At 44.5% G+C, this 128,995-nt stretch overlaps 1 protein-coding gene, 115 non-coding genes and 1 pseudogene across 116 annotated transcripts in view; all 117 read left to right on the top strand.

Moving 5' to 3' along the window:
• Positions 1-5,050, top strand: part of LOC149273782 (ADP-dependent glucokinase-like) — a 15,491-nt gene extending 10,441 nt beyond the window's left edge. Inside the window, exons 2-6 of the mRNA XM_089506001.1 lie at positions 1,364-1,523; positions 2,472-2,662; positions 2,996-3,092; positions 3,944-4,080; positions 4,383-5,050. Coding sequence (XP_089362127.1) covers positions 1,364-1,523; positions 2,472-2,662; positions 2,996-3,092; positions 3,944-4,080; positions 4,383-5,050 — 1,253 coding nt within the window. The remainder of the gene's footprint in view (positions 1-1,363; positions 1,524-2,471; positions 2,663-2,995; positions 3,093-3,943; positions 4,081-4,382) is intronic.
• Positions 5,051-16,445: 11,395 nt separating this feature from the next.
• Positions 16,446-30,035, top strand: LOC149273781 (galectin-8-like; annotated as a pseudogene).
• Positions 30,036-48,973: 18,938 nt separating this feature from the next.
• TRNAF-GAA (transfer RNA phenylalanine (anticodon GAA)) lies at positions 48,974-49,046 on the top strand. Its single transcript has one exon. It is a non-coding gene; the product is annotated as a tRNA-Phe (tRNA).
• Positions 49,047-50,250: 1,204 nt separating this feature from the next.
• On the top strand, positions 50,251-50,323 carry TRNAF-GAA (transfer RNA phenylalanine (anticodon GAA)). Its single transcript has one exon. It is a non-coding gene; the product is annotated as a tRNA-Phe (tRNA).
• A 140-nt stretch (positions 50,324-50,463) lies between these two features.
• On the top strand, positions 50,464-50,536 carry TRNAF-GAA (transfer RNA phenylalanine (anticodon GAA)). Its single transcript has one exon. It is a non-coding gene; the product is annotated as a tRNA-Phe (tRNA).
• Positions 50,537-50,676: 140 nt separating this feature from the next.
• TRNAF-GAA (transfer RNA phenylalanine (anticodon GAA)) lies at positions 50,677-50,749 on the top strand. The gene has a single exon. It is a non-coding gene; the product is annotated as a tRNA-Phe (tRNA).
• Positions 50,750-50,932: 183 nt separating this feature from the next.
• Positions 50,933-51,005, top strand: TRNAF-GAA (transfer RNA phenylalanine (anticodon GAA)). Its single transcript has one exon. It is a non-coding gene; the product is annotated as a tRNA-Phe (tRNA).
• A 914-nt stretch (positions 51,006-51,919) lies between these two features.
• Positions 51,920-51,992, top strand: TRNAF-GAA (transfer RNA phenylalanine (anticodon GAA)). The gene has a single exon. It is a non-coding gene; the product is annotated as a tRNA-Phe (tRNA).
• Positions 51,993-52,388: 396 nt separating this feature from the next.
• TRNAF-GAA (transfer RNA phenylalanine (anticodon GAA)) lies at positions 52,389-52,461 on the top strand. Its single transcript has one exon. It is a non-coding gene; the product is annotated as a tRNA-Phe (tRNA).
• Positions 52,462-53,375: 914 nt separating this feature from the next.
• TRNAF-GAA (transfer RNA phenylalanine (anticodon GAA)) lies at positions 53,376-53,448 on the top strand. Its single transcript has one exon. It is a non-coding gene; the product is annotated as a tRNA-Phe (tRNA).
• Positions 53,449-53,844: 396 nt separating this feature from the next.
• Positions 53,845-53,917, top strand: TRNAF-GAA (transfer RNA phenylalanine (anticodon GAA)). Its single transcript has one exon. It is a non-coding gene; the product is annotated as a tRNA-Phe (tRNA).
• Positions 53,918-54,605: 688 nt separating this feature from the next.
• On the top strand, positions 54,606-54,678 carry TRNAF-GAA (transfer RNA phenylalanine (anticodon GAA)). The gene has a single exon. It is a non-coding gene; the product is annotated as a tRNA-Phe (tRNA).
• A 140-nt stretch (positions 54,679-54,818) lies between these two features.
• Positions 54,819-54,891, top strand: TRNAF-GAA (transfer RNA phenylalanine (anticodon GAA)). The gene has a single exon. It is a non-coding gene; the product is annotated as a tRNA-Phe (tRNA).
• Positions 54,892-55,031: 140 nt separating this feature from the next.
• On the top strand, positions 55,032-55,104 carry TRNAF-GAA (transfer RNA phenylalanine (anticodon GAA)). Its single transcript has one exon. It is a non-coding gene; the product is annotated as a tRNA-Phe (tRNA).
• A 183-nt stretch (positions 55,105-55,287) lies between these two features.
• TRNAF-GAA (transfer RNA phenylalanine (anticodon GAA)) lies at positions 55,288-55,360 on the top strand. The gene has a single exon. It is a non-coding gene; the product is annotated as a tRNA-Phe (tRNA).
• Positions 55,361-56,156: 796 nt separating this feature from the next.
• TRNAF-GAA (transfer RNA phenylalanine (anticodon GAA)) lies at positions 56,157-56,229 on the top strand. Its single transcript has one exon. It is a non-coding gene; the product is annotated as a tRNA-Phe (tRNA).
• A 397-nt stretch (positions 56,230-56,626) lies between these two features.
• On the top strand, positions 56,627-56,699 carry TRNAF-GAA (transfer RNA phenylalanine (anticodon GAA)). The gene has a single exon. It is a non-coding gene; the product is annotated as a tRNA-Phe (tRNA).
• A 701-nt stretch (positions 56,700-57,400) lies between these two features.
• On the top strand, positions 57,401-57,473 carry TRNAF-GAA (transfer RNA phenylalanine (anticodon GAA)). The gene has a single exon. It is a non-coding gene; the product is annotated as a tRNA-Phe (tRNA).
• Positions 57,474-57,613: 140 nt separating this feature from the next.
• On the top strand, positions 57,614-57,686 carry TRNAF-GAA (transfer RNA phenylalanine (anticodon GAA)). Its single transcript has one exon. It is a non-coding gene; the product is annotated as a tRNA-Phe (tRNA).
• A 396-nt stretch (positions 57,687-58,082) lies between these two features.
• On the top strand, positions 58,083-58,155 carry TRNAF-GAA (transfer RNA phenylalanine (anticodon GAA)). Its single transcript has one exon. It is a non-coding gene; the product is annotated as a tRNA-Phe (tRNA).
• A 701-nt stretch (positions 58,156-58,856) lies between these two features.
• Positions 58,857-58,929, top strand: TRNAF-GAA (transfer RNA phenylalanine (anticodon GAA)). The gene has a single exon. It is a non-coding gene; the product is annotated as a tRNA-Phe (tRNA).
• A 609-nt stretch (positions 58,930-59,538) lies between these two features.
• TRNAF-GAA (transfer RNA phenylalanine (anticodon GAA)) lies at positions 59,539-59,611 on the top strand. The gene has a single exon. It is a non-coding gene; the product is annotated as a tRNA-Phe (tRNA).
• Positions 59,612-60,312: 701 nt separating this feature from the next.
• Positions 60,313-60,385, top strand: TRNAF-GAA (transfer RNA phenylalanine (anticodon GAA)). Its single transcript has one exon. It is a non-coding gene; the product is annotated as a tRNA-Phe (tRNA).
• A 140-nt stretch (positions 60,386-60,525) lies between these two features.
• On the top strand, positions 60,526-60,598 carry TRNAF-GAA (transfer RNA phenylalanine (anticodon GAA)). Its single transcript has one exon. It is a non-coding gene; the product is annotated as a tRNA-Phe (tRNA).
• Positions 60,599-60,738: 140 nt separating this feature from the next.
• TRNAF-GAA (transfer RNA phenylalanine (anticodon GAA)) lies at positions 60,739-60,811 on the top strand. Its single transcript has one exon. It is a non-coding gene; the product is annotated as a tRNA-Phe (tRNA).
• A 183-nt stretch (positions 60,812-60,994) lies between these two features.
• TRNAF-GAA (transfer RNA phenylalanine (anticodon GAA)) lies at positions 60,995-61,067 on the top strand. Its single transcript has one exon. It is a non-coding gene; the product is annotated as a tRNA-Phe (tRNA).
• Positions 61,068-61,863: 796 nt separating this feature from the next.
• Positions 61,864-61,937, top strand: TRNAF-GAA (transfer RNA phenylalanine (anticodon GAA)). Its single transcript has one exon. It is a non-coding gene; the product is annotated as a tRNA-Phe (tRNA).
• A 183-nt stretch (positions 61,938-62,120) lies between these two features.
• Positions 62,121-62,193, top strand: TRNAF-GAA (transfer RNA phenylalanine (anticodon GAA)). The gene has a single exon. It is a non-coding gene; the product is annotated as a tRNA-Phe (tRNA).
• A 701-nt stretch (positions 62,194-62,894) lies between these two features.
• On the top strand, positions 62,895-62,967 carry TRNAF-GAA (transfer RNA phenylalanine (anticodon GAA)). Its single transcript has one exon. It is a non-coding gene; the product is annotated as a tRNA-Phe (tRNA).
• A 140-nt stretch (positions 62,968-63,107) lies between these two features.
• Positions 63,108-63,180, top strand: TRNAF-GAA (transfer RNA phenylalanine (anticodon GAA)). Its single transcript has one exon. It is a non-coding gene; the product is annotated as a tRNA-Phe (tRNA).
• Positions 63,181-63,576: 396 nt separating this feature from the next.
• TRNAF-GAA (transfer RNA phenylalanine (anticodon GAA)) lies at positions 63,577-63,649 on the top strand. Its single transcript has one exon. It is a non-coding gene; the product is annotated as a tRNA-Phe (tRNA).
• Positions 63,650-68,771: 5,122 nt separating this feature from the next.
• TRNAF-GAA (transfer RNA phenylalanine (anticodon GAA)) lies at positions 68,772-68,844 on the top strand. The gene has a single exon. It is a non-coding gene; the product is annotated as a tRNA-Phe (tRNA).
• Positions 68,845-68,984: 140 nt separating this feature from the next.
• TRNAF-GAA (transfer RNA phenylalanine (anticodon GAA)) lies at positions 68,985-69,057 on the top strand. Its single transcript has one exon. It is a non-coding gene; the product is annotated as a tRNA-Phe (tRNA).
• A 1,432-nt stretch (positions 69,058-70,489) lies between these two features.
• TRNAF-GAA (transfer RNA phenylalanine (anticodon GAA)) lies at positions 70,490-70,562 on the top strand. The gene has a single exon. It is a non-coding gene; the product is annotated as a tRNA-Phe (tRNA).
• A 1,861-nt stretch (positions 70,563-72,423) lies between these two features.
• Positions 72,424-72,496, top strand: TRNAF-GAA (transfer RNA phenylalanine (anticodon GAA)). Its single transcript has one exon. It is a non-coding gene; the product is annotated as a tRNA-Phe (tRNA).
• A 986-nt stretch (positions 72,497-73,482) lies between these two features.
• TRNAF-AAA (transfer RNA phenylalanine (anticodon AAA)) lies at positions 73,483-73,556 on the top strand. Its single transcript has one exon. It is a non-coding gene; the product is annotated as a tRNA-Phe (tRNA).
• A 1,402-nt stretch (positions 73,557-74,958) lies between these two features.
• On the top strand, positions 74,959-75,031 carry TRNAF-GAA (transfer RNA phenylalanine (anticodon GAA)). Its single transcript has one exon. It is a non-coding gene; the product is annotated as a tRNA-Phe (tRNA).
• Positions 75,032-76,021: 990 nt separating this feature from the next.
• On the top strand, positions 76,022-76,094 carry TRNAF-GAA (transfer RNA phenylalanine (anticodon GAA)). Its single transcript has one exon. It is a non-coding gene; the product is annotated as a tRNA-Phe (tRNA).
• Positions 76,095-76,234: 140 nt separating this feature from the next.
• Positions 76,235-76,307, top strand: TRNAF-GAA (transfer RNA phenylalanine (anticodon GAA)). Its single transcript has one exon. It is a non-coding gene; the product is annotated as a tRNA-Phe (tRNA).
• A 140-nt stretch (positions 76,308-76,447) lies between these two features.
• Positions 76,448-76,520, top strand: TRNAF-GAA (transfer RNA phenylalanine (anticodon GAA)). The gene has a single exon. It is a non-coding gene; the product is annotated as a tRNA-Phe (tRNA).
• A 183-nt stretch (positions 76,521-76,703) lies between these two features.
• Positions 76,704-76,776, top strand: TRNAF-GAA (transfer RNA phenylalanine (anticodon GAA)). Its single transcript has one exon. It is a non-coding gene; the product is annotated as a tRNA-Phe (tRNA).
• Positions 76,777-77,477: 701 nt separating this feature from the next.
• TRNAF-GAA (transfer RNA phenylalanine (anticodon GAA)) lies at positions 77,478-77,550 on the top strand. Its single transcript has one exon. It is a non-coding gene; the product is annotated as a tRNA-Phe (tRNA).
• Positions 77,551-77,690: 140 nt separating this feature from the next.
• TRNAF-GAA (transfer RNA phenylalanine (anticodon GAA)) lies at positions 77,691-77,763 on the top strand. Its single transcript has one exon. It is a non-coding gene; the product is annotated as a tRNA-Phe (tRNA).
• Positions 77,764-78,159: 396 nt separating this feature from the next.
• TRNAF-GAA (transfer RNA phenylalanine (anticodon GAA)) lies at positions 78,160-78,232 on the top strand. The gene has a single exon. It is a non-coding gene; the product is annotated as a tRNA-Phe (tRNA).
• Positions 78,233-78,933: 701 nt separating this feature from the next.
• On the top strand, positions 78,934-79,006 carry TRNAF-GAA (transfer RNA phenylalanine (anticodon GAA)). The gene has a single exon. It is a non-coding gene; the product is annotated as a tRNA-Phe (tRNA).
• A 140-nt stretch (positions 79,007-79,146) lies between these two features.
• Positions 79,147-79,219, top strand: TRNAF-GAA (transfer RNA phenylalanine (anticodon GAA)). Its single transcript has one exon. It is a non-coding gene; the product is annotated as a tRNA-Phe (tRNA).
• A 396-nt stretch (positions 79,220-79,615) lies between these two features.
• Positions 79,616-79,688, top strand: TRNAF-GAA (transfer RNA phenylalanine (anticodon GAA)). Its single transcript has one exon. It is a non-coding gene; the product is annotated as a tRNA-Phe (tRNA).
• Positions 79,689-80,375: 687 nt separating this feature from the next.
• Positions 80,376-80,448, top strand: TRNAF-GAA (transfer RNA phenylalanine (anticodon GAA)). The gene has a single exon. It is a non-coding gene; the product is annotated as a tRNA-Phe (tRNA).
• Positions 80,449-80,588: 140 nt separating this feature from the next.
• TRNAF-GAA (transfer RNA phenylalanine (anticodon GAA)) lies at positions 80,589-80,661 on the top strand. Its single transcript has one exon. It is a non-coding gene; the product is annotated as a tRNA-Phe (tRNA).
• Positions 80,662-80,802: 141 nt separating this feature from the next.
• TRNAF-GAA (transfer RNA phenylalanine (anticodon GAA)) lies at positions 80,803-80,875 on the top strand. The gene has a single exon. It is a non-coding gene; the product is annotated as a tRNA-Phe (tRNA).
• A 184-nt stretch (positions 80,876-81,059) lies between these two features.
• On the top strand, positions 81,060-81,134 carry TRNAS-GGA (transfer RNA serine (anticodon GGA)). Its single transcript has one exon. It is a non-coding gene; the product is annotated as a tRNA-Ser (tRNA).
• A 797-nt stretch (positions 81,135-81,931) lies between these two features.
• On the top strand, positions 81,932-82,004 carry TRNAF-GAA (transfer RNA phenylalanine (anticodon GAA)). The gene has a single exon. It is a non-coding gene; the product is annotated as a tRNA-Phe (tRNA).
• Positions 82,005-82,401: 397 nt separating this feature from the next.
• TRNAF-GAA (transfer RNA phenylalanine (anticodon GAA)) lies at positions 82,402-82,474 on the top strand. Its single transcript has one exon. It is a non-coding gene; the product is annotated as a tRNA-Phe (tRNA).
• A 688-nt stretch (positions 82,475-83,162) lies between these two features.
• Positions 83,163-83,235, top strand: TRNAF-GAA (transfer RNA phenylalanine (anticodon GAA)). Its single transcript has one exon. It is a non-coding gene; the product is annotated as a tRNA-Phe (tRNA).
• Positions 83,236-83,371: 136 nt separating this feature from the next.
• Positions 83,372-83,444, top strand: TRNAF-GAA (transfer RNA phenylalanine (anticodon GAA)). The gene has a single exon. It is a non-coding gene; the product is annotated as a tRNA-Phe (tRNA).
• A 140-nt stretch (positions 83,445-83,584) lies between these two features.
• On the top strand, positions 83,585-83,657 carry TRNAF-GAA (transfer RNA phenylalanine (anticodon GAA)). Its single transcript has one exon. It is a non-coding gene; the product is annotated as a tRNA-Phe (tRNA).
• Positions 83,658-83,840: 183 nt separating this feature from the next.
• On the top strand, positions 83,841-83,913 carry TRNAF-GAA (transfer RNA phenylalanine (anticodon GAA)). The gene has a single exon. It is a non-coding gene; the product is annotated as a tRNA-Phe (tRNA).
• A 688-nt stretch (positions 83,914-84,601) lies between these two features.
• On the top strand, positions 84,602-84,674 carry TRNAF-GAA (transfer RNA phenylalanine (anticodon GAA)). The gene has a single exon. It is a non-coding gene; the product is annotated as a tRNA-Phe (tRNA).
• A 140-nt stretch (positions 84,675-84,814) lies between these two features.
• On the top strand, positions 84,815-84,887 carry TRNAF-GAA (transfer RNA phenylalanine (anticodon GAA)). The gene has a single exon. It is a non-coding gene; the product is annotated as a tRNA-Phe (tRNA).
• A 140-nt stretch (positions 84,888-85,027) lies between these two features.
• Positions 85,028-85,100, top strand: TRNAF-GAA (transfer RNA phenylalanine (anticodon GAA)). The gene has a single exon. It is a non-coding gene; the product is annotated as a tRNA-Phe (tRNA).
• A 183-nt stretch (positions 85,101-85,283) lies between these two features.
• On the top strand, positions 85,284-85,356 carry TRNAF-GAA (transfer RNA phenylalanine (anticodon GAA)). The gene has a single exon. It is a non-coding gene; the product is annotated as a tRNA-Phe (tRNA).
• A 914-nt stretch (positions 85,357-86,270) lies between these two features.
• Positions 86,271-86,343, top strand: TRNAF-GAA (transfer RNA phenylalanine (anticodon GAA)). Its single transcript has one exon. It is a non-coding gene; the product is annotated as a tRNA-Phe (tRNA).
• A 1,672-nt stretch (positions 86,344-88,015) lies between these two features.
• TRNAF-GAA (transfer RNA phenylalanine (anticodon GAA)) lies at positions 88,016-88,088 on the top strand. Its single transcript has one exon. It is a non-coding gene; the product is annotated as a tRNA-Phe (tRNA).
• A 578-nt stretch (positions 88,089-88,666) lies between these two features.
• Positions 88,667-88,739, top strand: TRNAF-GAA (transfer RNA phenylalanine (anticodon GAA)). Its single transcript has one exon. It is a non-coding gene; the product is annotated as a tRNA-Phe (tRNA).
• A 365-nt stretch (positions 88,740-89,104) lies between these two features.
• Positions 89,105-89,177, top strand: TRNAF-GAA (transfer RNA phenylalanine (anticodon GAA)). The gene has a single exon. It is a non-coding gene; the product is annotated as a tRNA-Phe (tRNA).
• Positions 89,178-89,743: 566 nt separating this feature from the next.
• Positions 89,744-89,816, top strand: TRNAF-GAA (transfer RNA phenylalanine (anticodon GAA)). Its single transcript has one exon. It is a non-coding gene; the product is annotated as a tRNA-Phe (tRNA).
• Positions 89,817-90,096: 280 nt separating this feature from the next.
• Positions 90,097-90,169, top strand: TRNAF-GAA (transfer RNA phenylalanine (anticodon GAA)). The gene has a single exon. It is a non-coding gene; the product is annotated as a tRNA-Phe (tRNA).
• A 552-nt stretch (positions 90,170-90,721) lies between these two features.
• On the top strand, positions 90,722-90,794 carry TRNAF-GAA (transfer RNA phenylalanine (anticodon GAA)). The gene has a single exon. It is a non-coding gene; the product is annotated as a tRNA-Phe (tRNA).
• A 353-nt stretch (positions 90,795-91,147) lies between these two features.
• On the top strand, positions 91,148-91,220 carry TRNAF-GAA (transfer RNA phenylalanine (anticodon GAA)). Its single transcript has one exon. It is a non-coding gene; the product is annotated as a tRNA-Phe (tRNA).
• Positions 91,221-91,500: 280 nt separating this feature from the next.
• TRNAF-GAA (transfer RNA phenylalanine (anticodon GAA)) lies at positions 91,501-91,573 on the top strand. Its single transcript has one exon. It is a non-coding gene; the product is annotated as a tRNA-Phe (tRNA).
• A 978-nt stretch (positions 91,574-92,551) lies between these two features.
• On the top strand, positions 92,552-92,624 carry TRNAF-GAA (transfer RNA phenylalanine (anticodon GAA)). The gene has a single exon. It is a non-coding gene; the product is annotated as a tRNA-Phe (tRNA).
• Positions 92,625-92,764: 140 nt separating this feature from the next.
• Positions 92,765-92,837, top strand: TRNAF-GAA (transfer RNA phenylalanine (anticodon GAA)). The gene has a single exon. It is a non-coding gene; the product is annotated as a tRNA-Phe (tRNA).
• Positions 92,838-93,395: 558 nt separating this feature from the next.
• TRNAF-GAA (transfer RNA phenylalanine (anticodon GAA)) lies at positions 93,396-93,468 on the top strand. Its single transcript has one exon. It is a non-coding gene; the product is annotated as a tRNA-Phe (tRNA).
• Positions 93,469-93,608: 140 nt separating this feature from the next.
• Positions 93,609-93,681, top strand: TRNAF-GAA (transfer RNA phenylalanine (anticodon GAA)). Its single transcript has one exon. It is a non-coding gene; the product is annotated as a tRNA-Phe (tRNA).
• Positions 93,682-94,247: 566 nt separating this feature from the next.
• Positions 94,248-94,320, top strand: TRNAF-GAA (transfer RNA phenylalanine (anticodon GAA)). Its single transcript has one exon. It is a non-coding gene; the product is annotated as a tRNA-Phe (tRNA).
• Positions 94,321-94,600: 280 nt separating this feature from the next.
• On the top strand, positions 94,601-94,673 carry TRNAF-GAA (transfer RNA phenylalanine (anticodon GAA)). Its single transcript has one exon. It is a non-coding gene; the product is annotated as a tRNA-Phe (tRNA).
• An 8,179-nt stretch (positions 94,674-102,852) lies between these two features.
• Positions 102,853-102,925, top strand: TRNAF-GAA (transfer RNA phenylalanine (anticodon GAA)). Its single transcript has one exon. It is a non-coding gene; the product is annotated as a tRNA-Phe (tRNA).
• Positions 102,926-104,142: 1,217 nt separating this feature from the next.
• On the top strand, positions 104,143-104,215 carry TRNAF-GAA (transfer RNA phenylalanine (anticodon GAA)). Its single transcript has one exon. It is a non-coding gene; the product is annotated as a tRNA-Phe (tRNA).
• A 346-nt stretch (positions 104,216-104,561) lies between these two features.
• Positions 104,562-104,634, top strand: TRNAF-GAA (transfer RNA phenylalanine (anticodon GAA)). Its single transcript has one exon. It is a non-coding gene; the product is annotated as a tRNA-Phe (tRNA).
• Positions 104,635-104,987: 353 nt separating this feature from the next.
• On the top strand, positions 104,988-105,060 carry TRNAF-AAA (transfer RNA phenylalanine (anticodon AAA)). Its single transcript has one exon. It is a non-coding gene; the product is annotated as a tRNA-Phe (tRNA).
• Positions 105,061-107,313: 2,253 nt separating this feature from the next.
• Positions 107,314-107,386, top strand: TRNAF-GAA (transfer RNA phenylalanine (anticodon GAA)). Its single transcript has one exon. It is a non-coding gene; the product is annotated as a tRNA-Phe (tRNA).
• A 140-nt stretch (positions 107,387-107,526) lies between these two features.
• TRNAF-GAA (transfer RNA phenylalanine (anticodon GAA)) lies at positions 107,527-107,599 on the top strand. Its single transcript has one exon. It is a non-coding gene; the product is annotated as a tRNA-Phe (tRNA).
• Positions 107,600-107,995: 396 nt separating this feature from the next.
• Positions 107,996-108,068, top strand: TRNAF-GAA (transfer RNA phenylalanine (anticodon GAA)). Its single transcript has one exon. It is a non-coding gene; the product is annotated as a tRNA-Phe (tRNA).
• A 688-nt stretch (positions 108,069-108,756) lies between these two features.
• On the top strand, positions 108,757-108,829 carry TRNAF-GAA (transfer RNA phenylalanine (anticodon GAA)). Its single transcript has one exon. It is a non-coding gene; the product is annotated as a tRNA-Phe (tRNA).
• Positions 108,830-108,969: 140 nt separating this feature from the next.
• TRNAF-GAA (transfer RNA phenylalanine (anticodon GAA)) lies at positions 108,970-109,042 on the top strand. The gene has a single exon. It is a non-coding gene; the product is annotated as a tRNA-Phe (tRNA).
• A 140-nt stretch (positions 109,043-109,182) lies between these two features.
• Positions 109,183-109,255, top strand: TRNAF-GAA (transfer RNA phenylalanine (anticodon GAA)). Its single transcript has one exon. It is a non-coding gene; the product is annotated as a tRNA-Phe (tRNA).
• Positions 109,256-110,212: 957 nt separating this feature from the next.
• On the top strand, positions 110,213-110,285 carry TRNAF-GAA (transfer RNA phenylalanine (anticodon GAA)). The gene has a single exon. It is a non-coding gene; the product is annotated as a tRNA-Phe (tRNA).
• Positions 110,286-110,425: 140 nt separating this feature from the next.
• On the top strand, positions 110,426-110,498 carry TRNAF-GAA (transfer RNA phenylalanine (anticodon GAA)). The gene has a single exon. It is a non-coding gene; the product is annotated as a tRNA-Phe (tRNA).
• A 140-nt stretch (positions 110,499-110,638) lies between these two features.
• TRNAF-GAA (transfer RNA phenylalanine (anticodon GAA)) lies at positions 110,639-110,711 on the top strand. The gene has a single exon. It is a non-coding gene; the product is annotated as a tRNA-Phe (tRNA).
• Positions 110,712-110,894: 183 nt separating this feature from the next.
• Positions 110,895-110,967, top strand: TRNAF-GAA (transfer RNA phenylalanine (anticodon GAA)). Its single transcript has one exon. It is a non-coding gene; the product is annotated as a tRNA-Phe (tRNA).
• A 140-nt stretch (positions 110,968-111,107) lies between these two features.
• Positions 111,108-111,180, top strand: TRNAF-GAA (transfer RNA phenylalanine (anticodon GAA)). Its single transcript has one exon. It is a non-coding gene; the product is annotated as a tRNA-Phe (tRNA).
• Positions 111,181-111,882: 702 nt separating this feature from the next.
• Positions 111,883-111,955, top strand: TRNAF-GAA (transfer RNA phenylalanine (anticodon GAA)). Its single transcript has one exon. It is a non-coding gene; the product is annotated as a tRNA-Phe (tRNA).
• A 140-nt stretch (positions 111,956-112,095) lies between these two features.
• Positions 112,096-112,168, top strand: TRNAF-GAA (transfer RNA phenylalanine (anticodon GAA)). The gene has a single exon. It is a non-coding gene; the product is annotated as a tRNA-Phe (tRNA).
• Positions 112,169-112,308: 140 nt separating this feature from the next.
• TRNAF-GAA (transfer RNA phenylalanine (anticodon GAA)) lies at positions 112,309-112,382 on the top strand. Its single transcript has one exon. It is a non-coding gene; the product is annotated as a tRNA-Phe (tRNA).
• Positions 112,383-112,566: 184 nt separating this feature from the next.
• Positions 112,567-112,639, top strand: TRNAF-GAA (transfer RNA phenylalanine (anticodon GAA)). The gene has a single exon. It is a non-coding gene; the product is annotated as a tRNA-Phe (tRNA).
• A 140-nt stretch (positions 112,640-112,779) lies between these two features.
• On the top strand, positions 112,780-112,852 carry TRNAF-GAA (transfer RNA phenylalanine (anticodon GAA)). The gene has a single exon. It is a non-coding gene; the product is annotated as a tRNA-Phe (tRNA).
• Positions 112,853-113,764: 912 nt separating this feature from the next.
• Positions 113,765-113,837, top strand: TRNAF-GAA (transfer RNA phenylalanine (anticodon GAA)). The gene has a single exon. It is a non-coding gene; the product is annotated as a tRNA-Phe (tRNA).
• A 946-nt stretch (positions 113,838-114,783) lies between these two features.
• TRNAF-GAA (transfer RNA phenylalanine (anticodon GAA)) lies at positions 114,784-114,856 on the top strand. Its single transcript has one exon. It is a non-coding gene; the product is annotated as a tRNA-Phe (tRNA).
• A 141-nt stretch (positions 114,857-114,997) lies between these two features.
• On the top strand, positions 114,998-115,070 carry TRNAF-GAA (transfer RNA phenylalanine (anticodon GAA)). The gene has a single exon. It is a non-coding gene; the product is annotated as a tRNA-Phe (tRNA).
• Positions 115,071-115,466: 396 nt separating this feature from the next.
• On the top strand, positions 115,467-115,539 carry TRNAF-GAA (transfer RNA phenylalanine (anticodon GAA)). The gene has a single exon. It is a non-coding gene; the product is annotated as a tRNA-Phe (tRNA).
• Positions 115,540-116,827: 1,288 nt separating this feature from the next.
• TRNAF-GAA (transfer RNA phenylalanine (anticodon GAA)) lies at positions 116,828-116,902 on the top strand. Its single transcript has one exon. It is a non-coding gene; the product is annotated as a tRNA-Phe (tRNA).
• Positions 116,903-117,592: 690 nt separating this feature from the next.
• On the top strand, positions 117,593-117,665 carry TRNAF-GAA (transfer RNA phenylalanine (anticodon GAA)). Its single transcript has one exon. It is a non-coding gene; the product is annotated as a tRNA-Phe (tRNA).
• Positions 117,666-118,020: 355 nt separating this feature from the next.
• Positions 118,021-118,093, top strand: TRNAF-GAA (transfer RNA phenylalanine (anticodon GAA)). The gene has a single exon. It is a non-coding gene; the product is annotated as a tRNA-Phe (tRNA).
• A 958-nt stretch (positions 118,094-119,051) lies between these two features.
• TRNAF-GAA (transfer RNA phenylalanine (anticodon GAA)) lies at positions 119,052-119,124 on the top strand. Its single transcript has one exon. It is a non-coding gene; the product is annotated as a tRNA-Phe (tRNA).
• A 141-nt stretch (positions 119,125-119,265) lies between these two features.
• TRNAF-GAA (transfer RNA phenylalanine (anticodon GAA)) lies at positions 119,266-119,338 on the top strand. The gene has a single exon. It is a non-coding gene; the product is annotated as a tRNA-Phe (tRNA).
• Positions 119,339-119,479: 141 nt separating this feature from the next.
• Positions 119,480-119,552, top strand: TRNAF-GAA (transfer RNA phenylalanine (anticodon GAA)). The gene has a single exon. It is a non-coding gene; the product is annotated as a tRNA-Phe (tRNA).
• A 397-nt stretch (positions 119,553-119,949) lies between these two features.
• TRNAF-GAA (transfer RNA phenylalanine (anticodon GAA)) lies at positions 119,950-120,021 on the top strand. Its single transcript has one exon. It is a non-coding gene; the product is annotated as a tRNA-Phe (tRNA).
• Positions 120,022-121,406: 1,385 nt separating this feature from the next.
• TRNAF-GAA (transfer RNA phenylalanine (anticodon GAA)) lies at positions 121,407-121,479 on the top strand. The gene has a single exon. It is a non-coding gene; the product is annotated as a tRNA-Phe (tRNA).
• A 900-nt stretch (positions 121,480-122,379) lies between these two features.
• On the top strand, positions 122,380-122,452 carry TRNAF-GAA (transfer RNA phenylalanine (anticodon GAA)). The gene has a single exon. It is a non-coding gene; the product is annotated as a tRNA-Phe (tRNA).
• A 139-nt stretch (positions 122,453-122,591) lies between these two features.
• On the top strand, positions 122,592-122,664 carry TRNAF-GAA (transfer RNA phenylalanine (anticodon GAA)). Its single transcript has one exon. It is a non-coding gene; the product is annotated as a tRNA-Phe (tRNA).
• Positions 122,665-122,848: 184 nt separating this feature from the next.
• On the top strand, positions 122,849-122,921 carry TRNAF-GAA (transfer RNA phenylalanine (anticodon GAA)). The gene has a single exon. It is a non-coding gene; the product is annotated as a tRNA-Phe (tRNA).
• A 794-nt stretch (positions 122,922-123,715) lies between these two features.
• TRNAF-GAA (transfer RNA phenylalanine (anticodon GAA)) lies at positions 123,716-123,788 on the top strand. Its single transcript has one exon. It is a non-coding gene; the product is annotated as a tRNA-Phe (tRNA).
• Positions 123,789-123,929: 141 nt separating this feature from the next.
• On the top strand, positions 123,930-124,002 carry TRNAF-GAA (transfer RNA phenylalanine (anticodon GAA)). The gene has a single exon. It is a non-coding gene; the product is annotated as a tRNA-Phe (tRNA).
• Positions 124,003-124,947: 945 nt separating this feature from the next.
• On the top strand, positions 124,948-125,020 carry TRNAF-GAA (transfer RNA phenylalanine (anticodon GAA)). The gene has a single exon. It is a non-coding gene; the product is annotated as a tRNA-Phe (tRNA).
• A 611-nt stretch (positions 125,021-125,631) lies between these two features.
• TRNAF-GAA (transfer RNA phenylalanine (anticodon GAA)) lies at positions 125,632-125,704 on the top strand. The gene has a single exon. It is a non-coding gene; the product is annotated as a tRNA-Phe (tRNA).
• Positions 125,705-126,667: 963 nt separating this feature from the next.
• Positions 126,668-126,741, top strand: TRNAF-GAA (transfer RNA phenylalanine (anticodon GAA)). The gene has a single exon. It is a non-coding gene; the product is annotated as a tRNA-Phe (tRNA).
• Positions 126,742-127,654: 913 nt separating this feature from the next.
• On the top strand, positions 127,655-127,729 carry TRNAF-GAA (transfer RNA phenylalanine (anticodon GAA)). Its single transcript has one exon. It is a non-coding gene; the product is annotated as a tRNA-Phe (tRNA).
• The last annotated feature ends 1,266 nt before the right edge of the window (positions 127,730-128,995 follow it).

Genomic DNA, 128,995 nt, shown 5'->3' with positions numbered 1-128,995 from the left:
TATCATAAATTAATAACAAAACTGAAGTGTAATATAAATTAATAAAATTCTAACAAATATTAAAGTAATTTCAATTTAAAAATATGGTCTTTTCACCTTGGCTACCAAAAGAAAAGTGGTTAATGTAAGTGAAAAATATGAAAATCTATTTAGTAACTTTTTCTATTGGTGGAACGACCACTCATGCTTTTTTAATCTTATTTATGACTCTTTTACATACACATTCAATATTCCCAGCATCCCTATATGCAGAGTGTTTGTGTTCCAAACTGGCTAGCGCAGGGCTTGACAGATTTGTTGTGAATCTAGGCGCCAGCTAAAAAAGTTAGGAGCAGGTCAGTGCTGGTTTTTTTGTTTTTTTTTAAACTCTTTCAATGCTGATGTTCCATTGGAGCACAGCATTGACTGATATTTAGTCCCCACATGCTTTTGGGGACAAATGTCAACCCCTGCAATGCCACGAATGTGTCATACACAATTGTGGCATTGAAGGGGTTAACGCTGCACTGTCGCTCTCATGGAGCGATTGGGCAGCAGGGGAGGGTTGGGACTGAAGAACCCTCTCCCCTGTCCCTGAAACTGCCTCTGGCAGCTGGGATGCAATTGCTGGTCTATAGGCCAGCCATTGCAGGGGGAGTCTCTTTGATGACTGCTATAGGCTTCCATGCCTACAGGAGTCATCAAAGGGCTTGTGGGGGCTCATTTGTGCTGTTGCTGGTCTGCCTGAAAACACGATTGCTGGTTTTCCTGCAACCGCGTTTTCAGCCTACAGGATCACTCCGTGGGAGTGATCTCAGGCTCGGGGGCGGGCTCTGAGTAGCAGCGCCCCCGCGTGGTGACGCAGGGGCAATTTTTTGTAGATGTAAGAGGCTGACAAACACCTAGGCGCCAGGACAAAATTCTCTGTCGCCATGGCGACCTGGCGCCTGGGATTTGTGGAGCCCTGGGCTAGTGTGCCACTTGCTTGGATGAGTTGCAGCTTTGGTCATGAAAATCCTTTTACTGGGCTGTAATGTAAAATTTATATATTTTTTTTTTCATGGCAAATTAGAATCTTGGGCAATCATTTTGAATTTCATTGTCCTGACTATTGTCTGTTTTTTATGATTTCTATGTGTGTTGAATTTGTGGGTAGATATGCAGCTTGCTAACATCATAACATTGTAATGACAAAAACAAGTTCACGGGGCACATCTTATTCAATTGCTGGTTACCAAAGGCTTATTCAGGTACTTTGCCAAGATATCTGAGCCTATTGTTGATGCTCAGTAGATCTGAACTTCGGAGCTTTTATTTGACCACTGTTGTTTCTTTCAGTTTAAAGTTTCTCACAACCAGTTTTCAACTTTATTTCTATGGTCAGGTTTCGGAGGTTGTCTGGATATCATTGTAGATGGTGTAGCGTTACTGCAGGAAGCGGCCATCGAACCCAGCTATAACCCCATCCACCACAACTTTATTGACTCCGAGACCCAATTAGCTGAAAGCTTTGCCTATTTCTTCCCACCCGGAGCAGCTTCTGAGTAAGTAATCCCTATAAATAAAGTCTTATCTCTATTTTTGCAACAGTTTTTTTTTTTTCCAGTTGCTGAGGACCTCCATTCTAAAAATCATTAACTAAAACTGTAATTAATTAGTCAGTTGCTCCTTACAGCTCTAGTTGAATTTCACAACCCATTCAAATGTTTATCAATCAAGGTTTATTACAGAAAATTACGTCCAGCTAGTGACAAAGGTTATGCCCGACGTTCTTTATTTTATTATGAGGAAACACCTAGTTGAATGGACAAGAAATATGTAGAAAAAAAAAAAAGAGTTGGGGGAAGAAATGGAAGAGAGAACGAAAGAGAGAAAAAAAACTTATTTATTTATTTTTATAACGTAGAAGAATAAGTTCAAGGATAAGTTTTTGCCTGCAAAATTGTCTCCAGAATATGATTAGGAATGATTCTGTTAAGATTTTGAGTGTAAGGATACAGTAGACATAATGATTTTAAGAATTTTCTAAGAATAAGTGGAGTCCTTTTTAGTTTCTATGTGATATACTATTATTTTTATGATTTTTCACAGAACAATTACATTTATTTAGATAGCGCCAGCAGATTCCATAGTGCTGGTTACAGTGGCGACTCTAGAAACAATATATAGGGGGGGCACACAAGATACCACAGTCAAACTGGGGGGGCATTCATAATTTCCAAAAGTAATGTGCTATGGAATTATACTTTTGTTATTGGGCTAAAATAATACTTGATCATTCAACATGGGAAGCCTGAAGCCACAATTGAGTGCGACTAATCCTTGAAATAAATATTACACACAATAAATAACTTTTTTTATTGCGACTTTATTCCAAATTCGGCAGGGGGCAACAGGGGGGGCAAGGATTAACCTAGGCCTTGCCCCCCTGTAGCGACGCCACTGGCTGGTTATAATGATTATGTTTAATATTTTCTTTGTTTCTTAAACAGGAGGTTTGTGTCCAATGAGACCTTGTTCAAGAGGTTGGTGGATGCTTCCAAAAGGCTTTCAGAAATGCGTTGGGCTCTCGGAGGGAATGCACCAGTCATGGCTAATCGCTTAGCTGCAGAAGGATGTGACGTTTTACTTGGTGGCCGACTTAGTCCAGAGGAAACTGGTGTTTTGTCCGAACGTGTCACAGGTGAGCTTTTGTGTTACTTTTTTGGACCTGATTGATGGGGTGCTGAAAAAGCTTCTTGGTTCAGAATAAGAGGAAGACAAGTATTTTCATTATTTTCTTCAAAATGTTTTACCAAACTCAAATAGCAATGTTGCAAAAATATCTTTATATGACTCCTTTAGTTGGGGTAGCTTGATAAGAAGAAAAAAATAAAAAACACAATTGTTGTGCGATTCAAACTCAGTGTGACCTGTATATATCCTTTTTTATTTTTTCGGTGCATAAACAGTTCTCACTACATCATATTATTGCTTGTTAAACCTGCTTGCCAGATAATAGTTTCTCCTTTTTCAGTGGCTGGTGAGTCTATAGAAAATGCTGACATTCATCTGATTATGGAGTATCCAACAGGAGCCAGATGGGGAAACCATGTTTCACGAAGGGCCAACAGGTCATTATAAATTATATATTTTTTTTTGTCTCAAGCACGTATTTTAAGTGCATAGGAATATTTTTTTCTCTTAATTGAAAATGTTTCAAACTTTAGACAGAATAGTAAATCTGTGGTCCAAGGCACCATGCAGCCCTACCAACTAATAATGTGTATTAAAGTATATTGCAAGTACATGAAGTATGCATTAGTTACCTAGCACTGGTGCTAAGGAGCTGTGTTGAAATACCCCCTATGCCAGTATTGCTTGAAGCAGCCAGTAACTGGTAGGACATTGCTTCAGTTTAAGCCCTTAAGGACAACCAGTTGTCCTTAAACCCATTAACGACAATGTATTGCGAGCCTGTACATGGACAGGCTTTGACGTGAAGGGGTTAAATTGGTGAGAATACTTCCTGGGCATGCATATAATGGTTCTTCTTAGATCCCATCCCATTCACTTCTCCGTGCTGGAGCAGGGTTGTTGGCATGTATGTGTGTAGTGTTCCGCTGCATGCATCTCCCACAAAGGAACATAGCTGAGGGTGCGGAAAGAGTCAAAATGCATAGGGGAGATTTCAATGAATCCTAGAATGTTAATTTAAGGGTTCCACACTGCTATTATATGCTTTATAAAGTGCATATGATGTCTGGAGTGTCCCTTTAACATTGTGACTTAGTAGAAGTGATCTTTCTTTTCCATGATGTCCGCTTTAGATGGTGATGTGTTTCATGTGTGATAATGCACAATAATAATTTAATCATTTTCAATTTCCTTTTCATCAAAAGACCATTACAGATATTACAGTATGTTTAAGAATCCATTTTATTAAATTAAGCAAGAATGTTAATAATGTATATACCTTTATCAGATACATAGTCCATAGTGATTCCCACAACCCCATGCTTGACTCCCTGGAAGACTTTAAAGAACATTTGGAAGACTTTCAACCAGATCTTCTTGTCATTGGTGGGTTGCAGATGATGGACAGTTTTCCCTTTAAACCAGGTGAGTCCAAGGATTTTTTCCCCCCACAAAATCCTAACCATGTTATATCTGTAATGGATATAATTTGAGTGTTAAGTACTTTTTTGCATTCCATTCAAACACTGAAGGTAAATGTTTTCTGAAGGCTAGCACGTCGTATTTGGGTTCCAACCCTACCTCAATCCCCAATTGCAGATCACGTAAAGGGGAACTTATTAAGTCTTATCATCAAGATCCCGATCCCCCATTAAGGCCGCAAAGTAAGCCACATTAGTAGCAATTGACATTTTATGACTTCTGTTTTATTTTTATGTATTGTGTAGGTCAGCGTGAAGCCAGACTGAAGGCACTTCAAGAACTATTGCTATCTATGGACCAAAGCGTAGGCTCTCACTTTGAAATGGCCTCGTTTGTTGAGCAGGGTCTCATGAAGGACCTGCTTGAATATGTCATACCTTACTCTGACTCCTTGGGAATGAATGAGCAAGAGCTTCCTAACCTTCTTAGCCTCATAAAGGGTGGCAACATCACAGTTCTTTCAGACCCATATCCCAGAGTTGCCTCAATTCTTGACCAAATGCGTGAGCTCTACCATCTTCTCAGATCACAAGACCTGAAAGAAGGCCAGCGGCAGTTAACTCGTCTCCATGTACACACCTTGGCATTTCAAGCCATGATGGTTACCAGGGGATCCATGTGGAAAAATACAATGTCTGCTACTGCAAAGGCATCCCTAACTGCTAACCGCCATGTATGTGGCTCCACTCATATTGACACCCGTAAAGCCAAACTCATTATGGATGACTCTTTCTCAGTAAGCCGTGAAGTCGGCAGCCAAAGGATACCCTTTAAGGAGAGTCGCCCAGTGTCATGCTGGGAAGAAGATGATTATGAAATATGCCTAGCTCCTGTCTTAGTATGTACAGAAGTTTTCCAGACAGCAGGTGGAGGAGACAATATCTCTGCGGCTGGACTTGTGCTCCAAATTTGATCCATCATAAAATATGATCTACATTCCATGTGCAGAAGACATTAAAAAGGTTTCCTATAAGAAAGAAATGGTAAAAGTATAAGGAGTAGTAAAGGCTTTGACTGACGTGACTTGAGGCACATTCCCTTTTTCCCTTTTTTTCCATGAAAATGCAATTAATGTGAATTACACCTATGTAGACCTTTGATATTTTAAGTATTCTGTTTTTAAATTTTATTTTTATTGTTCGGAAACTGTTTTTGTTCTCGTGTAGACATTCCATCATTTGTGTGCTACATCACCTGCTAAGCCTGGAAAACATATTTAGGACCATTGCACACTTCTGACTGCTCATTCCTTCAAATGTATTTTATTAGCGGTTCATTACTTTGGCCTTTTAACTTTTAAACATTATGGTAACATACACTCAGACTTTTATTTGAATATCTTTTTATTTTACAATTTGTGGCTGGTACATTATGGGGGCTGCGATGGCCATAAGAAATGAGAGATCAACTGAATAAAATTTTTCATGACCATTGACTTAGGCTTTTTATTTATTTGTTTAATTGTTTTTCATTTTAGAGTGTCCTTCATGGGTTCATTTATTCTTAATGCCAAAAACTCAATTTAAATGGGAGGTCCTCTAAATGTATTTTTAATATATTACAAGTAATACAAAATGGTGGGAAATCCCCATCTATACCTCCCCTCAATTGCTCTCTTGAGTCTTCTTCTTTACATTATTGTCCACATAGATTACTGGTTTAAGATCGTAGGAGATGTAGTTTAACTTCACTTGGAGAGTTGCTTGAGCCACTGCTCAAGATGTCTAAATCAAAACTGCAGCTGCACGCACATAAGGAAAAGCTACAGCTAAGGTGAGGTATTGAGGTAGCGAAGTGTTTTTGGTAGAATACGGTGTTGGGGTGAGTTTGCTGTCGTGTTAGAGGGAGAGTATATGTGTGTGAACTAGTATGTATGGATCATGGAGTGCAAGGGACCACTCAGTTGTACCTGCTACCCAAAGGAATTCGGTATAATTATGCATCAGGGGAAAGGTAAAAGAAAAAACCCAGAGAACCAAAAGAAATGAGAAGCACTGTAGCAGCTACCAACTTCAGAGAGTAGTACCTGCTACCCTGAGCAAGAAGGTACCAGCGCTCTTCTGATGGCCATCCAGGTGCTGTAAAGGGAAAAAAGGGATTCTTCAGACCAGGCCACCTTCTTCCAGGCTCCATGGTCCAGCACTTGTGCTCATGGTAAGCACTTTTGGCAGTGGACAGGTGTCTGCACGGGCACCCTGACTAGCCTGCAGCTGCGCAGCCCCATAGGCGACGAATTGCAATGCGCTTTGTGTTCTGACACCGTTCTATCAGAACCAGCATTAACTTTTTCAGCTATTTGAGCCACAGTAGCTTATCTGTCGGATTTGACCACACGGGCCAGCCTTCGCCAACCTCATGTGCATCAATGAGCATTGGCCGCTCATGACCCTGTTGCTGGTTAAGTGCTTTTCCTTCCTTGGACAACTTTTGATAGGTACTTATGAGTAAATCATGACACTGACCACTTCCCATTTTCCTGCTTCTAACACATCAACTTTGAGGATTAAATGTTTACTTGCTGCCTGATATATCCCACCCACTGACAGGTGCCATGATAACAAGATTAGCAGTATTATTCGCTTCACCTGGCAGTGGTCATTATGGATTTAGCACACTAGCAGGGAATGGGTTAATAAAATGGTGGCAACATGTCTGTGAGAGGAAATGCTTTAACTGATAACACAATTTGCAAGCACAGGCAAGAATTCCTGTCTACTATTAACCCCTCCAGTTCTAGGGATTTGTCATTTTTACCATATATTTATTGAACCATGGTTTCCCCTTTTCCACATTTGATAAACCTGCACAAATTATACATCATTTTGTTCAGGAGAAGTAGGGCCTTCTTTTAAAATCATAGAAATACATAATACATATTTATCATTGATAATAGATACAAAAATATATACTAAAATAGAAATTAAATCTTGCATAACCCCTTAACAACCAATGACAGGCCTGGTTTGTCATGGCATTAAAAAAGCTTGGAAAGCAATCTAAGATGTCGATCACACTGATCAGCAAGCAGGGCTAGAAAGGCCCTGCTGAGGCTCTCCTGTCATGATGTGAACTTAAAGCAGGTGTTAACAGTGACACCTACCAGAAGGGAATGCCTGATCCTGCTCACATTCCTTTATTTGTACATTGTAAAAGGGATCAGGCTTTTTTTCACCAGCATGCTGGTACTTTTATTTCTTATTTACAGGACACATTATCCATATGTTAAGTTTACTTCAATTATCAGAAATAGATTGCATGTAGAAATTACAACCTAGCCTAAGTAGGCGGTGATAATCTGATCATGCTAAAATGTATAAAAACATGCATCATTCAGACCCTTGTTTGTGCATACTAGAGATCGGAAGTATTTGGGGAAGAAAAAAAAGTTTGAAAGTGTGTTAAGAACTGTGATTAACACAAAAGCTTCTAAAAGAAACCATGAGTGAGTATCTTTGTTACAACATCGGATAATTTTAGTTCCTGCACAGCAAAGGCAACGCAGCACATTTCAGAAATATAAGAGCAATATGCATTTCTGCCTCAAGGGGGCGCTGTCATTTTCAAAAAGGAAAAGGAACCAAAAACAGTAGCTTATTGTCCTGCTTAAAACCCCCAGCAGAGGAGGAAGAAAGTCCTGTTTTTGGAGAGTTTGGGCTCCTGAGCATTTGTGAGGAGAGTGAAGAGATCACATTGATTTAACTATGCATATACAGAACAAGCAGGAGATATCTGGTGTTCTAAATTTATAATAAAGTGAGTTAACCCCGTAACTTACCTGCAAATACAGTAAAAAAAAAAACCCTTCCTTATAGTCTCTATTACATGTAACCATTTTTTTAATAGTTTGGTAGGAAACCACTTAAAAGAATACAAATACAGGGGATATGGCAATGTCAGGGGGTTTAATATACATAGATATACTGTCAAAATTACTTTATTACAATGCAATACAAACAACCATAAAATATCAACACCTATAGAAACATACATGTTCTAAATAAGGCTATATTTTATAAAATATGCCATTTTTTTTTTCATTGCATGAAAGTTCTTCAAGGAATACAAAATCAATTTTGTTAGGATAAGGGAGAATCTTTAATCTTCAGCAGCAGACCTGTTAGATATGGGTCTTCTGCCCAGTTTACCTGTGCACTTAGAACGAATCTCTAAAATACAAACACAGAGATTGTTTGTGTTAATCTATTACATATTATGGAGATGCAACAGTTAATTGATGAAATAACACACTTTAAGGTGAAATCTACAAGTACAATACACAATTTAAAAAATGGACTGAACACTGTCTTAAAGGACAGGACTCCCACAGTGGCCTGGGGAGACAATGGCTTTGAAACCCTTAAGAGCGAATCTATTGGTCGCCGGCAGGGGGCTCCTCTGGCATTAATCTATGAAAACTAGCTGTCCTTCATTAGTTGATGCCAGAGGAGCCCCCTGCTGGCAACCAATATAGTCTCTCCTACAGTCCTTTAAAGTACTAGAGGCAAAGCTGCTGCTAATTGTTAGTGTTAACCCTGTATTAACCCCGGCACCCAAGTCTAATGAAAATACTGTCCATTCTAAGTTATTTCTAAATAGCATAAGAACATGGTGTTTTCCCCTTCACTACCACATATTTTTGTCACAGCAATATTCCCTGTGTGATTTAGTGAGATCTTAAAGACAATTTGTCAGGTTTTTAGCCATTTCATCATATACAATGCCACCCCTGCTTACCCCCATAACACCTTACATCACCTAGTGTAAACATGAAAGGATTTGTATGGGGAAGTATTTATTGCAGTCATACCTGTAAAATCTCCTGAATAATGATCACTTTGTTTGCAACACTTTCCATGTTCTCCCTGCCTAGAACTTGAGCCTTCATTTCCAGATCATGAAGTCTATTCTTTTTTTCTTCACAAGATTTTACTTGTTTGAAAAGATCCTGTTGTTTAATCCGGATTTCTGGAGTGAGGATAATTGTTTAGTTGCTGCAAAAAGTATTTTTTCTTTAAAAACCATACTCAAAGGAACGTTGTAGGGAATTTTAAAAATTTCTTACAGGGCTAGATAGGATGGAAATTGTTCCTCCTATTTTATATATTTTTTTCTCTATTTATTACATTTAACTTTATAAATAGCACACTCATCTACCCAAAATGTAGAGGATTCAAAAGGCTGGAGCATTCTACACTCGATAGAGGGAATATCTTAAAAGTATCTAAGGTATGTTCACAGGATTATTTATATAAACAAAAAATAAATAAAAAAATACAACCAAAAAACAAATGTATACTTACCCATTCTTCGTTGGCATATGTGAGCGAGCTTCTCTTCCAACTGTCTGTTGCTCTGGGGTATAAAGGGAAAAGATCATCCACTTGTGCCACCCTTAAATGTCTGAGGCGGATTAAAAATCAATATATATGTCTTTACTTATGCAACTATACTAGCAAGAAGACGTGAAGAGGCAGGGTAATGAGACAAACGGGTTACTTTAAGTTCTTGCGTTGGGGGGGGGGGGTCAGAGAATTTTTGCCTTGGATGTCATTTGGAACCCTGATAGATATATGTATAGTTTTTGCCAGAAGTGGACTGGCTGTTCCAAAATGTTTCAAAGACTTTGAATGGCCTGGTGCACAGTGGGGTCATGTACCGAGATGTCCTGTAACCCTGTGGTAAAGGAAGGGCTCCAAGCAAGAGTGTAAGGTGTGAAAGAGTGAGGAGACTTTTTAGTGCAAGTGGTAGTGTTTGTGTGTGTATGTGTTACTGTGAGTGCATGCAAGCTAGTTACATGGGGTTGACAGCAGGTAAAAACCATCTGTCCTATTCAGTCTTTCTTTAACTTGCTGTAATACCCAGAAACTTACTGGGTACTTGGTCTTGGTTGAGGACACCCTTTTTCATTTCTCATGCATAAGTACCGTGAATTCCCTCACTGTATTAAATATATACATTTTGTAACTTTAACACACACACACAAGATATATTCCCCTTATGTTCTTAACAGTATGCAGTCCAGCAATTTAGAACATCTACTCACTGTCTGGACAGCCTGAATCTTCTGACAAGTATCCATACAATGTGCTATGACTGCCTTTATGGAACTGTGAAATGTAAAATGAGAAATATATATATATATTTATGTAATATGGATGGGTGAATTTGTCATGAAACCACACAATAAGAAGTATGCATTCAATTTATTTATGTTTTGTTTAATATTTCTACACTCACCAATTTTGTGTGGAGTCTTTCTGCAGGACAGTCAGTATAGCACTGCAAGACTGCATTCTAAATATTGAGAAACAAACATTAGCAGATAATTTGATGGCACCTATTGCTATGTACTAAAATATATACTTGCATTATTGTTTTGGTGGGACCAGGTGTCCTACAATATGCATGAACACATGAAAAGGAGCAAGGTTTACTAGTAGACCTGCCTTCTGCAGTCCTGGATTAAGATTTTCTGGGACCTCAAGAAGGCACATGCACTCAAAGCACACACACACACACATATATATATATATATATATATATATATATATATATATATATATATATATATATATATATATATATATATATATATATATATATATATATAAACACACACAAAAATCTCCTAACCTTATGACCTCTCTTTTGCTTACATGTAGGGAAAGCTGCTTCAATTGTACTGCGAGAAACACATAACATGAACTGGGTGAAGGCTGGTTGCAGTAGCCTGCACTGTTCAGCTACTGCTTTTGAGAGGTTGGTGCATCAGCAGACTATACACAGAGGACCTGGGCTCCTGGTCAGATATGTATTTACCATCTGCACTGGCCTTGGACCGAGCTAAAGCAGTGCCCCTAGCCACCGCTCTACAGTCCCTGGATTAAAATGCTTGCCGTTACAGCACTTGGCTTAGTTCCACAGGGTCCGAGTCAAAAAATAGCCTGCCCCCCCCCTCAACATGTCCCACAGTCCCACCTCTGCCCCTCACCTGCTTATCAATGCCATCCTAACCCCAAAGCAGCCTGCCAACGCCATCTTTGCATCTAGCTTATTAGTGTCCCCAAACAGCTGGTCTGTGCCATCATCACCACCAAACAGCTGGTCTGTGTCATCATTGCCCCGCTCCAACATACACTCTGGCACACATACTGTATGTTAACACACTTACACAAAAACTTACTCACACTCATTCCCTCTCACACCAATGATATATATATATATATATATATATATAAATATACACATCCATGCCAACACACAGATTCATTCTCACACACACACACACACACACACACACATTTCTACATAGACATTCATGCCCACATACACACTTATGCCCACACCCCTGAACTCTCCTGGGTCTGGTTTTCACACACACTGTGCAAGCAGCCACATGACATGACCCTGCTGCATTCCTGTCTCCCTGTGCTGGTTCACGGTCCAGATCAGAAGTGCCCTTTCTGTACAATTTTAAAGCGGCGCGCGGAGACAGGAACAAGAAGGCGCAGGGGGTCAACCGGGCCCACTAGATAGTTAGGCCACTGTCCCTCACCTATTATGGGAACTCTGCAATAACTTCTAAGTGGCTAATTAAAGAGCTAGCACAGTTCCCAGAATAAGTGTAAGAACTTCTCAAACTGCTGTAACCAACCTCAATTTTAATCTTCACAGCATTGATGGTTAAGTGGTTTTACAGTTCTCACGGCATATGTTGTCATGACATGGTCATTTCTAGGTGAGAACGCTCATTATGCAACTAAATTTAGTAGGAAGCATTGAATCTACATCAATATGTAAAAATATATTTGTATTCTTTATAGTTTAGTTATCTCATTTTTGTTATTAGATGTTAAACAGTACCATTCCTATAGATTGTCTCTTTACAGTCTATCTAATGTGTGTAACCCATACCTATAAAAAGGATTGCATTATCTAAAACCTATATGTATTAACTAAAAAACCTAAAATCACGATTGACTGACCTTGCAAGAGCCAATTCTTTGTTCCTTATTGAACACACCTCCTGTTCTAGTGGAAGGTGAGCCATTTTTAGACTGAAGAGAGAGAAAAATACAATTTTGAAATTTGCAATAAAGATTAACTCAGTACAGATATTGATCTCAGACACCACTAAGTCAATCAAAATATATGAATTCATGACATATATATATATTATGAAACAGACATATACAAGATTGGGTGATGGAGGAAAGAGGAATACACTAACAAGAGATTTACGCTACTGTTTACGACTAGAAAGCATTTATTGCAGGTTACAGGTATATCTTTGCAATGATCATTGGCTCTGTAAGTATATGTAAGGTAACGGCCTATCTCTGAATGCGAGGAAGAATGCTGTTCATAATGCAAAGAGAGGTCAGGGAGTGAAGAAGTTCTACTCACCAGCAAACTCCCTCTTAAACGAAAACACCACTATGCTCTTTTGCAGAAAAGCTGGTTCATCACCACCATCTACCACCCGCAGGGATCATGCGTTTTAAGCTTATCCAAACCTACAGCTTTATATGTTATATACGGGAGCACATTCTGGCCTAGGTTGATGAGGCCACGGGTGGCAGATCTGGAGGGGTATATATACACATCTCTTGGATGAATTTTAAATTGAAAAGAATACATAGTTGAACTGTATTGGATTCAACGCGGCTAACTTTACTCAGCGCTTCACTTATCAAATAGCAAAAAGGTGTATTTCTCACCTTACATTAAGTGAACTATCGATGTGTTCTTTAGGAAGTGATCCTGAAATAAAGGTGAAAATGATTAGTGCAGGAATTGGTGCACCAACCCCATTCACTCAAGTAATTAAAATTGAAAGTGGCAAGAAAAGTTCAAAAGGCTAGTAGCATCTCTGGAAAACAACTCTATTAATTGCTGGATGAACTGCATGGTGCAGGGGCAGCTGGAATCTAGACGACTTGCAGGGTTTGGGTTTTTGCTTATTTAATATAAACACTTGCATGTCCAGATCCCCTCACTTTGCTGGGTGCCGGGATCATCATCATCATTAACATTCATCTTAAACAGATTAAAACTAGGATATTTAAGGTAAAAGCATAAACAACTGGTAAAACTACTCTAAAAGAAAGAGCTGCACCATTTTCATAAGATTACATATTGTGATTTTGTTTCCAAAAAAAAAAAAGGTAAAAAAATAGATTTTTTTTTACCTCTACAATGAATACATCATCGTTGCCTAAATAAAAACCATAAGATCTCAGACCTCAAGCTCAACTCATTCTGGAACACTAGTCCAGTAACTAGAGGCTTGTTGCCTCATATTTTCGGGAACCTAGCTACACCCCTGGTAATCACTTTAATAATATCAAAGACCATTGTGTTCCCCCAAATTACTTCTATGTACTTACTTATTTGAAGATCTGTCCTCATATCTGTTAACTGTTGTTTTATTTGTTTTCTAAGCCTACAGATTAAAGAAATCCAAATCTCAAAAACAGTACGTTTCCTCATATGCAAAAAGTTGGTTAAACTAAAACGTTAATTTTTTTGTTGCAAGCCTTGTCTTAACCTTAATATGCCACAAACACATCCAAATTTATTTTGATGTGTTGTCCCATCTATCACAGTGCTCTTATATGCACAAAGGTTTACTGAGAGGGCAAGCCCAGGGACTTTCTCCTAGAAGCATGGCCCACTGACTTTTTCTAGGACACTAGCGTGATGGTTGGTCAACTACTGCATCTTTACTCAACCAATAGGTAAAGAACGTTCATAGTCAAAGTCCGCATACAACATGGATTACATAAAACCACAATTAAATCCAAAATAAGCAAATTGGCATCAGAAAAAAAAATAGTATTCTTACTGCAAAAGCTGCATACATGACCCAGAGAGTTGAGAAGAATCAGGTTTTTCCTGTGGACCAGCAAGGGTACTGCCAAGGCTGCTGTGTAGACATTTTTCACTTGCTTTGTGGAGCCGGGACATTTGTGGGATATTTTGCCTATTATGATAAGAACAAGATGACAAGAATTCCTCTAAACATAGAACTGTTGTAGAGGGCTAGCAATCAATTGCCACACGTGGGGCATGGTACCCACACCCTGGCAACAAATAAAGAGAAACGCCAGTGGAAAACACCATAAAAGTATGTGTAGGTTACTAAGGTGGTACGGAGGTGACAAACGATAAAACGAAAACAGTGGGCATATAGACAGAAGTGAGAGAAAAAAACAAATGTTTTATTATTTATTGTTTTATATTGTGCCATCATATTCCATAGCTCTGTACGCTTTAGTTTTAATTAATAACAACTGCAGTCATCAAATGCATATGACAGTTGAGAAGTTCCTTTCATTTAGATACAAGATAAGACCAGGGACTAAGGAAAGTATTCAGAGGTTGGGCAGACCGGATGAGCCGAATGGTTCATCTGCCGTCACTTTCTATGTTTGTATGTTTTTGTGGAGTGCCACCAGCTATTTTCCACATCGTTATGCATCTAGTTGCTTGTTATATACTGTATTTTCTTGATTATAAGACAAGGTTTTTTTCAGAGCAAATGCTCGTCTTATATTCGAGGCCATCTTATAATCAGACCTCATATAGAGGTCTGACTATAAGACTAAGATCCAGATCCCCTGCAGCGCACCTGGATCCTCCTCTCTGGTAAACTCCACTGATGCCGACACTTCCTCTGGGGGCTTCTACGACGGAGCACCGGCGTGATCTTCCGGTGCTCCATCATAAAAGTGCGGAGATTGTCTGCGCACTTCTGCCAGGGCTGCTATAACTGAGCATCGGAAGGTCACGCTGGTGCTCGATCATAGAAGCCCGGGCGGAACTAACGGGCAGCAGAGGTTGTCTATGTGCATTGCGCAGACATCCACCGGTTGACCACACTAGACACCAAGAAGTCTGAAGTACGAGGAACGAGTCTGGGGAAGCATTGATAAGCCGGGGGGGGGGGGGGGCGCAGAGTGGCATATGGAGGGATATAAGGTATTCCTGTAGGCAGAGTGGCATATAGAGGTGTATAAGGCATATCTGGGGGCAAAGTAGCAAGCCGTGGATCAGATGTGCATAACAGGGGAGCAGGTTGGCAAATAAAAACATCCATTTTTTTTTTTTTATTATATATGAAAAATAGTTCACATGTGAATTAATATTTACTAGTAAAACATTTTTCCTATAGGGTAGTCTTATATTCTGGCTTTTTCTTTTTTCCTAAATAAATATACAAATTTTGGGGGGGTTGTCTTATAATCAAGGTCGTCTTATAATTGAGCAAATATGGCAGTTACTGGCAGTCAAATCCATCAGTAGCTCGGCCATCTCTCCCATTGATTGCAATGGGAGCACTTCCCTGACACTGATTGGCAGCTTCAAACAGCCAATCAGAGACAAGAATAGTCAGACTATGGAGGAGGAGGGCTGCTGCAGTCCAGTAAACCGTGAATATCTGCTACAATGAAAACTTAAAACTAGTTTTTGGTTTCTTTTGTTATTACCGTTATTTTTTTACTTGATTATCACACTTTAGCACATCACTGTCAGGCATTACATTTACTTATATAGTGCCAGCAGATTTCGTAGAGCTGAATCTCATAGGGCTTCCTTCGAACAGGAAATAACCCAGATAGAAAATCTATTATTTATTAAAAGCTAATTTTTTACTTAAAATACCTTAACTGTTATAAAGATAAAGTAAACGTTTGTTAATATGGAAACCATCACCCAAAGCACCACAAATAAGCCCAAAATACTACAGACCCCTCATCAGCTTGAATCATCTTCTTTCTGCCACTCATGTTTAAATCACAAGCTCTAGAGGGCAGTGCTGGGTAATTTATATGTTCCCCTCCCTAATCATTAAGCACGTAATTAATGCGGATAATATTTACATGTTACAGCCAGGGCGATGCCACACATAATAAGCAAACAGAAATGGGGACCCCACCTGCTTAACACGTATAATAGAACTACGAGGGCTACTGAATTAAAACGAATTTACCGCTTTAAGAATTTTAACACTCAAACATCCAGTTAAACATACTACTTATAAAAGACCTTGAGAAGAATACGGGCGGGAAAAAGTCTGGACTCTCATGGTTGTATAGGAATAAAGCGCATGGAGGGGGGTAACGAAGCAGTTACGTGACGTTCCTCCGTCACTGTTCTTAGAAGCGGCCTCCCGTTAGCACACTATTGGTTTCGTTTCTGCTTTAAGATACCGGAAGCATTGCGGCCGCTGTGTGACTCCGAATGAGGGGCGGGGCTTGAGTGTTTCTTACGAGGAAGTTCGATAAGCATTAAATCAGAAGACGATGTGGATCTACGTTCAGGTAAGTGGATGGGTGTACGTATAGCGGGCTGGGGTACCACGGCACGGCACGGCACGGCACGGCACGGCACGGCACGGCACGGCACTCAATTTACGGTAGTACATGGCTACTGGGTCGCAAATGGTTAAGTGTGTTTCTTACATGTGACGTCACGAAACAGGGAAAGCCTCATGTCACATGTTTACGTAGAATCAGCACCGCTGTCTTGAGTGGTCTTCTTAAGGAGTTTAGTGATAATGTTTCTGTCAGTCAATGCTACTGAGTGGTTCTTTAACCCAGTGATGGCTGGGTAATTATACCCCCCCACCCGACTTCTGTTAAGGTGGAGCACCTGTCATTTTTTCTATTAGATAAAAACACCGTACTTTTTTTTTGTCATTAAATAATACTTTCAGCTATATAATAGCCATTTGTATGTGTTGTAGCCCAATCTACTAGACAAGGGAACACACGGTAGCTCTGTGCAAAAGCACTGGCCTCAATCATTGTCACAGCTTGATGGGCCAAGCCAGGGGACATCAGAGGATCAACCTAGCCAGCCCATGATCCCCACCACAGGAGGGAGGGGTGTTTGATGGGACATAGGCCAAAGATTGGGACTGCCCAACAAAACTGATTTCAGTGAAACTCAATAATTTTCCATCCTTCGTTCTTCGACGTCATCTAAATGTTTGCAAAACTGTCTGGCTCCTCGTTCCATAATGAAGTGCAACAGACTAGGATTGCAACAACTAATCAATCAAATCAGTAATGAAAATTGTTGTCAAGGTTTTTCATTATTTATTAGTTGAATGATCGATTTACTGTATTTGCTCAAATGTAAGACGAGGTTTTTTCAGAGCAAATTAATCTGAAAAATTCCCCTTCGTCTTATATTTGAGGTTGTTTTATAAACCAACCTCAGATAGAGATCTGGCGATAAGACAAAGATCCAGATCCCCTGCAGCCTCTAAGTGCTGGCACTTCTATGACATGCCGCCATAGAATCTGCCAGAGAGGAGGATCCCCCGCAGTGCTGCAAGGGACCTGGATCCTCCTCTCTGGCACTTGGTGGATGTCTGCGCAATGTGTACAAACAACCTCAGCCGCTGCCTGGCACTTCTGCCGAGGTTGTCTACGTGCATCGCGCAGGCGTTCACTGGCTGCCCCCACTAGGCACCAGGGAGTCTGAAGCACAGGGGACAAGTCTGGGGATGCATTGGTAGGTCAGAGGAGGGGGCATATAGGGGGTAAAAGGCATATCTAGGGGCAGATGTGCATAACTGGGGTGCAGGTTGGCAAATAAAAACAAAATGCATTTTTCATAGTTTTTATTAAATATGGAAAAAATAGTTTACATGTGAATTAATATTTACTAGTAAAACTTTTTTAGGTATTAAAACCTAGTTTGAGAAATATTGTGTTTGGGTTCTTGTACTTTTATTATTATGTCAGTAAAATAAGGCGAGAAATAGTTAGAGAAATGCCATTGTGAAAAGAGATAACTGCTGTTTCATCCAGTTTGTTCATTAAATTATTTTAAATAAATGAAAAATGCACATATTTTTTGTCCGATTTAGTCGAAAAAATTTATCGATTATGAAAATAATCTTTAGTTGCAGCCCTACAGCAGACGACAAGTGAATTTTTGGTAAAACAGGAAGAAATGTATTCGTGAAGAGAACAAGCCGGTTACATAGCAGTAAAATGCAAGCTCTAAACATCAACATTTTCTTTTGTTCCTTACTTTAAAAGGCTCGAGCCTTATTTGCGCAACTGGGTGGTTTTCGAGCATCCTGGGGCTAGTTACGTAGTTCTGTTAAAGAACGTTTGGGCTTGTACATGTTTGCAATGAACCTCCTTATCGCTTTTCGGTATGGTCTCATTAGTCTGTACTGCCTAGGCATGGAATCTAGAACATTCTGCTATCTGCTGAAGAGGCCACCTGTTTAGAAGTGAAGTTTAACCCTATGTCTCTAACACAGAGAAGCGGTTTTCATTTATTTTTTGTTTCATTTTGGTTTTAAAGTCAATTGATACGATGCATGGTGTATTTTAACTCAGTTTTTACAAAAACGCCATCCTGATACGCATTACTGACGTTATCAGTTAGAATTTTTTCTGATTAACCCTCTCTATTATTTTTTTTTTTTAGTGTTTGTGAAAGAAGTGAAAGATGGCTACAAAAGAAGTTCAGAGAACTATTCCAGATCTGGTAATTAAAACTTCCCAACAATAATAATAATGTCAGGAGTGAAAAAATATAAAATACACACATTATTATTATTAATTACATAGCACCATCAGATTCTGCAGCGCTGTACAAAGGGTAGACAGGACATAACAGTTAGTATATAACATAACAATTTGAAACAACGGGCGAGGAGGGCCCTGCTCAAAAGAGCTTACAATCTGGAGAATGTGTTGCATGAGTGATAGTGTTAAAACACAGAATAACTCCACAGATGCCCCTGTAGAAGTTGAGGTTGATGTTTCGAAATGAAAGTAGGATTTAAAGTTCCGTTTCCCATGGCCAGTTAATATAGAAAAACTTAGATTATGTACAGCACTTCTCCCTTTAAAAGTTGCCTAATATATATACATAGATTCTCTTGAAACATACATTTATGGAGTATAAATCCCCCAAGCTCAGCAGTACATATTACTAGAAGAGGGAAAAATTAACAATTTTATATCTGTAACTTGCATTCTACGTACATCCTTGGCCAGAATTCTGTGGATGGATTTGTCTACCCTTACGATATGTATATATTTAAAATGAAGCCATTTTTATTTTGTACTGTGAAGCTTACTTGTGCATGTATGGATTATGTTTCATATAGCCTACTCCCTATGTGAAGACCATTTTTGGAGGACTGGAAGCAGAACAGACGGTGACAATTCATGGCATTGTTGCCTCTGATGCAGACAGGTAACTGTAGATAAGTGATCATGTTAAGAAATCATAACATAACTAGTATTCAGAGCATTCAGAATTATCTGAAGCGGCAGCTTAATAATAGATGTTGTTATTCTCCAATCAATAGTACATTTTTACAGCTGGAAGTTTTGGTAAGACAATATTTTCTCCTGATCTTCGAGCCAGGCAAAAGCTCTGGTTATCCATATTTGATGGGATATTAATGTTGTTCCCATTAGAATGAATAATAGCCTAAGTCAGGTTACTGTCAGTGCAAATTTCCCTTTTTTGTGTTGCAGTGATGACTATTTTACAGACTTAACTGTTTAATACATTATAAATGCACCATTTTTGTCATCTGATTTTCTGTAAAATTCATAGGTTGGCAATTTTGTGATTTGGGAAATATACCAAATTTTTTTCGGCCATTGAAAGTACACTCCAGCCATCATATGCACTTTAAAGCATTTGAAAATTGTCACCTCTTATTTTTTACCATTTTTGCATACAAATGCATGAGAGGGTCACCAGCAATACATTTGCTACATTTGTCTTGGATGAGGTACAGTGAAGGAAAAACTTATTTGATCCCCTGCTGATTTTGTATGTTTGCCCACTGACAAAGAGCTGATCAGCATACCTGGGAACTTCTGGGCTCCGGCTACCCGGAGCCTTCGCTTAAGGGACACAGCCAGGACTGCCCACTGACGTCAGCGGGCGGTCCCGTGATGTTGGTGGGCGTTCCCCCTGACGTAGGTGTAAGGTCCCGCTGACGTCAGTGGGAGTCTTTTATACAGGTAACGAGTCGAGATTAGGAGCACTCTCTTCAAGGGAGTGCTTCTAATCTCAGGTTGTTACCTGTATAAAAGACACCTGTCCACAAAAGCAATCAATCACTCAGATTCCAAACGCTCCACCATGGCCAAGACCAAAGAGCTGTCCAAGGATGTCAGGGACAAGATTGTAGACCTACACAAGGCTGGAATGGGCTATCGCTATTTCTGGTCTAGGGCAGGCAGTGCATTTTAACCCTTTTTACCACCAGAACCAAGTCACGTGCACGCTTAGAGTAGGGTGTGTTTGTGACACCCGCAATGTCCCCCTCCTCAAGAAAGCAGATGTACAGGCCAATGAACATCTGAATGATGCAGAGGGAGAACTGGGTGAAAGTGTTGTGATCAGATGAGACCAAAATTGAGGTATTTGGCATCAACTCAACTTGCTGTGTTTAGAGGAGGAGGAATGATGCCTATGACCCCAAGAACACCATCCCCACCATCAAACATGGAGGTGGAAACATTATGCTTTGGGGTGTTTTTCTGCATCAGAGGGATGATAGTTGGTGCCACGTACTGTCAAATCTTGGGTGAGAACCTTCAGGGCATTGAAAATGGGTTGTGGGTGGGTATTCTAGAATGACATTGACTCAAAACACACGGCCAACAAAGGAGTGGCTCAAAAGAAGCACATTAAGGTCTCCGAACCTTAATCCCATAGATAATCTGTGGAGGGAGCTGAAGGTTTGAGTTGCCAAACGTCAGCCTCGAAACCTTAATGACTTGGAGAGGATCTGCAAAGAGGAGTGGGACAAAATCCCTCCTGAGATGTGTGCAAACCTGGTAGCCAGCAACAAGAAACATCTGACCTCTGTCATTGCCAACAAGGGTTTTGCCACCAAGTACAAAGTCATGTTTTGCAAAGGGGTCAAATACTTATTTCACTGAGTAAAATGCTGTTCTTTAATATTGTTTCAGGTTCCAGATAGACTTTCAGTGTGGAAGCAGCGTGCAACCCCGGGCTGATATAGCTTTTCATTTCAATCCTCGGTTCAAAGGTTCTGGGTTCATTGTCTGCAACACATTGGAGGATGAAAAGTGGGGTTGGGAAGAAAGAACGTACCAAATGCCATTTACTAAAGGGAAGCCTTTTGAAGTTACGTTTTTACTTCTACCGCATAAATTCCAGGTTAGTATTTGATCAGACTATGCTCAGGTTTCCCTTCACTGCTGGACAAGTAGTCAGGACCACTGTTCTCCAGATCCTCCAGCAAGGTATGCCTGTTGTAGCGGATATTGATGACATAAAAGGTTTTTTTGTTCTGAAATACTGACTCATTACAGCCAAGACTTTTTGTACTGGTATTGCTATTTTAGTTACTTGACTTGATAAATTATGCTTATCAAAATATGGCACTTCAGTGCTCTGAAAGAGACTTCTGAAAGTGTCAATATCTTGTTGGCTTTTGTGTGTTTAAACTAGTCTTGAATTCATCTTCTGAGATATTGATACCTGATTTATGATGCTCTATGCAGGTTTCTTCAAATGGGAAACATCTGCTTTCTTACAAGCACAGAGTTAACTTTCGAAGAATTGATACCCTTGGTATATATGGGAAAGTTAAAATCAAACCCGTTGATTTTACGCATAAAAAAGTAAGTCTCTATAATGAATTAATAAGCAAATTTTGGTGTTACTTAGGAGTAATTGGTAAGGTATTAAAGGAACAGTCATGTCAATATTATTGACGAGGCTATTCCTTTATTAGAGAGCTGTTATGTTCCCCCAGTCTCTCTATGCTTTGGAAAACGCTGTTAGCATGGGCCGAACCTGCAGGGTGGCTACAGGGAAGAATTCATCAGAAGCATACAAGTGTGGATGCGCATTGTTGCATGGGCATTCACAGTACACCTAGCACTGTTGTTTTTCTGGGTGTTCCATACGTGCTGGGTTTTAAGGTGGAGAACATTCTTTCCATTGGAAAGAAGTGATTTAAGAAATTGTAATCCTTTTATGAAAAAGATAGGTGTAATTTGCTGCAAGTTACTGGCTTGCTAAACTCATTCCTTTGCTTTTTTAGAAAACACTGGATTCATAGGACAGGTGTGTCTAACTCCAGATCAGAATGAAGAAATTGATTAAAGCGTTTGTTCCATTTGCATTCCCCAAGGACTGAGGCTTGACACCAAGTGAACATAGTCAGTTTCAAATAACCACTAAGAGCAGTCCTAAAGTGTTCTAAGTAGTAATACTGCAGGATTGTAGGCTTACAAGAGCAGAACCCTCTTCACTTCTATTACATATCCTTCTTCTTTTCCATTTTAGCCTACGCAGGGCTCCCAGCTTGTCCATTTTTCTATGCCCTCCATGAGTGACAATCAGGTAAACGACAGTAAATAAATGTATAAGATTTTAAATTTACTAATTGTTATGATGCTGATGAAACTTTTTTTTTTTTCTTCTTCAAAGGTTGATTCAATGGCGAAGCATATCTTTGTAAGTATTATTGTAAGTCCTCTGTCTACCCATACTATTTGCAACTACCGTACAAACAGCACCGGTCTTCCCTTACTCTGTAAATCGATCACAGATACATAATTAAATACGTAGAATGCAACTTTTTAATGGTGTTGCACCTGAACAGGCTAAAGTAGCATGCTTTAGTCTGCTATGTCATCTTATTATAGAAGACTACATCCTAAAATCGAGCATTCCCAGAGATCTAAAAGTTTTATATTCAGCAGTGTACCAGAACCTTACATGTATACACACATTCTTTCTCCTGCTATATCTCTCAGGTGCCACCAGCCCTTGGTTAACCCCTGGCACTGCAAAATCATGCATGGACACACACTCACGATAATGACATACGCTGGCATCCCCATACTAACACATAATGATAAAGCGATATGCTGGCATCCACGTACTAATACTAACATAAACTTACACACTCTTAACATACAGTAACAGAGACACACACTAACACCTTACAGTAATATACATATGCTAACTCCATATGCTTATGCACAACTCCATACGCTGACGGACGCGCTCACGCTAGTGCCATAGGGTATCGTTTGTGTGTGTGTATGTATGTATATATATATATATATATACCGTATTTGCTCGATTATAAGACAAGGTTTTTTCCCGAGCAAATGCTCTGAAAAATACCCCTCGTCTTATAATCGAGGTCGTCTTCTAATCAGACCTCATTCTGCTGGGGCCAGGCTGCTTACCCGGCTTTGGTCGCGAGCAGCGTCTCTGCTACTAGAAGCAGGAGAACAGGAAGCTAACACAGTCCTCACATAATCTACCTCCCCCTCCTTCCTCTGGGGGTGGGGCCAGAGAAGTTGCTCGCACAGCCGGGCCCCTGCAGAAGTCTGCGAGTGAGAGATCTGCAGTTCAGGTAAGGGGGTGGGGGAGGATTTTTGTGATGTATGTGTGATTAATGGAATGAATGAGTATTTAAATGTTTGTGAATGAGTGTGTGTGTGATAGCATGGATGTGTAAGGGTGGTGGTGGTGGTAGCATGGCATAGGGAGGCTGTAATCCCACTACTATCATCCCCAGGTTCCAGCATGTACTGGCTGCCTTGGCTTGATAGGAGTGTGATTGCTGTTAGCAGTTATATATATATATATATCTCCAGAAATGCATTTTAACCCCCTGTATGCCACTCAGCCCCATGATATGCCTTTTAACCCCCTATATGCCAGAGTGGCATATAGGGGTATAAGGCATATCATGGGGCAGAGGGGCATATAGGGGGTTAAAAGGCATATCATGGGGCACAGTGGCATATAGGAGGGTATAAGACATTTCTGGAGGCAGAGTGGCATATAGAGGGTTAAAAAGAACATCATGGGGCAGAGTGGCAAATAGGGGGGTATAAGGCATGCCTGGGGGCAGATGTGCATAACTGGGGGGGCCAGGTTGGCAAATAAAAGGAAATAAAAAATATATTTTTTTCAATCATAGCTTTTATTAAATATGAAAATTAGTTTACATGAATTAACATTTGCTGGTAAAACTTTTTTCCTATAGGGTCATCTTATATTCAGGCTTTTTGTTTTTTTCCTAAATTAATATTTTGATTTTGAGGGGTCGTCTTATAATCGAGCAAATACGGTATATATATATATATATATATATATATATATATATACCGTATTTGCTCGATTATAAGACGACCCTGATTATAAGACGACCCCCCAAAATCTGAATATTAACTTAGGAAAAAAAGAAAAAGCCTGAATATAAGACGACCCCAAAGGAAAAAAGTTTTACCAGTAAATGTTAATTCATGTAAACTATTTTTTTTAATAAAAGCTATGATTGAGAAAAAGATTTTTTTTGTTTTTATTTCTTGTATTTTCCAACCTGTCCCCCAGTTACGCACATCTGCCCCCAGGCTTGCCACTCCAATATGGCACTGTGGCCCATGATATGCCTTTTAACCCTCTATATGCCACTGTGCCCCATGGTATGCCTTTTGACCCCCTATGTGCCACTCTGCCTCCAGAAATGCCTTATACCCCTATATCCCATTCTGGCATTTAGGGGGTTAAAATGCATATTATGGGGCAGAGTGGCATATAGGGAGGTATAAGGCATTTCAGGAGGCAGAGTGGCATTAAGGGAGTTAAAAGGCATTGTATAGAGCACTCTGCCTCCAGAAATGCCTTATACCACTATATGCCACTCTGCCATTTAGGGGGTTAAAAGGCATATTATGGGGCAGAGTGGCATATAGGGAGGTATAAGGCATTTCAGGAGGCAGAGTGCTCTATTAAATGCCCCCTTAACGCCACTCCAGAAATGCCCTATGCCCCCATTTAACACACACACCCTATACCCCCATTTAACTAACTAACTAACACACACACACACACACACACACTCTCCCCCCCTCTCTTACCGGTGCTTCCAGCCGGGGCAGCGGGTTGACGTCGCCTTCTGCTGCAGCCAGAAGGAGGTGTGGCTAGCAGCGGGGGTTTTTATGCGTCCGTCGCGTATACTTTCCCCGGCTGTCAGAGATCAGAGTTCCCCGCACCGGTGCGGGGAACTCTGATCTCTGACAGTCGGGGAAGGTCTATGCGACGGACGCAGACAACCCCCGCTGCTAGCCACACCTCCTTCCGGCTGCAGCGGATGTTGTCTACGCGGATCGCTTAGACGTCAACCCGCTGCCCCGGCAACACAGCAGGAAGCACCGGTAAGTGTGTGTATGATGGGGGGGGGGGGGGAGTCGGATGAGACAGGAGGATCCAGGTCCCCTGCAGCGGTGCGGGGGATCTGGATCTTAGTCTCCTAATCAGACCTCTATTTGAGGTCTGATTAGAAGACGACCCCGATTAGAAGACGAGGGGTATTTTTCAGAGCATTTGCTCTGAAAAAAACCTCGTCTTATAATCGAGCAAATACGGTATATCACACACACACATATAAATACGCACTCTGACTCTTAACAGTACTGTACATATATACATACTACTCTTGGCCCCTCTTACCTCGTGTTTCCTGTGTGGCCTTGCCTGTAACAACTACAGAGCCTATAAAAGCAACACGATAAAGGAATGGTGAATGTAGTATTTTATCATTTTAACATATATTCTCTTATCTCTTCCCTTCATACTTTCCCTCACTAGACACTGCCGTACACCGCAAGTATTCCTTGTGGGCTTGCACCTGGAAGGACGGTTATCATTAAAGGGGAGATTAACAAGAATGCTAAGGGGTGAGACCTTACTGCGAGTTTTCTTAAACAGTTACTCCTTGAAGCATCAAATTCTGTAACTGATCCTGCTATATTTGACACTTTAAAAAATTAAAGCCTAAACTTATGAGATCGTTCTATCTTGACAAGTTCTGTTTCCTGTGGGTACCTGTCAGGACTCGGGAAAGCAGGTCAGGTAGGAGCCCAGTTGCATGGGATAGCAGGCAAATAGAAAGCACACAAGGCTAGCTATAAATAGGCAACAGTCTATATTGGAGGATGCTGGCAGAACAGGTGAAACTGGGCTGGTTAACAAGTTATTTCAGTATTAGTATTTCCAAAATCTTAGCTAGATATAATCATTTAGTGCCCATGTGTTATACCATTACGTTGATGTGTTTGTATTCAGGTCATTCCCATGCATAATGCTATGACATAAAACCCCAATAGTGAGACTACACCTTTACTCAATAATATCAGAAGCTTTGTGCCTTTATTAAGCTTGTCGGTTAAATACGTGGAGGATTTTGATCATTGATCGCTACTGACATCCCTGGGTTGAGGAATTATGAAGATATCTGACCTGACTTCTGATCCCATCGTTGAAGGTTGTTTGGAGTCATTTAAGTGACTTTGAACATGTATGGGTGTTGGTGCCAGATGGGCTGGTCTGTGTTGTGATGGGACGCCCTGTACTGTGACTGGCTACTCCCGCCAAACGTTGCTTCCTCCTGCCAGGGCACCAGCAATTAACCCCTTCAGCACCAGACAGAACCAGCGTTGTAGAGAGATGTGGGGGCACGGCTGCACTGTCACTGTGGCTAGCGGAAGCTTAGCTACACTGTGTGACTATTGTCCTGAAAAGGATAATAAAGTATCATAGCAGCCCACCCCAAGCATCAGACAACACTCATGTTGAGGTGAATAACAGTTTATTTGGAAACAGGGTATTTAAACAATACAAAATTCTCTGTCAGGTCCTCCTTTGCACTCGGCTCGGTATTTGCACTCAGCCCACCTCAGCCCAGTAAGGGATCGCTATTGTAGTCTGTGGGGAGGATGGTGAACACGAGCGTTTTCCTGACTTATGGCTAAAACCTGCTGGGTATCAGATCCAGGTGGAAATACTGACCATAGAGATCTCTGTCCTGTAAGCCCTGACCCGATGGAGAGTAAACCACACGTAAACCCCCTCCCAAAATGCAGTAACCCCAAATCTGTGTCCAAGCTTCACAGTCTTTAGAGTCTCTGAAATGTGGCACTCCGTACCAGGGGGAAGAAGTAGTCCTAATTGACCCCCCTGTACCCACCTCCCCAAAAACAGAACACCTTCCAAGGCCAGGGCCCATAGTCTGTAGGAAAGAGGCTGGCCCTCAGACCCCTCCAGGAGCCCATGGTACGGAGGCTTCCATGACAAGCATTTTTTTTAGTACAAGTTTTTGGGACAAATATACAAGCATAAGGTTTGAAACTGTAACCAACCTAAAGCATAGCAGAATCAAAGTTCCCCTATGTATTTAGAGAAAGCACTCTTATTTTTTATTGGTTTATAACGGACATATAAAACATTTTGATTTTTAACTGAGGCTTTTATTTGTAGATATTGATGTATTTATAATATAAATAATAATCTTAATAATACAGTGTGCCTCTCCATAGTCTGTGTATTAAGCTGTATTTCACTTTGACATGTACCGTATTGGCTCGGATATAGGCCGCCCTCGTATATAGGCCGGACCCTAAAAGTTTGGTGCTTTTTTAAAGAAAAAGTTTTTTTTCTTTAAAAAAGCACCAAAAAAACATGCTGCCACTCTGTCCTCTCCCCCTCCCCAAGATATGCTGCCACTCTGTCCCCCCCCCCCAAGATAGGCTGCCACTCTGTCCTCCCCCCCCCGACTTACCAGAGCAGACTCCCGGGTGTCTTGCGGGGCCGAAGGGGGACATCTATGCAAATCGCGTATACAACTCCCGGTGCCGGCACTCAGCAGAAGTGCCGGCACCGGAAGTTGTATACGCGTATTGCGTAGATGTCTTCCGCCGGCCCCGCAAGACACTCGGGAGTCTGCTCTGGTAAGTCCGGGGGGGGGGGGGGGACGTTCACCGGCGATGCGCTTAGACAACCTCTCGTGCTGGTACTTCCCTCGTGGAAAGTGCCGGCAGGGGAGGCTGTCTGAGTGTATCAGAGAGTAGGATACAGGTCCCCTGCACCGCTGCGGGGGATCTCTATCCTAACCCCGCTGACTGCATGTCCCGGGCGTCGGGCGCTAGACCCCGAATATAGGCCGCACCCCCACTTTAAAGACTTAAAGTGGGGGGGGAAGTGCGGCCTATATTCGGACCAATACGGTAATTATCTTTCAGTGCTAGTTTTTAGGTATTCTGTAGTAATACAAGTTAAAGCTGCATGTTACAATTTTCATGTTTCCTATTTTTTTTTTTCTTCCCACTTAGTTTTAAAATTGATCTTAAGCCTAGTGGCTCCAAAGATATTGCTTTGCATCTTAATCCACGTATGAAGGCAAAAGTGTTTGTGATAAACACTTATCTGTATGAGAGCTGGGGAGTAGAAGAAAAGAAGCTCAGTGAGTTCCCTTTCCACCCAGAAATGTACTTTGAGGTAAGAGGAAAGCTGTTCTCAGAAGTCTTCCCACTCATCTTTGTTCTCCTTCATCCTATATAAAACATTTCTAAGAGATATAGGGGCTCAGCGATCAGCCCTGTTCTGAATGCAACCTGGGAATCTGAACGTATATGCCTTTTATGCTTTTTAGGGTGGTGTTTTTTTTCTCCTCCTGTTCTATGTATTAATTGATATATTAAGAGCACCTTCTTCCACCATTGTTGTGGACTGCTTAGGGATTATGGGACGGTACCAGTTATACCTACTTCTATACCTTTACTGTCTATAGCAGCGATGGCAAACCTATAGCACACATGCCACAACGGGCATGCAAAGCCTTCAGTTGTGGCACACGGCCAGGTTGCCGACCTACAAGGCCTGCCTTTGGGGTGTATGGCAGGAAAAAGTTTTCAGCAACAGCTCTGTGCCTTTCTGTTTCCTCCGCTCCATGCCGTCTCAGTGCTGCCCTGACTGCAGCGGTGGGAGCGTGAGGCCTCTATCTTGGTCGCAGTGCCGCCATTTCATGCTGGGCACCTCAATATGACGTCATATTCCGGAGCTCAGCAGTGAAGCAGTGTGCGCTCCCACCGCAGGACTTCAGCAGGGTAAGTGAACTGCAAAGGAAGGGTGGGGATGGATAGTGAGAAGGGGGATACTAAAAATATTGAAATAAAGAGTGAGTGACTGAGAGAATGAATAATTGTGTGAATGAGTGCAAGAATGAATAAAGTAATGTGTGGATGAATTGCTTGAATGATTTAAGAAAATGCATTCGTTAATATGTGTAAATTATTTGTGTGAAGGGGGGAGATTAATGATTGTGTGAATGAGAGTAAATGAGTGAGTGACTCAATTTATTTTTGTTATACACTGATATCATTTCAGTGCAAATGCTAATGTTATTTAATAAAATCCTTTTCGCGAATAGATCTCCACCTTGTTCATTAGTCTCTGACAACTTGAAAAAAGATACCTTAGCTCGTATTTCTGCAGAGTGATACTATATAAAAGGATTTGACCTACAGAACTGACATTTCCAGATAAGAACCTTTTGCACAATCTAGTCTGCCCATTTTTCCTGATGTAAAGATTTAGGCCTTCATCAGCCTTTAGCCTCATCATAGATTCATGTGATGCCTATCTCATGTATGTTTAAATTCCATCACTTCTTGTGTCATTTAATCCCATAGTCACTCTCTTCTCCCATTAGAAAGCTTTGTTGAGCAATTGCTTTATGAATTAATAGACGTTATTATGGCAAACTCTAGCATTCATAAAATTAGTATACACAAGGACAGTTGGTTCAGATAGTGATAATCCATTACATTATATTACTCAGTGCTTTAATGTCCAACCTTTTAATTTATGTTTGGGTTTTCAACCTTCCTGTGTTTATTTTTTTCTAGATTATCGTATTTTGTGAGGCTCATCAGTATAAGATTGCTGTAAATGGAGTACATCAGCTGGAGTATAACCACAGGTTCAAAGACTTGAGTAAAATCAAAGAGATCTCCGTTGATGGGGATATTCACCTCTATGATCTGCGCTTTTGGTAGAGCCTCAAATCTTGTCCTTATCAGGAACGAGCCAGGACAGATACTGCATCTTATAATTATAATCAATTCGGCAAATGTCTTCCAACGCTAATAAAACTATTAGTTTTATATTACTAGGATGTGATTTTATTTTAACAGAATACTGTTCTTTGGTGAAGGTGAATCCTTAAAGCTGGATATCCATTTCATAAAAACAAAATGTGAAAGATGTAAATTCACTTCCAATTGTTATAAATACTTTCTGCATGTGTATATGGTTCAGTTTAATCGAATCCACAAAACAATGTAATTCTTGATTAGTAAGTATTTTGGTTTGGAAGGATTCATTGTTGGTCTTTTCATTCCAGTGCCCCTATGAAATATCCCAGCCAGTATTATGTGTATTATGTACATATAGAAACAGCCTAGGGGTGTCCTGATTTGTTATAATCCTGTAAATATTGTGAAAATTTTGAAGGCTATGTTATGCTTTGTGTGGGTTACTGGAGTACATATTCTTTCTACACGTTTAATTCAATAAAACTATTAACATACAAAAAACAAAGAATTCTTTATTATTATTTTAGTTTTTAATAATGAGTGGTGATCCTAAATTAATGATATAGATAAGGGTTATACATTCATGGAACTCCGACATTTTTGGTTAATTCTCAAAAGTGGGAGTGTGCAGGAAATATCCCTGATATCGCTATGCATTATCAAAAACAGAACCAAAAGAGCTTCTCATAGAAACATAGAATTTGATGGCAGATAAGAACCATTCAGCCCACCTAGTCTGCCTCCAAGGATCAAGGCAACAAGAGGCATAGGTTATATGGGGAATTGGCATAATACATACTTAATAAGATCACTGTGAACTTCACTGATGGTTTAGCCTATAAATGAACCAAATACTGCTTTGGTCCATCTTAAGGTGTTTTGTGATCAAATCCAGGCTGATCCTCAAGCCTCGTAATTACCAAATAACACACTTAAATAATTTGGAAACAATTCATAATTTTCTGTTCCAAATAGCTCAGGTTTCTCCAATATTTGCTTGTATCTATATGAGTTGATCTGGGTCCAATCGAAACAAGCCTCGGAGTCCATATGTCGGGTGTATGCAGGCCCGGACTGGGACAAAAAATAGGCCCATTTTTATTTATTTATTGTTAAAGCCCACCCTTCATGTACCATCTTTGCATTTCCCAAATCACTTAAACATTCATGATAGACACAGACACTTACTCACTCATTCACACATTTATTCATTCATTCTCGTACGTATTCACACGACCCCATCTACCCCTCCCCTTCTTATCTGCTCCTTCTCACTATGTTCCCCCTTATCACTATGTACCCCCTTCCCCACTTCTCAATATGTACCCCCTCTCACTATCTATCCCCTCTCCCACTATCTAACCCCTCTCTCCCCTCTGCCCCTTCTCACTTAACCCCCTTCTCTCACCCTACTTACCTTGTTGCCGGAGTAAGCAGTAACTGCGACCGGGCCCGCCACTCTAGGGGGCCAGGCAGCCCCCACCAGGGCTGGCCTTAGGGGTGTGCGGCCGCACAGAGTTTAAATTAAAACATCAGGGTTTTTTTTTGGTTTTTTTTTTTTACTTTAACATCCTCCATGTTAAATAGAGTAAAAGAAAAACTTTATTTAACATGGAGGATGTTAAATAAAGTTAAAAAAAACAAAACAAAAAAAACCCCCCCGATGTTTTAATGTAAGCCCTGTGCGGCTGCACACCCCTAAGGCCGGCCCTGGTGGGGGCTGCCCGGCCTTGTAGAGTGGCGGACCCGGTCACAGTTGCTGCGGGCTTAAGCTGCAGCTCCATCAGCCCCTACGTCAATCCGGCCCTGGGCCGCCCGGCCCACCGGGCAAATGCCCGGTGTGCCCGATGGCCAGTCTGGGCCTGGGTGTATGCAAGAAAACATAAACATCAAAAACCCATGGTGTAAAAACTTTTTGAATTAAAAACGCCAATGTGGAGATGCACTTACACTTAGGTTGGTAAATAAATGCCTGTGGTTCCTGGTTACCGTCTGTGGGCAGTCACCTCCTTCCTCAATGCTGGATGTCTTTGAAATTCTGGATTTCTTATATATATCAGGAAATGACTATAGACTGCAACACCAGAGGTATTGTAGTAAAAATAGTATTTTTATTGTGGGTCCATTCCAGGGTTAAAATGAGACTAAATTTGCATGATAGACAGCAAATAATGCTCGTAGTAACATATATATATAAAGTATAAAAATAATAATAAAAAACGTGTATAAAAGAGTCCATAAAAAGATAAGTCCTTGTATACTGGTAAAAAGTTCCTAGGTCATTCACTCTACGCGTTTCGCCGGTTCTGGCTTCATCAGGAGTGTTGATTGGAGTCCTCAAACGTTCTTTTATGTGTGCGGTGCCATCTTTTTTTCTTTTTGTGCGTCTGACGTCTATACGTTTCCCCTCTAGGTGGCGTCCGTTCTCCGTGTGGACTGACGTCAATACGTTTCCCTTCTAGGTGGCGTCCGCGTTCTGTGCGTCTAGAGCTTCTCCGTGTGGGCACTATCGGTCAGTATCTCAGCGTGTATGGGGAGATAGGGCAACGGAAATGACTGAGTTAAAGTTATGAAACTAATGTCTTTTTCTACAAGTACTAAAAATACGGATGCCGATAATTCTGTTCTCTTAAGCCAAACGTCATCTGATAGAAGCGTGTGCCGGCCGTAGGAATGTGTCGGGGATTTTTTATACCCTTCATGACAATAGCTGTTTTAACATTTCTGCGCTGCTCGTGTTTAGCTGTATTTTTATTCTTTCCCGTTTACCCACACAAGTTATATATTGTTTTTTTCAGGACAAGAAGGGCTTTCTTTAGATGACATTGTTTTGATTGTATCATATTATTTACTATTAAAAAAATGACTTTTTCTAACTTTTACTTGAAAAATATTTTATTCATCTATAAAAGGTAATGAAAAACACCTGATAAATAGATTCTACTATTCATCCTGAGTTTAGAAATACCCAATATTTTTATGTTTTTTTGCTTTTTTCTGCACGTTATGGGGCAATAGGCACAGGTAGTGTTTTGCTATTTCAAAACCATTTTTTCCAAATCTGGTAATTCTTCCCCCCATGTGCCATTTCGGGTATCTTTGAAGCTGGCCAATGCAATTTACCCCATGAAATCATATATTTTTGAAAACTAGACACCCCAGGGTATTTCAAATGCTAGGATTTTAACTCTTTCCATGCACTAATTCTACCACCAGTTTTTGTCAAACTTTGTGGTAGTCCGGTTTACTTTAGGTATGAATTTACAGCTCCTGGCATATGCAGTACATAAAGTACAATGATACCCACATGCATGGGTTTGTCTGGTTTATGGGAACTAAAAGGCCACATTTGGTACGTGTGCATTTTTCTAATTGGAAATTAGACGTGTGGTCATCCTTCCCCCTATGTTAATTGGGACATTGTTGAACCCGGCCAATTCAATTTATCCCATCAAATCATCCATTTTTTAAAAGTAGACACCCCATGGGCATTAAACATGCCAGTATTTTAACTCTTTCCATGGGAGAACTGTTTTAAGCTAAAGTGCTAATTTTAGGACTTGCTCACAAAAATATTTTTTTATATATATATATATTTTATTTTTATTGCCTTTTTTATTTATTTTTTAAATTTTTTTGGAACTTGAAGGTTCCCCTGATTTCTTCTTATTATTATTATTATCCCCCCCCCCCAATTTATTTTACTAATTACATTGTGATTAGAAAGCTGGGCTCCGTTGACTTGCATACTGAATGCAGTACCTGAATTAAACCTGCAAGCAGAGACAGATTCTCAGGAGGGTCTGGAGAGACCGGGTTGGTTTTGAAGAAGAATGGGCTGTACTTTGTTAGCCGGATTTTTAAATATTCTCATGGTGCAGCAGTTTACTGGCTATTAAACAGGCTTCCCCGTCTCGTGTAGATTTGCTAGCGAGTTTTTCTTGCATGCCAGAATACCTCAGTTGGGAAAACACACTTGACCTGTTTTTGATAAGAATATGGCTATAAATATTTTTTTACATGGGGATTATGTGTGGAATATTATAGTTACACATGCTAAGGAACACATTTGACCTGTTTTTGATAAGAATATGGCTATAAATATTTTTTTACATGGGGATTATGGGTGGAATATTATAGTTACACATGCTAAGGAACACATTTGACCTGTTTTTGATAAGAATATGGCTATAAATTTTTTTACATGGGGATTATGGGTGGAATATTATAGTTACACATGCTAAGGAACACATTTGACCTGTTTCTGATAAGAATATGGGTATAATTATTTTTTTACATGGGGAATATGGGTGGAATATTATAGTTACAGATGCTAAGGAACATATTTGACCCATTTCTGATAAGAATATGGGAGTATTATTTTTTTATATGGGGATTATGGGTGGAATATTATAGTTTCACATGCCAAGGAACACATTTGACCCATTTCTGGTAAAACTATGGGAATATTATTATTTTTACATGGGGATTATGGATTGAATATCATGGTTACAGATGCCAAGGAAAAAATTTGACCTGTTTCGGATAAGAATATGGGTATACTCATTTTTTTACATGGGGATTATGGGTGGAATATTATAGTTACACATGCTAAGGAACACATTCGACACATTTCTGATAAAAATATGGGAATATTATTATTTTTACATGGGGATTATGGGTTGAATATCATGGTTACAGATGCCAAGGAACAAATTTGACCTGTTTCGGATAAGAATATGGGTATACTCATTTTTTTACATGGGGATTATGGGTGGAATATTATAGTTACACATGCTAAGGAACATATTTGACCCATTTCAGATAAGAATATGGGTATAATTATTTTTTTACATGGGGATTATGGGTGGAATATTATAGTTACACATGCTAAGGAACATATTTGACCCATTTCTGATAAGAATATGGGTATAATTATTTTTGTATGGGGATTATGGGTGGAATATTATAGTTACACATGCTAAGGAACATATTTGACCCATTTCTGATAAGAATATGGGAGTATTATTATTTTTATATGGGGATTATGGGTGGAATATTATAGTTACACATGCTAAGGAACATATATCACCCATTTCTGATAAGAATATGGGTATACTCATTTTTTTACATGGGGATTATGGGTTGAATATCATGGTTACAGATGCCAAGGAACAAATTTGACCTGTTTCGGATAAGAATATGGGTATACTCATTTTTTTACATGGGGATTATGGGTGGAATATTATAGTTTCACATGCCAAGGAACACATTTGACCCATTTCTGATAAGAATATGGGAATATTATTATTTTTACATGGGGATTATGGGTTGAATATCATGGTTACAGATGCCAAGGAACAAATTTGACCTTTTTCTGGAAGGAATATGGGAGTATTATTTTTATATGGGGATTATGGGTGGAATATTATAGTTACACATGCTAAGGAACATATTTGACCCATTTCTGATAAGAATATGGCTATAAATATTTTTTACATGGGGAATATGGGTGGAATATTATAGTTACACATGCTAAGGAACATATTTGACCCATTTTTTTAAAAAAATAATACTCCCATATTCTTATCAGAAATGGGTCAAATATGTTCCTTAGCATGTGTAACTATAATATTCCACCCATAATCCTCATGTAAAAAATATTTATAGCCATATTCTTATCAAAAACAGGTCAAATGTGTTCCTTAGCATGTGTAACTATAATATTCCCCCCATAATCCCCATGTAAAAAAATAATTATACCCATATTCTTATCAGAAATGGGTGAAATATGTTCCTTAGCATGTGTTACTATAATATTCCACCCATAATCCCCATGTAAAAAAATAATTATACTCATATTCTTATCAGAAATGTGTCAAATATGTTCCTTAGCATGTGTAACTATAATATTCCACCCATAATCCCCATATAAAAATAATAATACTCCCATATTCCTTTCAGAAAAAGGTCAAATTTGTTCCTTGGCATCTGTAACCATGATATTCAACCCATAATCCCCATGTAAAAATAATAATATTCCCATAGTTTTATCAGAAATGGGTCAAATGTGTTCCTTGGCATGTGAAACTATAATATTCCACCCATAATCCCCATATAAAAAAAATACTCCCATATTCTTATCAGAAATGGGTCAAATATGTTCCTTAGCATGTGTAACTATAATATTCCACCCATAATCCCCATGTAAAAAAATAATTATACCCATATTCTTATCAGAAATGGGTGAAATATGTTCCTTAGCATGTGTAACTATAATATTCCACCCATATTCCCCATGTAAAAAATATTTGTAGCCATATTCTTATCAGAAACGGGTCAAATATGTTCCTTAGCATGTGTAACTATAATATTCCACCCATAATCCCCATGTAAAAATGATAATACTCCCATATTCTTATCAGAAATGGGTCAAATATGTTCCTTAGCATGTGTAAATATAATATTCCACCCATAATCCCCATGTAAAAAAAATAATTATACCCATATTCTTATCAGAAATGGGTCAAATATGTTCCTTAGCATGTGTAACTATAATATTCCACCCATATTCCCCATGTAAAAAAATAATTATACCCATATTCTTAACAGAAATGGGTCAAATATGTTCCTTAGCATGTGTAACTATAATATTCCACCCATAATCCCCATGTAAAAAAAATAATTGTACCCATATTCTTATCAGGAATGGGTCAAATATGTTCCTTAGCATGTATAACTATAATATTCCACCCATATTCCCCATGTAAAAAAATAATTATACCCATATTCTTATCAGAAATGGGTCAAATATGTTCCTTAGCATGTATAACTATAATATTCCACCCATATTTCCCAATATAAAATATGAGTATACCCATATTCTTATCCGAAACAGGTCAAATATGTTCCTTAGCATGTGTAACTATAATATTCCACCCATAATCCCCATGTAAAAAAATTATTATACCCATATTCTTATCAGAAATGGGTCAAATATGTTCCTTAGCATGTATAACTATAATATTCCACCCATATTTCCCAATATAAAATGAGTATACCCATATTCTTATCCGAAACTGGTCAAATATGTTCCTTAGCATGTGTAACTATAATATTCCACCCATAATCCCCATGTAAAAAAATAATTATACCCATATTCTTATCAGAAATGGGTCAAATGTGTTCCTTGGCATGTGTAACTATAATATTCCACCCATATTCCCCATGTAAAAAAATATTTATAGCCATATTCTTATCAGAAATGGGTCAAATATGTTCCTTTGCATGTGTAACTATAATATTCCACCCATAATCCCCATGTAAAAATAATAATATATATTCCCATATTGTGCCAATCAAAACAGGTAAAATATGGTGTTTGCACATACATGTACCATATTATATGAATATGTTGATTACTTAAAATGTTTCTATTATTTCTATAGAATTTACCATGATTCTGTTATAAAACTGTATATATTTCAGCAAGTAAATAGTTAAACATTTGCAGCTTATTTTTGCAATGTATTCGTTGCAATTTAGTATCAAGAACTACCAAAAAGAACATACTTTGATTTACCATGAGTGTAAAAAGTATACTGACACCTATTGATAGTGCTGAACATTGCAGCCCATCATCCCATCATCCCCAATATGCTGTTTAGTACGTCCCTATATACAGTTTGAGTCCATGTGGTTTTTGCACATTATATACAGGCTGTGTCCCTGTGGCCTTGCACATTATATACAGGCTGTGTGTCCCTGTGGCCTTGCACATTATATACAGGCTGAGTCCCTGTGGTCTTGCACATTATATACGGGCTGCGTCCCTTTGGCCTTGCACAATATACGGGCTGCGTCCCTGTGGCCGTGCACAATATACGGTCTGCGTCCCTGTGGCCGTGCACAATATACGGGCTGCGTCCCTGTGGCCGTGCACAACATACGGGCTGCGTCCCTGTGGCCGTGCACAACATACGGGCTGTGCCTCTGTTCTCATCACCTACCTTATACAGACATAATGTCTCAGGATACTGTGCCATTCCAGGAGGCCTTTATGGCCTGGTTAGGGGCAAAGTTTTCAACTCAGTGGAATCCTTTTTCTCTAAAACGTCTGCCAATTTGCCCCAAGGGCAGCCTCCTGCTCCCTCCAGACCAGAGGCAATACCATCGGAGTCAGAATCTGAGAAATCTGAAGGAAAGGCGTCCGGCTCCAAACGGCCTTGGAAGGACAGTAGTGTTTCAGTCGGCAAGGGTAAGGTACCTGCCAAACGCCCAAAACCCTCTGACACTCCTTTGCATGACCCATTATCTATAGTGGGCGTATGGCACGCGGATTCATCTAGTGAATCAGAGGCTTCAGCAAATCTGGTCTCGCCCAGAGATTTCGACTCGCGCTTCGTCCGTGAGTATTTGGTGGATGAGCCCCACCTAGACGATCCCCAGCAGAACTTGGGAGCGGTCACCCAAATCCTATCCCTGGCAGACAGAGCAGTTCTATAGGAGACACCCCTTTATCCCAAGACTATCTGAGATTGGGCATTTTGTGTGGTATGCCTGTTGGGAAATGCAACAGTTTTAATCTCTTCTGTACGTCGCAAAGGCTACTCCTCATGGATCCCAGGTTGGCGGAATGGGGCCCTAAAGACCTAGGTGCAGCCGCTTACTGTTTGGAGACACATTTGTCAAGGAATCAAACCGCCACGTATCCTAGATGACATCATGGAATAAGGCCAAACTGTCAATGAGGAAGGTCTTTCAGACTGGCCCTCGTTTTTCTGGGAGGGCTGGTCGACCGCCGGGCCACCAGCCGTTCATCCCAAGGCTCCCGATACTTCCCTCAGAACCAGATGTCCTACAGGACTCCGTTCCAACAGAGGGCCTTCAACCCACGCGGAGACGGTAGAGGCGCTTCCGGATTTCCCAGGGGACGCTCCGTTTTCGGTAAGCCCGAATGTTTCTTGTCCTTTCCCTTCCCTGGGTTACGGGACCGCCCACATCTCGGAGGGCATTACAGATCAGGCCTTAATGGAAGCAGAACTCCGCACCTTACGCGACAAGGGGGCTATCCAGTGGGCAAAAGGATCAATCGGTTTCCTCAGCTCCTTTTTCCTAGTACGCTAATGCACCGGGGACTCCTGCCCAGTGATCAATCTACGGGCTCTCAATGCTTTCGTTTATCGCCACTTCAAAATGGAAGGGATCCGTCTCTTCTGAGACCTTATGTTGGAAGGCGATTGGTTTACACGGTTAGACCTCTCGGACGCTTTCTCTCCGTCCCGATTCACCCAGATTCCGGGCGATTTCTTCAGTTTCGCTGGGGCAGGCAGGTATGGCAGTTCAAGGCCCTTCCCTTCGGCCTAAGTTCAGCCCCTTGGTGCCTTACAAAGCTCCTGAAGCCGGTTATGGCTCTCTTCAGGTCCAGGGGTATCAGGTGTATAGTCTATCTAGGCATTCTGCTCTTCTCTAGCTGCCGGGAGACCCTGCTCGTCCAGACCGCTTTCGTGGTGCAGATCCTTCACCAACTAGGGTTTCTAGTCAATTCTCTCAAATCCGACCTGGTCCCAAGCCGCTTTCTCTTCTTAGGCTTCTTAGACAACATGTCGGCGGTTCGGTATATCAACCGCTTAGGGGGTTCTCGGTCCAAGTACCTCAGAGGTAACAAAGGACTTTTGCCTTGCGTGCAGCATACTCTGCAGGCAGGATACCTCCCGGGTGCCGAGGTTCTCTTGGCGGACGGGTTCTCCAGACACTGGCGGGATGCGAGCGACTGGAGACTTCTCAGTCAGGTCTTGCACCTGGACCTATTTGCATCCAGGACGAATCGCCTGACGGTCATTTCGAGGGTCATCCATCACCTGTGTTGGGACGGGGGGTCTTTGGTTCTGGTGACCCTCCCCGTGGCATGCTCAGCCGTGGTTTACAGCCCTGCTGCGGGTATCTGCCCAGGATCCTCTGGAGATCCCATCTCTGTACTATCCCCTGACGGGCCCGGAGGTCCAGGTTCATCCGCACATCCTGGAAAGACATCTCCTCCTGGTGGTATGGACGATTTCAGGGGACCCCGAACAGTCTTGGGCCTATTGGAGGCGGCTCAGTCCTTGCTCCGCAAATCTTAGGCTCCAGGTACCAGTATGTCATACCGGACAGCTTGGCGAGGCTGGGCTCCTTGGAGTTTGGGACGGCACATGGATCCCCTTGGCTCCCTTAGTCTGCCACCTTTTGCGTGGTATTCGTTTATCCCGTCCTCCGGCGCCACGCTACGGTTCTCTGTGGGAAGTAGCTGTCGTGTTAGATTTCCTTCGGGATGGCCAGACAACGATTCGCTCTCCCTCCGACAGTTGTCGGCGAAACATACCCTTCTGTTGTCTCATCATTTTGCAGGGTTTTGGATGTTAGCGCTTTGGATGCTCATGCTGTCTCTATTCTTTCCTGAGTTGTTCTCATCTGTATCCTAGCCGTTTTTTCTAGGCGACCCAAATATGTGTCGCCAGGTCTGTCACGCACGACGTCTTGACATCTCAACTCCTCTCCTTTGTGAAACCTTTCAAGGCTGTTTTCTACTCCTACAAGAGCATCGGTGCTCTTTCCGTCAGGGGAGCTGCGGCCTCCTGTGCCCTTTGGGCTGGTGGAGCTTTAGTGGATATTCTGCGAGCGGCAGATTGGTCCCATGCCTCCACCTTTCGGGCATTTTATTTCGCCCGGTTTCTTCAGGGGCAATGGCGTTGGTTTCCGGCGTTAAAAATGCAAAATAGGAAGCCTTGGTGCCCGAATAATTATAATTTTAATAAAGACAGGAGGCGAGTATTTTCCCTCCCTGCCCTGCCGATGGTTAGGTGTACACTCTGGGTAAGTAGGCCAGGTTTGAATTTGTTTTTTGGGGGGTTTTGTCTGCTCCGTTGCGTTTGCTAATTTGTGATGACTCGTTCTGTTATGTCTCTCTCTTTGTTTCAGCTTGATACCATCTCCGTGTCAGCGGTTCTGTTTCCCAGTTCGAGTGCATTGTCGCCTTGCTCTTGACTTTGGTTCCAGTTCGGGTGTTGGGTTCGGTTTTACATTGCTAGACAGTTTGCTGCGTTCTTCAGTTCCGGTTCACAGCAGACGAAAGAGGAAGATAGTTAAGGGGTTTATATACCACCTCTGTACTGTTTCTATTGGTTGTTTTCTCTTGTGTTATTAACTCTTTCTTTGCTGCTGTTGGTGAGAGTAAAGGAAGATATGCAAAATACTCGCCTCCTGTCTTTATTAAAATTATAATTATTCGGGCACCAAGGCTAGATTAATTTCAAATTAAGGTTCATGGTTCAATCCCAGTTTTCGGCACACATGCTCGCTTGCTTTTGAAGAAAAATGGGCTGTACTTTGTAAGACGGATGTTTAAATATTCTCATGGTGCAGCAATTTACTGGCTATTAAACAGGCTTCCCCATCCCATGTACTTTTGCTAGCAGCTTTTTCTTGCAGCTTTTTCTTGCAGCTTTTTCTTGCTTTCCGAAATATGTCAGTTGGGAGAGCGTTGGACTGAACATCTGAAGGTCCCTGGTTCGATCCCGGTTTTCGGCACATGCTCACATGCTTTTGAAAACGAATGAACTGTACTTTGTAAGCCGGATGTTTAAATACTCTCATGGTGCAGCAGTTTACTTGCTATTAAACAGGCTTCCCCATCCCGTGTAGACTTGCTAGCAACCCTCTATTGCATGCTGAAATAGCTCAGTTGGGAGACCATTAGACTGAAGATCTAAACGTCTTTGGTTCAATCCCGGGTTTCGGCACACCTGCTCGCTTTTTTTGAAGACGAATGAGCTGTACTTTGTAAGCCAGATGTTTAAATATTCACATGGTGCAGCAGTTTACTGGCTATTAAACAGGCTTCCCCATCCCGTGTAGACTTGCTAGCAGCCCTCTATCGTGTTCTGAAATAGCTCAGTTGGGAGAGCGTTACACTGAAGCTCTAAAGGTCCCTGGTTCAATCCCGGGTTTTGGCACACATGCTCAGTTGCTTTTGAAGACGAATGAGCTTTACTTTGTATGTAAATGTTTAAATATTCTCATGTGCAGCAGTTTACTTGCTATTAAAAAGGCTTTCCCATCCCATGTAGACTTCCTAGCAGCCTTTCGTTGCATGCCGAAATAGCTCAGTTGGGAGAGCATTAGACTGAAGATCTAAAGGTTCATGGTTCAATCCTGGGATTCGGCACACTTGCTCGCTTGCTTTTGAAGAAGAATGGGCTGTACTTTGTAAGCTGGATGTTTAAATATTCTCATGGTGCACAGGTTTACTGGCTATTAAACAGGCTTCCCCTTCCCATGTAGACTTGCTAGCAGCAGCCTTTTATTGCATGCCAAAATAGCTCAGTTGGGAGAGCATTAGACTGAAGAAATTAAGGTTTTTGGTTCAATCCCAGTTTTCGGCACATATGCTTGCTTGTTTTGGAAGAATGGGCTGTACTTTGTAAGCCGGATGTTTAAATATTCTCATGGTGCAGCAGTTTACTGGCTATTAAACCGGCTTCCCCATCCCATGTAGATTTGCTAAAAGCCTTTTCTTGCATGCCGAAATAGCTCAGTTGGGAGAGCGTTAAACTGAAGATCCCTGCTTCAATCCCAGGTTTCGGAACACATGCTCGCTTATTTTTAAGAAGAATGGGCTGTACTTTGTAAGCCAGATGTTTAAATATTCTCATGGTGCAGCAGTTTACTGGCTATTAAACCGGCTTCCCCATCCCATGTAGATTTGCTAGCAGCCTTTTCTTGCATGCCGAAATAGCTCAGTTGGGAGAGCGTTAGACTGAAAATCCCTGGTTCAATCCCGGTTTTTGTCACACATGCTCGCTTGCTTTTGAAGAAGAATAGGCTGTACTTTGTAAGCCGGATGTTTAAATATTCTCATGGTGCAGCAGTTTACTGGCTATTAAACCGGCTTCCCCATCCCATGTAGATTTGCTAGCAGCCTTTTCTTGCATGCCGAAATGACTCAGTTGGGAGAGTGTTAGACTGAAGATCTAAAAGTCCTTGGTTCGGTTCTGGGTTTCGGCACACCTGCTCGCTTATTTTTAAAAAGAATGGGCTGTACTTTGTAAGTCGGAGGTATAAATATTGTCATGGTGCAGCAATTGACTGGCAAATAAACAGGCTTCCCCATCCCATGTACTTTTGCTAGGAGCGTTTTCTTGCATAGCGAAATAGCTCAGTTGGGAGAGGGTTAGACTGAAGATCTAAAGGTCCTTGGTTCGGTCCCGGGTTTTGGCACACCTGCTCGCTTATTTTTAAGAAGAATGAGCTGTACTTTGTAAGCCGGATGTTTAAATATTCTCATGGTGCAGCAATTGACTGGCAAATAAACAGGCTTCCCCATCCCATGTACTTTTGCTAGCAGCTTTTTTTGCAGCTTTTTCTTGATTTCCGAAATATGTCAGTTGGGAGAGCGTTGGACTGAACATCTGAAGGTCCCTGGTTCCATCCCGGTTTTCGGCACATGCTCACATGCTTTTGAAGACGAATGAGCTGTAGTTTGTAAGCCGGATGTTTAAATACTCTCATGGTGCAGCAGTTTACTGGCTATTAAACAGGCTTTCCCATCCCGTGTAGATTTGCTAGCAGCGTTTCCTTGCGTGCCGAAATAGCTCAGTTGGGAGAGCGTTAGACTGAAGATCTGAAGATCTCTGGTTCAATCCCGTATTTCAGTACATATGCTCACTTGCTATGGAAGAAGAATGGGCTGTACTTTGTACGCCAGTTGTTTAAATATTCTCATGGTGCAGCGTTTTACTTACTATTAAACAGGCTTCCCCTTCCCATGTAGATTTGCTAGAAGCCTTTTATTGCATGCCAAAATAGCTGAGTTGGGAGAGTGTTAGACTAAACATCTAAAGGTCCCAAATTCAATCCCGGGATTTGGCACATTTGCTTGCTTGCTTTTGAAGAAGAATGGGCTGTACTTTGTAAGCCGCATGTTTAAATATTCTCATGGTGCACCGGTTTACTGGCTATTAGACAGGCTTCCCCATCCTGTGTAGATTTGCTAGCAGCCATTTCTTGCATGCCAAAATAGCTTAGTTGGGAGAGCGTTAGCTTGAACACCTGCTCGCTTATTTTTAAGAAGAATGGGGTGTACTTTGTAAGCCTGATGTTTAAATATTCTCATGGTGCAGCAGTTTACTGGCTATTAAACAGGCTTCCCCATCCCATGTACTTTTGCTAACAGCTTTTTCTTGCAGGCCGAAATAGCTCAGTTGGGAGAGCGTTAGACTGAAGATCTAAAGGTCCCTGGTTCGATCTCGGATTTTGGCACACCTGCTCGCTTATTTTTAAGAAGAATGGGCTGTACTTTGTAAGCCGGATGTTTAAATATTCGCATGGTGCAGCAATTTACTGGCTATTAAACAGGCTTCCCCATCCCATGTACTTTTGCTAGAAGCTTTTTGTTGCAGGCAGAAATAGCTCAGTTGGGAGAGCGTTAGACTGAAGATCTACAGGTCCCTGGTTCGATCCCGGATTTTGGCACACCTGCTCGCTTATTTTTAAGAAGAATGGGCTGTACTTTGTAAGCCGGATGTTTAAATATTCGCATGGTGCAGCAGTTTACTGGCTATTAAACAGGCTTCCCCATCCCGTGTAGACTTGCTAGCAGCCCTCTATTGCATGCCGAAATAGCTCAGTTGGGAGAGCGTTAGACTAAAGGTCCCTGGTTCGATCCCGGGTTTCTGCACACCTGCTCGCTTATTTTTAAGAAGAATGGGCTGTACTCTGTAAGCCGGATGTTTAAATATTCGCATGGTGCAGCAGTTTACTGGCTATTAAACAGGCTTCCCCATCCCGTGTAGACTTGCTAGCAGCCCTCTATTGCATGCCGAAATATCTCAGTTGGGAGAGCGTTAAACTGAAGATCTAAAGGTCCCTGGTTCGATCCCGGGTTTCGGCACACCTGCTCGCTTATTTTGAAGACGAATGAGCTGTACTTTGTAAGCCGGATGTTTAAATATTCGCATGGTGCAGCAGTTTACTGGCTATTAAAAAGCCTTTCCCATCCCATGTAGACTTGCTAGCAAACTTTCATCGCATGCCGAAATAGGTCAGGTGGGAGAGCGTTAGACTGAAGATCTAAAGGTCCCTGGTTCGATCCCCGGTTTCGGCACACATGCTCACTTGCTTCTGAAGACGAATGAGCTGTACTTTGTAAGCCGTATGTTTAAATATTCTCATGGTGCAGCAGTTTACTGGCTATTAAAAAGCCTTTCCCATCCAATGTAGACTTGCTAGCAGACTTTTGTTGCATGCCGAAATAGCTCAGTTGGGAGAGCGTTAGACTGAAGATCCCTTGTTTAATCCCGGTTTTCGGCACACATGCTCGCTTGCTTTTGAAGAAGAATAGGCTGTACTTTGTAAGCCGGATGTTTAAATATTCCCATGGTGCAGCAGTTTACTGGCTGATAAACATTCTTTCCCGTCCCGTGTAGATTTGCTACCAGCCTTTTCTTGCATGCCGAAATAACTCAGTTGGGAGAGCGTTAGACTAAAGGTCCTTGGTTCGATCCCAGGTTTCGGCACACCTGCTCGCTTATTTTTAAGAAGAATGAGCTGTACTTTGTAAGCCGGATGTTTAAATATTCTCATGGTGCAGCAATTTACTGGCTATTAAACAGGCTTCCCCATCCCATGTACTTTTGCTAGCAGCTTTTTCTTGCAGCTTTTTCTTGCAGCTTTTTCTTGCTTTCCGAAATATGTCAGTTGGAAGAGCGTTGGACTGAACATCTGAAGGTCCCTGGTTCCATCCCGGTTTTCGGCACATGCTCACATGCTTTTTAAGACGAATGAGCTGTACTTTGTAAGCCGGATGTTTAAATACTCTCATAGTGCAGCAGTTTACTTGCTATTAAACAGACTTTCCCGTCCCGTGCAGATTTGTTAGCATCCTTTCTTTGCATGCTGAAATAGCTCAGTTGGGAGAGCGTTAGACTGAAGATCTAAAGGTCCCTGGTTCGATCCGAGGTATCGGCACACCTGTTCGCTTATTTTTAAGAAGAATGGGCTGTACTTTGTAAGCCGGATGTTTAAATATTCTCATGGTGCAGCAATTTACTGGCTATTAAACAGGCTTCCCCATCCCATGTACTTTTGCTAACAGCTTTTTCTTGCAGGCCGAAATAGCTCAGTTGGGAGAGCGTTAGACTGAAGATCTAAAGGTCCCTGGTTCGATCCTGGATTTTGGCACACCTGCTCACTTATTTTTAAGAAGAATGGGCTGTACTTTGTAAGCCGGATGTTTAAATATTCGCATGGTGCAGCAGTTTACTGGCTATTAAACAGGCTTCCCCATCCCGTGTAGACTTGCTAGCAGCCTTCTATCGCATGCCGAAATAGCTCAGTTGGGAGAGCGTTAGACTGAAGATCTAAAGGTCCCTGGTTCTGTCCCGGGTTTCGGCACACCTGCTCGCTTATTTTGAAGACGAATGAGCTGTACTTTGTAAGCCGTATGTTTAAATATTCGCATGGTGCAGCAGTTTACTGGCTATTAAACAGGCTTCCCCATCCCGTGTAGACATGCTAGCAGACCTCTATTGCATGCCAAAATAGCTCAGCTGGGAGAGTGTTAGACTGAAGATCTAAAGGTCCCTGGTTCGATCCCGGGTTTCGGCACACATGCTCATTTGCTTTTGAAGACGAATGAGCTGTACTTTGTAAGCCGTATGTTTAAATATTCTCATGGTGCAGCAGTTTACTGGCTATTAAAAAGCCTTTCCCATCCCATGTAGACTTGCTAGCAGACTTCTGTTGCATGCCGAAATAGCTCAGTTGGGAGAGCGTTAGACTGAAGATCTAAAGGTTCCTGGTTGGATCCCAGGTTTCGGCACACATGCTCGCTTGCTTTTGAAGAATAAGCTGTACTTTGTAAGCAGGATGTTTAAATATTCCCATGGTGCAGCAGTTTACTGGCTGATAAACATTCTTTCCCATCCCGTGTAGATTTGCTAGCAGCCTTTTCTAGCATGCCGAAATAACTTAGTTGGGAGAGCGTTAGACTAAAGGTCCTTGGTTCGATCCCAGGTTTCTGCACACCTGCTCGCTTATTTTTAAGAAGAATGAGCTGTACTTTGTAAGCCCGATGTTTAAATATTCTCATGGTGCAGCAATTTACTGGCTATTAAACAGGCTTCCCCATCCCATGTACTTTTGCTAGCAGCTTTTTCTTGCAGCTTTTTCTTGCTTTCCGAAATATGTCAGTTGGGAGAGCGTTGGACTGAAAGTCTGAAGGTCACTGGTTCGATCCCGGGTTTCGGCACACCTGCTCGCTTATTTTGAAGACGAATGAGCTGTACTTTGTAAGCCGCATGTTTAAATATTTGCATGGTGCAGCAGTTTACTGGCTATTAAACAGGCTTCCCCATCCCGTGTAGACTTGCTAGCAGCCCTCTATTGCATGCCGAAATAGCTCAGTTGGGAGAGCGTTAGACTGAAGATCTAAAGGTCCCTGGTTCTATCCCGGGTTTCGGCACACCTGCTCGCTTATTTTTAAGAAGAATGAGCTGTACTTTGTAAGCCGGATGTTTAAATATTCTCATGGTGCAGCAATTTACTGGCTATTAAACAGGCTTCCCCATCCCATGTACTTTTGCTAACAGCTTTTTCTTGCAGGCCGTAATAGCTCAGTTGGGAGAGCGTTAGACTGAAGATCTAAAGGTCCCTGGTTCAATCCCGGATTTTGGCACACCTGCTCGCTTATTTTTAAGACGAATGAGCTGTACTTTGTAAGCCGGATGTTTAAATATTCTCATGGTGCAGCAGTTTACTGGCTATTAAACAGGCTTCCCCATCCCATGTACTTTTGCTAGCAGCTTTTTCTTGCAGGCCGAAATAGCTCAGTTGGGAGAGCGTTAGACTGAAGATCTAAAGGTCCCTGGTTCAATCCCGGATTTTGGCACACCTGCTCGCTTATTTTTAAGAAGAATGGGCTGTACTTTGTAAGCCGGATGTTTAAATATTCGCATGGTGCAGCAGTTTACTGGCTATTAAACAAGCTTCCCCATCCCGTGTAGACTTGCTAGCAGCCCTCTATTGCATGCCGAAATAGCTCAGTTGGGAGAGCGTTAGACTAAAGGTGCCTGGTTCGATCCCGGGTTTCGGCGCACCTGCTCGCTTATTTTTAAGAAGAATGGGCTGTACTTTGTAAGCCGGATGTTTAAATATTCGCATGGTGAAGCAATTTACTGGCTATTAAACAGGCTTCCCCATCCCATGTACTTTTGCTAGCAGCTTTTTCTTGCAGGCCGAAATAGCTCAGTTGGGAGAGCGTTAGACTGAAGATCTAAAGGTCCCTGGTTCAATCCCGGATTTTGGCACACCTGCTCGCTTATTTTTAAGAAGAATGGGCTGTACTTTGTAAGCCGGATGTTTAAATATTCGCATGGTGCAGCAGTTTACTGGCTATTAAACAAGCTTCCCCATCCCGTGTAGACTTGCTAGCAGCCCTCTATTGCATGCCGAAATAGCTCAGTTGGGAGAGCGTTAGACTAAAGGTCCCTGGTTCGATCCCGGGTTTCGGCACACCTGCTCGCTTATTTTTAAGAAGAATGGGCTGTACTTTGTAAGCCGGATGTTTAAATATTCGCATGGTGCAGCAGTTTACTGGCTATTAAACAGGCTTCCCCATCCCATGTAGACTTGCTAGCAGCCCTCTATTGCATGCCGAAATAGCTCAGTTGGGAGAGCGTTAGACTGAAGATTTAAAGGTCCCTGGTTCGATCCTGGGTTTCGGCACACCTGTTCACTTATTTTTAAGAAGAATGGGCTGTACTTTGTAAGCCGGATGTTTAAATATTCGCATGGTGCAGCAGTTTACTGGCTATTAAACAGGCTTTCCCATCCCGTGTAGACTTGCTAGCAGCCTTCTATTGCATGCCGAAATAGCTCAGTTGGGAGAGCGTTAGACTGAAGATCTAAAGGTCCCTGGTTCGATCCCGGGTTTCGGCACACCTGCTTGCTTATTTTGAAGACGAATGAGCTGTACTTTGTAAGCCGGATGTTTAAATATTCGCATGGTGCAGCAGTTTACTGGCTATTAAACAGGCTTCCCCATCCCGTGTAGACATGCTAGCAGACCTCTATTGCATGCCTAAATAGCTCAGTTGGGAGAGTGTTAGACTGAAAATCTAAAGGTCACTGGTTTAATCCCGGGTTTCGGCACACATGCTCACTTGCTTTTGAAGACGAATGAGCTGTACTTTGTAAGCCGTATGTTTAAATATTCTCATGGTGCAGCAGTTTACTGGCTATTAAAAAGCCTTTCCCATCCCATGTAGACTTGCTAGCAAGCTTTTGTTGCATGCCGAAATAGCTTAGTTGGGAGAGCGTTAGACTGAAGATCTAAAAGTCCCTGTTTCGATCCCGGGTTTCGGCACACATGCTCACTTGCTTCTGAAGACGAATGAGCTGTACTTTGTAAGCCGTATGTTTAAATATTCTCATGGTGCAGCAGTTTACTGGCTATTAAAAAGGCTTTCCCATCCAATGTAGACTTGCTAGCAGACTTTTGTTGCATGCCGAAATAGCTCAGTTGGGAGAGCGTTAGACTGCAGATCCCTTGTTTAATCCTGGTTTTCGGCACACATGCTCGCTTGCTTTTGAAGAAGAATAGGCTGTACTTTGTAAGCCGGATGTTTAAATATTCCCATGGTGCAGCAGTTTACTGGCTGATAAACATTCTTTCCCGTCCCGTGTAGATTTGCTAGCAGCCTTTTCTTGCATGCCGAAATAACTCAGTTGGGAGAGCGTTAGACTAAAGGTCCTTGGTTTGATCCCAGGTTTCGGCACACCTGCTCGCTTATTTTTAAGAAGAATGAGCTGTACTTTGTAAGCCAGATGTTTAAATATTCTCATGGTGCAGCAATTTACTGGCTATTAAACAGGCTTCCCCATCCGATGTACTTTTGCTAGCAGCTTTTTCTTGCAGCTTTTTCTTGCTTTCCGAAATATGTCAGTTGGAAGAGCGTTGGACTGAACATCTGAAGGTCCCTGGTTCCATCCCGGTTTTCGGCACATGCTCACATGCTTTTTAAGACGAATGAGCTGTACTTTGTAAGCCGGATGTTTAAATACTCTCATGGTGCAGCAGTTTACTTGCTATTAAACAGACTTTCCCGTCCCGTGCAGATTTGTTAGCAGCCTTTCCTTGCATGCCGAAATAGCTCAGTTGGGAGAGCGTTAGACTGAAGATCTAAAGGTCCCTGGTTCGATCCCGGGTTTCGGCACACCTGCTCGCTTATTTTGAAGACGAATGAGCTGTACTTTGTAAGCCGGATGTTTAAATATTCGCATGGTGCAGCAGTTTACTGGCTATTAAACAGGCTTCCCCATCCCGTGTAGACTTGCTAGCAGCCCTCTATTGCATGCCGAAATAGCTCAGTTGGGAGAGCGTTAGACTGAAGATCTAAAGGTCCCTGGTTCGATCCCGGGTTTCGGCACACCTGGTCACTTATTTTGAAGACGAATGAGCTGTACTTTGTAAGCCGGATGTTTAAATATTCGCATGGTGCAGCAGTTTACTGGCTATTAAACAGGCTTCCCCATCCCGTGTAGACTTGCTAGCAGCCCTCTATTGCATGTCGAAATAGCTCAGTTGGGAGAGCGTTAGACTGAAGATCTAAAGGTCCCTGGTTCGATCCCGGGTTTCGGCACACAATGAGCTGTACTTTGTAAGCCGGATGTTTAAATATTCGCATGGTGCTCGCTTATTTTTAGGAAGAATGGGCTGTACTTTGTAAGCCGGATGTTTAAATATTCGCATGGTGCAGCAGTTTACTGGCTATTAAACAGGCTTCCCCATCCCGTGTAGACTTGCTAGCAGCCCTCTATTGCATGCCGAAATAGCTCAGTTGGGAGAGCGTTAGACTGAAGATCTAAAGGTTCCTGGTTCGATCCCGGGTTTCGGCACACCTGCTCGCTTGTTTTGAAGACGAATGAGCTGTACTTTGTAAGCCGGATGTTTAAATATTCGCATGGTGCAGCAGTTTACTGGCTATTAAACAGGCTTCCCCATCCCGTGTAGACTTGCTAGCAGCCCTCTATTGCATGCCGAAATAGCTCAGTTGGGAGAGGGTTAGACTAAAGGTCCCTGGTTCGATCCCGGGTTTCGGCACACCTGCATTCTTTCCCGTCCCGTGTAGATTTGCTAGCAGCCTTTTCTTGCATGCCGAAATAACTCAGTTGGGAGAGCGTTAGACTAAAGGTCCTTGGTTCGATCCCAGGTTTCGGCACACCTGCTCGCTTATTTTTAAGAAGAATGAGCTGTACTTTGTAAGCCGGATGTTTAAATATTCTCATGGTGCAGCAATTTACTGGCTATTAAACAGGCTTCCCCATCCCATGTACTTTTGCTAGCAGCTTTTTCTTGCAGCTTTTTCTTGCAGCTTTTTCTTGCTTTCCGAAATATGTCAGTTGGGAGAGCGTTGGAATGAACATCTGAAGGTCCCTGGTTCCATCCCGGTTTTCGGCACATGCTCACATGCTTTTTAAGACGAATGAGCTGTACTTTGTAAGCCGGATGTTTAAATACTCTCATGGTGCAGCAGTTTACTTGCTATTAAACAGACTTTCCCGTCCCGTGCAGATTTGTTAGCAGCCTTTCCTCGCATGCCGAAATAGCTCAGTTGGGAGAGCGTTAGACTGAAGATTTAAAGGTCCTTGGTTCAATCCCGGGTTTCGGCACACCTGCTCGCTTATTTTGAAGACGAATGAGCTGTACTTTGTAAGCCGGATGCTTAAATATTCGCATGGTGCAGCAGTTTACTGGCTATTAAACAGGCTTCCCCATCCCGTGTAGACTTGCTAGCAGCCCTCTATTGCATGCTGAAATAGCTCAGTTGGGAGAGCGTTAGACTGAAGATCTAAAGGTCCCTGGTTCGATCCCGGGTTTCGGCACACCTCGTCGCTTATTTTGAAGACGAATGAGCTGTACTTTGTAAGCCGGATGTTTAAATATTCGCATGGTGCAGCAGTTTACTGGCTATTAAACAGGCTTCCCCATCCCATGTAGACTTGCTAGCAGCCCTCTATTGCATTTCTAAATAGCTCTGTTGGGAGAGCGTTAGACTGAAGATATAAAGGTCCCTGGTTCGATCCCGGGTTTCGGCACACAATGAGCTGTACTTTGTAAGCCGGATGGTTAAATATTCGCATGGTGCTCGCTTATTTTTAGGAAGAATGGGCTGTACTTTGTAAGCCGGATGTTTAAATATTCGCATGGTGCAGCAGTTTACTGGCTATTAAACAGGCTTCCCCATCCCGTGTAGACTTGCTAGCAGCCCTCTATTGCATGCCGAAATAGCTCAGTTGGGAGAGCGTTAGACTGAAGATCTAAAGGTCCCTGGTTCGATCCCGGGTTTCGGCACACCTGCTCGCTTGTTTTGAAGACGAATGAGCTGTACTTTGTAAGCCGGATGTTTAAATATTCGCATGGTGCAGCAGTTTACTGGCTATTAAACAGGCTTCCCCATCCCGTGTAGACTTGCTAGCAGCCCTCTATTGCATGCCGAAATAGCTCAGTTGGGAGAGGGTTAGACTAAAGGTCCCTGGTTCGATCCCGGGTTTCGGCACACCTGCATTCTTTCCCGTCCCGTGTAGATTTGCTAGCAGCCTTTTCTTGCATGCCGAAATAACTCAGTTGGGAGAGCGTTAGACTAAAGGTCCTTGGTTCGATCCCAGGTTTCGGCACACCTGCTCGCTTATTTTTAAGAAGAATGAGCTGTACTTTGTAAGCCGGATGTTTAAATATTCTCATGGTGCAGCAATTTACTGGCTATTAAACAGGCTTCCCCATCCCATGTACTTTTGCTAGCAGCTTTTTCTTGCAGCTTTTTCTTGCAGCTTTTTCTTGCTTTCCGAAATATGTCAGTTGGGAGAGCGTTGGAATGAACATCTGAAGGTCCCTGGTTCCATCCCGGTTTTCGGCACATGCTCACATGCTTTTTAAGACGAATGAGCTGTACTTTGTAAGCCGGATGTTTAAATACTCTCATGGTGCAGCAGTTTACTTGCTATTAAACAGACTTTCCCGTCCCGTGCAGATTTGTTAGCAGCCTTTCCTCGCATGCCGAAATAGCTCAGTTGGGAGAGCGTTAGACTGAAGATCTAAAGGTCTTTGGTTCAATCCCGGGTTTCGGCACACCTGCTCGCTTATTTTGAAGACGAATGAGCTGTACTTTGTAAGCCGGATGTTTAAATATTCGCATGGTGCAGCAGTTTACTGGCTATTAAACAGGCTTCCCCATCCCGTGTAGACTTGCTAGCAGCCCTCTATTGCATGCTGAAATAGCTCAGTTGGGAGAGCGTTAGACTGAAGATCTAAAGGTCCCTGGTTCGATCCCGGGTTTCGGCACACCTGGTCACTTATTTTGAAGACGAATGAGCTGTACTTTGTAAGCCGGATGTTTAAATATTCGCATGGTGCAGCAGTTTACTGGCTATTAAACAGGCTTCCCCATCCCGTGTAGACTTGCTAGCAGCCCTCTATTGCATGTCGAAATAGCTCAGTTGGGAGAGCGTTAGACTGAAGATCTAAAGGTCCCTGGTTCGATCCCGGTTTTCGGCACACAATGAGCTGTACTTTGTAAGCCGGATGTTTAAATATTCGCATGGTGCTCGCTTATTTTTAGGAAGAATGGGCTGTACTTTGTAAGCCGGATGTTTAAATATTCGCATGGTGCAGCAGTTTACTGGCTATTAAACAGGCTTCCCCATCCCGTGTAGACTTGCTAGCAGCCCTCTATTGCATGCCGAAATAGCTCAGTTGGGAGAGCGTTAGACTGAAGATCTAAAGGTCCCTGGTTCGATCCCGGGTTTCGGCACACCTGCTCGCTTGTTTTGAAGACGAATGAGCTGTACTTTGTAAGCCGGATGTTTAAATATTCGCATGGTGCAGCAGTTTACTGGCTATTAAACAGGCTTCCCCATCCCGTGTAGACTTGCTAGCAGCCCTCTATTGCATGCCGAAATAGCTCAGTTGGGAGAGCGTTAGACTAAAGGTCCCTGGTTCGATCCCGGGTTTCGGCACACCTGCATTCTTTCCCGTCCCGTGTAGATTTGCTAGCAGCCTTTTCTTGCATGCCGAAATAACTCAGTTGGGAGAGCGTTAGACTAAAGGTCCTTGGTTCGATCCCAGGTTTCGGCACACCTGCTCGCTTATTTTTAAGAAGAATGAGCTGTACTTTGTAAGCCGGATGTTTAAATATTCTCATGGTGCAGCAATTTACTGGCTATTAAACAGGCTTCCCCATCCCATGTACTTTTGCTAGCAGCTTTTTCTTGCAGCTTTTTCTTGCTTTCCGAAATATGTCAGTTGGGAGAGCGTTGGAATGAACATCTGGAGGTCCCTGGTTCCATCCCGGTTTTCGGCACATGCTCACATGCTTTTTAAGACGAATGAGCTGTACTTTGTAAGCCGGATGTTTAAATACTCTCATGGTGCAGCAGTTTACTTGCTATTAAACAGACTTTCCCGTCCCGTGCAGATTTGTTAGCAGCCTTTCCTCGCATGCCGAAATAGCTCAGTTGGGAGAGCGTTAGACTGAAGATCTAAAGGTCCTTGGTTCAATCCCGGGTTTCGGCACACCTGCTCGCTTATTTTGAAGACGAATGAGCTGTACTTTGTAAGCCGGATGTTTAAATATTCGCATGGTGCAGCAGTTTACTGGCTATTAAACAGGCTTCCCCATCCCGTGTAGACTTGCTAGCAGCCCTCTATTGCATGCCAAAATAGCTCAGTTGGGAGAGCGTTAGACTGAAGATCTAAAGGTCCCTGGTTCGATCCCGGGTTTCGGCACACCTCGTCACTTATTTTGAAGACGAATGAGCTGTACTTTGTAAGCCGGATGTTTAAATATTCGCATGGTGCAGCAGTTTACTGGCTATTAAACAGGCTTCCCCATCCCATGTAGACTTGCTAGCAGCCCTCTATTGCATGTCGAAATAGCTCAGTTGGGAGAGCGTTAGACTGAAGATCTAAAGGTCCCTGGTTCGATCCCGGGTTTCGGCACACAATGAGCTGTACTTTGTAAGCCGGATGTTTAAATATTCGCATGGTGCTCGCTTATTTTTAGGAAGAATGGGCTGTACTTTGTAAGCCGGATGTTTAAATATTCGCATGGTGCAGCAGTTTACTGGCTATTAAACAGGCTTCCCCATCCCGTGTAGACTTGCTAGCAGCCTTCTATTGCATGCCGAAATAGCTCAGTTGGGAGAGCGTTAGACTGAAGATCTAAAGGTCCCTGGTTCGATCCCGGGTTTCGGCACACCTGCTCGCTTGTTTTGAAGACGAATGAGCTGTACTTTGTAAGCCGGATGTTTAAATATTCGCATGGTGCAGCAGTTTACTGGCTATTAAACAGGCTTCCCCATCCCGTGTAGACTTGCTAGCAGCCCTCTATTGCATGCCGAAATAACTCAGTTGGGAGAGCGTTAGACTAAAGGTCCTTGGTTCGATCCCAGGTTTCGGCACACCTGCTCGCTTATTTTTAAGAAGAATGAGCTGTACTTTGTAAGCCGGATGTTTAAATATTCTCATGGTGCAGCAATTTACTGGCTATTAAACAGGCTTCCCCATCCCATGTACTTTTGCTAGCAGCTTTTTCTTGCAGCTTTTTCTTGCAGCTTTTTCTTGCTTTCCGAAATATGTCAGTTGGGAGAGCGTTGGAATGAACATCTGAAGGTCCCTGGTTCCATCCCGGTTTTCGGCACATGCTCACATGCTTTTTAAGACGAATGAGCTGTACTTTGTAAGCCGGATGTTTAAATACTCTCATGGTGCAGCAGTTTACTTGCTATTAAACAGACTTTCCCGTCCCGTGCAGATTTGTTAGCAGCCTTTCCTCGCATGCCGAAATAGCTCAGTTGGGAGAGCGTTAGACTGAAGATCTAAAGGCCCTTGGTTCAATCCTGGGTTTCGGCACACCTGCTCGCTTATTTTGAAGACGAATGAGCTGTACTTTGTAAGCCGGATGTTTAAATATTCGCATGGTGCAGCAGTTTACTGGCTATTAAACAGGCTTCCCCATCCCATGTAGACTTGCTAGCAGCCCTCTATTGCATGCCGAAATAGCTCAGTTGGGAGAGCGTTAGACTGAAGATCTAAAGGTCCCTGGTTCGATCCCGGGTTTCGGCACACCTGGTCACTTATTTTGAAGACGAATGAGCTGTACTTTGTAAGCCGGATGTTTAAATATTCGCATGGTGCAGCAGTTTACTGGCTATTAAACAGGCTTCCCCATCCCGTGTAGACTTGCTAGCAGCCCTCTATTGCATGTCGAAATAGCTCAGTTGGGAGAGCGTTAGACTGAAGATCTTAAAGGTCCCTGGTTCGATCCCGGGTTTCGGCACACAATGAGCTGTACTTTGTAAGCTGGATGTTTAAATATTCGCATGGTGCTCGCTTATTTTTAGGAAGAATGGGCTGTACTTTGTAAGCCGGATGTTTAAATATTCGCATGGTGCAGCAGTTTACTGGCTATTAAACAGGCTTCCCCATCCCGTGTAGACTTGCTAGCAGCCCTCTATTGCATGCCGAAATAGCTCAGTTGGGAGAGCGTTAGACTGAAGATCTAAAGGTCCCTGGTTCGATCCCGGGTTTCGGCACACCTGCTCGCTTGTTTTGAAGACGAATGAGCTGTACTTTGTAAGCCGGATGTTTAAATATTCGCATGGTGCAGCAGTTTACTGGCTATTAAACAGGCTTCCCCATCCCGTGTAGACTTGCTAGCAGCCCTCTATTGCATGCCGAAATAGCTCAGTTGGGAGAGGGTTAGACTAAAGGTCCCTGGTTCGATCCCGGGTTTCGGCACACCTGCATTCTTTCCCGTCCCGTGTAGATTTGCTAGCAGCCTTTTCTTGCATGCCGAAATAACTCAGTTGGGAGAGCGTTAGACTAAAGGTCCTTGGTTCGATCCCAGGTTTCGGCACACCTGCTCGCTTATTTTTAAGAAGAATGAGCTGTACTTTGTAAGCCGGATGTTTAAATATTCTCATGGTGCAGCAATTTACTGGCTATTAAACAGGCTTCCCCATCCCATGTACTTTTGCTAGCAGCTTTTTCTTGCAGCTTTTTCTTGCAGCTTTTTCTTGCTTTCCGAAATATGTCAGTTGGGAGAGCGTTGGAATGAACATCTGAAGGTCCCTGGTTCCATCCCGGTTTTCGGCACATGCTCACATGCTTTTTAAGACGAATGAGCTGTACTTTGTAAGCCGGATGTTTAAATACTCTCATGGTGCAGCAGTTTACTTGCTATTAAACAGACTTTCCCGTCCCGTGCAGATTTGTTAGCAGCCTTTCCTCGCATGCCGAAATAGCTCAGTTGGGAGAGCGTTAGACTGAAGATCTAAAGGTCCTTGGTTCAATCCCGGGTTTCGGCACACCTGCTCGCTTATTTTGAAGACGAATGAGCTGTACTTTGTAAGCCGGATGCTTAAATATTCGCATGGTGCAGCAGTTTACTGGCTATTAAACAGGCTTCCCCATCCCGTGTAGACTTGCTAGCAGCCCTCTATTGCATGCTGAAATAGCTCAGTTGGGAGAGCGTTAGACTGAAGATCTAAAGGTCCCTGGTTCGATCCCGGGTTTCGGCACACCTCGTCGCTTATTTTGAAGACGAATGAGCTGTACTTTGTAAGCCGGATGTTTAAATATTCGCATGGTGCAGCAGTTTACTGGCTATTAAACAGGCTTCCCCATCCCATGTAGACTTGCTAGCAGCCCTCTATTGCATGTCTAAATAGCTCTGTTGGGAGAGCGTTAGACTGAAGATCTAAAGGTCCCTGGTTCGATCCCGGGTTTCGGCACACAATGAGCTGTACTTTGTAAGCCGGATGTTTAAATATTCGCATGGTGCTCGCTTATTTTTAGGAAGAATGGGCTGTACTTTGTAAGCCGGATGTTTAAATATTCGCATGGTGCAGCAGTTTACTGGCTATTAAACAGGCTTCCCCATCCCGTGTAGACTTGCTAGCAGCCCTCTATTGCATGCCGAAATAGCTCAGTTGGGAGAGCGTTAGACTGAAGATCTAAAGGTCCCTGGTTCGATCCCGGGTTTCGGCACACCTGCTCGCTTGTTTTGAAGACGAATGAGCTGTACTTTGTAAGCCGGATGTTTAAATATTCGCATGGTGCAGCAGTTTACTGGCTATTAAACAGGCTTCCCCATCCCGTGTAGACTTGCTAGCAGCCCTCTATTGCATGCCGAAATAGCTCAGTTGGGAGAGGGTTAGACTAAAGGTCCCTGGTTCGATCCCGGGTTTCGGCACACCTGCATTCTTTCCCGTCCCGTGTAGATTTGCTAGCAGCCTTTTCTTGCATGCCGAAATAACTCAGTTGGGAGAGCGTTAGACTAAAGGTCCTTGGTTCGATCCCAGGTTTCGGCACACCTGCTCGCTTATTTTTAAGAAGAATGAGCTGTACTTTGTAAGCCGGATGTTTAAATATTCTCATGGTGCAGCAATTTACTGGCTATTAAACAGGCTTCCCCATCCCATGTACTTTTGCTAGCAGCTTTTTCTTGCAGCTTTTTCTTGCAGCTTTTTCTTGCTTTCCGAAATATGTCAGTTGGGAGAGCGTTGGAATGAACATCTGAAGGTCCCTGGTTCCATCCCGGTTTTCGGCACATGCTCACATGCTTTTTAAGACGAATGAGCTGTACTTTGTAAGCCGGATGTTTAAATACTCTCATGGTGCAGCAGTTTACTTGCTATTAAACAGACTTTCCCGTCCCGTGCAGATTTGTTAGCAGCCTTTCCTCGCATGCCGAAATAGCTCAGTTGGGAGAGCGTTAGACTGAAGATCTAAAGGTCCTTGGTTCAATCCCGGGTTTCGGCACACCTGCTCGCTTATTTTGAAGACGAATGAGCTGTACTTTGTAAGCCGGATGTTTAAATATTCGCATGGTGCAGCAGTTTACTGGCTATTAAACAGGCTTCCCCATCCCGTGTAGACTTGCTAGCAGCCCTCTATTGCATGCTGAAATAGCTCAGTTGGGAGAGCGTTAGACTGAAGATCTAAAGGTCCCTCGTTCGATCCCGGGTTTCGGCACACCTGGTCACTTATTTTGAAGACGAATGAGCTGTACTTTGTAAGCCGGATGTTTAAATATTCGCATGGTGCAGCAGTTTACTGGCTATTAAACAGGCTTCCCCATCCCGTGTAGACTTGCTAGCAGCCCTCTATCGCATGTCGAAATAGCTCAGTTGGGAGAGCGTTAGACTGAAGATCTAAAGGTCCCTGGTTCGATCCCGGTTTTCGGCACACAATGAGCTGTACTTTGTAAGCCGGATGTTTAAATATTCGCATGGTGCTCGCTTATTTTTAGGAAGAATGGGCTGTACTTTGTAAGCCGGATGTTTAAATATTCGCATGGTGCAGCAGTTTACTGGCTATTAAACAGGCTTCCCCATCCCGTGTAGACTTGCTAGCAGCCCTCTATTGCATGCCGAAATAGCTCAGTTGGGAGAGCGTTAGACTGAAGATCTAAAGGTCCCTGGTTCGATCCCGGGTTTCGGCACACCTGCTCGCTTGTTTTGAAGACGAATGAGCTGTACTTTGTAAGCCGGATGTTTAAATATTCGCATGGTGCAGCAGTTTACTGGCTATTAAACAGGCTTCCCCATCCCGTGTAGACTTGCTAGCAGCCCTCTATTGCATGCCGAAATAGCTCAGTTGGGAGAGCGTTAGACTAAAGGTCCCTGGTTCGATCCCGGGTTTCGGCACACCTGCATTCTTTCCCGTCCCGTGTAGATTTGCTAGCAGCCTTTTCTTGCATGCCGAAATAACTCAGTTGGGAGAGCGTTAGACTAAAGGTCCTTGGTTCGATCCCAGGTTTCGGCACACCTGCTCGCTTATTTTTAAGAAGAATGAGCTGTACTTTGTAAGCCGGATGTTTAAATATTCTCATGGTGCAGCAATTTACTGGCTATTAAACAGGCTTCCCCATCCCATGTACTTTTGCTAGCAGCTTTTTCTTGCAGCTTTTTCTTGCAGCTTTTTCTTGCTTTCCGAAATATGTCAGTTGGGAGAGCGTTGGAATGAACATCTGAAGGTCCCTGGTTCCATCCCGGTTTTCGGCACATGCTCACATGCTTTTTAAGACGAATGAGCTGTACTTTGTAAGCCGGATGTTTAAATACTCTCATGGTGCAGCAGTTTACTTGCTATTAAACAGACTTTCCCGTCCCGTGCAGATTTGTTAGCAGCCTTTCCTCGCATGCCGAAATAGCTCAGTTGGGAGAGCGTTAGACTGAAGATCTAAAGGTCCTTGGTTCAATCCCGGGTTTCGGCACACCTGCTCGCTTATTTTGAAGACGAATGAGCTGTACTTTGTAAGCCGGATGTTTAAATATTCGCATGGTGCAGCAGTTTACTGGCTATTAAACAGGCTTCCCCATCCCGTGTAGACTTGCTAGCAGCCCTCTATTGCATGCCAAAATAGCTCAGTTGGGAGAGCGTTAGACTGAAGATCTAAAGGTCCCTGGTTCGATCCCGGGTTTCGGCACACCTCGTCACTTATTTTGAAGACGAATGAGCTGTACTTTGTAAGCCGGATGTTTAAATATTCGCATGGTGCAGCAGTTTACTGGCTATTAAACAGGCTTCCCCATCCCATGTAGACTTGCTAGCAGCCCTCTATTGCATGTCGAAATAGCTCAGTTGGGAGAGCGTTAGACTGAAGATCTAAAGGTCCCTGGTTCGATCCCGGGTTTCGGCACACAATGAGCTGTACTTTGTAAGCCGGATGTTTAAATATTCGCATGGTGCTCGCTTATTTTTAGGAAGAATGGGCTGTACTTTGTAAGCCGGATGTTTAAATATTCGCATGGTGCAGCAGTTTACTGGCTATTAAACAGGCTTCCCCATCCCGTGTAGACTTGCTAGCAGTCCTCTATTGCATGCCGAAATAGCTCAGTTGGGAGAGCGTTAGACTGAAGATCTAAAGGTCCCTGGTTCGATCCCGGGTTTCGGCACACCTGCTCGCTTGTTTTGAAGACGAATGAGCTGTACTTTGTAAGCCGGATGTTTAAATATTCGCATGGTGCAGCAGTTTACTGGCTATTAAACAGGCTTCCCCATCCCGTGTAGACTTGCTAGCAGCCCTCTATTGCATGCCGAAATAACTCAGTTGGGAGAGCGTTAGACTAAAGGTCCTTGGTTCGATCCCAGGTTTCGGCACACCTGCTCGCTTATTTTTAAGAAGAATGAGCTGTACTTTGTAAGCCGGATGTTTAAATATTCTCATGGTGCAGCAATTTACTGGCTATTAAACAGGCTTCCCCATCCCATGTACTTTTGCTAGCAGCTTTTTCTTGCAGCTTTTTCTTGCAGCTTTTTCTTGCTTTCCGAAATATGTCAGTTGGGAGAGCGTTGGAATGAACATCTGAAGGTCCCTGGTTCCATCCCGGTTTTCGGCACATGCTCACATGCTTTTTAAGACGAATGAGCTGTACTTTGTAAGCCGGATGTTTAAATACTCTCATGGTGCAGCAGTTTACTTGCTATTAAACAGACTTTCCCGTCCCGTGCAGATTTGTTAGCAGCCTTTCCTCGCATGCCGAAATAGCTCAGTTGGGAGAGCGTTAGACTGAAGATCTAAAGGTCCTTGGTTCAATCCTGGGTTTCGGCACACCTGCTCGCTTATTTTGAAGACGAATGAGCTGTACTTTGTAAGCCGGATGTTTAAATATTCGCATGGTGCAGCAGTTTACTGGCTATTAAACAGGCTTCCCCATCCCATGTAGACTTGCTAGCAGCCCTCTATTGCATGCCGAAATAGCTCAGTTGGGAGAGCGTTAGACTGAAGATCTTAAAGGTCCCTGGTTCGATCCCGGGTTTCGGCACACAATGAGCTGTACTTTGTAAGCTGGATGTTTAAATATTCGCATGGTGCTCGCTTATTTTTAGGAAGAATGGGCTGTACTTTGTAAGCCGGATGTTTAAATATTCGCATGGTGCAGCAGTTTACTGGCTATTAAACAGGCTTCCCCATCCCGTGTAGACTTGCTAGCAGCCCTCCATTGCATGCCGAAATAGCTCAGTTGGGAGAGCGTTAGACTGAAGATCTAAAGGTCCCTGGTTCGATCCCGGGTTTCGGCACACCTGCTCGCTTGTTTTGAAGACGAATGAGCTGTACTTTGTAAGCCGGATGTTTAAATATTCGCATGGTGCAGCAGTTTACTGGCTATTAAACAGGCTTCCCCATCCCGTGTAGACTTGCTAGCAGCCCTCTATTGCATGCCGAAATAGCTCAGTTGGGAGAGGGTTAGACTAAAGGTCCCTGGTTCGATCCCGGGTTTCGGCACACCTGCATTCTTTCCCGTCCCGTGTAGATTTGCTAGCAGCCTTTTCTTGCATGCCGAAATAACTCAGTTGGGAGAGCGTTAGACTAAAGGTCCTTGGTTCGATCCCAGGTTTCGGCACACCTGCTCGCTTATTTTTAAGAAGAATGAGCTGTACTTTGTAAGCCGGATGTTTAAATATTCTCATGGTGCAGCAATTTACTGGCTATTAAACAGGCTTCCCCATCCCATGTACTTTTGCTAGCAGCTTTTTCTTGCAGCTTTTTCTTGCAGCTTTTTCTTGCTTTCCGAAATATGTCAGTTGGGAGAGCGTTGGAATGAACATCTGAAGGTCCCTGGTTCCATCCCGGTTTTCGGCACATGCTCACATGCTTTTTAAGACGAATGAGCTGTACTTTGTAAGCCGGATGTTTAAATACTCTCATGGTGCAGCAGTTTACTTGCTATTAAACAGACTTTCCCGTCCCGTGCAGATTTGTTAGCAGCCTTTCCTCGCATGCCGAAATAGCTCAGTTGGGAGAGCGTTAGACTGAAGATCTAAAGGTCCTTGGTTCAATCCCGGGTTTCGGCACACCTGCTCGCTTATTTTGAAGACGAATGAGCTGTACTTTGTAAGCCGGATGCTTAAATATTCGCATGGTGCAGCAGTTTACTGGCTATTAAACAGGCTTCCCCATCCCGTGTAGACTTGCTAGCAGCCCTCTATTGCATGCTGAAATAGCTCAGTTGGGAGAGCGTTAGACTGAAGATCTAAAGGTCCCTGGTTCGATCCCGGGTTTCGGCACACCTCGTCGCTTATTTTGAAGACGAATGAGCTGTACTTTGTAAGCCGGATGTTTAAATATTCGCATGGTGCAGCAGTTTACTGGCTATTAAACAGGCTTCCCCATCCCATGTAGACTTGCTAGCAGCCCTCTATTGCATGTCTAAATAGCTCTGTTGGGAGAGCGTTAGACTGAAGATCTAAAGGTCCCTGGTTCGATCCCGGGTTTCGGCACACAATGAGCTGTACTTTGTAAGCCGGATGTTTAAATATTCGCATGGTGCTCGCTTATTTTTAGGAAGAATGGGCTGTACTTTGTAAGCCGGATGTTTAAATATTCGCATGGTGCAGCAGTTTACTGGCTATTAAACAGGCTTCCCCATCCCGTGTAGACTTGCTAGCAGCCCTCTATTGCATGCCGAAATAGCTCAGTTGGGAGAGCGTTAGACTGAAGATCTAAAGGTCCCTGGTTCGATCCCGGGTTTCGGCACACCTGCTCGCTTGTTTTGAAGACGAATGAGCTGTACTTTGTAAGCCGGATGTTTAAATATTCGCATGGTGCAGCAGTTTACTGGCTATTAAACAGGCTTCCCCATCCCGTGTAGACTTGCTAGCAGCCCTCTATTGCATGCCGAAATAGCTCAGTTGGGAGAGGGTTAGACTAAAGGTCCCTGGTTCGATCCCGGGTTTCGGCACACCTGCATTCTTTCCCGTCCCGTGTAGATTTGCTAGCAGCCTTTTCTTGCATGCCGAAATAACTCAGTTGGGAGAGCGTTAGACTAAAGGTCCTTGGTTCGATCCCAGGTTTCGGCACACCTGCTCGCTTATTTTTAAGAAGAATGAGCTGTACTTTGTAAGCCGGATGTTTAAATATTCTCATGGTGCAGCAATTTACTGGCTATTAAACAGGCTTCCCCATCCCATGTACTTTTGCTAGCAGCTTTTTTTGCAGCTTTTTCTTGATTTCCGAAATATGTCAGTTGGGAGAGCGTTGGACTGAACATCTGAAGGTCCCTGGTTCCATCCCGGTTTTCGGCACATGCTCACATGCTTTTGAAGACGAATGAGCTGTAGTTTGTAAGCCGGATGTTTAAATACTCTCATGGTGCAGCAGTTTACTGGCTATTAAACAGGCTTTCCCATCCCGTGTAGATTTGCTAGCAGCGTTTCCTTGCGTGCCGAAATAGCTCAGTTGGGAGAGCGTTAGACTGAAGATCTGAAGATCTCTGGTTCAATCCCGTATTTCAGTACATATGCTCACTTGCTATGGAAGAAGAATGGGCTGTACTTTGTACGCCAGTTGTTTAAATATTCTCATGGTGCAGCGTTTTACTTACTATTAAACAGGCTTCCCCTTCCCATGTAGATTTGCTAGAAGCCTTTTATTGCATGCCAAAATAGCTGAGTTGGGAGAGTGTTAGACTAAACATCTAAAGGTCCCAAATTCAATCCCGGGATTTGGCACATTTGCTTGCTTGCTTTTGAAGAAGAATGGGCTGTACTTTGTAAGCCGCATGTTTAAATATTCTCATGGTGCACCGGTTTACTGGCTATTAGACAGGCTTCCCCATCCTGTGTAGATTTGCTAGCAGCCATTTCTTGCATGCCAAAATAGCTTAGTTGGGAGAGCGTTAGCTTGAACACCTGCTCGCTTATTTTTAAGAAGAATGGGGTGTACTTTGTAAGCCTGATGTTTAAATATTCTCATGGTGCAGCAGTTTACTGGCTATTAAACAGGCTTCCCCATCCCATGTACTTTTGCTAACAGCTTTTTCTTGCAGGCCGAAATAGCTCAGTTGGGAGAGCGTTAGACTGAAGATCTAAAGGTCCCTGGTTCGATCTCGGATTTTGGCACACCTGCTCGCTTATTTTTAAGAAGAATGGGCTGTACTTTGTAAGCCGGATGTTTAAATATTCGCATGGTGCAGCAATTTACTGGCTATTAAACAGGCTTCCCCATCCCATGTACTTTTGCTAGAAGCTTTTTGTTGCAGGCAGAAATAGCTCAGTTGGGAGAGCGTTAGACTGAAGATCTACAGGTCCCTGGTTCGATCCCGGATTTTGGCACACCTGCTCGCTTATTTTTAAGAAGAATGGGCTGTACTTTGTAAGCCGGATGTTTAAATATTCGCATGGTGCAGCAGTTTACTGGCTATTAAACAGGCTTCCCCATCCCGTGTAGACTTGCTAGCAGCCCTCTATTGCATGCCGAAATAGCTCAGTTGGGAGAGCGTTAGACTAAAGGTCCCTGGTTCGATCCCGGGTTTCTGCACACCTGCTCGCTTATTTTTAAGAAGAATGGGCTGTACTCTGTAAGCCGGATGTTTAAATATTCGCATGGTGCAGCAGTTTACTGGCTATTAAACAGGCTTCCCCATCCCGTGTAGACTTGCTAGCAGCCCTCTATTGCATGCCGAAATATCTCAGTTGGGAGAGCGTTAAACTGAAGATCTAAAGGTCCCTGGTTCGATCCCGGGTTTCGGCACACCTGCTCGCTTATTTTGAAGACGAATGAGCTGTACTTTGTAAGCCGGATGTTTAAATATTCGCATGGTGCAGCAGTTTACTGGCTATTAAAAAGCCTTTCCCATCCCATGTAGACTTGCTAGCAAACTTTCATCGCATGCCGAAATAGGTCAGGTGGGAGAGCGTTAGACTGAAGATCTAAAGGTCCCTGGTTCGATCCCCGGTTTCGGCACACATGCTCACTTGCTTCTGAAGACGAATGAGCTGTACTTTGTAAGCCGTATGTTTAAATATTCTCATGGTGCAGCAGTTTACTGGCTATTAAAAAGCCTTTCCCATCCAATGTAGACTTGCTAGCAGACTTTTGTTGCATGCCGAAATAGCTCAGTTGGGAGAGCGTTAGACTGAAGATCCCTTGTTTAATCCCGGTTTTCGGCACACATGCTCGCTTGCTTTTGAAGAAGAATAGGCTGTACTTTGTAAGCCGGATGTTTAAATATTCCCATGGTGCAGCAGTTTACTGGCTGATAAACATTCTTTCCCGTCCCGTGTAGATTTGCTACCAGCCTTTTCTTGCATGCCGAAATAACTCAGTTGGGAGAGCGTTAGACTAAAGGTCCTTGGTTCGATCCCAGGTTTCGGCACACCTGCTCGCTTATTTTTAAGAAGAATGAGCTGTACTTTGTAAGCCGGATGTTTAAATATTCTCATGGTGCAGCAATTTACTGGCTATTAAACAGGCTTCCCCATCCCATGTACTTTTGCTAGCAGCTTTTTCTTGCAGCTTTTTCTTGCAGCTTTTTCTTGCTTTCCGAAATATGTCAGTTGGAAGAGCGTTGGACTGAACATCTGAAGGTCCCTGGTTCCATCCCGGTTTTCGGCACATGCTCACATGCTTTTTAAGACGAATGAGCTGTACTTTGTAAGCCGGATGTTTAAATACTCTCATAGTGCAGCAGTTTACTTGCTATTAAACAGACTTTCCCGTCCCGTGCAGATTTGTTAGCATCCTTTCTTTGCATGCTGAAATAGCTCAGTTGGGAGAGCGTTAGACTGAAGATCTAAAGGTCCCTGGTTCGATCCGAGGTATCGGCACACCTGTTCGCTTATTTTTAAGAAGAATGGGCTGTACTTTGTAAGCCGGATGTTTAAATATTCTCATGGTGCAGCAATTTACTGGCTATTAAACAGGCTTCCCCATCCCATGTACTTTTGCTAACAGCTTTTTCTTGCAGGCCGAAATAGCTCAGTTGGGAGAGCGTTAGACTGAAGATCTAAAGGTCCCTGGTTCGATCCTGGATTTTGGCACACCTGCTCGCTTATTTTTAAGAAGAATGGGCTGTACTTTGTAAGCCGGATGTTTAAATATTCGCATGGTGCAGCAGTTTACTGGCTATTAAACAGGCTTCCCCATCCCGTGTAGACTTGCTAGCAGCCTTCTATCGCATGCCGAAATAGCTCAGTTGGGAGAGCGTTAGACTGAAGATCTAAAGGTCCCTGGTTCTGTCCCGGGTTTCGGCACACATGCTCGCTTGCTTTTGAAGAATAAGCTGTACTTTGTAAGCAGGATGTTTAAATATTCCCATGGTGCAGCAGTTTACTGGCTGATAAACATTCTTTCCCATCCCGTGTAGATTTGCTAGCAGCCTTTTCTAGCATGCCGAAATAACTTAGTTGGGAGAGCGTTAGACTAAAGGTCCTTGGTTCGATCCCGGGTTTCGGCACACATGCTCATTTGCTTTTGAAGACGAATGAGCTGTACTTTGTAAGCCGTATGTTTAAATATTCTCATGGTGCAGCAGTTTACTGGCTATTAAAAAGCCTTTCCCATCCCATGTAGACTTGCTAGCAGACTTCTGTTGCATGCCGAAATAGCTCAGTTGGGAGAGCGTTAGACTGAAGATCTAAAGGTTCCTGGTTGGATCCCAGGTTTCGGCACACATGCTCGCTTGCTTTTGAAGAATAAGCTGTACTTTGTAAGCAGGATGTTTAAATATTCCCATGGTGCAGCAGTTTACTGGCTGATAAACATTCTTTCCCATCCCGTGTAGATTTGCTAGCAGCCTTTTCTAGCATGCCGAAATAACTTAGTTGGGAGAGCGTTAGACTAAAGGTCCTTGGTTCGGTCCCAGGTTTCGGCACACCTGCTCGCTTATTTTTAAGAAGAATGAGCTGTACTTTGTAAGCCCGATGTTTAAATATTCTCATGGTGCAGCAATTTACTGGCTATTAAACAGGCTTCCCCATCCCATGTACTTTTGCTAGCAGCTTTTTCTTGCAGCTTTTTCTTGCTTTCCGAAATATGTCAGTTGGGAGAGCGTTGGACTGAAAGTCTGAAGGTCACTGGTTCGATCCCGGGTTTCGGCACACCTGCTCGCTTATTTTGAAGACGAATGAGCTGTACTTTGTAAGCCGCATGTTTAAATATTTGCATGGTGCAGCAGTTTACTGGCTATTAAACAGGCTTCCCCATCCCGTGTAGACTTGCTAGCAGCCCTCTATTGCATGCCGAAATAGCTCAGTTGGGAGAGCGTTAGACTGAAGATCTAAAGGTCCCTGGTTCTATCCCGGGTTTCGGCACACCTGCTCGCTTATTTTTAAGAAGAATGAGCTGTACTTTGTAAGCCGGATGTTTAAATATTCTCATGGTGCAGCAATTTACTGGCTATTAAACAGGCTTCCCCATCCCATGTACTTTTGCTAACAGCTTTTTCTTGCAGGCTGTAATAGCTCAGTTGGGAGAGCGTTAGACTGAAGATCTAAAGGTCCCTGGTTCAATCCCGGATTTTGGCACACCTGCTCGCTTATTTTTAAGACGAATGAGCTGTACTTTGTAAGCCGGATGTTTAAATATTCTCATGGTGCAGCAGTTTACTGGCTATTAAACAGGCTTCCCCATCCCGTGTAGACTTGCTAGCAGCCCTCTATTGCATGCCGAAATAGCTCAGTTGGGAGAGCGTTAGACTGAAGACCTAAAGGTCCCTGATTCTATCCCGGGTTTCGGCACACCTGCTCGCTTATTTTGAAGACGAATGAGCTGTACTTTGTAAGCCTGATGTTTAAATATTCTCATGGTGCAGCAGTTTACTGGCTATTAAACAGGCTTCCCCATCCCATGTACTTTTGCTAACAGGTTTTTCTTGCAGGCCGAAATAGCTCAGTTGGGAGAGCGTTAGACTGAAGATCTAAAGGTCCCTGGTTCAATCCCGGGTTTCGGCACACCTGCTCGCTTATTTTTAAGAAGAATGGGCTGTACTTTGTAAGCCGGATGTTTAAATATTCTCATGGTGCAGCAGTTTACTGGCTATTAAACAGGCTTCCCCATCCCATGTAGACTTGCTAGCAGCCCTCTATTGCATGCTGAAATAGCTCAGTTGGGAGAGCGTTAGACTGAAGATCTAAAGGTCCCTGGTTCAATCCCGGGTTTCGGCACACCTGCTCGCCTATTTTTAAGAAGAATGGGCTGTACTTTGTAAGCCGGATGTTTAAATATTCTCATGGTGCAGCAATTTACTGGCTATTAAACAGGCTTCCCCATCCCATGTACTTTTGCTAGCAGCTTTTTGTTGCAGGCCGAAATAGCTCAGTTGGGAGAGCGTTAGACTGAAGATCTAAAGGTCCCTGGTTCGATCACGGATTTTGGCACACCTGCTCGCTTATTTTTAAGAAGAATGGGCTGTACTTTGTAAGCCGGATGTTTAAATATTCGCATGGTGCAGCAGTTTACTGGCTATTAAACAGGCTTCCCCAACCCGTGTAGACTTGCTAGCAAACTTTTGTTGGATGCCGAAATAGCTCAGTTGGGAGAGCGTTAGACTGAAGAGCTAAAGGTCCCTGGTTTGATCCCGGGTTTCGGCATACATGCTCACTTGCTTCTGAAGAGAAATGAGCTGTACTTTGTAAGCCGGATGTTTAAATATTCGCATGGTGCAGCAATTTACTGGCTATTAAACAGGCTTCCCCATCCCATGTACTTTTGCTAGCAGCTTTTTCTTGCAGCTTTTTCTTGCTTTCCGAAATATGTCAGTTGGGAGAGCGTTGGACTGAAAGTCTGAAGGTCACTGGTTCGATCCCGGGTTTCGGCACACCTGCTCGCTTATTTTGAAGACGAATGAGCTGTACTTTGTAAGCCGCATGTTTAAATATTTGCATGGTGCAGCAGTTTACTGGCTATTAAACAGGCTTCCCCATCCCGTGTAGACTTGCTAGCAGCCCTCTATTGCATGCCGAAATAGCTCAGTTGGGAGAGCGTTAGACTGAAGATCTAAAGGTCCCTGGTTCTATCCCGGGTTTCGGCACACCTGCTCGCTTATTTTTAAGAAGAATGAGCTGTACTTTGTAAGCCGGATGTTTAAATATTCTCATGGTGCAGCAATTTACTGGCTATTAAACAGGCTTCCCCATCCCATGTACTTTTGCTAACAGCTTTTTCTTGCAGGCTGTAATAGCTCAGTTGGGAGAGCGTTAGACTGAAGATCTAAAGGTCCCTGGTTCAATCCCGGATTTTGGCACACCTGCTCGCTTATTTTTAAGACGAATGAGCTGTACTTTGTAAGCCGGATGTTTAAATATTCTCATGGTGCAGCAGTTTACTGGCTATTAAACAGGCTTCCCCATCCCGTGTAGACTTGCTAGCAGCCCTCTATTGCATGCCGAAATAGCTCAGTTGGGAGAGCGTTAGACTGAAGACCTAAAGGTCCCTGATTCTATCCCGGGTTTCGGCACACCTGCTCGCTTATTTTGAAGACGAATGAGCTGTACTTTGTAAGCCTGATGTTTAAATATTCTCATGGTGCAGCAGTTTACTGGCTATTAAACAGGCTTCCCCATCCCATGTACTTTTGCTAACAGGTTTTTCTTGCAGGCCGAAATAGCTCAGTTGGGAGAGCGTTAGACTGAAGATCTAAAGGTCCCTGGTTCAATCCCGGGTTTCGGCACACCTGCTCGCTTATTTTTAAGAAGAATGGGCTGTACTTTGTAAGCCGGATGTTTAAATATTCTCATGGTGCAGCAGTTTACTGGCTATTAAACAGGCTTCCCCATCCCATGTACTTTTGCTAGCAGCTTTTTGTTGCAGGCCGAAATAGCTCAGTTGGGAGAGCGTTAGACTGAAGATCTAAAGGTCCCTGGTTCGATCACGGATTTTGGCACACCTGCTCGCTTATTTTTAAGAAGAATGGGCTGTACTTTGTAAGCCGGATGTTTAAATATTCGCATGGTGCAGCAGTTTACTGGCTATTAAACAGGCTTCCCCAACCCGTGTAGACTTGCTAGCAAACTTTTGTTGGATGCCGAAATAGCTCAGTTGGGAGAGTGTTAGACTGAAGAGCTAAAGGTCCCTGGTTTGATCCCGGGTTTCGGCATACATGCTCACTTGCTTCTGAAGAGAAATGAGCTGTACTTTGTAAGCCGGATGTTTAAATATTCGCATGGTGCAGCAGTTTACTGGCTATTAAACAGGCTTCCCCATCCCATGTAGACTTGCTAGCAGCCTTCTATTGCATGCCATAATAGCTCAGTTGGGAGAGCGTTAGAATGAAGATCTTAAGGTCCCGGGTTCAATCCCGGGTTTCGGCACACTTGCTTCTGAAGACGAATGAGCTGTACTTTGTAAGCCGTATGTTTAAATATTCTCATGGTGCAGCAGTTTACTGGCTATTACAAAGCCTTTCCCATCCAATGTAGACTTGCTAGCAGACTTTTGTTGCATGCCGAAATAGCTCAGTTGGGAGAGCGTTAGACTGAAGATCCCTTGTTTAATCCCGGTTTTCGGCACACATGCTCGCTTGCTTTTGAAGAAGAATAGGCTGTACTTTGTAAGCCGGATGTTTAAATATTCCCATGGTGCAGCAGTTTACTGGCTGATAAACATTCTTTCCCATCCCGTGTAGATTTGCTAGCAGCCTTTTCTAGCATGCCGAAATAACTCAGTTGGGAGAGCGTTAGACTAAAGTTCCTTGGTTCGATCACAGGTTTCAGCACACCTGCTCGCTTATTTTTAAGAAGAATGAGCTGTACCTTGTAAGCCGAATGTTTAAATATTCTCATGGTGCAGCAATTTACTGGCTATTAAACAGGCTTCCCCATCCCATGTACTTTTGCTAGCAGCTTTTTCTTGCAGCTTTTTCTTGCAGCTTTTTCTTGCTTTCCGAAATATGTCAGTTGGGAGAGCGTTGGACTGAAAGTCTGAAGGTCACTGGTTCGATCCCGGGTTTCGGCACACCTGCTCGCTTATTTTGAAGACGAATGAGCTGTACTTTGTAAGCCGGATGTTTAAATATTTGCATGGTGCAGCAGTTTACTGGCTATTAAACAGGCTTCCCCATCCCGTGTAGACTTGCTAGCAGGACTCTATCGCATGCCGAAATAGCTCAGTTGGGAGAGCGTTAGACTGAAGATCTAAAGGTCCCTGGTTCTATCCCGGATTTTGGCACACCTGCTCGCTTATTTTTAAGAAGAATGAGCTGTAGTTTGTAAGCCGGATGTTTAAATATTCTCATGGTGTAGCAATTTACTGGCTATTAAACAGGCTTCCCCATCCCATGTACTTTTGCTAGCAGCTTTTTCTTGCAGCTTTTTCTTGCTTTCCGAAATATGTCAGTTGGGAGAGCGTTGGACTGAACATCTGAAGGTCCCTGGTTCCATCCCGGTTTTCGGCACATGCTCACATGCTTTTTAAGACGAATGAGCTGTACTTTGTAAGCCGGATGTTTAAATACTCTCATGGTGCAGCAGTTTACTTGCTATTAAACAGACTTTCCCGTCCCGTGCAGATTTGTTAGCAGCCTTTCCTCGCATGCCGAAATAGCTCAGTTGGGAGAGTGTTAGACTGAAGATCTAAAGGTCCCTGGTTCAATCCCGGGTTTCGGCACACCTGCTCGCTTATTTTTAAGAAGAATGGGCTGTACTTAGTAAGCCGGATGTTTAAATATTCTCATGGTGCAGCAATTTACTGGCTATTAAACAGGCTTCCCCATCCCATGTACTTTTGCTAACAGCTTTTTCTTGGAGGCCGAAATAGCTCAGTTGGGAGAGCGTTAGACTGAAGATCTAAAGGTCCCTGGTTCGATCCTGGATTTTGGCACACCTGCTCGCTTATTTTTAAGACGAATGAGCTGTACTTTGTAAGCCGGATGTTTAAATATTCGCATGGTGCAGCAGTTTACTGGCTATTAAAAAGCCTTTCCCATCCCATGTAGACTTGCTAGCAAACTTTTGTCGCATGCCGAAATAGCTCAGTTGGGAGAGCGTTAGACTGAAGATCTAAAGGTCCCTTGCTCTATCCCGGGTTTCGGCACACCTGCTCGCTTATTTTTAAGAAGAATGAGCTGTACCTTGTAAGCCGAATGTTTAAATATTCTCATGGTGCAGCACTTTACTGGCTATTAAACAGGCTTCCCCATCCCATGTACTTTTGCTAGCAGCTTTTTCTTGCAGCTTTTTCTTGCTTTCCGAAATATGTCAGTTGGGAGAGCGTTGGACTGAACATCTGAAGGTCCCTGGTTCCATCCCGGTTTTCGGCACATGCTCACATGCTTTTTAAGACGAATGAGCTGTACTTTGTAAGCCGGATGTTTAAATACTCTCATGGTGTAAACAGGCTTCCCCATCCCATGTACTTTTGCTAACAGCTTTTTCTTGCAGGCCGAAATAGCTCAGTTGGGAGCGCGTTAGACTGAAGATCTAAAGGTCCCTGGTTCGATCCCGGATTTTGGCACACCTGCTCGCTTATTTTTAAGACGAATGAGCTGTACTTTGTAAGCCGGATGTTTAAATATTTGCATGGTGCAGCAGTTTACTAGCTATTAAACAGGCTTCCCCATCCCGTGTAGATTTTCTAGCAGTCCTCTATCGCATGCCGAAATAGCTCAGTTGGGAGAGCGTTAGACTAAAGATCTAAAGGTCCCTGGTTCTATCCCGGGGTTTCGGCACACCTGCTCGCTTATTTTTAAGAAGAATGAGCTGTACTTTGTAAGCCTGATGTTTAAATATTCTCATGGTGCAGCAGTTTACTGGCTATTAAACAGGCTTCCCCATCCCATGTACTTTTGCTAACAGCTCTTTCTTGCTTGCCGAAATAGCTCAGTTGGGAGAGCATTAGACTGAAGATCTAAAGCTCCTTGGTTCAATCCCGGGTTTCGGCACACCTGCTCGCTTATTTTTAAGAAGAATGGGCTGTACTTTGTAAGCCGGATGTTTAAATATTCTCATGGTGCAGCAATTTACTGGCTATTAAACAGGCTTCCCCATCCCATGTACTTTTGCTAGCAGCTTTTTCTTGCAGGCCGAAATAGCTCAGTTGGGAGAGCGTTAGACTGAAGATCTAAAGGTCCCTGGTTCAATCCCGGATTTTGGCACACCTGCTCGCTTATTTTTAAGAAGAATGGGCTGTACTTTGTAAGCCGGATGTTTAAATATTCGCATGGTGCAGCAGTTTACTGGCTATTAAACAAGCTTCCCCATCCCGTGTAGACTTGCTAGCAGCCCTCTATTGCATGCCGAAATAGCTCAGTTGGGAGAGCGTTAGACTAAAGGTGCCTGGTTCGATCCCGGGTTTCGGCGCACCTGCTCGCTTATTTTTAAGAAGAATGGGCTGTACTTTGTAAGCCGGATGTTTAAATATTCGCATGGTGCAGCAATTTACTGGCTATTAAACAGGCTTCCCCATCCCATGTACTTTTGCTAGCAGCTTTTTCTTGCAGGCCGAAATAGCTCAGTTGGGAGAGCGTTAGACTGAAGATCTAAAGGTCCCTGGTTCAATCCCGGATTTTGGCACACCTGCTCGCTTATTTTTAAGAAGAATGGGCTGTACTTTGTAAGCCGGATGTTTAAATATTCGCATGGTGCAGCAGTTTACTGGCTATTAAACAAGCTTCCCCATCCCGTGTAGACTTGCTAGCAGCCCTCTATTGCATGCCGAAATAGCTCAGTTGGGAGAGCGTTAGACTAAAGGTCCCTGGTTCGATCCCGGGTTTCGGCACACCTGCTCGCTTATTTTTAAGAAGAATGGGCTGTACTTTGTAAGCCGGATGTTTAAATATTCGCATGGTGCAGCAGTTTACTGGCTATTAAACAGGCTTCCCCATCCCATGTAGACTTGCTAGCAGCCCTCTATTGCATGCCGAAATAGCTCAGTTGGGAGAGCGTTAGACTGAAGATTTAAAGGTCCCTGGTTCGATCCTGGGTTTCGGCACACCTGTTCACTTATTTTTAAGAAGAATGGGCTGTACTTTGTAAGCCGGATGTTTAAATATTCGCATGGTGCAGCAGTTTACTGGCTATTAAACAGGCTTTCCCATCCCGTGTAGACTTGCTAGCAGCCTTCTATTGCATGCCGAAATAGCTCAGTTGGGAGAGCGTTAGACTGAAGATCTAAAGGTCCCTGGTTCGATCCCGGGTTTCGGCACACCTGCTTGCTTATTTTGAAGACGAATGAGCTGTACTTTGTAAGCCGGATGTTTAAATATTCGCATGGTGCAGCAGTTTACTGGCTATTAAACAGGCTTCCCCATCCCGTGTAGACATGCTAGCAGACCTCTATCGCATGCCTAAATAGCTCAGTTGGGAGAGTGTTAGACTGAAAATCTAAAGGTCACTGGTTTAATCCCGGGTTTCGGCACACATGCTCACTTGCTTTTGAAGACGAATGAGCTGTACTTTGTAAGCCGTATGTTTAAATATTCTCATGGTGCAGCAGTTTACTGGCTATTAAAAAGGCTTTCCCATCCAATGTAGACTTGCTAGCAGACTTTTGTTGCATGCCGAAATAGCTCAGTTGGGAGAGCGTTAGACTGCAGATCCCTTGTTTAATCCTGGTTTTCGGCACACATGCTCGCTTGCTTTTGAAGAAGAATAGGCTGTACTTTGTAAGCCGGATGTTTAAATATTCCCATGGTGCAGCAGTTTACTGGCTGATAAACATTCTTTCCCGTCCCGTGTAGATTTGCTAGCAGCCTTTTCTTGCATGCCGAAATAACTCAGTTGGGAGAGCGTTAGACTAAAGGTCCTTGGTTTGATCCCAGGTTTCGGCACACCTGCTCGCTTATTTTTAAGAAGAATGAGCTGTACTTTGTAAGCCAGATGTTTAAATATTCTCATGGTGCAGCAATTTACTGGCTATTAAACAGGCTTCCCCATCCGATGTACTTTTGCTAGCAGCTTTTTCTTGCAGCTTTTTCTTGCTTTCCGAAATATGTCAGTTGGAAGAGCGTTGGACTGAACATCTGAAGGTCCCTGGTTCCATCCCGGTTTTCGGCACATGCTCACATGCTTTTTAAGACGAATGAGCTGTACTTTGTAAGCCGGATGTTTAAATACTCTCATGGTGCAGCAGTTTACTTGCTATTAAACAGACTTTCCCGTCCCGTGCAGATTTGTTAGCAGCCTTTCCTTGCATGCCGAAATAGCTCAGTTGGGAGAGCGTTAGACTGAAGATCTAAAGGTCCCTGGTTCGATCCCGGGTTTCGGCACACCTGCTCGCTTATTTTGAAGACGAATGAGCTGTACTTTGTAAGCCGGATGTTTAAATATTCGCATGGTGCAGCAGTTTACTGGCTATTAAACAGGCTTCCCCATCCCGTGTAGACTTGCTAGCAGCCCTCTATTGCATGCCGAAATAGCTCAGTTGGGAGAGCGTTAGACTGAAGATCTAAAGGTCCCTGGTTCGATCCCGGGTTTCGGCACACCTGGTCACTTATTTTGAAGACGAATGAGCTGTACTTTGTAAGCCGGATGTTTAAATATTCGCATGGTGCAGCAGTTTACTGGCTATTAAACAGGCTTCCCCATCCCGTGTAGACTTGCTAGCAGCCCTCTATTGCATGTCGAAATAGCTCAGTTGGGAGAGCGTTAGACTGAAGATCTAAAGGTCCCTGGTTCGATCCCGGGTTTCGGCACACAATGAGCTGTACTTTGTAAGCCGGATGTTTAAATATTCGCATGGTGCTCGCTTATTTTTAGGAAGAATGGGCTGTACTTTGTAAGCCGGATGTTTAAATATTCGCATGGTGCAGCAGTTTACTGGCTATTAAACAGGCTTCCCCATCCCGTGTAGACTTGCTAGCAGCCCTCTATTGCATGCCGAAATAGCTCAGTTGGGAGAGCGTTAGACTGAAGATCTAAAGGTCCCTGGTTCGATCCCGGGTTTCGGCACACCTGCTCGCTTGTTTTGAAGACGAATGAGCTGTACTTTGTAAGCCGGATGTTTAAATATTCGCATGGTGCAGCAGTTTACTGGCTATTAAACAGGCTTCCCCATCCCGTGTAGACTTGCTAGCAGCCCTCTATTGCATGCCGAAATAGCTCAGTTGGGAGAGGGTAAGACTAAAGGTCCCTGGTTCGATCCCGGGTTTCGGCACACCTGCATTCTTTCCCGTCCCGTGTAGATTTGCTAGCAGCCTTTTCTTGCATGCCGAAATAACTCAGTTGGGAGAGCGTTAGACTAAAGGTCCTTGGTTCGATCCCAGGTTTCGGCACACCTGCTCGCTTATTTTTAAGAAGAATGAGCTGTACTTTGTAAGCCGGATGTTTAAATATTCTCATGGTGCAGCAATTTACTGGCTATTAAACAGGCTTCCCCATCCCATGTACTTTTGCTAGCAGCTTTTTCTTGCAGCTTTTTCTTGCAGCTTTTTCTTGCTTTCCGAAATATGTCAGTTGGGAGAGCGTTGGAATGAACATCTGAAGGTCCCTGGTTCCATCCCGGTTTTCGGCACATGCTCACATGCTTTTTAAGACGAATGAGCTGTACTTTGTAAGCCGGATGTTTAAATACTCTCATGGTGCAGCAGTTTACTTGCTATTAAACAGACTTTCCCGTCCCGTGCAGATTTGTTAGCAGCCTTTCCTCGCATGCCGAAATAGCTCAGTTGGGAGAGCGTTAGACTGAAGATCTAAAGGTCCTTGGTTCAATCCCGGGTTTCGGCACACCTGCTCGCTTATTTTGAAGACGAATGAGCTGTACTTTGTAAGCCAGATGCTTAAATATTCGCATGGTGCAGCAGTTTACTGGCTATTAAACAGGCTTCCCCATCCCGTGTAGACTTGCTAGCAGCCCTCTATTGCATGCTGAAATAGCTCAGTTGGGAGAGCGTTAGACTGAAGATCTAAAGGTCCCTGGTTCGATCCCGGGTTTCGGCACACCTCGTCGCTTATTTTGAAGACGAATGAGCTGTACTTTGTAAGCCGGATGTTTAAATATTCGCATGGTGCAGCAGTTTACTGGCTATTAAACAGGCTTCCCCATCCCATGTAGACTTGCTAGCAGCCCTCTATTGCATGTCTAAATAGCTCTGTTGGGAGAGCGTTAGACTGAAGATCTAAAGGTCCCTGGTTCGATCCCGGGTTTCGGCACACAATGAGCTGTACTTTGTAAGCCGGATGTTTAAATATTCGCATGGTGCTCGCTTATTTTTAGGAAGAATGGGCTGTACTTTGTAAGCCGGATGTTTAAATATTCGCATGGTGCAGCAGTTTACTGGCTATTAAACAGGCTTCCCCATCCCGTGTAGACTTGCTAGCAGCCCTCTATTGCATGCCGAAATAGCTCAGTTGGGAGAGCGTTAGACTGAAGATCTAAAGGTCCCTGGTTCGATCCCGGGTTTCGGCACACCTGCTCGCTTGTTTTGAAGACGAATGAGCTGTACTTTGTAAGCCGGATGTTTAAATATTCGCATGGTGCAGCAGTTTACTGGCTATTAAACAGGCTTCCCCATCCCGTGTAGACTTGCTAGCAGCCCTCTATTGCATGCCGAAATAGCTCAGTTGGGAGAGGGTTAGACTAAAGGTCCCTGGTTCGATCCCGGGTTTCGGCACACCTGCATTCTTTCCCGTCCCGTGTAGATTTGCTAGCAGCCTTTTCTTGCATGCCGAAATAACTCAGTTGGGAGAGCGTTAGACTAAAGGTCCTTGGTTCGATCCCAGGTTTCGGCACACCTGCTCGCTTATTTTTAAGAAGAATGAGCTGTACTTTGTAAGCCGGATGTTTAAATATTCTCATGGTGCAGCAATTTACTGGCTATTAAACAGGCTTCCCCATCCCATGTACTTTTGCTAGCAGCTTTTTCTTGCAGCTTTTTCTTGCAGCTTTTTCTTGCTTTCCGAAATATGTCAGTTGGGAGAGCGTTGGAATGAACATCTGAAGGTCCCTGGTTCCATCCCGGTTTTCGGCACATGCTCACATGCTTTTTAAGACGAATGAGCTGTACTTTGTAAGCCGGATGTTTAAATACTCTCATGGTGCAGCAGTTTACTTGCTATTAAACAGACTTTCCCGTCCCGTGCAGATTTGTTAGCAGCCTTTCCTCGCATGCCGAAATAGCTCAGTTGGGAGAGCGTTAGACTGAAGATCTAAAGGTCCTTGGTTCAATCCCGGGTTTCGGCACACCTGCTCGCTTATTTTGAAGACGAATGAGCTGTACTTTGTAAGCCGGATGTTTAAATATTCGCATGGTGCAGCAGTTTACTGGCTATTAAACAGGCTTCCCCATCCCGTGTAGACTTGCTAGCAGCCCTCTATTGCATGCTGAAATAGCTCAGTTGGGAGAGCGTTAGACTGAAGATCTAAAGGTCCCTGGTTCGATCCCGGGTTTCGGCACACCTGGTCACTTATTTTGAAGACGAATGAGCTGTACTTTGTAAGCCGGATGTTTAAATATTCGCATGGTGCAGCAGTTTACTGGCTATTAAACAGGCTTCCCCATCCCGTGTAGACTTGCTAGCAGCCCTCTATTGCATGTCGAAATAGCTCAGTTGGGAGAGCGTTAGACTGAAGATCTAAAGGTCCCTGGTTCGATCCCGGTTTTCGGCACACAATGAGCTGTACTTTGTAAGCCGGATGTTTAAATATTCGCATGGTGCTCGCTTATTTTTAGGAAGAATGGGCTGTACTTTGTAAGCCGGATGTTTAAATATTCGCATGGTGCAGCAGTTTACTGGCTATTAAACAGGCTTCCCCATCCCGTGTAGACTTGCTAGCAGCCCTCTATTGCATGCCGAAATAGCTCAGTTGGGAGAGCGTTAGACTGAAGATCTAAAGGTCCCTGGTTCGATCCCGGGTTTCGGCACACCTGCTCGCTTGTTTTGAAGACGAATGAGCTGTACTTTGTAAGCCGGATGTTTAAATATTCGCATGGTGCAGCAGTTTACTGGCTATTAAACAGGCTTCCCCATCCCGTGTAGACTTGCTAGCAGCCCTCTATTGCATGCCGAAATAGCTCAGTTGGGAGAGCGTTAGACTAAAGGTCCCTGGTTCGATCCCGGGTTTCGGCACACCTGCATTCTTTCCCGTCCAGTGTAGATTTGCTAGCAGCCTTTTCTTGCATGCCGAAATAACTCAGTTGGGAGAGCGTTAGACTAAAGGTCCTTGGTTCGATCCCAGGTTTCGGCACACCTGCTCGCTTATTTTTAAGAAGAATGAGCTGTACTTTGTAAGCCGGATGTTTAAATATTCTCATGGTGCAGCAATTTACTGACTATTAAACAGGCTTCCCCATCCCATGTACTTTTTCTTGCAGCTTTTTCTTGCAGCTTTTTCTTGCTTTCCGAAATATGTCAGTTGGGAGAGCGTTGGAATGAACATCTGAAGGTCCCTGGTTCCATCCCGGTTTTCGGCACATGCTCACATGCTTTTTAAGACGAATGAGCTGTACTTGTAAGCCGGATGTTTAAATACTCTCATGGTGCAGCAGTTTACTTGCTATTAAACAGACTTTCCCGTCCCGTGCAGAGTTGTTAGCAGCCTTTCCTCGCATGCCGAAATAGCTCAGTTGGGAGAGCGTTAGACTGAAGATCTAAAGGTCCTTGGTTCAATCCCGGGTTTCGGCACACCTGCTCGCTTATTTTGAAGACGAATGAGCTGTACTTTGTAAGCCGGATGTTTAAATATTCGCATGGTGCAGCAGTTTACTGGCTATTAAACAGGCTTCCCCATCCCGTGTAGACTTGCTAGCAGCCCTCTATTGCATGCCAAAATAGCTCAGTTGGGAGAGCGTTAGACTGAAGATCTAAAGGTCCCTGGTTCGATCCCGGGTTTCGGCACACCTCGTCACTTATTTTGAAGACGAATGAGCTGTACTTTGTAAGCCGGATGTTTAAATATTCGCATGGGTGCAGCAGTTTACTGGCTATTAAACAGGCTTCCCCATCCCATGTAGACTTGCTAGCAGCCCTCTATTGCATGTCGAAATAGCTCAGTTGGGAGAGCGTTAGACTGAAGATCTAAAGGTCCCTGGTTCGATTCCGGGTTTCGGCACACAATGAGCTGTACTTTGTAAGCCGGATGTGTTAAATATTCGCATGGTGCTCGCTTATTTTTAGGAAGAATGGGCTGTACTTTGTAAGCCGGATGTTTAAATATTCGCATGGTGCAGCAGTTTACTGGCTATTAAACAGGCTTCCCCATCCCGTGTAGACTTGCTAGCAGCCCTCTATTGCATGCCGAAATAGCTCAGTTGGTGAGAGCGTTAGACTGGAAGATCTAAAGGTCCCTGGTTCGATCCCGGGTTTCGGCACACCCTGCTCGCTTGTTTTGAAGACGAATGAGCTGTACTTTGTAAGCCGGATGTTTAAATATTCGCATGGTGCAGCAGTTTACTGGCTATTAAACAGGCTTCCCCATCCCGTGTAGACTTGCTAGCAGCCTCTATTGCATGCCGAAATAACTCAGTTGGGAGAGCGTTAGACTAAAGGTCCTTGGTTCGATCCCAGGTTTCGGGCACACCTGCTCGCTTATTTTTAAGAAGAATGAGCTGTACTTTGTAAGCCGGATGTTTAAATATTCTCATGGTGCAGCAATTTACTGGCTATTAAACAGGCTTCCCCATCCCATGTACTTTTGCTAGCAGCTTTTTCTTGCAGCTTTTTCTTGCAGCTTTTTCTTGCTTTCCGAAATATGTCAGTTGGGAGAGCGTTGGAATGAACATCTGAAGGTCCCTGGTTCCATCCCGGTTTTCGGCACATGCTCACATGCTTTTTAAGACGAATGAGCTGTACTTTGTAAGCCGGATGTTTAAATACTCTCATGGTGCAGCAGTTTACTTGCTATTAAACAGACTTTCCCGTCCCGTGCAGATTTGTTAGCAGCCTTTCCTCGCATGCCGAAATAGCTCAGTTGGGAGAGCGTTAGACTGAAGATCTAAAGGTCCTTGGTTCAATCCTGGGTTTCGGCACACCTGCTCGCTTATTTTGAAGACGAATGAGCTGTACTTTGTAAGCCGGATGTTTAAATATTCGCATGGTGCAGCAGTTTACTGGCTATTAAACAGGCTTCCCCATCCCATGTAGACTTGCTAGCAGCCCTCTATTGCATGCCGAAATAGCTCAGTTGGGAGAGCGTTAGACTGAAGATCTAAAGGTCCCTGGTTCGATCCCGGGTTTCGGCACACCTGGTCACTTATTTTGAAGACGAATGAGCTGTACTTTGTAAGCCGGATGTTTAAATATTCGCATGGTGCAGCAGTTTACTGGCTATTAAACAGGCTTCCCCATCCCGTGTAGACTTGCTAGCAGCCCTCTATTGCATGTCGAAATAGCTCAGTTGGGAGAGCGTTAGACTGAAGATCTTAAAGGTCCCTGGTTCGATCCCGGGTTTCGGCACACAATGAGCTGTACTTTGTAAGCTGGATGTTTAAATATTCGCATGGTGCTCGCTTATTTTTAGGAAGAATGGGCTGTACTTTGTAAGCCGGATGTTTAAATATTCGCATGGTGCAGCAGTTTACTGGCTATTAAACAGGCTTCCCCATCCCGTGTAGACTTGCTAGCAGCCCTCTATTGCATGCCGAAATAGCTCAGTTGGGAGAGCGTTAGACTGAAGATCTAAAGGTCCCTGGTTCGATCCCGGGTTTCGGCACACCTGCTCGCTTGTTTTGAAGACGAATGAGCTGTACTTTGTAAGCCGGATGTTTAAATATTCGCATGGTGCAGCAGTTTACTGGCTATTAAACAGGCTTCCCCATCCCGTGTAGACTTGCTAGCAGCCCTCTATTGCATGCCGAAATAGCTCAGTTGGGAGAGCGTTAGACTAAAGGTCCCTGGTTCGATCCCGGTTTTCGGCACACCTGCATTCTTTCCCGTCCCGTGTAGATTTGCTAGCAGCCTTTTCTTGCATGCCGAAATAACTCAGTTGGGAGAGCGTTAGACTAAAGGTCCTTGGTTCGATCCCAGGTTTCGGCACACCTGCTCGCTTATTTTTAAGAAGAATGAGCTGTACTTTGTAAGCCGGATGTTTAAATATTCTCATGGTGCAGCAATTTACTGGCTATTAAACAGGCTTCCCCATCCCATGTACTTTTGCTAGCAGCTTTTTCTTGCAGCTTTTTCTTGCTTTCCGAAATATGTCAGTTGGGAGAGCGTTGGAATGAACATCTGAAGGTCCCTGGTTCCATCCCGGTTTTCGGCACATGCTCACATGCTTTTTAAGACGAATGAGCTGTACTTTGTAAGCCAGATGTTTAAATACTCTCATGGTGCAGCAGTTTACTTGCTATTAAACAGACTTTCCCGTCCCGTGCAGATTTGTTAGCAGCCTTTCCTCGCATGCCGAAATAGCTCAGTTGGGAGAGCGTTAGACTGAAGATCTAAAGGTCCTTGGTTCAATCCCGGGTTTCGGCACACCTGCTCGCTTATTTTGAAGACGAATGAGCTGTACTAAGCCGGATGTTTAAATATTCGCATGGTGCAGCAGTTTACTGGCTATTAAACAGGCTTCCCCATCCCGTGTAGACTTGCTAGCAGCCCTCTATTGCATGCCGAAATAGCTCAGTTGGGAGAGCGTTAGACTGAAGATCTAAAGGTCCCTGGTTCGATCCCGGGTTTCGGCACACCTGGTCACTTATTTTGAAGACGAATGAGCTGTACTTTGTAAGCCGGATGTTTAAATATTCGCATGGTGCAGCAGTTTACTGGCTATTAAACAGGCTTCCCCATCCCGTGTAGACTTGCTAGCAGCCCTCTATTGCATGTCGAAATAGCTCAGTTGGGAGAGCGTTAGACTGAAGATCTAAAGGTCCCTGGTTCGATCCCGGGTTTCGGCACACAATGAGCTGTACTTTGTAAGCCGGATGTTTAAATATTCGCATGGTGCTCGCTTATTTTTAGGAAGAATGGGCTGTACTTTGTAAGCCGGATGTTTAAATATTCGCATGGTGCAGCAGTTTACTGGCTATTAAACAGGCTTCCCCATCCCGTGTAGACTTGCTAGCAGCCCTCTATTGCATGCCGAAATAGCTCAGTTGGGAGAGCGTTAGACTGAAGATCTAAAGGTCCCTGGTTCGATCCCGGGTTTCGGCACACCTGCTCGCTTGTTTTGAAGACGAATGAGCTGTACTTTGTAAGCCGGATGTTTAAATATTCGCATGGTGCAGCAGTTTACTGGCTATTAAACAGGCTTCCCCATCCCGTGTAGACTTGCTAGCAGCCCTCTATTGCATGCCGAAATAGCTCAGTTGGGAGAGCGTTAGACTAAAGGTCCCTGGTTCGATCCCGGTTTTCGGCACACCTGCATTCTTTCCCGTCCCGTGTAGATTTGCTAGCAGCCTTTTCTTGCATGCCGAAATAACTCAGTTGGGAGAGCGTTAGACTAAAGGTCCTTGGTTCGATCCCAGGTTTCGGCACACCTGCTCGCTTATTTTTAAGAAGAATGAGCTGTACTTTGTAAGCCGGATGTTTAAATATTCTCATGGTGCAGCAATTTACTGGCTATTAAACAGGCTTCCCCATCCCATGTACTTTTGCTAGCAGCTTTTTCTTGCAGCTTTTTCTTGCTTTCCGAAATATGTCAGTTGGGAGAGCGTTGGAATGAACATCTGAAGGTCCCTGGTTCCATCCCGGTTTTCGGCACATGCTCACATGCTTTTTAAGACGAATGAGCTGTACTTTGTAAGCCAGATGTTTAAATACTCTCATGGTGCAGCAGTTTACTTGCTATTAAACAGACTTTCCCGTCCCGTGCAGATTTGTTAGCAGTCTTTCCTCGCATGCCGAAATAGCTCAGTTGGGAGAGCGTTAGACTGAAGATCTAAAGGTCCTTGGTTCAATCCCGGGTTTCGGCACACCTGCTCGCTTATTTTGAAGACGAATGAGCTGTTCTTTGTAAGCCGGATGTTTAAATATTCGCATGGTGCAGCAGTTTACTGGCTATTAAACAGGCTTCCCCATCCCGTGTAGACTTGCTAGCAGCCCTCTATTGCATGCCGAAATAGCTCAGTTGGGAGAGCGTTAGACTGAAGATCTAAAGGTCCCTGGTTCGATCCCGGGTTTCGGCACACGTGGTCACTTATTTTGAAGACGAATGAGCTGTACTTTGTAAGCCGGATGTTTAAATATTCGCATGGTGCAGCAGTTTACTGGCTATTAAACAGGCTTCCCCATCCCGTGTAGACTTGCTAGCAGCCCTCTATTGCATGTCGAAATAGCTCAGTTGGGAGAGCGTTAGACTGAAGATCTAAAGGTCCCTGGTTCGATCCCGGGTTTCGGCACACAATGAGCTGTACTTTGTAAGCCGGATGTTTAAATATTCGCATGGTGCTCGCTTATTTTTAGGAAGAATGGGCTGTACTTTGTAAGCCGGATGTTTAAATATTCGCATGGTGCAGCAGTTTACTGGCTATTAAACAGGCTTCCCCATCCCGTGTAGACTTGCTAGCAGCCCTCTATTGCATGCCGAAATAGCTCAGTTGGGAGAGCGTTAGACTGAAGATCTAAAGGTCCCTGGTTCGATCCCGGGTTTCGGCACACCTGCTCGCTTGTTTTGAAGACGAATGAGCTGTACTTTGTAAGCCGGATGTTTAAATATTCGCATGGTGCAGCAGTTTACTGGCTATTAAACAGGCTTCCCCATCCCGTGTAGACTTGCTAGCAGCCCTCTATTGCATGCCGAAATAGCTCAGTTGGGAGAGCGTTAGACTAAAGGTCCCTGGTTCGATCCCGGGTTTCGGCACGCCTGCATTCTTTCCCGTCCCGTGTAGATTTGCTAGCAGCCTTTTCTTGCATGCCGAAATAACTCAGTTGGGAGAGCGTTAGACTAAAGGTCCTTGGTTCGATCCCAGGTTTCGGCACACCTGCTCGCTTATTTTTAAGAAGAATGAGCTGTACTTTGTAAGCCGGATGTTTAAATATTCTCATGGTGCAGCAATTTACTGGCTATTAAACAGGCTTCCCCATCCCATGTACTTTTGCTAGCAGATTTTTCTTGCAGCTTTTTCTTGCAGCTTTTTCTTGCTTTCCGAAATATGTCAGTTGGAAGAGCGTTGGACTGAACATCTGAAGGTCCCTGGTTCCATCCCGGTTTTCGGCACATGCTCACATGCTTTTTAAGACGAATGAGCTGTACTTTGTAAGCCGGATGTTTAAATACTCTCATGGTGCAGCAGTTTACTTGCTATTAAACAGACTTTCCCGTCCCGTGCAGATGTGCTAGCAGCATTTCCTCGCATGCCGAAATAGCTCAGTTGGGAGAGCGTTAGACTGAAGATCTAAAGGTCCCTGGTTCGACCCCGGATTTTGGCACACCTGCTCGCTTATTTTTAAGAAGAATGGGCTGTACTTTGTAAGCCGGATGTTTAAATATTCGCATGGTGCAGCAGTTTACTGGCTATTAAACAGGCTTCCCCATCCCATGTAGACTTGCTAGCAGCCCTCTATTGCATGCCGAAATAGCTCAGTTGGGAGAGCGTTAGACTGAAGATCTAAAGGTCCCTGGTTCGATCCCGGGTTTCGGCACACCTGCTCGCTTGTTTTGAAGACGAATGAGCTCTACTTTGTAAGCCGGATGTTTAAATATTCGCATGGTGCAGCAGTTTACTGGCTATTAAAAAGCCTTTCCCATCCCATGTAGACTTGCTAGCAAACTTTTGTTGCATGCCGAAATAGCTCAGTTGGGAGAGCGTTAGACTGAAGATCTAAAGGTCCCTGGTTCGATCCCTGGTTCAATCCCGGGTTTTGGCACACATGCTCACTTGCTTCTGAAGACAAATGAGCTGTACTTTATAAACCGTATGTTTAAATATTCTCATGGTGCAGCAGTTTACTGGCTATTAAAAAGCCTTTCCCATCCAATGTAGACTTGCTAGCAGACTTTTGTTGCATGCCGAAATAGCTCAGTTGGGAGAGCGTTAGACTGAAGATCCCTTGTTTAATCCCGGTTTTCGGCACACATGCTCGCTTGCTTTTGAAGAAGAATAGGCTGTACTTTGTAAGCCGGATGTTTAAATATTCCCATGGTGCAGCAGTTTACTGGCTGATAAACATTCTTTCCCGTCCCGTGTAGATTTGCTAGCAGCCTTTTCTTGCATGCCGAAATAACTCAGTTGGGAGAGCGTTAGACTAAAGGTCCTTGGTTCGATCCCAGGTTTCGGCACACCTGCTCGCTTATTTTTAAGAAGAATGAGCTGTACTTTGTAAGCCGGATGTTTAAATATTCTCATGGTGCAGCAATTTACTGGCTATTAAACAGGCTTCCCCATCCCATGTACTTTTGCTAGCAGATTTTTCTTGCAGCTTTTTCTTGCAGCTTTTTCTTGCTTTCCGAAATATGTCAGTTGGAAGAGCGTTGGACTGAACATCTGAAGGTCCCTGGTTCCATCCCGGTTTTCGGCACATGCTCACATGCTTTTTAAGACGAATGAGCTGTACTTTGTAAGCCGGATGTTTAAATACTCTCATGGTGCAGCAGTTTACTTGCTATTAAACAGACTTTCCCGTCCCGTGCAGATGTGCTAGCAGCATTTCCTCGCATGCCGAAATAGCTCAGTTGGGAGAGCGTTAGACTGAAGATCTAAAGGTCCCTGGTTCGATCCCGGATTTTGGCACACCTGCTCGCTTATTTTTAAGAAGAATGGGCTGTACTTTGTAAGCCGGATGTTTAAATATTCGCATGGTGCAGCAGTTTACTGGCTATTAAACAGGCTTCCCCATCCCGTGTAGACTTGCTAGCAGCCCTCTATTGCATGCCGAAATAGCTCAGTTGGGAGAGCGTTAGACTAAAGGTCCCTGGTTCGATCCCGGGTTTCGGCACACCTGCTCGCTTATTTTTAAGAAGAATGGGCTGTACTTTGTAAGCCGGATGTTTAAATATTCGCATGGTGCAGCAGTTTACTGGCTATTAAACAGGCTTCCCCATCCCATGTAGACTTGCTAGCAGCCCTCTATTGCATGCCGAAATAGCTCAGTTGGGAGAGCGTTAGACTGAAGATTTAAAGGTCCCTGGTTCGATCCCGGTTTTCGGCACACCTGCTCGCTTATTTTGAAGACGAATGAGCTGTACTCTGTAAGCCGGATGTTTAAATATTCGCATGGTGCAGCAGTTTACTGGCTATTAAACAGGCTTCCCCATACTCTCTATTAAACAGGCTTCCCCATCCCGTGTAGACTTGCTAGCAGCCCTCTATTGCATGTCGAAATAGCTCAGTTGGGAGAGCGTTAGACTGAAGATCTAAAGGTCCCTGGTTCGATCCCGGGTTTCGGCACACCTGCTTGCTTATTTTGAAGACGAATGAGCTGTACTTTGTAAGCCGGATGTTTAAATATTCTCATGGTGCAGCAATTTACTGGCTATTAAACAGGCTTCCCCATCCCATGTACTTTTGCTAGCAGCTTTTTCTTGCAGCTTTTTCTTGCATTCCGAAATATGTCAGTTGGGAGAGCGTTGGACTGAACATCTGAAGGTCCCTGGTTCCATCCCGGTTTTCGGCACATGCTCACATGCTTTTTAAGACGAATGAGCTGTACTGTGTAAGCCGGATGTTTAAATACTCTCATGGTGCAGCAGTTTACTTGCTATTAAACAGACTTTCCCGTCCCGTGCAGATTTGTTAGCAGCCTTTCCTTGCATGCCGAAATAGCTAAGTTGGGAGAGCGTTAGACTGAAGATCTAAAGGTCCCTGGTTCGATCCCGGGTTTCGGCACACCTGGTCGCTTATTTTGAAGACGAATGAGCTGTACTTTGTAAGCCGGATGTTTAAATATTCGCATGGTGCAGCAGTTTACTGGCTATTAAACAGGCTTCCCCATCCCGTGTAGACTTGCTAGCAGCTCTCTATTGCATGTCGAAATAGCTCAGTTGGGAGAGCGTTAGACTGAAGATCTAAAGGTCCCTGGTTCGATCCCGGGTTTCGGCACACCTGCTCGCTTATTTTGAAGACGAATGAGCTGTACTTTGTAAGCCGGATGTTTAAATATTCTCATGGTGCAGCAATTTACTGGCTATTAAACAGGCTTCCCCATCCCATGTACTTTTGCTAGCAGCTTTTTCTTGCAGCTTTTTCTTGCATTCCGAAATATGTCAGTTGGGAGAGCGTTGGACTGAACATCTGAAGGTCCCTGGTTCCATCCCGGTTTTCGGCACATGCTCACATGCTTTTTAAGACGAATGAGCTGTACTTTGTAAGCCGGATGTTTAAATACTCTCATGGTGCAGCAGTTTACTTGCTATTAAACAGACTTTCCCGTCCCGTGCAGATTTGTTAGCAGCCTTTCCTCGCATGCCGAAATAGCTCAGTTGGGAGAGCGTTAGACTGAAGATCTAAAGGTCCTTGGTTCAATCCCGGGTTTCGGCACACCTGCTCGCTTATTTTGAAGACGAATGAGCTGTACTTTGTAAGCCGGATGTTTAAATATTCGCATGGTGCAGCAATTTACTGGCTATTAAACAGGCTTCTCCATCCCATGTACTTTTGCTAGCAGCTTTTTCTAGCAGGCCGAAATAGCTCAGTTGGGAGAGCATTAGACTGAAGATCTAAAGGTCCCTGGTTCGATCCCGGATTTTGGCACACCTGCTCGCTTATTTTTAAGAAGAATGGGCTGTACTTTGTAAGCCGGATGTTTAAATATTCGCATGGTGCAGCAGTTTACTGGCTATTAAACAGGCTTCTCCATCCCATGTACTTTTGCTAGCAGCTTTTTCTAGCAGGCCGAAATAGCTCAGTTGGGAGAGCATTAGACTGAAGATCTAAAGGTCCCTGGTTCGATCCCGGATTTTGGCACACCTGCTCGCTTATTTTTAAGAAGAATGGGCTGTACTTTGTAAGCCGGATGTTTAAATATTCGCATGGTGCAGCAGTTTACTGGCTATTAAACAGGCTTCCCCATCCCGTGTAGACTTGCTAGCAAAGTTTTGTTGCATGCCGAAATAGCTCAGTTGGGAGAGCGTTAGACTGAAGATCTAAAGGTCCCTGGTTCGATCCCGGGTTTCGGCACACATGCTCACTTGCTTCTGAAGACAAATGAGCTGTACTTTGTAAGCTGTATGTTTAAATATTCTCATGGTGCTGCAGTTTACTGGCTATTAAAAAGCCCTCTATTGCATGCCGAAATAGCTCAGTTGGGAGAGCGTTAGACTAAAGGTCCCGGGTTTCGGCACACCTGCTCGCTTATTTTTAAGCCGGATGTTTAAATATTCGCATGGTGCAGCAGTTTACTGGCTATTAAACAGGCTTCCCCATCCCATGTAGACTTGCTAACAGCCATCTATTGCATGCCGTAATAGCTCAGTTGGGAGAGCGTTAGACTGAAGATCTAAAGGTCCCTGGTTCGATCCCGGGTTTCGGCAGACATGCTCACTTGCTTCTGAAGACGAATGAGCTGTACTTTGTAAGCCGTATGTTTAAATATTCTCATGGTGCAGCAGTTTACTGGCTATTACAAAGCCTTTCCCATCCAATGTAGACTTGCTAGCAGACTTTTGTTGCATGCCGAAATAGCTCAGTTGGGAGAGCGTTAGACTGAAGATCCCTTGTTTAATCCCGGTTTTCGGCACACATGCTCGCTTGCTTTTGAAGAAGAATAGGCTGTACTTTGTAAACCGGATGTTTAAATATTCCCATGGTGCAGCAGTTTACTGGCTGATAAACATTCTTTCCCATCCCATGTAGATTTGCTAGCAGCCTTTTCTAGCATGCCGAAATAACTCAGTTGGGAGAGCGTTAGACTAAAGGTCCTTGGTTCGATCCCAGGTTTCAGAACACCTGCTCGCTTATTTTTAAGAAGAATGGGCTGTACTTTGTAAGCCGGATGTTTAAATACTCTCATGGTGCAGCAGTTTACTTGCTATTAAACAGACTTTCCCGTCCCGTGCAGATTTGTTAGCAGCCTTCCCTTGCATGCCGAAATAGCTCAGTTGGGAGAGCGTTAGACTGAAGATCTAAAGGTCCCTGGTTCAATCCCGGGTTTCGGCACACCTGCTCGCTTATTTTTAAGAAGAATGGGCTGTACTTTGTAAGCCGGATGTTTAAATATTCTCATGGTGCAGCAATTTACTGGCTATTAAACAGGCTTCTCCATCCCATGTACTTTTGCTAGCAGCTTTTTCTAGCAGGCCGAAATAGCTCAGTTGGGAGAGCATTAGACTGAAGATCTAAAGGTCCCTGGTTCGATCCCGGATTTTGGCACACCTGCTCGCTTATTTTTAAGAAGAATGGGCTGTACTTTGTAAGCCGGATGTTTAAATATTCGCATGGTGCAGCAGTTTACTGGCTATTAAACAGGCTTCCCCATCCCGTGTAGACTTGCTAGCAAACTTTTGTTGCATGCCGAAATAGCTCAGTTGGGAGAGCGTTAGACTGAAGATTTAAAGGTCCCTGGTTCGATCCCGGGTTTCGGCACACATGCTCACTTGCTTCTGAAGACAAATGAGCTGTACTTTGTAAGCTGTATGTTTAAATATTCTCATGGTGCTGCAGTTTACTGGCTATTAAAAAGCCCTCTATTGCATGCCGAAATAGCTCAGTTGGGAGAGCGTTAGACTAAAGGTCCCGGGTTTCGGCACACCTGCTCGCTTATTTTTAAGCCGGATGTTTAAATATTCGCATGGTGCAGCAGTTTACTGGCTATTAAACAGGCTTCCCCATCCCATGTAGACTTGCTAACAGCCCTCTATTGCATGCCGTAATAGCTCAGTTGGGAGAGCGTTAGACTGAAGATCTAAAGGTCCCTGGTTCGATCCCGGGTTTCGGCAGACATGCTCACTTGCTTCTGAAGACGAATGAGCTGTACTTTGTAAGCCGTATGTTTAAATATTCTCATGGTGCAGCAGTTTACTGGCTATTACAAAGCCTTTCCCATCCAATGTAGACTTGCTAGCAGACTTTTGTTGCATGCCGAAATAGCTCAGTTGGGAGAGCGTTAGACTGAAGATCCCTTGTTTAATCCCGGTTTTCGGCACACATGCTCGCTTGCTTTTGAAGAAGAATAGGCTGTACTTTGTAAACCGGATGTTTAAATATTCCCATGGTGCAGCAGTTTACTGGCTGATAAACATTCTTTCCCATCCCATGTAGATTTGCTAGCAGCCTTTTCTAGCATGCCGAAATAACTCAGTTGGGAGAGCGTTAGACTAAAGGTCCTTGGTTCGATCCCAGGTTTCAGAACACCTGCTCGCTTATTTTTAAGAAGAATGGGCTGTACTTTGTAAGCCGGATGTTTAAATATTCTCACGGTGCAGCAATTTACTGGCTATTAAACAGGCTTCCCCATCCCATGTACTTTTGCTAACAGCTTTTTCTTGCAGGCCGTAATAGCTCAGTTGGGAGAGCGTTAGACTGAAGATCTCAAGGTCCCTGGTTCGATCTTGGATTTTGGCACACCTGCTCGCTTATTTTTAAGACGAATGAGCTGTACTTTGTAAGCCGGATGTTTAAATATTTGCATGGTGCAGCAGTTTACTGGCTATTAAACAGGCTTCCCCATCCCGTGTAGACTTGCTAGCAACCCTCTATTGCATGCCGAAATAGCTCAGTTGGGAGAGCGTTAGACTGAAGATCTAAAGGTCCCTGGTTCTATCCCGGGTTTCGGCACACCTGCTCGCTTATTTTTAAGAAGAATGAGCTGTACTTTGTAAGCCTGATGTTTAAATATTCTCATGGTGCAGCAGTTTACTGGCTATTAAACAGGCTTCCCCATCCCATGTACTTTTGCTAACAGCTTTTTCTTGCAGGCCGAAATAGCTCAGTTGGGAGAGCGTTAGACTGAAGATCTAAAGGTCCCTGGTTCAATCCCTGGTTTCGGCACACCTGCTCGCTTATTTTTAAGAAGAATGGGCTGTACTTTGTAAGCCGGATGTTTAAATATTCTCATGGTGCAGCAGTTTACTGGCTATTAAACAGGCTTCCCCATCCCATGTAGACTTGCTAGCAGCCCTCTATTGCATGCCGAAATAGCTCAGTTGGGAGAGCGTTAGACTGAAGATCTAAAGGTCCCTGGATCAATCCCGGGTTTCGGCACACCTGCTCGCTTATTTTTAAGAAGAATGGGCTGTACTTTGTAAGCCGGATGTTTAAATATTCTCATGGTGCAGCAATTTACTGGCTATTAAACAGGCTTCCCCATCCCATGTACTTTTGCTAACAGCTTTTTCTTGCAGGCCGTAATAGCTCAGTTGGGAGAGCGTTAGACTGAAGATCTAAAGGTCCCTGGTTCGGTCCCGGATTTTGGCACACCTGCTCGCTTATTTTTAAGAAGAATGGGCTGTACTTTGTAAGCCGGATGTTTAAATATTCGCATGGTGCAGCAGTTTACTGGCTATTAAACAGGCTTCCCCATCCCGTGTAGACTTGCTAGCAGCCCTCTATCGCATGCCGAAATAGCTCAGTTGGGAGAGCGTTAGACTAAAGGTCCTTGGTTCGATCCCGGGTTTCGGCACACCTGCTCGCTTATTTTTAAGAAGAATGGGCTGTACTTTGTAAGCCGGATGTTTAAATATTCGCATGGTGCAGCAGTTTACTGGCTATTAAACAGGCTTCCCCATCCCGTGTAGACTTGCTAGCAGCCCTCTATTGCATGCCGAAATAGCTCAGTTGGGAGAGCGTTAGACTGAAGATCTAAAGGTCCCTGGTTCGATCCCGGGTTTCGGCACACCTGCTCGCTTATTTTGAAGACGAATGAGCTGTACTCTGTAAGCCGGATGTTTAAATATTCGCATGGTGCAGCAGTTTACTGGCTATTAAACAGGCTTCCCCATCCCGTGTAGACTTGCTAGCAGCCCTCTATTGCATGCCGAAATAGCTCAGTTGGGAGAGCGTTAGACTGAAGATCTAAAGGTCCCTGGTTCGATCCCGGGTTTCGGCACACCTGCTCGCTTATTTTGAAGACGAATGAGCTGTACTTTGTAAGCCGGATGTTTAAATATTCGCATGGTGCAGCAGTTTACTGGCTATTAAAAAGCCTTTCCCATCCAATGTAGACTTGCTAGCAGACTTTTGTTGCATGCCGAAATAGCTCAGTTGGGAGAGCGTTAGACTGAAGATCTAAAGGTCCCTGGTTCGATCACGGATTTTGGCACACCTGCTCGCTTATTTTTAAGAAGAATGGGCTGTACTTTGTAAGCCGGATGTTTAAATATTCGCATGGTGTAGCAATTTACTGGCTATTGAACAGGCTTCCCCATCCCATGTACTTTTGCTAGCAGCTTTTTGTTGCAGGCCGAAATAGCTCAGTTGGGAGAGCGTTAGACTGAAGATCTAAAGGTCCCTGGTTCGATCACGGATTTTGGCACACCTGCTCGCTTATTTTTAAGAAGAATGGGCTGTACTTTGTAAGCCGGATGTTTAAATATTCGCATGGTGCAGCAGTTTACTGGCTATTAAACAGGCTTCCCCATCCCGTGTAGACTTGCTAGCAAACTTTTGTTGCATGCTGAAATAGCTCAGTTGGGAGAGCGTTAGACTGAAGATCTAAAGGTCCCTGGTTCGATCCCGGGTTTTGGCACACATGCTCACTTGCTTCTGAAGACAAATGAGCTGTACCTTGTAAGCTGTATGTTTAAATATTCTCATGGTGCAGCAGTTTACTGGCTATTAAAAAGCCCTCTATTGCATGCCGAAATAGCTCAGTTGGGAGAGCGTTAGACTAAAGGTCCCGGGTTTCGGCACACCTGCTCGCTTATATTTAAGCCGGATGTTTAAATATTCGCATGGTGCAGCAGTTTACTGGCTATTAAACAGGCTTCCCCATCCCATGTAGACTTGCTAGCAGCCCTCTATTGCATGCCGTAATAGCTCAGTTGGGAGAGCGTTAGACTGAAGATCTAAAGGTCCCTGGTTCAATCCCAGGTTTCGGCAGACATGCTCACTTGCTTCTGAAGACGAATGAGCTGTACTTTATAAGCCGTATGTTTAAATATTCTCATGGTGCAGCAGTTTACTGGCTATTACAAAGCCTTTCCCATCCAATGTAGACTTGCTAGCAGACTTTTGTTGCATGCCGAAATAGCTCAGTTGGGAGAGCGTTAGACTGAAGATCCCTTGTTTAATCCCGGTTTTCGGCACATATGCTCGCTTGCTTTTGAAGAAGAATAGGCTGTACTTTGTAAGCCGGATGTTTAAATATTCCCATGGTGCAGCAGTTTACTGGCTGATAAACATTCTTTCCCGTCCCGTGTAGATTTGCTAGCAGCCTTTTCTTGCATGTCGAAATAACCCAGTTGGGAGAGCGTTAGACTGAAGATCTAAAGGTTCCTGGTTTGATCCCGGGTTTCGGCACACCTGCTCGCTTATTTTTAAGAAGAATGAGCTGTACTTTGTAAGCCTGATGTTTAAATATTCTCATGGTGCAGCAGTTTACTGGCTATTAAACAGGCTTCCCCATCCCATGTACTTTTGCTAACAGCTTTTTCTTGCAGGCCAAAATAGCTCAGTTGGGAGAGCGTTAGACTGAAGATCTAAAGGTTCTTGGTTCTATCCCGGGTTTCAGCACACCTGCTCGCTTATTTTTAAGAAGAATGAGCTGTACTTTGTAAGCCAGATGTTTAAATATTCTCATGGTGCAGCAATTTACTGGCTATTATACAGGCTTCCCCATCCCATGTACTTTTGCTAGCAGCTTTTTCTTGCAGCTTTTTCTTGCTTTCCGAAATATGTCAGTTGGGAGAGCGTTGGACTGAACATCTGAAGGTCCCTGGTTCCATCCCGGTTTTCGGCACATGCTCACATGCTTTTTAAGACGAATGAGCTGTACTTTGTAAGCCGGATGTTTAAATATTCTCATGGTGCAGCAGTTTACTGGCTATTAAACAGGCTTCCCCATCCCATGTACTTTTGCTAACAGCTTTTTCTTGCAGGCCGAAATAGCTCAGTTGGGAGAGCGTTAGACTGAAGATCTAAAGGTCCTTGGTTCGATCCCGGATTTTGGCACACCTGCTCGCTTATTTTTAAGAAGAATGGGCTGTACTTTGTAAGCCGGATGTTTAAATATTCGCATGGTGCAGCAGTTTACTGGCTATTAAACAGGCTTCCCCATCCCATGTAGACATGCTAGCAGACCTCTATTGCATGCCGAAATAGCTCAGTTGGGAGAGCGTTAGACTGAAAATCTAAAGGTCCCTGTTTTGATCCCGGGTTTCGGCACACATGCTCACTTGCTTTTGAAGACGAATGAGCTGTACTTTGTAAGCCGTATGTTTAAATATTCTCATGGTGCAGCAGTTTACTGGCTATTAAAAAGCCTTTCCCATCCCGTGTAGACTTGCTAGCAGACCTTTGTTGCATGCCGAAATAGCTCAGTTGGGAGAGCGTTAGACTGAAGATCCCTGGTTCAATCCCGGTTTTCGGCACACATGCTTGCTTGCTTTTGAAGAAGAATAGGCTGTACTTTGTAAGCCGGATGTTTAAATATTCCCATGGTGCAGCAGTTTACTGGCTGATAAACATTCTTTCCCGTCCCGTGTAGATTTGCTAGCAGCCTTTTCTTCCATGCCGAAATAACTCAGTTGGGAGAGCGTTAGACTGAAGATCTAAAGGTCCCTGGTTCTATCCTGGGTTTCGGCACACCTGCTCGCTTATTTTTTTTTTTTTTTTATCAATTCCGTTTATTGCAAAGAGAACCACAACGGTACACAGTCACAAAGTGAGTGAACATACGATGAACACAGGTACAGACATACCCAGATATACAAAACATGATTTGAAACCACAGCAGAAGGCCATAGGCAAATAGGCATGCAATACAAAGTACCCGCAACCTTAGCGATAGAATGACACCGGGTAAGTAGTACAATATGCGGTTCAATTGAGAAAGCAAGAGCAGTGTATGCAAAGACCTATGAGAATCGGGTAGGTACTGGCAAGTTTCAAATGCACACCGCCTCAGCGCGTAAAACCACAGAATGTGAGGCATTGATCAGAACAAACAAACAATAAACGACAAAACGTGACGTGAGCGGCATCGACAATAATGACAAAAACGAAAGGAAAAAATCGAAAACAATAAGGGGTAAGTAATCAAAGGTGCAGGAGAGTGGGCATATGCAGAGTAGGGATAGCAGAACCCTCAGAGAGACGGCGGGGCATCCACACCCACTATGGCAGGGAACCTCGGAGACAGGAGGAAGGTCTTCCAATGAAACCAGCGCAGTTCATGCTTATGCGACAAGCCCTTAGAAGCCATAACCAGGGACTCCATCTGGCAAAGAAAGTTAACCTTTTGCACCCACAGCCTAATCGGAGGTGTGGAATGTGATCTCCAGAGCTGAGGAATCAGGGCCCTGGCTGCGTTCAAAAAGTGTAGGGTCAAGGAACGCTTATAGCGACCAATCGGAATGGGAGGGGCCTGTAAGAGAACCAGCTGAGGCGTCAACTGGTAGTCCGGGTCACAAACCTCCTTAATAATCGCAAGCACCCCAGACCAGAACGGGCGTACCCTGGGACAGTCCCACCAAATGTGAACATAGGAACCCGCAGACGACTCGCAGCGCCAGCACAACGCAGAAACCTGAGGCAAGAACTTATGGAGTTCCACAGGGACCCTGTACCACCTGGTGAGTATCTTAAACGCCAGTTCTTGCGTCTTACTAGAAATGGACCCCTTGTGTGTAAGGTAAGCAATGTTGCCCCACTCCTGATCCGAAAACCGAAGCCCCAACTCACTCTCCCAGAAGCTATAGTAATACGGTTTGGTCCTACAAGTGGTGTCCAGCAGGGCAGTATACAAAAGAGACAGAAGATGAGGGGTCTCCTTGCCAACATCACACAGAGATTCAAAGGTCGTGAGAGGACGCAGCACCCGGGGATCGCGGAGCAAGCCTGAAACAAAATGCCTAAGTTGGACATAAAAAAAATTAAAGTGCTTAGGAACAGGACGGAGTTTGCAAAGGTCAAGGAGCGGGCGCAAAGAGGAACCCGCGAGGACATGATGCAGCCGGAGTACAGACGACCCGGCAGGCAACAATGCCCCCAGGTGTGCCAGAGACAAACCCGGGGCAAAAGCCGGGTTATGCGAGACAGGCGTGAGGGGACCAGGATGAGTAAGGAGATGACCCCTGGATAGGACTCTCCCAAGAACCCTCAAGGTAGGTGAGACGGTAGGGTGACGCGGAATATGCAGGTGGCGAGACGGCTCAGGAATCCAAGGGACAACTGAGATATGTGGGGCAAAAATCGAATGCTCCATAACAACCCAGAGTTTAGGCGCAAAGATGGACCACTCTACAAGCCGCCGGAGATGGGAGGCCATCCAATAAAGCTCAATGTTAGGGAGCCCCACACCACCCGACAACTTCGGTCTAGTCAAATGAGAGTAAGAGAGCCTCTCCCCTCCAAACATATCCAGTAAAAAGCCTCTGGCAGGCCCTAAAGAACGACCTCGGCAAGAAAATGGGGAGGGTCTGGATGGGATAGAGTAACCTAGGGAGGACATTCATTTTAAGGACCCCCATTCGACCAAACCAGGAGAGATGGGGGAACGACCATCTCCTCAAGTCAGAATCAATGGAGCGGAGGAGTCTGATGAAATTAAGAGAGGCGAGGTCGGAAAGGTCAGGGGAAAAAAGAAGACCAAGGTATTTAATATGATCGGAACGCCAATGAAAGGGGAAGGAAGCAGAACAGTGGACACGGAGCGATTCGTCTACATTAAGACCCAGGACGTCTGACTTTTGAAGGTTTATCTTATAATTAGAGAGGGTCTGGAACGCGCGCAATTCAGCAAGCAGGTGAGAAATGGACCTAAGTGGATCTTGTATGAAGCAGAGCACATCATCTGCATAGGCCAAAACTTTATGATCAACGCCCCCTATCCGCAAGCCCAAGATGTTGGGGTTAAGACGTATAGCAGTAAGCAGCGGCTCCATGGACAAAATAAACAATAAAGGGGAGAGGGGGCATCCCTGACGGGTGCCATTCGACAGGGCGACCCGGCCCGAAAGGACACCATTCACTCTAACCTGGGCCGACGGATTGGTGTACAAGGACCCAACGAGGGACATGTAAACGGGACCAAGACCCACCTTAGCCAGCACCGCAAATAGGAAGGGCCAGGCCACCCTGTCAAAGGCCTTTTCCGCGTCCATAGATAGTAAAACAGAGGGAGTTTTATGGTATTGAGAGTACGCCATGAGATTAAGTAGACGAATCGTATTATCCCGTGCCTCCCTGCCAGGAACAAAGCCCACCTGGTCAAGGTGGACAAGGGAGGGAATCAGGGGCTGGAGCCGAAGCGCAAGTATCTTGGCCAGCAGCTTCAGATCGGTATTTATGAGCGAAATTGGCCGATAGCTGCCACAACATTCATTATCCCTACCAGGCTTGGGGACCACAGTGATCACAGCAGTGTTGGAAGAAGGGTGTAAAGGGGATCCATCAGACAGAACCCCGAAGAGCTTCAACAAATGCGGGCCTAATACAGGGAAGAATTTGCGGTAATAGACCGGGGAGAAACCATCCGGCCCCGGGCATTTGCCCCGCGGCAGGAGCTTCAGGGCCTGATCCACCTCCTCCAAGGTAATAGGGGCGTCCAATGCCGCCCTATCGTCCCTAGAAATACGGAGCCTCTGATATTTAGATAAATATGCATCTATGGCATCACGAACGGAGCTGTCCGAAGAGGACGGCAGGTTGTACAACTCTTGATAAAAGGATCGAAAACATTGAGCGATTCGCTCAGAATGGTAATGGAGGGTCCCCTGCGCGTCACGGATTTTAGGTATATACGTGGCCGAGCGTTTATGTCGAAGAGCTCTGGCCAGGGACTTACCGGGCTTATCCCCTAGCTCAAAAAAGTGCTTCCTCAGTAGCAGGAAGTTACGCTTAACTTTATCATTTAAAAGGGTAGCCAGGTGGTCGCGAAGTGCCTGCAATTGGAGAAGGAGAGCAGCATCCCCAGTGCGCTTATGGCGCAGCTCCAGTTGGGCAATGCGCTGGTTAAGACTTAAAATAGAAGCCAATTCCAACCTCTTGTACCGAGAACCCAATTTGATCAGGTGGCCCCGAATGACCGCCTTATGGGCCTCCCACACAGTAGGGAAGGGGGTGTCAGGGGAAATGTTTTCCTGGAAGTAGGCACAAAGATGACCGGACAGGTCCGCAACATCCTGAGGATTCCCCAGAAGGTTGTCATTCAGGCGCCAAGACCAAAGTCTTGACAGGGGCATGATCACTTAAGGATTGGATACCAATGTCTGTCTTAAAAAGAAGGGACAGGTGATGGTGGGAGAGAAAAAACATATCAATTCTGGTGTAGCGTTTATGCAGAGCAGAAAAGTAAGTATAATCACGATCCCGGGGATGCTGCGCCCTCCACACGTCCACCAACTGGCCAAGGTGCAAATGCCTCTTAACCTTATTAATGCTAGAAAAGGAAATGTGAGAAGTCGAGGCAGAGCAATCCATGGCAGGATTTAGGACCATATTGAAGTCGCCCCCCAGGACCGTGAGGCCCTCCTGAAAGGCAGACAACTTAGTTAAAACTCGCACTATGAACGCAGCTTGATTCTGGTTTGGGGCATAGAGGTTAGCCAAGGTGACCTTTTGTTGACCAATAAAACATTTAATAAACAGACAGCGTCCCTCAGGGTCCCGCCATACCTCCAGCTCCTTAAAGGGAATGTCTTTGTGAATCAAGATAGCGACTCCTTTAGTTTTGGAGTCCGGACTACTGGCGAAGTAGACCGAGTGGAAATATCTATCAGACAACTTAAACTGTTTGGAGGCCAGAAAGTGCGTTTCTTGAATGTAAGCAATCTTAGTTTTCAGGGAGCGTAAGACATATAACAATTTGGAACGCTGCTGCGGCTTATTGAGCCCCCTAACATTGAGAGACGTAAAACGGATCAACTCAGGAGACATGGAGAGAATGACAGGGACCCCTCAGTAATGACGTCGACACCGCTCAACAAAAAAAGGGTGAGGAGAAAACAGAAACAAAATAACAAATAACCAAACCAAGACGAAGCAATCGTCAAATGCAATCGCATTGAAGAATGAGCCAGTAGATCGAAAAGACGATCCAAGACCAGGACCACCAGGCAAGACGCCCGGGGACGGCAGGCTCCGGCAGGGCAGCAGCGGCCAACAAACAAACCAAGAGTAATCATAATAAAAAAAAAAAACAACACACATTCAGAGCTGATACCCTCATGAAAATATAAAATAGGAACCACCGAACAGGGGAACCGAGGGAAAAAAAAAAAAAAAAAAAAAAAAAATTCGTAGTGTAGTGTGGTGCGAGTAGAGTACTGCAACCGCCAGTAGGGGGCAGTACATACGTGACGGAAGCGTGAAGGACCAGAAATATGGCCCAAGGGCACTAAAGTGTATAGGGAGACATAAGTAGGACAGAACACAATCATGTAAACAAAGCGAGAGAAAGGATTAAACTAAAAAGGTAAACAAAACAAATATAAATCAAATAAATAAAAAGAAGAGGGCACCCATACAGGGAGGACAAAAAGACCTCCACGGCAACATGAGACGCAACATACCCCCACAGGGGTGCAGTGTCAAGAGCTAAACGGACGAAACGGACGAAACGGATACGGGACGAGACGGAAAAGTAAAACGTCGGAATAAGGTAAGTCAATAGAAATAATAATAAAAAAACGAAGCGACGCGGAGATAGTCCAAGTCCAGGCAACGCCGACAGCAACGAGGCAGAAAACCAACAGAGAGAACTGGAAGCTCCACCGAAGGAACGATGAAAAAGAGGTCCTTCAAGCCGGTGACGGAACCTTCTGAGGGCGCTGACGCTTACGTCGCTGGGGACCTGGAGTCCAGGCCCGGGCAGGATCCGACAAGCGCGGCGGTGCTGAAAAGCTGTACTCCCAATCCTCTACCTGCACCTGAGGAAGGTCCAGACGATCAAGAAAGTCCGGCACATCGGACGCCCGCCGAATGGAGAAGGTACGGCCCTCCCTCCGAACCAGCAGAGCCGCAGGAAAGCCCCACTGATAGGGAGTCGCCGAGCGACGGAGCAGGTCAGTAACAGGACGTAAATGACGCCGAAACTGCAGCGTTTGCGGCGAGAGGTCAGGAAAGAGCAAAATTTTATGGCCTTCCCAGGAGACGGAATTCGTTGGCCGATATCGTGCCAAGATGGATTCCTTGACAGGGAAGTCATGCAGTCGGCAAATGATGTCACGAGGCGGTTGTGTATCATCCGATCGCGGTCGAAGGGCCCTGTGAGCCCGGTCAAATTTGATATCAGCGTCCAACGGACGTTGCAGTAGGGTGTTAAAAATCTTGCGCAGAGTGGGAATAATGTCAGGTAGCTCCACAGTCTCAGGGACACCCCGCACTCTCAAATTATTTCTGCGGCCTCTATTATCTATGTCGTCGAGGCGTCGAGCAAGCCCAACAATAGTACTCGCCTGATCCTGGAGCTGGGCAGATAGAAGATCGACAGTGGAGGAGATCTTGGTTGTGTCCGTTTCAAGCGTGGCCACCCGGTCGCCAATGTGCTTCACATCCGACCTGATCGCAGTGAGCACATCATGGATACCACGTGTCGCACGGTCGACGACCTCCATGAGATCTGCCTTCGACGGCAGGTGTTTAAGAGCCTCTTGCAAAGGTGAGTCCAGAGGAGGGGTAGAACGATCCCCGGGTGGAGGAGCCGGACCGATGTCCTCAGATACGCCACTCTGCGGACTACCGGGAGCGGAGAGAGGCCTAGGGAACGAGTCCCGCGAGTCATGGTCGACGGCCCCGTGAAAATAGGAGCGCACCGAGGTGAGTGGTTGCTTGTCCTTAGCCCCCTGCGATCTCGGCGTTGCCGCGGACCTGTTAGGCTTGCCCATCCTCGATTAAATGACCTGAACGGTGGGATTATAAAGTGAGGGTACACGGAGCTCACAACTCACGCGTCCATCTTGGAGCTCAGTTGGCCACGCCCCCTGCTCGCTTATTTTTAAGAAGAATGAGCTGTACTTTGTAAGCCTGATGTTTAAATATTCGCATGGTGCAGCAGTTTACTGGCTATTAAACAGGCTTCCCCATCCCGTGTAGACTTGCTAGCAGCCCTCTACTGCATGCCGAAATAGCTCAGTTGGGAGAGCGTTAGACTGAAAATCTAAAGGTCCCTGGTTCAATCCTGGGTTTCGGCACACCTGCTCCCTTATTTTTAAGAAGAATGGGCTGTACTTTGTAAGCCGGATGTTTAAATATTCTCATGGTGCAGCAATTTACTGGCTATTAAACAGGCTTCCCCATCCCATGTACTTTTGCTAACAGCTTTGTCTTGCAGGCCGAAATAGCTCAGTTGGGAGAGCGTTAGACTGAAGATCTAAAGGTCCCTGGTTCGATCCCAGATTTTGGCACACCTGCTCGCTTATTTTTAAGAAGAATGGGCTGTACTTTGTAAGCCGGATGTTTAAATATTCGCATGGTGCAGCAGTTTACTGGCTATTAAACAGGCTTCCCCATCCCGTGTAGACTTGCTAGCAGCCTTCTATCGCATGCCGAAATAGCTCAGTTGGGAGAGCGTTAGCCTGAAGATCTAAAGGTCCCTGGTTCAATCCCGTGTTTCGGCACACCTGCTCACTTATTTTTAAGAAGAATGGGCTGTACTTTGTAAGCCGGATGTTTAAATATTCTCATGGTGCAGCAATTTACTGGCTATTAAACAGGCTTCCCCATCCCATGTACTTTTGCTAGCAGCTTTTTCTTGCAGCTTTTTCTTGCTTTCCGAAATATGTCAGTTGGGAGAGCGTTGGACTGAACATCTGAAGGTCCCCGGTTCCATCCTGGTTTTCGGCACATGCTCACATGCTTTTTAAGACGAATGAGCTGTACTTTGTAAGCCGGATGTTTAAATACTCTCATGGTGCAGCAGTTTACTTGCTATTAAACAGACTTTCCCGTCCCGTGCAGATTTGTTAGCAGCCTTTGCTTCCATGCCGAAATATCTCAGTTGGGAGAGCGTTAGACTGAAGATCTAAAGGTCCCTGGTTCAATCCCGGGTTTCGGCACAGCTGCTCGCTTATTTTTAAGAAGAATGGGCTGTACTTTGTAAGCCGGATGTTTAAATATTCTCATGGTGCAGCAATTTACTGGCTATTAAACAGGCTTCCCCATCCCATGTACTTTTGCTAACAGCTTTTTCTTGCAGGCCGAAATAGCTCAGTAGGGAGAGCGTTAAACTGAAGTTCTAAAGGTCCCTGGTTCGATCCGAGATTTTGGCACACCTGCTCGCTTATTTTTAAGAAGAATGGGCTGTACTTTGTAAGCCGGATGTTTAAATATTCGCATGGTGCAGCAGTTTACTGGCTATTAAACAGGCTTCCCCATCCCATGTAGACTTGCTAGCAGACTTCTGTTGCATGCCGAAATAGCTCAGTTGGGAGAGCATTAGACTGAAGATCTAAAGGTTCCTGGTTCGATCCCAGGTTTCGGCACACATGCTCGCTTGCTTTTGAAGAAGAATAGGCTGTACTTTGTAAGCCGGATGTTTAAATATTCCCATGGTGCAGCAGTTTACTGGCTGATAAACATTCTTTCCCATCCCGTGTAGATTTGCTAGCAGCCTTTTCTTGCATGCCGAAATAACTCAGTTGGGAGAGCGTTAGACTAAAGGTCCTTGGTTCGATCCCAGGTTTCGGCACACCTGCTCGCTTATTTTTAAGAAGAATGAGCTGTACTTTGTAAGCCGGATGTTTAAATATTCTCATGGTGCAGCAATTTACTGGCTATTAAACAGGCTTCCCCATCCCATGTACTTTTGCTAACGGCTTTTTCTTGCAGGCCGAAATAGCTCAGTTGGGAGAGCGTTAGACTGAAGATCTAAAGGTCCCTGGTTCAATCCCGGGTTTCGGCACACCTGCTCGATTATTTTTTAAAAGAATGGGCTGTACTTTGTAAGCCGGATGTTTAAATATTCTCATGGTGCAGCAATTTACTGGCTATTAAACAGGCTTCCCCATCCCATGTACTTTTGCTAACAGCTTTTTCGTGCAGGCCGAAATAGCTCAGTTGGGAGAGCGTTAGACTGAAGATCTAAAGGTCCCTGGTTCGATCCCGGATTTTGGCACACCTGCTCGCTTATTTTTAAGACGAATGAGCTGTACTTTGTAAGCCGGATGTTTAAATATTTGCATGGTGCAGCAGTTTACTAGCTATTAAACAGGCTTCCCCATCCCGTGTAGATTTGCTAGCAGTCCTCTATCGCATGCCGAAATAGCTCAGTTGGGAGAGCGTTAGACTAAAGATCTAAAGGTCCCTGGTTCTATCCCGGGTTTCGGCACACCTGCTCGCTTATTTTTAAGAAGAATGGGCTGTACTTTGTAAGCCGGATGTTTAAATATTCTCATGGTGCAGCAATTTACTGGCTATTAAACAGGCTTCCCCATCCCATGTACTTTTGCTAGCAGCTTTTTCTTGCAGGCCGAAATAGCTCAGTTGGGAGAGCGTTAGACTGAAGATCTAAAGGTCCCTGGTTCAATCCCGGATTTTGGCACACCTGCTCGCTTATTTTTAAGAAGAATGGGCTGTACTTTGTAAGCCGGATGTTTAAATATTCGCATGGTGCAGCAGTTTACTGGCTATTAAACAAGCTTCCCCATCCCGTGTAGACTTGCTAGCAGCCCTCTATTGCATGCCGAAATAGCTCAGTTGGGAGAGCGTTAGACTAAAGGTCCCTGGTTCGATCCCGGGTTTCGGCGCACCTGCTCGCTTATTTTTAAGAAGAATGGGCTGTACTTTGTAAGCCGGATGTTTAAATATTCGCATGGTGCAGCAATTTACTGGCTATTAAACAGGCTTCCCCATCCCATGTACTTTTGCTAGCAGCTTTTTCTTGCAGGCCGAAATAGCTCAGTTGGGAGAGCGTTAGACTGAAGATCTAAAGGTCCCTGGTTCAATCCCGGATTTTGGCACACCTGCTCGCTTATTTTTAAGAAGAATGGGCTGTACTTTGTAAGCCGGATGTTTAAATATTCGCATGGTGCAGCAGTTTACTGGCTATTAAACAAGCTTCCCCATCCCGTGTAGACTTGCTAGCAGCCCTCTATTGCATGCCGAAATAGCTCAGTTGGGAGAGCGTTAGACTAAAGGTCCCTGGTTCGATCCCGGGTTTCGGCACACCTGCTCGCTTATTTTTAAGAAGAATGGGCTGTACTTTGTAAGCCGGATGTTTAAATATTCGCATGGTGCAGCAGTTTACTGGCTATTAAACAGGCTTCCCCATCCCATGTAGACTTGCTAGCAGCCCTCTATCGCATGCCGAAATAGCTCAGTTGGGAGAGCGTTAGACTGAAGATTTAAAGGTCCCTGGTTCGATCCTGGGTTTCGGCACACCTGTTCACTTATTTTTAAGAAGAATGGGCTGTACTTTGTAAGCCGGATGTTTAAATATTCGCATGGTGCAGCAGTTTACTGGCTATTAAACAGGCTTCCCCATCCCGTGTAGACATGCTAGCAGACCTCTATTGCATGCCTAAATAGCTCAGTTGGGAGAGTGTTAGACTGAAAATCTAAAGGTCACTGGTTTAATCCCGGGTTTCGGCACACATGCTCACTTGCTTTTGAAGACGAATGAGCTGTACTTTGTAAGCCGTATGTTTAAATATTCTCATGGTGCAGCAGTTTACTGGCTATTAAAAAGCCTTTCCCATCCCATGTAGACTTGCTAGCAAGCTTTTGTTGCATGCCGAAATAGCTTAGTTGGGAGAGCGTTAGACTGAAGATCTAAAAGTCCCTGTTTCGATCCCGGGTTTCGGCACACATGCTCACTTGCTTCTGAAGACGAATGAGCTGTACTTTGTAAGCCGTATGTTTAAATATTCTCATGGTGCAGCAGTTTACTGGCTATTAAAAAGGCTTTCCCATCCAATGTAGACTTGCTAGCAGACTTTTGTTGCATGCCGAAATAGCTCAGTTGGGAGAGCGTTAGACTGCAGATCCCTTGTTTAATCCTGGTTTTCGGCACACATGCTCGCTTGCTTTTGAAGAAGAATAGGCTGTACTTTGTAAGCCGGATGTTTAAATATTCCCATGGTGCAGCAGTTTACTGGCTGATAAACATTCTTTCCCGTCCCGTGTAGATTTGCTAGCAGCCTTTTCTTGCATGCCGAAATAACTCAGTTGGGAGAGCGTTAGACTAAAGGTCCTTGGTTTGATCCCAGGTTTCGGCACACCTGCTCGCTTATTTTTAAGAAGAATGAGCTGTACTTTGTAAGCCAGATGTTTAAATATTCTCATGGTGCAGCAATTTACTGGCTATTAAACAGGCTTCCCCATCCGATGTACTTTTGCTAGCAGCTTTTTCTTGCAGCTTTTTCTTGCTTTCCGAAATATGTCAGTTGGAAGAGCGTTGGACTGAACATCTGAAGGTCCCTGGTTCCATCCCGGTTTTCGGCACATGCTCACATGCTTTTTAAGACGAATGAGCTGTACTTTGTAAGCCGGATGTTTAAATACTCTCATGGTGCAGCAGTTTACTTGCTATTAAACAGACTTTCCCGTCCCGTGCAGATTTGTTAGCAGCCTTTCCTTGCATGCCGAAATAGCTCAGTTGGGAGAGCGTTAGACTGAAGATCTAAAGGTCCCTGGTTCGATCCCGGGTTTCGGCACACCTGCTCGCTTATTTTGAAGACGAATGAGCTGTACTTTGTAAGCCGGATGTTTAAATATTCGCATGGTGCAGCAGTTTACTGGCTATTAAACAGGCTTCCCCATCCCGTGTAGACTTGCTAGCAGCCCTCTATTGCATGCCGAAATAGCTCAGTTGGGAGAGCGTTAGACTGAAGATCTAAAGGTCCCTGGTTCGATCCCGGGTTTCGGCACACCTGGTCACTTATTTTGAAGACGAATGAGCTGTACTTTGTAAGCCGGATGTTTAAATATTCGCATGGTGCAGCACTTTACTGGCTATTAAACAGGCTTCCCCATCCCGTGTAGACTTGCTAGCAGCCCTCTACTGCATGTCGAAATAACTCAGTTGGGAGAGCGTTAGACTGAAGATCTAAAGGTCCCTGGTTCGATCCCGGGTTTCGGCACACAATGAGCTGTACTTTGTAAGCCGGATGTTTAAATATTCGCATGGTGCTCGCTTATTTTTAGGAAGAATGGGCTGTACTTTGTAAGCCGGATGTTTAAATATTCGCATGGTGCAGCAGTTTACTGGCTATTAAACAGGCTTCCCCATCCCGTGTAGACTTGCTAGCAGCCCTCTATTGCATGCCGAAATAGCTCAGTTGGGAGGGCGTTAGACTGAAGATCTAAAGGTCCCTGGTTCGATCCCGGGTTTCGGCACACCTGCTCGCTTGTTTTGAAGACGAATGAGCTGTACTTTGTAAGCCGGATGTTTAAATATTCGCATGGTGCAGCAGTTTACTGGCTATTAAACAGGCTTCCCCATCCCGTGTAGACTTGCTAGCAGCCCTCTATTGCATGCCGAAATAGCTCAGTTGGGAGAGGGTTAGACTAAAGGTCCCTGGTTCGATCCCGGGTTTCGGCACACCTGCATTCTTTCCCGTCCCGTGTAGATTTGCTAGCAGCCTTTTCTTGCATGCCGAAATAACTCAGTTGGGAGAGCGTTAGACTAAAGGTCCTTGGTTCGATCCCAGGTTTCGGCACACCTGCTCGCTTATTTTTAAGAAGAATGAGCTGTACTTTGTAAGCCGGATGTTTAAATATTCTCATGGTGCAGCAATTTACTGGCTATTAAACAGGCTTCCCCATCCCATGTACTTTTGCTAGCAGCTTTTTCTTGCAGCTTTTTCTTGCTTTCCGAAATATGTCAGTTGGGAGAGCGTTGGAATGAACATCTGAAGGTCCCTGGTTCCATCCCGGTTTTCGGCACATGCTCACATGCTTTTTAAGACGAATGAGCTGTACTTTGTAAGCCGGATGTTTAAATACTCTCATGGTGCAGCAGTTTACTTGCTATTAAACAGACTTTCCCGTCCCGTGCAGATTTGTTAGCAGCCTTTCCTCGCATGCCGAAATAGCTCAGTTGGGAGAGCGTTAGACTGAAGATCTAAAGGTCCTTGGTTCAATCCCGGGTTTCGGCACACCTGCTCGCTTATTTTGAAGACGAATGAGCTGTACTTTGTAAGCCGGATGTTTAAATATTCGCATGGTGCAGCAGTTTACTGGCTATTAAACAGGCTTCCCCATCCCGTGTAGACTTGCTAGCAGCCCTCTATTGCATGCTGAAATAGCTCAGTTGGGAGAGCGTTAGACTGAAGATCTAAAGGTCCCTGGTTCGATCCCGGGTTTCGGCACACCTGGTCACTTATTTTGAAGACGAATGAGCTGTACTTTGTAAGCCGGATGTTTAAATATTCGCATGGTGCAGCAGTTTACTGGCTATTAAACAGGCTTCCCCATCCCGTGTAGACTTGCTAGCAGCCCTCTATTGCATGTCGAAATAGCTCAGTTGGGAGAGCGTTAGACTGAAGATCTAAAGGTCCCTGGTTCGATCCCGGGTTTCGGCACACAATGAGCTGTACTTTGTAAGCCGGATGTTTAAATATTCGCATGGTGCTCGCTTATTTTTAGGAAGAATGGGCTGTACTTTGTAAGCCGGATGTTTAAATATTCGCATGGTGCAGCAGTTTACTGGCTATTAAACAGGCTTCCCCATCCCGTGTAGACTTGCTAGCAGCCCTCTATTGCATGCCGAAATAGCTCAGTTGGGAGAGCGTTAGACTGAAGACCTAAAGGTCCCTGGTTCGATCCCGGGTTTCGGCACACCTGCTCGCTTGTTTTGAAGACGAATGAGCTGTACTTTTTAAGCCGGATGTTTAAATATTCGCATGGTGCAGCAGTTTACTGGCTATTAAACAGGCTTCCCCATCCCGTGTAGACTTGCTAGCAGCCCTCTATTGCATGCCGAAATAGCTCAGTTGGGAGAGCGTTAGACTAAAGGTCCCTGGTTCGATCCCGGGTTTCGGCACACCTGCATTCTTTCCCGTCCCGTGTAGATTTGCTAGCAGCCTTTTCTTGCATGCCGAAATAACTCAGTTGGGAGAGCGTTAGACTAAAGGTCCTTGGTTCGATCCCAGGTTTCGGCACACCTGCTCGCTTATTTTTAAGAAGAATGAGCTGTACTTTGTAAGCCGGATGTTTAAATATTCTCATGGTGCAGCAATTTACTGGCTATTAAACAGGCTTCCCCATCCCATGTACTTTTGCTAGCAGCTTTTTCTTGCAGCTTTTTCTTGCAGCTTTTTCTTGCTTTCCGAAATATGTCAGTTGGGAGAGCGTTGGAATGAACATCTGAAGGTCCCTGGTTCCATCCCGGTTTTCGGCACATGCTCACATGCTTTTTAAGACGAATGAGCTGTACTTTGTAAGCCGGATGTTTAAATACTCTCATGGTGCAGCAGTTTACTTGCTATTAAACAGACTTTCCCGTCCCGTGCAGATTTGTTAGCAGCCTTTCCTCGCATGCCGAAATAGCTCAGTTGGGAGAGCGTTAGACTGAAGATCTAAAGGTCCTTGGTTCAATCCCGGGTTTCGGCACACCTGCTCGCTTATTTTGAAGACGAATGAGCTGTACTTTGTAAGCCGGATGTTTAAATATTCGCATGGTGCAGCAGTTTACTGGCTATTAAACAGGCTTCCCCATCCCGTGTAGACTTGCTAGCAGCCCTCTATTGCATGCCAAAATAGCTCAGTTGGGAGAGCGTTAGACTGAAGATCTAAAGGTTCCTGGTTCGATCCCGGGTTTCGGCACACCTCGTCACTTATTTTGAAGACGAATGAGCTGTACTTTGTAAGCCGGATGTTTAAATATTCGCATGGTGCAGCAGTTTACTGGCTATTAAACAGGCTTCCCCATCCCATGTAGACTTGCTAGCAGCCCTCTATTGCATGTCGAAATAGCTCAGTTGGGAGAGCGTTAGACTGAAGATCTAAAGGTCCCTGGTTCGATCCCGGGTTTCGGCACACAATGAGCTGTACTTTGTAAGCCGGATGTTTAAATATTCGCATGGTGCTCGCTTATTTTTAGGAAGAATGGGCTGTACTTTGTAAGCCGGATGTTTAAATATTCGCATGGTGCAGCAGTTTACTGGCTATTAAACAGGCTTCCCCATCCCGTGTAGACTTGCTAGCAGCCCTCTATTGCATGCCGAAATAGCTCAGTTGAGAGAGCGTTAGACTGAAGATCTAAAGGTCCCTGGTTCGATCCCGGGTTTCGGCACACCTGCTCGCTTGTTTTGAAGACGAATGAGCTGTACTTTGTAAGCCGGATGTTTAAATATTCGCATGGTGCAGCAGTTTACTGGCTATTAAACAGGCTTCCCCATCCCGTGTAGACTTGCTAGCAGCCCTCTATTGCATGCCGAAATAGCTCAGTTGGGAGAGCGTTAGACTGAAGATCTAAAGGTCCCTGGTTCGATCCCGGGTTTCGGCACACCTGCTCGCTTGTTTTGAAGACGAATGAGCTGTACTTTGTAAGCCGGATGTTTAAATATTCGCATGGTGCAGCAGTTTACTGGCTATTAAACAGGCTTCCCCATCCCGTGTAGACTTGCTAGCAGCCCTCTATTGCATGCCGAAATAGCTCAGTTGGGAGAGGGTTAGACTAAAGGTCCCTGGTTCGATCCCGGGTTTCGGCACACCTGCATTCTTTCCCGTCCCGTGTAGATTTGCTAGCAGCCTTTTCTTGCATGCCGAAATAACTCAGTTGGGAGAGCGTTAGACTAAAGGTCCTTGGTTCGATCCCAGGTTTCGGCACACCTGCTCGCTTATTTTTAAGAAGAATGAGCTGTACTTTGTAAGCCGGATGTTTAAATATTCTCATGGTGCAGCAATTTACTGGCTATTAAACAGGCTTCCCCATCCCATGTACTTTTGCTAGCAGCTTTTTCTTGCAGCTTTTTCTTGCAGCTTTTTCTTGCTTTCCGAAATATGTCAGTTGGGAGAGCGTTGGAATGAACATCTGAAGGTCCCTGGTTCCATCCCGGTTTTTCGGCACATGCTCACATGCTTTTTAAGACGAATGAGCTGTACTTTGTAAGCCGGATGTTTAAATACTCTCATGGTGCAGCAGTTTACTTGCTATTAAACAGACTTTCCCGTCCCGTGCAGATTTGTTAGCAGCCTTTCCTCGCATGCCGAAATAGCTCAGTTGGGAGAGCGTTAGACTGAAGATCTAAAGGTCCTTGGTTCAATCCCGGGTTTCGGCACACCTGCTCGCTTATTTTGAAGACGAATGAGCTGTACTTTGTAAGCCGGATGTTTAAATATTCGCATGGTGCAGCAGTTTACTGGCTATTAAACAGGCTTCCCCATCCCGTGTAGACTTGCTAGCAGCCCTCTATTGCATGCCGAAATAGCTCAGTTGGGAGAGCGTTAGACTGAAGATCTAAAGGTTCCTGGTTCGATCCCGGGTTTCGGCACACCTCGTCACTTATTTTGAAGACGAATGAGCTGTACTTTGTAAGCCGGATGTTTAAATATTCGCATGGTGCAGCAGTTTACTGGCTATTAAACAGGCTTCCCCATCCCGTGTAGACTTGCTAGCAGCCCTCTATTGCATGTCGAAATAGCTCAGTTGGGGAGAGCGTTAGACTGAAGATCTAAAGGTCCCTGGTTCGATCCCGGGTTTCGGCACACAATGAGCTGTACTTTGTAAGCTGGATGTTTAAATATTCGCATGGTGCTCGCTTATTTTTAGGAAGAATGGGCTGTACTTTGTAAGCCGGATGTTTAAATATTCGCATGGTGCAGCAGTTTACTGGCTATTAAACAGGCTTCCCCCATCCCGTGTAGACTTGCTAGCAGCCCTCTATTGCATGCCGAAATAGCTCAGTTGGGAGAGCGTTAGACTGAAGATCTAAAGGTCCCTGGTTCGATCCCGGGTTTCGGCACACCTGCTCGCTTGTTTTGAAGACGAATGAGCTGTACTTTGTAAGCCGGATGTTTAAATATTCGCATGGTGCAGCAGTTTACTGGCTATTAAACAGGCTTCCCCATCCCGTGTAGACTTGCTAGCAGCCCTCTATTGCATGCCGAAATAGCTCAGTTGGGAGAGCGTTAGACTGAAAATCTAAAGGTCCCTGGTTCGATCCCGGGTTTCGGCACACCTGCTCGCTTGTTTTGAAGACGAATGAGCTGTACTTTGTAAGCCGGATGTTTAAATATTCGCATGGTGCAGCAGTTTACTGGCTATTAAACAGGCTTCCCCATCCCGTGTAGACTTGCTAGCAGCCCTCTATTGCATGCCGAAATAGCTCAGTTGGGAGAGGGTTAGACTAAAGGTCCCTGGTTCGATCCCAGGTTTCGGCACACCTGCATTCTTTCCCGTCCCGTGTAGATTTGCTAGCAGCCTTTTCTTGCATGCCGAAATAACTCAGTTGGGAGAGCGTTAGACTAAAGGTCCTTGGTTCGATCCCAGGTTTCGGCACACCTGCTCGCTTATTTTTAAGAAGAATGAGCTGTACTTTGTAAGCCGGATGTTTAAATATTCTCATGGTGCAGCAATTTACTGGCTATTAAACAGGCTTCCCCATCCCATGTACTTTTGCTAGCAGCTTTTTCTTGCAGCTTTTTCTTGCAGCTTTTTCTTGCTTTCCGAAATATGTCAGTTGGGAGAGCGTTGGAATGAACATCTGAAGGTCCCTGGTTCCATCCCGGTTTTCGGCACATGCTCACATGCTTTTAAGACGAATGAGCTGTACTTTGTAAGCGGATGTTTAAATACTCTCATGGTGCAGCAGTTTACTTGCTATTAAACAGACTTTCCCGTCCCGTGCAGATTTGTTAGCAGCCTTTCCTCGCATGCCGAAATAGCTCAGTTGGGAGAGCGTTAGACTGAAGATCTAAAGGTCCTTGGTTCAATCCCGGGTTTACGGCACACCTGCTCGCTTATTTTGAAGACGAATGAGCTGTACTTTGTAAGCGGATGTTTAAATATTCGCATGGTGCAGCAGTTTACTGGCTATTAAACAGGCTTCCCCATCCCGTGTAGACTTGCTAGCAGCCCTCTATTGCATGCTGAAATAGCTCAGTTGGGAGAGCGTTAGACTGAAGATCTAAAGGTCCCTGGTTCGATCCCGGGTTTCGGCACACCTGGTCACTTATTTTGAAGACGAATGAGCTGTACTTTGTAAGCCGGATGTTTAAATATTCGCATGGTGCAGCAGTTTACTGGCTATTAAACAGGCTTCCCCATCCCGTGTAGACTTGCTAGCAGCCCTCTATTGCATGTCGAAATAGCTCAGTTGGGAGAGCGTTAGACTGAAGATCTAAAGGTCCCTGGTTCGATCCCGGGGTTTCGGCACACAATGAGCTGTACTTGTAAGCCGGATGTTTAAAATATTCGCATGGTGCTCGCTTATTTTTAGGAAGAATGGGCTGTACTTTGTAAGCCGGATGTTTAAATATTCGCATGGTGCAGCAGTTTACTGGCTATTAAACAGGCTTCCCCATCCCGTGTAGACTTGCTAGCAGCCCTCTATTGCATGCCGAAATAGCTCATGTTGGGAGAGCGTTAGACTAAAGGTCCCTGGTTCGATCCGGTTTTCGGCACACCTGCATTCTTTCCCGTCCCGTGTAGATTTGCTAGCAGCCTTTTCTTGCATGCCGAAATAACTCAGTTGGGAGAGCGTTTAGACTAAAGGTCCTTGGTTCGATCCCAGGTTTCGGCACACCTGCTCGCTTATTTTTAAGAAGAATGAGCTGTACTTTGTAAGCCGGATGTTTAAATATTCTCATGGTGCAGCAATTTACTGGCTATTAAACAGGCTTCCCCATCCCATGTACTTTTGCTAGCAGCTTTTTCTTGCAGCTTTTTCTTGCTTTCCGAAATATGTCAGTTGGGAGAGCGTTGGAATGAACATCTGAAGGTCCCTGGTTCCATCCCGGTTTTCGGCACATGCTCACATGCTTTTTAAGACGAATGAGCTGTACTTTGTAAGCCGGATGTTTAAATACTCTCATGGTGCAGCAGTTTACTGCTAATTAAACAGACTTTCCCGTCCCGTGCAGATTTGTTAGCAGCCTTTCCTCGCATGCCGAAATAGCTCAGTTGGGAGAGCGTTAGACTGAAGATCTAAAGGTCCTTGGTTCAACCCCGGGTTTCGGCACACCTGCTCGCTTATTTTGAAGACGAATGAGCTGTACTTTGTAAGCCGGATGTTTAAATATTCGCATGGTGGCAGCAGTTTACTGGCTATTAAACAGGCTTCCCCATCCCGTGTAGACTTGCTAGCAGCCCTCTATTGCATGCCAAAATAGCTCAGTTGGGAGAGCGTTAGACTGAAGATCTAAAGGTCCCTGGTTCGACCCCGGGTTTCGGCACACCTGGTCACTTATTTTGAAGACGAATGAGCTGTACTTTGTAAGCCGGATGTTTAAATATTCGCATGGTGCAGCAGTTTACTGGCTATTAAACAGGCTTCCCCATCCCATGTAGACTTGCTAGCAGCCCTCTATTGCATGTCGAAATAGCTCAGTCGGGAGAGCGTTAGACTGAAGATTCTAAAGGTCCCTGGTTCGATCCCGGGTTTCGGCACACAATGAGCTGTACTTTGTAAGCCGGATGTTTAAATATTCGCATGGTGCTCGCTTATTTTTAGGAAGAATGGGCTGTACTTTGTAAGCCGGATGTTTAAATATTCGCATGGTGCAGCAGTTTACTGCTATTAAACAGGCTTCCCCATCCCGTGTAGACTTGCTAGCAGCCCTCTATTGCATGCCGAAATAGCTCAGTTGGGAGAGCGTTAGACTGAAGATCTAAAGGTCCCTGGTTCGATCCCGGGTTTCGGCACACCTGCTCGCTTTCTTTTTGAAGACGAATGAGCTGTACTTTGTAAGCCGGATGTTTAAATATTCGCATGGTGCAGCAGTTTACTGGCTATTAAACAGGCTTCCCCATCCCGTGTAGACTTGCTAGCAGCCCTCTATTGCATGCCGAAATAACTCAGTTGGGGAGAGCGTTAGACTAAAGGTCCTTGGTGCGATCCAGGTTTCGGCACACCTGCTCGCTTATTTTTAAGAAGAATGAGCTGTACTTTGTAAGCCGGATGTTTAAATATTCTCATGGTGCAGCAATTTACTGGCTATTAAACAGGCTTCCCATTCCCATGTACTTTTGCTAGCAGCTTTTTCTTGCAGCTTTTTCTTGCAGCTTTTTCTTGCAGCTTTTTCTTGCCTTTCCGAAATATGTCAGTTGGGAGAGCGTTGGAATGAACATCTGAAGGTCCCTGGTTCCATCCCCGGTTTTCGGCACATGCTCACATGCTTTTTAAGACGAATGAGCTGTACTTTGTAAGCGGATGTTTAAATACTCTCATGGTGCAGCAGTTTACTCTGCTATTAAACAGACTTTCCCGTCCCGTGCAGATTTGTTAGCAGCCTTTCCTCGCATGCTGAAATAGCTCAGTTGGGAGAGCGTTAGACTGAAGATCTAAAGGTCCTTGGTTCAATCCTGGGTTTCGGCACACCTGCTCGCTTATTTTGAAGACGAATGAGCTGTACTTTGTAAGCCGGATGTTTAAATATTCGCATGGTGCAGCAGTTTACAGGCTATTAAACAGGCTTCCCCATCCCGTGTAGACTTGCTAGCAGCCCTCTATTGCATGCCGAAATAGCTCAGTTGGGAGAGCGTTTTTTAGACTGAAGATCTAAAGGTCCCTGGTTCGATCCCGGGTTTCGGCACACCTGGTCACTTATTTTGAAGACGAATGAGCTGTACTTTGTAAGCCGGATGTTTAAATATTCCCATGGTGCAGCAGTTTACTGGCTATTAAACAGGCTTCCCCATCCCGTGTAGACTTGCTAGCAGCCCTCTATTGCATGGTCGAAATAGCTCAGTTTGGGAGAGCGTTAGACTGAAGATCTAAAGGTCCCTGGTTCGATCCCGGGTTTCGGCACACAATGAGCTGTACTTTGTAAGCTGGATGTTTAAATATTCGCATGGTGCTCGCTTATTTTTAGGAAGAATGGGCTGTACTTTGTAAGCCGGATGTTTAAATATTCGCATGGTGCAGCAGTTTACTGGCTATTAAACAGGCTTCCCCATCCCGTGTAGACTTGCTAGCAGCCCTCTATTGCATGCCGAAATAGCTCAGTTGGAGGAGAGCGTTAGACTGAAGATCTAAAGGTCCCTGGTTCGATCCCGGGTTTCGGCACACCTGCTCGCTTGTTTTGAAGACGAATGAGCTGTACTTTGTAAGCCGGATGTTTAAATATTCGCATGGTGCAGCAGTTTACTGGCTATTAAACAGGCTTCCCCATCCCGTGTAGACTTGCTAGCAGCCCTCTATTGCATGCCGAAATAGCTCAGTTGGGAGAGCGTTAGACTAAAGGTCCCTGGTTCGATCCCGGTTTTCGGCACACCTGCATTCTTTCCCGTCCCGTGTAGATTTGCTAGCAGCCTTTTCTTGCATGCCGAAATAACTCAGTTGGGAGAGCGTTAGACTAAAGGTCCTTGGTTCGATCCCAGGTTTCGGCACACCTGCTCGCTTATTTTTAAGAAGAATGAGCTGTACTTTGTAAGCCGGATGTTTAAATATTCTCATGGTGCAGCAATTTACTGGCTATTAAACAGGCTTCCCCATCCCATGTACTTTGCTAGCAGCTTTTTCTTGCAGCTTTTTCTTGCTTTCCGAAATATGTCAGTTGGGAGAGCGTTGGAATGAACATCTGAAGGTCCCTGGTTCCATCCCGGTTTTCGGCACATGCTCACATGCTTTTTAAGACGAATGAGCTGTACTTTGTAAGCCCGGATGTTTTAAATACTCTCATGGTGCAGCAGTTTACTTGCTATTAAACAGACTTTCCCGTCCCGTGCAGATTTAGTTAGCAGCCTTTCCTCGCATGCCGAAATAGCTCAGTTGGGAGAGCGTTAGACTGAAGATCTAAAGGTCCTTGGTTCAATCCCGGGTTTCGGCACACCTGCTCGCTTATTTTGAAGACGAATGAGCTGTACTTTGTAAGCCGGATGTTTAAATATTCGCATGGTGCAGCAGTTTACTGGCTATTAAACAGGCTTCCCCATCCCGTGTAGACTTGCTAGCATGCCCTCTATTGCATGCTGAAATAGCTCAGTTGGGAGAGCGTTAGACTGAAGATCTAAAGGTCCTGGTTCGATCCCGGGTATTCTGGCACACCTGGTCACTTATTTTGAAGACGAATGAGCTGTACTTTGTAAGCCGGATGTTTAAATATTCGCATGGTGCAGCAGTTTACTGGCTATTAAACAGGCTTCCCCATCCCGTGTAGACTTGCTAGCAGCCCTCTATTGCATGTCGAAATAGCTCAGTTGGGAGAGCGTTAGACTGAAGATCTAAAGGTCCCTGGTTCGATCCCGGGTTTCGGCACACAATGAGCTGTACTTTGTAAGCGGATGTTTAAATATTCGCATGGTGCTCGCTTATTTTTAGGAAGAATGGGCTGTACTTTGTAAGCCGGATGTTTAAATATTCGCATGGTGCAGCAGTTTACTGGCTATTAAACAGGCTTCCCCATCCCGTGTAGACTTGCTAGCAGCCCCTCTATTGCATGCCGAAATAGCTCAGTTGGGAGAGCGTTAGACTGAAGACCTAAAGGTCCCTGGTTCGATCCCGGGTTTCGGCACACCTGCTCGCTTGTTTTGAAGACGAATGAGCTGTACTTTGTAAGCCGGATGTTTAAATATTCGCATGGTGCAGCAGTTTACTGGGCTATTAAACAGGCTTCCCCATCCCGTGTAGACTTGCTAGCAGCCCTCTATTGCATGCCGAAATAGCTCAGTTGGGAGAGCGGTTAGACTAAAGGTCCCTGGTTCGATCCCGGTTTGCGGCACACCTGCAATTCTTTCCCGTCCCGTGTAGATTTGCTAGCAGCCTTTTCTTGCATGCCGAAATAACTCAGTTGGGAGAGCGTTAGACTAAAGGTCCTTGGTTCGATCCCAGGTTTCGGCACACCTGCTCGCTTATTTTTAAGAAGAATGAGCTGTACTTTGTAAGCCGGAATGTTTAAATATTCTCATGGTGCAGCAATTTACTGGCTATTAACAGGCTTCCCCATCCCATGTACTTTTGCTAGGCAGCTTTTTCTTGCAGCTTTTTCTTGCAGCTTTTTCTTGCTTCCGAAATATGTCAGTTGGGAGAGCGTTGGAATGAACATCTGAAGGTCCCTGGTTCCATCCGGTTTTCGGCACATGCTCACATGCTTTTTAAGACGAATGAGCTGTACTTTGTAAGCCGGATGTTTAAATACTCTCATGGTGCAGCAGTTTACTTGCGATTAAACAGACTTTCCGTCCCGTGCAGATTTGTTAGCAGCCTTTCCTCGCATGCCGAAATAGCTCAGTTGGGAGAGCGTTAGACTGAAGATCTAAAGGTCCTTGGTTCGATCCCGGGTTTCGGCACACCTTGCTCGCTTATTTTGAAGACGAATGAGCTGTACTTTGTAAGCCGGATGTTTAAATATTCGCATGGTGCAGCAGTTTACTGGCTATTAAACAGGCTTCCCCATCCCGTGTAGACTTGCTAGCAGCCCTCTATTGCATGCCAAAATAGCTCAGTTGGGAGAGCGTTAGACTGAAGATCTAAAGGTTCCTGGTTCGATCCCGGGTTTCGGCACACCTCGTCACTTATTTTGAAGACGAATGAGCTGTACTTTGTAAGCCGGATGTTTAAATATTCGCATGGTGCAGCAGTTTACTGGCTATTAAACAGGCTTGCCCCATCCCATGTAGACTTGCTAGCAGCCCTCTATTGCATGTCGAAATAGCTCAGTTGGGAGAGCGTTAGACTGAAGATCTAAAGGTCCCTGGTTCGATCCCGGGTTTCGGCACACAATGAGCTGTACTTTGTAAGCCGGATGTTTAAATATTCGCATGGTGCTCGCTTATTTTTAGGAAGAATGGGCTGTACTTTGTAAGCCGGATGTTTAAATATTCGCATGGTGCAGCAGTTTACTGGCTATTAAACAGGCTTCCCCATCCCGTGTAGACTTGCTAGCAGCCCTCTATTGCATGCCGAAATAGCTCAGTTGAGAGAGCGGTTAGACTGAAGATCTAAAGGTCCCTGGTTCGATCCCGGGTTTCGGCACACCTGCTCGCTTGTTTTGAAGACGAATGAGCTGTACTTTGTAAGCCGGATGTTTAAATATTCGCATGGTGCAGCAGTTTACTGGCTATTAAACAGGCTTCCCCATCCCGTGTAGACTTGCTAGCAGCCCTCTATTGCATGCCGAAATAGCTCAGTTGGGAGAGCGTTAGACTGAAGATCTAATGTCCCTGGTTCGATCCCGGGTTTCGGCACACCTGCTCGCTTGTTTTGAAGACGAATGAGCTGTACTTTGTAAGCCGGATGTTTAAATATTCGCATGGTGCAGCAGTTTACTGGCTATTAAACAGGCTTCCCATCCCGTGTAGACTTGCTAGCAGCCCTCTATTGCATGCCGAAATAGCTCAGTTGGGAGAGGGTTAGACTAAAGGTCCCTGGTTCGATCCCGGGTTTCGGCACACCTGCTATTCTTTCCCGTCCCGTGTAGATTTGCTAGCAGCCTTTTCTTGCATGCCGAAATAACTCAGTTGGGAGAGCGTTAGACTAAAGGTCCTTGGTTCGATCCCAGGTTTCGGCACACCTGCTCGCTTATTTTTAAGAAGAATGAGCTGTACTTTGTAAGCCGGATGTTTAAATATTCTCATGGGTGCAGCAATTTACTGGCTATTAAACAGGCTTCCCCATCCCATGTACTTTTGCTAGCAGCTTTTTCTTGCAGCTTTTTTCTTGCAGCTTTTTCTTGCTTTCCGAAATATGTCAGTTGGGAGAGCGTTGGAATGAACATCTGAAGGTCCCTGGTTCCATCCCGGTTTTCGGCACATGCTCACATGCTTTTTAAGACGAATGAGCTGTACTTTGTAAGCCGGATGTTTAAATACTCTCATGGTGCAGCAGTTTACTTGCTATTAAACAGACTTTCCCGTCCCGTGCAGATTTGTTAGCAGCCTTTCCTCGCATGCCGAAATAGCTCAGTTGGGAGAGCGGTTAGACTGAAGATCTAAAGGTCCTTGGTTCAATCCCGGGTTTCGGCACACCTGCTCGCTTATTTTGAAGACGAATGAGCTGTACTTTGTAAGCCGGATGTTTAAATATTCGCATGGTGCAGCAGTTTACTGGCTATTAAACAGGCTTCCCCATCCCGTGTAGACTTGCTAGCAGCCCTCTATTGCATGCTGAAATAGCTCAGTTGGGAGAGCGTTGACTGAGATCTAAAGGTCCCTGGTTCGATCCCGGGTTTCGGCACACCTGGTCACTTATTTTGAAGACGAATGAGCTGTACTTTGTAAGCCGGATGTTTAAATATTCGCATGGTGCAGCAGTTTACTGGCTATTAAACAGGCTTTCCCCATCCCGTGTAGACTTGCTAGCAGCCCTCTATTGCATGTCGAAATAGCTCAGTTGGGAGAGCGTTAGACTGAAGAGCTAAAGGTCCCTGGTTCGATCCCGGGTTTCGGCACACAATGAGCTGTACTTTGTAAGCCGGATGTTTAAATATTCGCATGGTGCTCGCTTATTTTTAGGAAGAATGGGCTGTACTTTGTAAGCCGGATGTTTAAATATTCGCATGGTGCAGCAGTTTAGTGGCTATTAAACAGGCTTCCCCATCCCGTGTAGACTTGCTAGCAGCCCTCTATTGCATGCCGAAATAGCTCAGTTGGGAGAGCGTTAGACTGAAGATCTAAAGGTCCCTGGTTCGATCCCGGGTTTCGGCACACCTGCTCGCTTGTTTTGAAGACGAATGAGCTGTACTTTGTAAGCCGGATGTTTAAATATTCGCATGGTGCAGCAGTTTACTGGCTATTAAACAGGCTTCCCCATCCCGTGTAGACTTGCTAGCAGCCCTCTATTGCATGCCGAAATAGCTCAGTTGGGAGAGCGTTAGACTAAAGGTCCCTGGTTCGATCCCGGTTTTCGGCACACCTGCATTCTTTCCCGTCCCGTGTAGATTTGCTAGCAGCCTTTTCTTGCATGCCGAAATAACTCAGTTGGGAGAGCGTTAGACTAAAGGTCCTTGGTTCGATCCCAGGTTTCGGCACACCTGCTCGCTTATTTTTAAGAAGAATGAGCTGTACTTTGTAAGCCGGATGTTTAAATATTCTCATGGTGCAGCAATTTACTGGCTATTAAACAGGCTTCCCCATCCCATGTACTTTTGCTAGCAGCTTTTTCTTGCAGCTTTTTCTTGCTTTCCGAAATATGTCAGTTGGGAGAGCGTTGGAATGAACATCTGAAGGTCCCTGGTTCCATCCCGGTTTTTCGGCACATGCTCACATGCTTTTTAAGACGAATGAGCTGTACTTTGTAAGCCGGATGTTTAAATACTCTCATGGTGCAGCAGTTTACTTGCTATTAAACAGACTTTCCCGTCCCGTGCAGATTTGTTAGCAGCCTTTCCTCGCATGCCGAAATAGCTCAGTTGGGAGAGCGTTAGACTGAAGATCTAAAGGTCCTTGGTTCAACCCGGGTTTCGGCACACCTGCTCGCTTATTTTGAAGACGAATGAGCTGTACTTTGTAAGCCGGATGTTTAAATATTCGCATGGTGCAGCAGTTTACTGGCTATTAAACAGGCTTCCCATCCCGTGTAGACTTGCTAGCAGCCCTCTATTGCATGCCAAAATAGCTCAGTTGGGAGAGCGTTAGACTGAAGATCTAAAGGTCCCTGGTTCGACCCCGGGTTTCGGCACACCCGGTCACTTATTTTGAAGACGAATGAGCTGTACTTTGTAAGCCGGATGTTTAAATATTCGCATGGTGCAGCAGTTTACTGGCTATTAAAAAGGCTTCCCCATCCCATGTAGACTTGCTAGCAGCCTCTATTGCATGTCGAAATAGCTCAGTCGGGAGAGCGTTAGACTGAAGATCTAAAGGTCCCTGGTTCGATCCCGGGTTTCGGCACACAATGAGCTGTACTTTGTAAGCCGGATGTTTAAATATTCGCATGGTGCTCGCTTATTTTTAGGAAGAATGGGCTGTACTTTGTAAGCCGGATGTTTAAATATTCGCATGGTGCAGCAGTTTACTGGCTATTAAACAGGCTTCCCCCATCCCGTGTAGACTTGCTAGCAGCCCTCTATTGCATGCCGAAATAGCTCAGTTGGGAGAGCGTTAGACTGAAGATCTAAAGGTCCCTGGTTCGATCCCGGGTTTCGGCACACCTGCTCGCTTTTTTTGAAGACGAATGAGCTGTACTTTGTAAGCCGGATGTTTAAATATTCGCATGGTGCAGCAGTTTACTGGCTATTAAACAGGCTTCCCCATCCCGTGTAGACTTGCTAGCAGCCCTCTATTGCATGCTGAAATAACTCAGTTGGGAGAGCGTTAGACTAAAGGTCCTTGGTTCGATCCCAGGTTTCGGCCACCTGCTCGCTTATTTTTAAGAAGAATGAGCTGTACTTTGTAAGCCGGATGTCTTAAATATTCTCATGGTGCAGCAATTTACTGGCTATTAAACAGCTTCCCCATCCCATGTACTTTTGCTAGCAGCTTTTTCTTGCAGCTTTTTCTTGCAGCTTTTCTTGCTTTCCGAAATATGTCAGTTGGGAGAGCGTTGGATATGAACATCTGAAGGTCCCTGGTTCCATCCGGTTTTCGGCACATGCTCACATGCTTTTTAAGACGAATGAGCTGTACTTTGTAAGCCGGATGTTTAAATACTCTCATGGTGCAGCAGTTTACTTGCTATTAAACAGACTTTCCCGTCCCGTGCAGATTTGTTAGCAGCCTTTCCTCGCATGCTGAAATAGCTCAGTTGGGAGAGCGTTAGACTGAAGATCTAAAGGTCCTTGGTTCAATCCTGGGTTTCGGCACACCTGCTCGCTTATTTTGAAGACGAATGAGCTGTACTTTGTAAGCCGGATGTTTAAATATTCGCATGGTGCAGCAGTTTACTGGCTATTAAACAGGCTTCCCCATCCCGTGTAGACTTGCTAGCAGCCCTCTATTGCATGCCGAAATAGCTCAGTTGGGAGAGCGTTAGACTGAAGATCTAAAGGTCCCTGGTTCGATCCCGGGTTTCGGCACACCTGGTCACTTATTTTGAAGACGAATGAGCTGTACTTTGTAAGCCGGGATGTTTAAATATTCGCATGGTGCAGCAGTTTACTGGCTATTAAACAGGCTTCCCCATCCCGTGTAGACTTGCTAGCAGCCCTCTATTGCATGTCGAAATAGCTCAGTTGGGAGAGCGTTAGACTGAAGATCTAAAGGTCCCTGGTTCGATCCCGGGTTTCGGCACTCAATGAGCTGTACTTTGTAAGCTGGATGTTTAAATATTCGCATGGTGCTCGCTTATTTTTAGGAAGAATGGGCTGTACTTTGTAAGCCGGATGTTTAAATATTCGCATGGTGCAGCAGTTTATGGCTATTAAACAGGCTTCCCCATCCCGTGTAGACTTGCTAGCAGCCCTCTATTGCATGCCGAAATAGCTCAGTTGGGAGAGCGTTAGACTGAAGATCTAAAGGTCCCTGGTTCGATCCCGGGGTTTCGACACACCTGCTCGCTTGTTTTGAAGACGAATGAGCTGTACTTTGTAAGCCGGATGTTTAAATATTCGCATGGTGCAGCAGTTTACTGGCTATTAAACAGGCTTCCCCATCCCGTGTAGACTTGCTAGCAGCCCTCTATTGCATGCCGAAATAGCTCAGTTGGGAGAGCGTTAGACTAAAGGTCCCTGGTTCGATCCCGGGTTTCGGCACACCTGCATTCTTTCCCGTCCCGTGTAGATTTTGCTAGCAGCCTTTTCTTGCATGCCGAAATAACTCAGTTGGGAGAGCGTTAGACTAAAGGTCCTTGGTTCGATCCCAGGTTTCGGCACACCTGCTCGCTTATTTTTAAGAAGAATGAGCTGTACTTGTAAGCCGGATGTTTAAATATTCTCATGGTGCAGCAAATTTACTGGCTATTAAACAGGCTTCCCCATCCCATGTACTTTTGCTAGCAGCTTTTTCTTGCAGCTTTTTCTTGCTTTCCGAAAATATGTCAGTTGGGAGAGCGTTGGAATGAACATCTGAAGGTCCCTGGTTCCATCCGCGTTTTCGGCACATGCTCACATGCTTTTTAAGACGAATGAGCTGTACTTTGTAAGCCGGATGTTTAAATACTCTCATGGTGCAGCAGTTTACTTGCTATTAAACAGACTTTCCCGTCCGTGCAGATTTGTTAGCAGCCTTTCCTCGCATGCCGAAATAGCTCAGTTGGGAGAGCGTTAGACTGAAGATCTAAAGGTCCTTGGTTCAATCCCGGGTTTCGGCACACCTGCTCGCTTATTTTGGAAGACGAATGAGCTGTACTTTGTAAGCCGGATGTTTAAATATTCGCATGGTGCAGCAGTTTACTGGCTATTAAACAGGCTTCCCCATCCCGTGTAGACTTGCTAGCAGCCCTCTATTGCATGCCTGAAATAGCTCAGTTGGGAGAGCGTTTAGACTGAAGATCTAAAGGTCCCTGGTTCGATCCCGGGTTTCGGCACACCTGGTCACTTATTTTGAAGACGAATGAGCTGTACTTTGTAAGCCGGATGTTTAAATATTCGCATGGTGCAGCAGTTTACTGGCTATTAAACAGGCTTCCCCATCCCGTGTAGACTTGCTAGCAGCCCTCTATTGCATGTCGAAATAGCTCAGTTGGGAGAGCGTTAGACTGAAGATCAAAAGGTCCCTGGTTCGATCCGGGTTTCGGCACACAATGAGCTGTACTTTGTAAGCCGGATGTTTAAATATTTGCATGGTGCTCGCTTATTTTTAGGAAGAATGGGCTGTACTTTGTAAGCCGGATGTTTAAATATTCGCATGGTGCAGCAGTTTACTGGCTATTAAACAGGCTTCCCCATCCCGTGTAGACTTGCTAGCAGCCCTCTATTGCATGCCGAAATAGCTCAGTTGGGAGAGCGTTAGACTGAAGATCTAAAGGTCCCTGGTTCGATCCCGGGTTTCGGCACACCTGCTCGCTTGTTTTGAAGACGAATGAGCTGTACTTTGTAAGCCGGATGTTTAAATATTCGCATGGTGCAGCAGTTTACTGGCTATTAAACAGGCTTCCCCATCCCGTGTAGACTTGCTAGCAGCCCTCTATTGCATGCCGAAATAGCTCAGTTGGGAGATGCGTTAGACTAAAGGTCCCTGGTTCGATCCCGGGGTTCGGCACGCCTGCATTCTTTCCCGTCCCGTGTAGATTTGCTAGCAGCCTTTTCTTGCATGCCGAAATAACTCAGTTGGGAGAGCGTTAGACTAAAGGTCCTTGGTTCGATCCCAGGTTCTCGGCACACCTGCTCGCTTATTTTTAAGAAGAATGAGCTGTACTTTGTAAGCCGGATGTTTAAATATTCTCATGGTGCAGCAATTTACTGGCTATTAAACAGGCTTCCCCCATCCATGTACTTTTGCTAGCAGCTTTTTCTTGCAGCTTTTTCTTGCAGCTTTTTCTTGCTTTCCGAAATATGTCAGTTGGGAGAGCGTTGGATATGAACATCTGAAGGTCCCTGGTTCCATCCCGGGTTTCGGCACACCTGCTCGCTTATTTTGAAGACGAATGAGCTGTACTTTGTAAGCCGGATGTTTAAATATTCGCATGGTGCAGCAGTTTACTGGCTATTAAACAGGCTTCCCCATCCCGTGTAGACTTGCTAGCAGCCCTTCTATTGCATGTCGAAATAACTCAGTTGGGAGAGCGTTAGACTGAAGATCTAAAGGTCCCTGTGTTCGATCCCGGGTTTCGCACACAATGAGCTGTACTTTGTAAGCCGGATGTTTAAATATTCGCATGGTGCTCGCTTATTTTTAGGAAGAATGGGCTGTACTTTGTAAGCCGGATGTTTAAATATTCGCATGGTGCAGCAGTTTACTGGCTATTAAACAGGCTTCCCCATCCCGTGTAGACTTGCTAGCAGCCCTCCTATTGCATGCCGAAATAGCTCAGTTGGGAGAGCGTTAGACTGAAGATTCTAAAGGTCCCTGGTTCGATCCCGGGTTTCGGCACACCTGCTCGCTTGTTTTGAAGACGAATGAGCTGTACTTTGTAAGCCGGCTGTTTAAATATTCGCCATGGTGCAGCAGTTTACTGGCTATTAAACAGGCTTCCCCATCCCGTGTAGACTTGCTAGCAGCCCTCTATTGCATGCCGAAATAGCTCAGTTGGGAGAGGGTTAGACTAAAGGTCCCTGGTTCGATCCCGGGTTTCGGCACACCTGCATTCTTTCCCGTCCCGTGTAGATTTGCTAGCAGCCTTTTCTTGCATGCCGAAATAACTCAGTTGGGAGAGCGTTAGACTAAAGGTCCTTGGTTCGATCCCAGGTTTCGGCACACCTGCTCGCTTATTTTTAAGAAGAATGAGCTGTACTTTGTAAGCCGGATGTTTAAATATTCTCATGGTGCAGCAATTTACTGGCTATTAAACAGGCTTCCCCATCCCATGTACTTTTGCTAGCAGCTTTTTCTTGCAGCTTTTTCTTGCAGCTTTTTCTTGCTTTCCGAAATATGTCAGTTGGGAGAGCGTTGGAATGAACATTCTGAAGGTCCCTGGTTCCATCCCGGTTTTCGGCACATGCTCACATGCTTTTTAAGACGAATGAGCTGTACTTTGTAAGCGGATGTTTAAATACTCTCATGGTGCAGCAGTTTACTTGCTATTAAACAGACTTTCCCGTCCCGTGCAGATTTGTTAGCAGCCTTTCCTCGCATGCCGAAATAGCTCAGTTGGGAGAGCGTTAGACTGAAGATCTAAAGGTCCTTGGTTCAATCCGGGTTTCGGCACACCTGCTCGCTTATTTTGAAGACGAATGAGCTGTACTTTGTAAGCCGGATGTTAAATATTCGCATGGTGCAGCAGTTTACTGGCTATTAAACAGGCTTCCCCATCCCGTGTAGACTTGCTAGCAGCCCTCTATTGCATGCCAAAATAGCTCAGTTGGGTGAGAGCGTTAGACTGAAGATCTAAAGGTTCCTGGTTCGATCCCGGGTTTCGGCACACCTCGTCACTTATTATTGAAGACGAATGAGCTGTACTTTGTAAGCCGGATGTTTAAATATTCGCATGGTGCAGCAGTTTACTGGCTATTAAACAGGCTTCCCCATCCCATGTAGACTTGCTAGCAGCCCTCTATTGCATGTCGAAATAGCTCAGTTGGGAGAGCGTTAGACTGAAGATCTAAAGGTCCCTGTGTTCGATCCCGGGTTTCGGCACACAATGAGCTGTACTTTGTAAGCCGGATGTTTAAATATTCGCATGGTGCTCGCTTATTTTTAAGGAAGAATGGGCTGTACTTTGTAAGCCGGATGTTTAAATATTCGCATGGTGCAGCAGTTTACTGGCTATTAAACAGGCTTCCCCATCCCGTGTAGACTTGCTAGCAGCCCTCTATTGCATGCCGAAATAGCTCAGTTGAGAGAGCGTTAGACTGAAGATCTAAAGGGTCCCTGGTTCGATCCCGGGTTTCGGCACACCTGCTCGCTTGTTTTGAAGACGAATGAGCTGTACTTTGTAAGCCGGATGTTTAAATATTCGCATGGTGCAGCAGTTTACTGGCTATTAAACAGGCTTCCCCATCCGCGAGTAGACTTGCTAGCAGCCCTCTATTGCATGCCGAAATAGCTCAGTTGGGAGAGCGTTAGACTGAAAATCTAAAGGTCCCTGGTTCGATCCCGGGTTCGGCACACCTGCTCGCTTGTTTGAAGACGAATGAGCTGTACTTTGTAAGCCGATGTTTAAATATTCGCATGGTGCAGCAGTTTTACTGGCTATTAAACAGGCTTCCCCATCCGTGTAGACTTGCTAGCAGCCCTCTATTGCATGCCGAAATAGCTCAGTTGGGAGAGGGTTAGACTAAAGGTCCCTGGTTCGATCCCAGGTTTCGGCACACCTGCATTCTTTCCCGTCCCGTTGTAGATTTGCTAGCAGCCTTTTCTTGCATGCCGAAATAACTCAGTTGGGAGAGCGGTTAGACTAAAGGTCCTTGGTTCGATCCCAGGTTTCGGCACACCTGCTCGCTTATTTTTAAGAAGAATGAGCTGTACTTTGTAAGCCGGATGTTTAAATATTCTCATGGTGCAGCAATTTACTGGCTATTAAACAGGCTTCCCCATCCCATGTACTTTTGCTAGCAGCTTTTTCTTGCAGCTTTTTCTTGCAGCTTTTTCTTGCTTTCCGAAATATGTCAGTTGGGAGAGCGTTGGAATGAACATCTGAAGGTCCCTGGTTCCATCCCGGTTTTCGGCACATGCTCACATGCTTTTT

The sequence above is a fragment of the Sceloporus occidentalis genome, unplaced genomic scaffold (genome assembly GCF_023333645.1).
Source record: "Sceloporus occidentalis isolate IW3139 unplaced genomic scaffold, rSceOcc1.0.p SCAF_360, whole genome shotgun sequence".
In the NCBI taxonomy this organism is placed as follows: Eukaryota; Metazoa; Chordata; class Lepidosauria; order Squamata; family Phrynosomatidae; genus Sceloporus; species Sceloporus occidentalis.
This window is presented reverse-complemented; position numbering and strand designations above follow the sequence as displayed.